Source organism: Microcaecilia unicolor, chromosome 3 (genome assembly GCF_901765095.1).
Source record: "Microcaecilia unicolor chromosome 3, aMicUni1.1, whole genome shotgun sequence".
Taxonomy (NCBI): domain Eukaryota; kingdom Metazoa; phylum Chordata; class Amphibia; order Gymnophiona; family Siphonopidae; genus Microcaecilia; species Microcaecilia unicolor.
In genome coordinates this window covers 512,570,567-512,714,745 of record NC_044033.1, presented here as the reverse complement: position 1 = coordinate 512,714,745, position 144,179 = coordinate 512,570,567, and the positions used below count along the sequence as shown (strand labels likewise).

At 44.9% G+C, this 144,179-nt stretch overlaps 1 protein-coding gene across 1 annotated transcript; it reads left to right on the top strand.

Annotated features, from left to right (window-relative positions):
- Positions 1–56,765: 56,765 nt before the first annotated feature.
- Positions 56,766–137,052, top strand: CCNC (cyclin C). The gene is given in 13 exon segments (XM_030199159.1): positions 56,766–56,862; positions 61,944–62,050; positions 65,726–65,810; positions 68,712–68,782; positions 82,169–82,219; positions 91,944–91,964; positions 91,967–91,998; positions 104,203–104,238; positions 113,449–113,540; positions 121,508–121,575; positions 124,747–124,826; positions 130,613–130,731; positions 136,310–137,052. Coding segments are annotated over 13 exon segments (849 nt in total). The 5' UTR covers positions 56,766–56,830; the 3' UTR covers positions 136,365–137,052.
- Positions 137,053–144,179: the final 7,127 nt, after the last annotated feature.

Sequence of the window (144,179 nt, the reverse complement as noted above, 5' to 3'; positions counted from 1 at the left end):
ACTAAAGTACGTAATGGGCATAACACAACTCTTCCGTTGTACGATTCCCTAGTGTGGCTGTGCCACATGAACTTGATCTTACCACAACATCACCCTGTATTTGTTCACACCGGAGCCTGCAAAGGCATCTCCGGTACTATGTAAGCCACATTGAGCCTACAAATAGGTGGGGAAATGTGGGATATAAATGTAACAAATAAATAAATAAAGTACAATCAGTGCTGCTACTACTATTACTACTACTAATCATTTCTATAGTGCTACTAGACATACGCAGCGCTGTACACACTATTGAGGTTCAAATCTTACTGCTGCTCCTTGTGATCTTGGACAAGTCACTTAACCCTCCATTGCCTCAGGTACAAACTTAGATTGTGAGCCCTCCTGGGACAGAGAAATATCCAGAGTACCTGAATATAACTCAACCTGAGCTACCACTGAAAAAGGTGTGAGCAAAATCTAATTCTGGAATCTTAAAGAGTGACAAGATTCCATGCAGAATCTCAGAGAGTAGCGACATTCCATGTAGAACCCCAAAGAATAGCAAGATTCTGGAGTGGAGGAGTGGCCTAGTGGTTAGAACACCGGTCTTCCAATCCAGAGGTGGCCGGTTGAAATCCCACTGCTGCTCCTTGTGATCTTGGGCAAGTCACTTAACCCTCCATTGCCTCAGGTACAAACTTAGATTGTGAGCCCTCCTGGGACAGAGAAATATCCAGAGTACCTGAATATAACTCAACCTGAGCTACCACTGAAAAAGGTGTGAGCAAAATCTAATTCTGGAATCTTAAAGAGTGACAAGATTCCATGCAGAATCTCAGAGAGTAGCGACATTCCATGTAGAACCCCAAAGAATAGCAAGATTCTGGAGTGGAGGAGTGGCCTAGTGGTTAGAACACTGGTCTTCCAATCCAGAGGTGGCCGGTTGAAATCCCACTGCTGCTCCTTGTGATCTTGGGCAAGTCACTTAACCCTCCATTGCCTCAGGTACAAACTTAGATTGTGAGCCCTCCTGGGACAGAAATATCCAGAGTACCTGAATGAATCTTACCTTGAGCTACTACTGAAAAAAGTGTGAGCAAAATCCAAATAAATAACAAATTATCCGCAGGTACTTTCTGTATCCCTAGAAGGGATACAATCTAAGGACTTTTTTTTCTTTGGTACCTGGGGCAATGGAGGGTTTAAAGTGACCCACTTTCTTTGCTGGGGTTTGGAATAGGAGCCTCTCGCCTCTCACTCAGATCCCCATCACCACCAGCAGAAAAGAGCAGGTATGTTATATACCTGTTTCTTTATCCAGACCCTACATTTTCCCAGGATCTTTTTGTAGAAGCATTTGCCCTTAAATGACAGACTGGCCCCCTATTGGTAGTACTGTGTGACTACAACTAAGGTCACCGGTGCCATTTTGAACCTCGGGCAGTGCCAAGATGGGAGTGGAGGGAGACCATTCTTGTCCCGGACAACTAGACTACCAGGGTGACCCTGAAAAGTTCAAAGGGATTGGGGTAGGGGAAGGTTGGGGTATTAGGGGTGGTTTGCTTTTGGGGTGTCTGCTGTAGTAGGGATCAGATTGGAGGTCGGTTCTGAGGGGATCGGCCTGGGGGCTAGTCTGGGAGGGATTCAGATCAAGAGAATTGGACTGGGGAGGCTGCTCTGGGGGGAGTAGTTGGATCGGGGAGTGATCGGCTTGGAAGGTTGCCTCTCAGGAAAGATCAGATCATAGGGGATCAATTTGCACTGCTACAGAAGAGTTTCTTTTATGTACAGAATCTTCTCTTTCCTCATTTAAAATTTGACTTAAAATGCATTTGTTTCAGTCCACTTTTGATAGGTAACTAAGGGGCCCCTTTACAAAGGCACGCTGAAAAATATCCTGCGGTAGTGTAGACGCATGTTTTGGGGCACGTGCGGGATCATTTTTGATCACACCTGTAAAAAATGTCTTTTTTTAAATTTTTTGCCACAAATGGACATGTGGCAAAATGAAAATTGCCGCACGTCCATTTTGGGTCTGAGACCTTACTGCCAGCCATTGACCTAGCGGTAAGGTCTCACGCGGTAACTGGGCGGTAGTGGTCTACACACGTAGGATGACGATTACCGCCCGCGTGCCAGAAAATAAAAATAATTTCCGGCACGCCTAGTGGACGCGCATCAAAAATGAAATTACCGCAAGGGCCACGCTGTTTAAGGAAACTATTCTTTCATCAACATTCTAATTAGAAAAAAAAAAACCCCAATATTGTCATCATTTTCATAGTCTTACCAACCTTATCCTGTTTGGCAAGGGGAGGGAGGTGGCAGGGGGGGGTTGAAAGTGGCAGGGGGGTCGGCGGCATCAGGGGGAGGGGGCTAAACTGTGCCCCCCTACCTCGGGCTCTGGACCCCCCTCTTGCCAAGGTCTGGCTACGCCCCTGGCCTACAGCACAGCTTAGTAAACAGGGCCCTGAATGTGTAGCAATGGCATTGTGACAGGGGCAACTTATATATACTGGGTCTTATTTCATAGTTAAGGCAAACTATAGGGTATGAGAAATCCTATAAACCTACTCATTACACAGTATATTTCACATCATAAAATGTATCTTATCATTAGATCCAAATAAAAGAGTGAACAATTTACTTCTAGAAGTATGAGCACATATATTCAATAGAATCTAAAAAAGTCCACATTAAGTTTCATTAGAGACGACCAATATAAAAATGCATTTAAGCTTCAATGAGACATATGGGTTGGTGTGTATTATGTCTCATTGAAGCTTACGCCACCATCTGAAACTAAACGTGACCGAGCTTCTTATCTTTCCTCCTGTAGGGGTATTTTCCTGTTATCTCACCTTTGCTGGTCTGAGGCCAGTCCAAGCCTGAACCAACTAATATGGATTCTACAGCCTGTGGCCTGTATACATCAGAATCCATCAGAAACCAGCTCTCCGCAAAGGAAAATTACTTTTTTGGCACAGCTATGCTGCTGACTACATCAAGGACATATGTCTACGTGCACTGGTCGTCCATCTTGTCTCCTGGGAGCATGTGGAGGGGTGAACTTCTTAGCAACAGTGTCTTCGGTAACAACTGTGAACGATGGAGGGGGGCTTGCTACAATCAGGCTAATGACTGGTAAGTTATTTTAACTGGATACACACAAGCCCTCTTTGACATGACCGTGGGTTATATATGCTGGACAAAGATCCACGGTTGGTGATTGGTCCCTATGTCACCTGACCACGAACAGGACTTCAACATGAAGAGAAGAAGATTTGCCTGGTGTATACATCTCTCTCAGAGGAGCTGGAGAGACTGACTATGTAATCAGTGTACAGAGCCCGGCCCATTGAAAAAAAAGCCCTTTTTCCCAGACGCGGTAAAAACTGGCCCGGCGTGCGCCAAATAAATGCGACCACACTACCGCAGGCCACTTTTTGCCATGCCTTAGGTCAAGGACCCCTTGATAAAATAACGCATGATTAGTGCATGCTAAACAGCAAACAACCACAAAACGCTTTAATGCCTTTGTTCCCACCGAGGGGTCCTTGTACTAAGGTGTGCCAAAATATGGCCTGCGCTAGGGTAGGTGTGTGTTTTGGATGTGCACAGGTCCATTTTTCAGCACGCCTGTAAAAAAAAGGCCTTTTTGGCCGAAAATGGATGTGCGGCAAAATAGAAACTGGTGTGCGTCCATTTTGGGCCTGAGACCTTACCACCACCCATTGTAGCTGGGTCGCCCATCCAGGACCCAGCCGGGCTTGATCCTGCTTAGCTGCCTCTTCCTCCACATGACTGTTGCCTTCACTCCACAGCAATCTGGCTCCTCTGAGCCTTGGCTCCAGGCCCTGTGAACTCCCAGGACTTCCTCCTCCCTCCGTTCCTTTCACAGAGGCACATTCAAAGCCCAATGTTTATAAGTAAGAGCTTTTATTTTCTTGCTTCAAATCAAACAAAACACCCTTCACTCCAGGTTGTTTAGGCCAGCAGCCCAGAGCACAATTCAGGTTCAACACAGTCCATATAACTTCCAACTCAGGTTCAAAAACAGTCCATATAACTTCACTTCACTTTAGCTCAGATTACGTCACTTAGGGAACAGTACATTACCAGAGGGAAAAACCCAATAGCTTGGTAGGTTGCAGCCCAGACCTTTTTAGTATGAAACAGTTTACACAGTCTTTCTTGCACCTTCTTACAGCATGGTTACACAGCTTTATTCCCACCTGGTTCAGGCTGGGGTTTCAATTGTGCCCAGCTCTCTTTCTCTCCCACAGGCTGCACCTGTTTACTCTTTAGTAGAGATTTCCCCCAGTGCCTCAGCCTCTCTCCTCCGGTCTTCCACCAGTCTCTCCAAGGTACAGCTAGCCACCCTCTTACAGCAGCTTTTTGGGTTTGAGCCAGGGCTCCAATCTCCATCTGTTCCTCCCCTAGCCCTTCAGTAATCTCCATTTTATCCTCCTCTCCAACTTCCCCCGCCCCCAACCTCTCCAGCTGGCCCTCATCACCTTCCTCAGAGACCATTTCCCAATCTTCTATCTCCTCCCCTAACTCTTGCACAGCCGGGTGGGGAAGAGAAGGATTCTGGGACTGGTAGTTCCTCCCCTTCTTCCTTAACCCAGCCAACCTCTCTGCCTCTGGTAGCCCAGCTTTCTGAATGTGGGTGTTGTGCACATGAAATCTGCCCTGTTGGGATTCCCCAGATCCCTGTACCCCCTTTCTTCGGGCCTTCCCGGATCCCCTTTCACCTGCACTCTCACACCATTCACTTCACAATAAGGTCTCGCGCGTTAACCGGGTGGTAATCGTCAGCACGTGTACACTGCTGATTACCACCCGGTTAGCGCCACACAGTAGAAAATTTAAAAAATATTGTCTGCCGCACGTATCAGACACGTGTAAAAAAATGGAATTACTGCCTGGGACACGCAATAGCCGGTTGGTAGTTCCAAATTGACGCACGTTGGACGCACATAGGCGCCTTCATTCCTTAGTCAAAGGGCCCCTGAGTATGCTGGTTCTAATATGATTTCACTCCTTAGCCTGTTACGGGCTGCCCTTCTCCTATTGTTAGAGCTGTAATGATTGTTAGAATTTGATTCATGTTTGATGTTGGACTGGTTTGCACAAAAAGAAAGCAGTTTGAATTTGGTTACAGCCGCTAAAAGGCAGCTCCAGCTGAACATAAGTACATAAGTATTGCCATACTGGGAAAGAGCAAAGGTCCATCAAGCCCACCATCCTGTTTCCAACAGTGGCCAATCCAGGTCACAAATACCCGGCAAGATCCCAAAAATGTACAAAATATTTTATACTGCTTATCCAGAAATCGTGGATTTTCCCCAAGTCCATTTAATAATGGTCTATGGACTTTTTCCTTTAGGAAGCCGTCCAAACCTATTTTAAACTCCGCTAAGCTAACCGCCTTTACCACATTCTCTGGCAACGAGTTCCAGAGTTTAATTACACGTTGAGTGAAGAAAACGTTTCTCCGATTCGTTTTAAATTTACTACATTGTAGCTTCATTGCATGCCCCCTAGTCCTAGTATTTTTGGAAAGCGTGAACAGAGGCTTCATATCTACCCCTTCAACTCCACTCATGGTTTTATAGACTTCTGCCATACCTCCCCTCAGCCGCCTTTTATCCAAGCTGAAGAGCCCTAGCTCAACAACAGCCTAGCACCCAAGTCCCATTCTGAATCTCATCCCCTCCCCAACCTCTTTTCATTTCTCCCAATTATATTGCATTAGTCCTAAGTTTTCCCAGCAAGAACTGCTGTCCCTACACTCCGCTGGACTGTGATGAAGTCGGCAAGGATATCGGTCTAAAGGAAATCATTGTAAATTCATATGCTCCGTTTCGCTGTACAGCTTCATTGACTTCCACCGCGGCCTCTTTGGTGAAAGCTTTTATGGGGCCGAGGCACTTTGCACTCGCTGAATGGACGCATTGTGTAAATCTAGCATGGACTCGTTTCCAGATGAGCATTCAGGCTTTTCTCCAGCCCTGCTGACAAGCCCCCTTTGCTGTGGCTTGCAAATTGCAAACTCCATTCACTAAATCACTTCCAAACATTATCCAGGGCTTCCCCCCTTCCCCCCTCCCCGTACCTACAGAATAGGAGACAACCTTTGTATAGGGGGATATTTATTTCTGGACCTGCAGATGATCTAAAACTTGCAGTTCCCACTTTCTGCCTTAAAGTGGCCCTCCAGTCCCGTCCTGATATCAATGAGAGATTAAGACATCTGTAGTCTTTTCTCTCCCAGGTTTTTGTGTGAGAAGGCTTTGTAAGACTGCAGCCGGTGGCCTCATTGCATTTGCGACACAGCGTGACAAAGTCTGTAACTCACTGGATTTTCAGTCCTCTCTGAAACCTCCGTAAAACAGTTTGAGGGGAATCCTATGTTTATTGATCAAAGCTGCTTTATTTCTATTAATTTATTGATGTATATTTGGAGCCCAGGGATCCAGTGGCTCTGTCGGTCTGGAAAAGAATTATTCTGTTCTGGTAGGAATCAGAAGACATTGTAATGCATCTGGAGAATGCAGTGATGCACAATGTCTTTTGAATGGTTTCATTTAATTTATTTTAAATATATATAATGCGCCCTTTGCAGTCTCACTGGCTGTTCAAAAACAAATTACAACATCAGACATTAATCAAATTCTATCATTACAGTAATAAAATCAACACAAATCATTCCACACCACACAAACTATTTCTCTCCTGTACTTCCCTCCCATCTTAGAAAAAGTATAACACCCTACAAAGGCTTCATTCATTATTATTATTATGTAAAGTGTTGAAATAATTTCAGAGCTCAAGGTCACCTCTTCACTAAACATTGTTTCACAAACACAAAATAGGAGACGAGATTAGATTATCGAATATAACCCAGCTGTCATCTGGATATATTAATTTTCAAAAGCTGGGATTTTATTTATTTCATGAATCCTATTTTTTAAAAATGTTCTACTGTAATATTGTATGCATTTATTTTGTTTGTTTGTTTTGATGCGGGATCTAGTTGTTTGATTGTTACCTACCTTGAACTTGCTTGTCAGGGATATGACAGGATAATAAGTATTGATCTTAACATAACGATTATTTTTCACCTTAAGATACAGTACAAACAAGACATCAAAACGCTAGTCACAGGAGAGGATAGGCCAGATGGAATACCGAATTATAGCGCAATTTCTGATGGGTCAGATGGCCTAAACAAAAGCGGAGACAGGATACTGATACAAAAATCAGTGTAATTTTGTAAGGAAAAAACTACAGCAAGATACAGAAATTAAAGATTAACACACAAACTTTATGAAAGAAGCTAATTTTATAAACTTATCTATATGACTGAATAAAGTTAATATGAGAACATTAAAAAGCACGAAAGTTTGTCAATGTTAGAAACATGACGGCAGAAAAAAGGCCATATGACCCACCCAGTCTGCCCATCCTCTGTAACCCCCAATTCTACCTGTTCCTAAGCGACCCCACATGCTTATCCCATGCCTTTTTAAATTCTGGAACAGTCCTTGACTCCACCACCTCCACCGGGAGGCCATTCCACGCTTCCACCACCCTTTCTGTGAAATAATACTTCCTTAGGCTACTCCTAAACCTATTCCCTCTTATCTTTGTCATATGCCCCCTCATTCCAGAGCTCTCCTTCATTTGAAAAATGCTCTCTTCCTGTACATAAATGCCCGTGAGATATTCCTATCATGTCTCCTCTCTCCCTCCTCTCTTCCAGCGTATACATGTTGAGGTTCATAAGCCTGTCCCTATAATTTTTGCATTCAAGACCGCTTACTAATTTCGTAGCTGCCCTCTGGACTGACTCCATCCTCTTTATATCTTTCCGTAGGTGCGGTCTCCAGAACTGCACGCAGTACTCCAAATGGGGCCTCACCAGAGACTTATACAACGGCACTATCACCTCCTTTTTCCTGCTGGTCATGCCTCTCTTTATGCACCCAAGCATCCTTCTGGCTTTGGCCGTCGCTTTTTCTACCTGTTTGAAAGCTATAAGGTCATCAGACTCAATCACCCCTAAGTCCCGCTCTTCCTTCACACACTGAAGCACTTCACCCCCTATACTGTACCGTTCCCTCGGATTTTTGCGACCCAAGTGCATGACCCTGCATCTTTGGGGATTAAACCTTAGTTGCCAAATATCGGTCCATTCCTCTAGCTTCGCTAGGTCCTTCCTCATGTCATTCACACCATCCAGGGTGTTTACCCTGTTGCAGAGTTTAGTATCATCCGCAAAGAGGCAAACCTTACCAGACAGCCCTTCCGCAATATCGCTCACAAAGACGTTACAAAGAGCTGGCCCTAGGACCGATCCTTGTGGTACTCCACTGACGACATCCTTTTCTTCAGAGCAAGCTCCATTTACCACTACCCTCTGTCTCCTACCATTCTAAAACCTCAGTCATATATGATAATTGGTTTCATAAACAAGGTTTTTTTTTTAGAAATTTAATACATTCATTCATGACTACATAAGAATATAAAAGTAGCCATTCTGGGTCAGACCAGTGGTCCATCTAGCCCAGATTCCTTTTTCCAAACAGTGGCCAAGCCAGGTCACAAGTACCTGGCAGAATCTCAAAGAGAGCAACATTCCATGTAGAACCCCAAAGAATAGCAAGATTCTGGAATCCTAAAAAGCGACAAGATTCCATGCAGAATCTCAAAGAGTAGCAACATTCCATGTAGAAACCCAAAGAATAACAAGATTCTGGAATCCTAAAGAGTGACAAGATTCCATGCAGAATCTCACAGAGTAGCAACATTCCATGTAGAACCTCAAAGAACAGCAAGACTCTGGAATCCTAGAGTGACAAGATTCCATGCAGAATCTCAGAGTAGCAACATTCCATACTACAAATCACAGGGCAAGCAGTTACTCCCGTGTCTGTCTCAATAGCAGACTATGGACTTTTCCTCCAGGAATTTGTCCAAACCTTTTTTAAACCCAGATGCACTAACCACTGTTACCACATCCTCCGGCAAAGAGTTCCAGAGCTTAACTATTCTTTGAGTGAAAAAATATTTCCTCCTATTGGTTTTAGAAGTATTTTCATGTAACTTCCTCGAGTGCCCCCTAGGCTTTGTACTTTTGGAACGAGTAAAAAATCGATTTACTTCTACTCATTCTACAACACTCAGGATTTTGTAGACCTTTACTCTTCCACATCAAATACTTGTGACTTTGCACCTCTATCGCATTCAGTAAAATTTTTACCTATTGTATTACAATACCAAGGGGTCCTTTTACTAAGCCACGATAAAAAGTGGTCTGCGGTAGTATGGGCGCATGTTTTTGGCACACACTGGGCCATTTTGTACTGCGGCTGGGAAAAAAGGCTTTTTTTATAATGGGGGCAGTAAATGGCCGTGTGCTAGAATTAAATGTAGCACGTGTCTATTTACTGCCTGAGCACTTACTGCCACCTGAGCGCCTGAGCATTGACCTAGCAGTAAGAGCTCATGCGTTACATGCACGGTACTCATGCAGCACACGCCAATGTGGCCGCGCTGCCGATTACCACTGGGAACGCCCCCGTGGTAGAAAATAGAAAAAAATATTTTGTACCGCAGGAAACAGCGCACGCCAACTTCGACATTACCGCTGAGTGGGCATGCTAACTGGGCAATAGTGTCAATTTGGCAGGCGCTACACGCACGGTAGCCCTGCCGCCACTTTATAAAAGGGCCCCCAAGTGACTTCAAGGGTTAATGCCTTGATTAGATTAATATATTATATTCCCTGTCCCAAACCACCATAATCATTACATCATCTTAGTTATACTTTATATAAGCATTGCATCAGTATGTCACTCTGCAGCAATCAATTTCTCTTTTTTTCGGGGATCTTCAGATACTAGTGCTGCTCTCACCATATGAACATAGATTTCAATGTTCTTTCATCCTTCCTGGACAATGGTTGAGGCACAAATCTTCTTAGATCAACCCTTATTCACCTATCATTTATATTAGAAATGTTAAATAGTAGTAGTAGTATTAGAATTCCTATTACTTCTTTTCCCTTAAGTATTTGTCACGTTTTTCTTAAAAGTATATATCTGCATTTATCTTTTTCAACGGCAACACTTTATCCACAGGAGAACCTCTGCCTTTAATTGATTAGTTTAAAGCATGTGGTGTATTCTGATTATTGACTTTAAAAAAGTGATCTGCCACATGACAAATGCTTTCCATGTGGGTGATCTCCTTGCCCTCTGGTGGCCAGAACTGGTGGCTGCTATGGACTGTTTTCTGCTGTCTTCCATAGTCCAGACTTCATTGAGTCCGGTCCGGATTTTCCGGGTTGCCAGACTTGCTCTGCTGGTTTGTCCTTGAACAGCAACCTTACTTGGCTGGTGATTACTGCAGCTGAGGGTCAGCTGCTGATGGGCTTATTAGCTTCTGTGAGCCTTGGTATCAAAGGTCATCCATGACTTCCTGTTGGTTTATTGGAGTTCCTGCTCTGAAAGTTTCCTGTGTGTTTGACCTTGCCTGTTCCTGGACCTGGACTTTGACTTTGTTTGCTGCCTGCCTTTGACCCTTTGCCGGACCTAGCCCAAACCAGGGGGCAACACCCAGGTTATACTCGCTGCTTCCACTGTATGCAGATCTCTCTCCTGCATATTCATTAAGGATATCCTGAAAACCCGGTCTGCTTGCTGCCCTTGAGAACTGAACTTGGACAAGCCTGGTGTAGAGGGTACAATTCCAGAATTTTCTGGGATAAGATTCCTTTCCATCAAATTTTAGAAAACACTTTCTTGTGAAAATGGAAACTCATAAAGCAGTAGCAAATTTGATTGAGAACATTGGATGAACAGGCTATGAAAGGCTTGCAAATAATTTAAAAATACATAAATAAAATACCGTACTTTTCTGGTCTTTTAAAATATGAAACTGCCCTCCAAATTGGGTCATGATTGATGCTTTTATTTTTTTTGTTGTGGTTTTTTTTCATTTTTTTATATATTATCTTTACAAAGTGACAATAAAGTGAGCTCTTACTGCAGTTAAGTATTTCACAATAACCGTTCCAGGCTAGCACTCGATTTGCAAACACCTTCAAGAGGAAGGAAAGAGTCTTCACGCCTTATTCAAAGCACGGACTCCATTACAACCTCTCGGCCTTGAGAGTCCAGCAACATCAATTTCAGACTATTTTGCTCACAGCAAATATTTTTCTCCTGTTTCTGATACAAAACTGGTCTCTGGATACACAATAAACATATCAGTGGCAGGATCTTGCCTTGTACACAAGCACCTGTTTGAAGAGATGGATTTAAGGCTTATACTACTGTACTTCTTTAGTCAAGCATGAGCACATTGTACATTTTTCCCATTATGTATAGGTACAACAGCAAACCTCCCAGAGTATAGCTCTGTGGCTGGCTTCTCCAGGATCTCCTGGTGGTGTTTTCCAGAGGATTATTTCCAGTCTGTATCATAAACACATGAACAGAGAACATGGCAGTAGCCTAATGATTAGTGCAGCGGGCTTTGACCTGGCAACCTGGGTTCAATTCCCACTGCAGCTCCTTGTGACTCCAGGCAAGTCACTTAACCCTCCATTTCCCTAGGCACAAATAACTACCTGTATATACTATGCTTTGAATGTAGTTGCAAAGACCACAGAAAGGCGGTATATCAAGTCCCATTTCCCTTTCCCTATTTGAGATTCTACATGGAATGTTGCTACTATTTGAGATTCTAATGTTGCTACCATTTGAGATTCTGTTGCTGTTATTTGAGATTCCACATGAATGTTGCTATTATTTGAGATTCTGTTGCTACTATTTGAGATTCTGTTGCTACTATTTGAGATTCTAAATGGAATGTTGCTATTATTTGAGATTCTACATGGAATGTTGCTAATATTTGAGATCCTAATGTTGCTACCATTTGAGATTCTGTTGCTATTATTTGAGGTTCCACATGAATGTTGCTATTATTTGAGATTCTGTTGCTACTATTTGAGATTCTGATTGGAATGTTGCTAGTGGAGGAGTAGCCTAGTGGTTAGTGCAGCAGACTTTGATCCTGGGGAACTGGGTTCAATTCCCACTGCAACTCCTTGTGACCTTGGGCAAGTCACTTAACCCTCCATTGCCCCAAGTACAAAAACTTAGATTGTGAGCCCTCTAGGGACAGAAAAAAGTACCTGCATATAATGTGTACAGCGCTGTGTACATCTAGCAGCTATATAGAAAGGATTAGTAGTAGTAGCTACAGTCATATAGGGGCCCTTTTACTACATTGTGTTAAGCATTAGCGGGGAATTCTCCAAATAGCCAAGCACCCTTTATGAAATAGCACTTATAGCCAATTCCCGTGCCTAACTTTAGATGCTTACCTCAAAAAACCCCACAGTGTAATAACTCATAAATTGATGTACTGTAAAAAAAATGGGCTTACTGGGTGGGATCTCGATGGGACCCAGAGCAATGGGAAAAAGTATACAGATATGCCCATAAATATATACCAAATATGATCAACTGCAATATCAGATTCTCCACAGAACCTATTGGACACCAGAAAGAGAGGGGAGATTGCTGGAGGTTATGTGGAGTAAATGGTCGTGCGGCCATACTGCCACCCATTGAGGGCTCCCGTGCTTGCCTGGTGACAATTTTGTAGTGTCGGGGTGGGAACTACTTTGGGGCTGCTGCAGTAGCCCAGCAGTAGATCTGGATTAGCGAGTGGTAAGCCTGCATTGGGTGTTACGTCTGTGCTTTCCTCGCCCTCTGGTGGCCAGAACAGGTGGCTGCTATGGACCATCACCCGTTCCAGATTTTAGCAGAGTCCGGTCCGGATCTTCCAGGCTGCCAGGTTTGCTTGCTTGGATTGAGCCTGCACAGCCACCATAGCTTCCTGGTGATTGCTGCAGCTGAGTCTTTCCTGTCTGGGCTTATTAGCCATTTTGAAACTCTCTGGCTTTGCCTTTGCATTGCGTCTTAGGCCCTGGTCGTGGGTGCTTGTGCACTTCTGCTTGAGAGACTTTGTCTGGACCTGTTTCTGTGTTTGCTGGTTTCCTGCCTTTTGAACCTTGCCTGATCCTGGACTTTGCTTTGCTTGCCGCCTGCCTTTTGAACCTTTGCCTGGACCTGGACTTTGTTGTTGCTTGCAGCCTGCCTTTTGAACCTTTGCCTGGACCTGGACTTTGTTTTGCTTGCCACCTGCCTTGTGAACCTTGGCCTGGACCTGTCTTCTGCTTGCTTGCTGGCTGACCGCCAGAGACCTAGCCTGGATTTGCCGGTACGTCTGTTCTGCCTTGCTTCTGGTGTGGGGGGGGGGTTTGCCTGCCACTGCTGCTCCTCGGCAGTGGCCCAAGGGCTCACAAACCCAGTTCCTGTTTAGTGAACGTGACATTGGGCTTACCGCCGCTTCATAAAAGACCCCCAACGTTGCTCGTGTTTAGGAGTTGTGAGGCGTTATGGGACTGGTAAACTGGGCTGATTATATATGGAAAGGCATTAACACCTCCATTCGTTCATCTACTGGGGTTGTGAAGTTGTTATGTTAGGGGTGGGGTTGTTAATATTTGGGGGGAGGATGATGTCTGTGTATGGGAGATATCGAATCAGGGATGGGGGGATCAGGAAGGGGTTCTGACCTGGGGGACATGGAAGAAGAATCATACCATGCAAAGGTGTCCAGTATTGGAGGCTTGGGAAGGCTAAGCCTCCCCAGCCACAACTATGACCTTCCCCTGTCTCCTGGTGCCACCGTTGCAGGGCCCGTTGTCCTTCGAGGTCGGCAGCAGCAGCACTAAAAGCAATGTGAAGACGTGTGGGACCAGGTTTCCCGCACATGCAGCTGCTAGCTCTGACAGTCACACTGTTTGCATAAACAGCTGTCTTATCTTTAGCTGCTAAAAAGTTAACTGGTTAACACTGAATATCGGCATAGCCAGTTAACTTTTCAGTGGTTAAAAAAAACCCAGATATTCAATACTGGTCATCAGAATCGGAGAAAATATTTCTTCACTTAACGTGTAATTAAACTCTGGAACTCGTCAGAGAATGTGGTAAAAGTGGTTAGCTTAGCAGGGTTTTAAAAAGGTTTTTTGGGTTTTTTTTTTTAATGGCTTCCTCAAGGAAAAGTCCATAGACCAATATTAAAATGGACTTGGGGAAAATCCACTGCTTATTTCTAGGATATACAGCATAAAATGTATTGTACTGTTTTGGGATCTTGCTAGGTACTTGTGACCAGTTGGAAGCGAAGTACTCTGGAACATGTGGTGGGAGTACCCCATTGTTCAAACATACTGGAGTTCAGTTTGGGATAACCAAGACATGGACTGAGGAGGACTACAGAAAGAATAAACAGGCCTGTGTGTTGGGGCTCCTTCCTCAGGAGTCCCAGGAGGAAAGAATCCCTTCTTCTCTCGGCTACAAAAATGGGTATTGCAAGGAACTGGAGGAGTATAGGGGGACCTACGCTAGCAGGGTAGCATACAGCCAGGGCCGTGCCTAGGGTCTCTGGCGCCCCACTGCAGACCATCAGTTGGCGCCCCCCTGCAGACTATCATCAGTTGGTGTGCGCGCGTGCGCGCCCCGATTCCATGGCGCTTTCAATTTACCTCTCTCCGCCTCCGACGTCTGCGCAGCATCAGTGAAAGCGCTGCCTGTCTGACGTCTCTCCACCAGCCTTCCCTTCGCTCGTTCATTCCCTCTGTGTCCCGCCTTCTTCTGATGTCATTTCCTTGAGGGCGGGACACAGAGGGAACGAACGAGCGAAGGGAAGGCTGGTGGAGAGACATCAGACAGGCAGCGCTTTCACTGATGCTGCGCAGATGTCGGAGGGGGAGCGAGGTAAATTTAAAGCACCGGGGAATCGGGGATGGAGCGGAGGAATAAGGTTTTTTTTTAATACAACTACGGCGCGACGCCCTTGAAGGCAGGCGCCCCCCTGCGGCGCTTACCGCGCTTACTGTGTTGGCATGGCCCTGCATACAGCCATCATGGAACTTCATTTATAAGACAAAATCTCTCGAGGCAAAAGGACAGGGGCAGGAATTTGACTCTAGATGGGGAAATGTCGGTGTTCAGAACGGTCGCATGTTGCACCAGATAGGGAACTGGGCATCGCACTCTGGGAATAGTCTGACCCAGGTATGTGAATAGATCCAAAATATACCCATCTCATTGCTGGAGGGTAGGAGAGAAGGAGGGGGGGAAGAGATTGCTAGGAATTCACTTTTCCTTTGATGGTGGTATGGAGTGGGGGAGGGAGGGGACCAAATTGGGGGAGGACACTGTGGGTATCAATGATTTTAAAGGTTATCAATAGAAATCAAACAAAATAAAACATGGAAAAGAAAATAAGACGATACCTTTTTTATTGGACATAACTTTCTACATTTCTTGATTAGCTTTCGAAGGTTGCCCTTCTTCGTCAGATCGGAAATAAGCAAATGTGGTAGCAGATAGTAAGACCTTTGAAGACCTTTGAAATAAGAATGATTGAATATTTTGACACCCAACAAACAGGACTTAATAAGGATCTGGGTTTTCTAACTCATTATAAAACATAAGCTGTATTTCTCTGTTTATTACCCTCCTCTCACCTACCAACACCCATTCTGTTAGAATATCAATGAAATGCTTTGATGTCCCCATGCATACTCCCACCCTCCCACTCTGTCAGACAGTCAAAGTAATGCTTTGATGTTTCTCTCATATATACTATCTGCTACCTCATTTGCTTATTTCCGATCTGACAAAGAAGGGCAACCTTCGAAAGCTAATCAAGAAATGTATTAAGTTATGTCCAATAAAAAAGGTATCATCTTATTTTCTTTTCCATGTTTTATTTTGTTTGATTTCTATAGATTCTACATGGAATGTTGCTATTCCACTAGCAACATTCCATGTAGAAGTCGGCCCTTGTAGATCACCAATGTGGCCGCGCAGGCTTCTGCTTCTGAGTCTGACGTCCTGCACGTACGTGCAGGACGTCAGACTCACAGAAACAGAAGCCTGCGCAGCCTTCTACATGGAATGTTGCTAGTGGAATAGCAACATTCCACATAGAATCTCCAATAGTAGCAACATTCCATGTAGAATCTCCAATGGTATCTATTTTACTGTCATAGTAATGCTTGAATGTTTTCACTTATATACACTGTCAGCTAGCACATTTGCTTATTTCTGATCTGACGAAGAAGGGCGACCTTCGAAAGCTAATCAAGAAATGTATTAAGTTATGTCCAATAAAAAAGGTATCATCTTATTTTCTTTTCCATGTTTTATTTTGTTTGATTTCTATTGATAACCTTTAAGAGCGAACTAACACGGCTACCACACCTCTCTACTTAATGATTTAAAAAAAATTGATGTTGTTATTCGACGGAGGAGACTGGGCCTTTTCCCCTTAGATGACGTACCTGTGGGTTGATTGTCTAAAATGATTGTAACAATGAGTAACAATTTAGAAAGAGTAACGTTATTTCCAGCTTATTTCCAGCTTACCGGATCGTTTCATCTCTGAAATTCCTGATGAAGTTGATAACGAAACCCTGCAGAGTCGAACTTGCAGAGGTTTGAAGGGGTCTATTGGAAAGATTATTTTGGAATGGATGAGCGTGGATCATCAAACTATCAAAGTTACCAACAGTGCGTGGGACTTTTTGGCTAGACTGCAATTGTTCCCGACGCATTTTATGTGCTTCAAAGAAGTCAATGGTGGGAGTTTTGAACGCTGATATTCAAGAAGGTTTGGACTCGCATATGTCCTGTCAGCGGGACCGCCTTTATTAAAGCTAAGTGCTTTCTTTAAAATGTTTTTCTCCTTCCTCCCAGGACAATAGTAATTTTTAAGGATGAACTATCAAGGGGTTCGGAGTTTGAGGATTTAAGCGAGAGCACTTATGCTGCATTATTATTGCGTGCTAGAGTGAGTGTTTCGGGTGAAGCACTTTGAGAGAACAGGTATTTTGAGTGCTTTGAGTGAGGTTAAGTTTCCTTTAGAGCACTGTTTTCTTTTGCTCACTAAAAATTTAAAAATACGGAGTAGATCAATGATTGAGAAGCTTGTCCACCCCTAGAGGTATAAATCGCTTGTGCGTTTCCTCGCTTGGGTGATTTATTACTCTGAGATTACTCCACACATATATTAATTATTTATATATTTAATTACTTTTTGTATTATAACCTGTTCTCTCATTGTGTTTCTCCTGATAGAGACCCTGGTTTTTCTTTCATCTAAAATGATTGTATGACATTAAGATGTGTGCTATACAGCGACCGGCAGGATCTGTATTCTGTTGAAAGCTGTAAGATTATGGTTTTGTTCTTAGCAGGCATAGGGTGCCTACAGGATGCCTTCTTGTTGTAATGTTATTTGATTGGTGTTGCCTTTTCTCAATAAAAACTACATTTCAAAAAATAAAATTGTCCAAAAACTATTCATATAGATATGTGCAGAGACCATCATAAACCTGGAAAGATTCTCTTTCATCCTAACAGGGAACCCCCCTCTCATAAACTTTAATCGTTGCACGTATCTATGTAACAATGTTTTCCACATTAGCCCCAAAATTCTATATATCACGCTGAAATTCCCGTACAGAAACTGAAGTGTATTCCATAACAATGAACATAAGATAACAAGCTAATCAGCACAATTATCAGAATCATACGCTGTCCTCACTTGGATTTTCAGGGCTCTGTTCTTTCCTGGTTTTCTTCTTATCTCTCCCATCGCACTTTTAGTGTATACTCTGGTGGATCCTCCTCCACTTCTATCCCGCTGTCAGTTGGTGTACCTCAGGGATCTGTCCTGGGACCTCTTCTTTTCTCCATCTAGACTTCTTCCCTTGGTACTCTGAGCTTATCCCATGGTTTTCAGTATCATGTTTACGCTGATGACTTCCAGATCTACCTCTCCACAGCAGAAATCTCAGCCCAAATCCAGGCCAAAGTATTAGCCTGCCTGTCTGACATTGCTGCCTGGATGTCTCAGCGCCATCTGAAACTAAACATGACCAAGACTGAGCTTCTCATCTTTCCCCCTAAACCAACCTCTCCTCCTCCCCAATTCTCTATTTCTGTGGATAACACTCTCATCCTTCCTGTCTCATCAGCTCATAACCTTGGGGTCATCTTTGACTCCTCCTTCTCCTTCTCTGCACATATTCAGCAGACTGCTAAAACCTGCCGTTTCTTTCTCTATAATATCAGCAAAATTTGCCCTTTCCTTTCTGAGCACACTACCAGAAACCTCATCCACACTCTTATCACTTCTCGCTTAGACTATTGCAACTTGCTTCTCACAGGTCTCCCACTTAGCCATCTCTCTCCAATCTGTTCAAAATTCTGCTGCACGACTAATATTCCGCCAGTGTCGTTATGCTCATATTAGCCCTCTCCTCAAGTCACTTCACTGGCTTCCTATCCGTTTCCGCATACAGTTCAAACTCCTCTTATTGACCTATAAGTGCATTCACTCTGCAGCAGGGGCATAGCTACGGGTGGGCCTGGGCCCACCCAATCTCAGCTCAGGCCCACCCAGTTTTGCGCCAGCGAAAAGTACACAGCAAAGCAGCAGTTGAACGGGCCACAGCCTTAGTTTCTGCCGTCGCGATGGCAACCTGCTCAGCTGACGTCCCACCCACCTGCGTTTTGCCAGTCTCGGCAGCTCTTAACTTCCGGTCCTCCTGCGCTGCCTCAGCCTCATTCTCGCGACTCGCACTAAAATAAGAAGCTCAGCTGCTGCATGCGCCACAGCCACGCGGTACTGCCTGCTTCCCCCCGGTCCGCAGTGCAGGCAGATAGGGCTCTCAAACCCCTTCCGGGGACTCTTGAAGTTGGGTAATTTGGAACGTTGTGGGGCCAAGGGGATCTGGAAGGAATTCTACTGTGAGCTCTCACCCTTTGAGTTTCGCCTTTTCCTAAATGCTGAGGACCGAACCTGCACTGAGAACTGCTCCCTGCTCCAGTGTGAGGCAGTAGGGCCGGCACATGCCGATGGCCACTTTGATCTCTTTCTCCCAAACAAGAAGCTGTACCTACAGGCATCATCCCAGGATGAAGCTGAGGACTGGGTGGACAGACTGGAGGAGGTGCTGCAGAAATGTCGCCCCAAGCAGGAAGAGACCTGGGAAGTCCTGAAGTCCCCAGAATCTGACAGTAACACACCATGAATCCAGCTGGTGCTCCACTTGTGTTCGACTGGCCATCAGGGCTGTCTGTGGAACAGGATGCATTCGAGGAATCTGTTCTGTACATGAGAGTGGATCGGAGCTGGAGCCGCTTCATTTTCTCTTTGTCCTTGGAGGCTTTGAAGTGTTTTGTGGTGACAGACTGCACAAAGACCCTGTGCCAGGTCTATGGAATTGACATAATTCGAGACATCCTTCCAGATGCCAGCCTTGGAGGCCCTGCTTTCTTCTCTGTAAACCTGGAGGATGTAATGGGGCAGTTCTACAAACTGAAGAGTAGCAAATCTCCTGGACCAGATGGTATTCATCACAGAGTACTGATAGAACTGAAAAATGAACTTGCAGAACTATTGTTGTTAATATGTAATTTATCCTTAAAATCGAGTGTGGTACTGGAAGATTGGAGGGTGGCCAATGTAACGCCGATTTTATAAAAATGTTCAAGAGGAGAGCGGGAAATTATAGACCGGTGAGTCTTACGTCGGTGCCGGGCAAAATGGTAGAGACTATTATAAAGAACAAAATTAAACAGCATATTCAAAAGCATGGATTATTGAGACAAAGCCAACATGGATTTAGTGAAGGGAAATCTCGCCTCACCAATCTATTACATTTCTTTGAAGGGATGAACAAACGTGGATAAAAGTGAGCCAGTTGATATTGTGTATCTGGATTTTCAGAAGTCGTTTGACAAAGTACCTCATGAACGACTCTAGAGGAAATTGGAGAGTCATGGGATAGGAGGTAGGTTCTATTGTGGATTAACAACTGGTTAAAAGATAGAAAACAGAGAGCAGGGTTAAATGTTCAGTATTCTCAATAGAGAAGGGTAGTTAGTGGGGTTCCCCAGGTGTCTGTGCTGGGACTACTGCTTTTTAACATAGTTATAAATGATCTAGAGATGGGAGTAACTAGTGAGGTAATTAAATTTGCTGATGACACAAAGTTATTCAAAGTAGTTAAATCGCGGGAGGATTGTGAAAAATTACGAGGGCCTTATGAGACTGGGAGACTGGGCGTCTAAATGGCAAATGACGTTTAATGTGAGCAACTGCAAAGCGATGCATGTGGGAAAGAGGAACCCGAATGATAGCTACGTCATGCAAGGTTCGACGTTAGGAGTAACCGACCAAGAAAGGGATCTAGGTGTCGTCATTGATGATACGTTGAAACCTTCTGCTCAGTGTGCTGCGGTGGCTTAGAAAGCAAATGGAATGTTAGGTATTAGTAGGAAAGGAATGGAAAACAAAAATGAGGACATTATAATGCCTTTGTATCGCTCCATGGTGTGACCGCACCTCGAAATTGTGTTTAATTCTGGTCACCGCATCTCATAAAAGATATAGTGGAATTAGAAAAGGTACAGAGAAGGGCGACAAAAATCATAAAGGGGATGGGATGACTTCCCTATGAAGAAAGGCTAAAGCGGCTGGGGCTCTTCAGCTTGGCGAAAAGACAGCTGAGGAAAGATATGATAGAGGTCTATAAAATAATGAGTGGAGTGGAACGGGTAAACGTGAAGCATCTGTTTACGCTTTCCAAAAATACTAGGACTAGGGGTTATGTGATGAAGCTACAAAGTAATAAATTTAAAATGAATCGGAGAAAAGTTTTCTTCACTCAACGTGTAATTCAATTTTGGAATTCATTGCCAGAAAATGTGGTAAAGGTGGTTAGCTTAGCAGAGTTTAAAAAAGGTTTGTATGGTTTCCTATAGGAAAAGTCCATACACCATTATTAAGTTGGACTTGGGGGAAATATTTCTTGGATAAGCAGCATAAAATGCTTTGTACTTTTTTGGGGATCTTTTGGAAACAGGATGCGGGGCTTGATGGACCTTTGATCTGTCCCAGTATGGCAATACTTATGTACTTATATGTACTTATGAAAGCAGTGGAGGAAGGCATCTGCTGGTAGGACTTGGAGACCCCCATTGCCTCAGGTACAAACTTAGATTGTGAACCCTCCTGGGACAGAGAAATATCCAGAGTACCAGAATGTAACTCACCTTATTTCCAGTGGGAAAAAACATTGGCCCAAAGTTTCTATTAAGTGAGAAAAGAACCAGAACTTGTTTCCTGACCTTAATATAGTTCAGAAGCCCTTCATCTTCATGACACAGTCAGTGAACTCAGGGATAGATTAGGAGAATTCATTTCAATAGCAGAAATGTTGCAATTTGAAGCTGAATTCCCAGCAGAAAACCCTCTCATTCTCAGAGGGGAACTCAGAGAGATCAATTCATGAGGAAAAGGTCTCCTCGTATCAAAGACGCAAAAGACCTGAATTTGTGTTCCAGTAACTCGCAATATTTCATGTTGAAGCAGTAGTAAATAGAGTTATATAAGAAACAATCAACAAGACTGTGAAACATTAGGTCAGAAAGATTGACAGCTTTCAAAATGACAACAAGTTGTGGGGGGGGGGCGGGGGGGCAAGGGGGGGGGCAAGTCCATAGACCGTTATTAAATGGACTTGGGGAAAATCCACTATTTCTGGGATAAACAGCATAAAATGTTTTGTACATTTTTGGGATCTTGCCGGGTATCTGTGACCTGGATTGGCCACTGTTGGAAATAGGATGCTGGGCTCAATGGACCTTTGGCCTTTCCCAGTATGGCAATACTTACAGTGGGGGAAATAAGTATTTGATCCCTTGCTGATTTTGTAAGTTTGCCCACTGACAAAGACATGAGCAGCCCATAATTGAAGGGTAGGTTATTGGTAACAGTGAGAGATAGCACATCACAAATTAAATCCGGAAAATCACATTGTGGAAAGTATATGAATTTATTTGCATTCTGCAGAGGGAAATAAGTATTTAATCCCCCACCAACCAGTAAGAGATCTGGCCCCTACAGACCAGGTAGATGCTCCAAATCAACTCGTTACCTGCATGACAGACAGCTGTCGGCAATGGTCACCTGTATGAAAGACACCTGTCCACAGACTCAGTGAATCAGTCAGACTCTAACCTCTACAAAATGGCCAAGAGCAAGGAGCTGTCTAAGGATGTCAGGGACAAGATCATACACCTGCACAAGGCTGGAATGGGCTACAAAACCATCAGTAAGACGCTGGGCGAGAAGGAGACAACTGTTGGTGCCATAGTAAGAAAATGGAAGAAGTACAAAATGACTGTCAATCGACAAAGATCTGGGGCTCCACGCAAAATCTCACCTCGTGGGGTATCCTTGATCATGAGGAAGGTTAGAAATCAGCCTACAACTACAAGGGGGGAACTTGTCAATGATCTCAAGGCAGCTGGGACCACTGTCACCACGAAAACCATTGGTAACACATTACGACATAACGGATTGCAATCCTGCAGTGCCCGCAAGGTCCCCCTGCTCCGGAAGGCACATGTGACGGCCCGTCTGAAGTTTGCCAGTGAACACCTGGATGATGCCGAGAGTGATTGGGAGAAGGTGCTGTGGTCAGATGAGACAAAAATTGAGCTCTTTGGCATGAACTCAACTCGCCGTGTTTGGAGGAAGAGAAATGCTGCCTATGACCCAAAGAACACCGTCCCCACTGTCAAGCATGGAGGTGGAAATGTTATGTTTTGGAGGTGTTTCTCTGCTAAGGGCACAGGACTACTTCACCGCATCAATGGGAGAATGGATGGGGCCATGTACCGTACAATTCTGAGTGACAACCTCCTTCCCTCCGCCAGGGCCTTAAAAATGGGTCGTGGCTGGGTCTTCCAGCACGACAATGACCCAAAACATACAGCCAAGGCAACAAAGGAGTGGCTCAGGAAGAAGCACATTAGGGTCATGGAGTGGCCTAGCCAGTCACCAGACCTTAATCCCATTGAAAACTTATGGAGGGAGCTGAAGATGCGAGTTGCCAAGCGACAGCCCAGAACTCTTAATGATTTAGAGATGATCTGCAAAGAGGAGTGGACCAAAATTCCTCCTGACATGTGTGCAAACCTCATCATCAACTACAGAAGACGTCTGACCGCTGTGCTTGCCAACAAGGGTTTTGCCACCAAGTATTAGGTCTTGTTTGCCAGAGGGATTAAATACTTATTTCCCTCTGCAGAATGCAAATAAATTCATATACTTTCCACAATGTGATTTTCCGGATTTAATTTGTGATGTGCTATCTCTCACTGTTACCAATAACCTACCCTTCAATTATGGGCTGCTCATGTCTTTGTCAGTGGGCAAACTTACAAAATCAGCAAGGGATCAAATACTTATTTCCCCCACTGTATGTACTTAGGAGATAAAAATAATTTGCAATAAAAAGGGAAGCTTGAATTTCTGAAGAAAACCAACAGGGCCAAATTTTGCTAAGCATTTTGTCTAGAGAAACAAAACTGAGAATTCCTTTAGTACATCTATAACCCGCTGTTGTCAATGGATTTATTTTATCATTTCAGACTCTGGAAATTGTGGCTTCCACTTGCAGCTGGCAAATAAGAGGCTTTTTACAGAAGCAGAGAGCCAAGAAGAGCAGTTTATTAAAGCAATACGCAAACATTATCTCAGTGAGTCACTATCTCCCAGAGCCACATTCCAAAGCCTCTTCATTCTGACCTTCAGACACAAGTATGAGCTCCATTTCATTCTGAGTGATTTTCCAAAGATTTGAGATGTAAAGGAGTCACACTGGCATCTCGGAGAGCCAGCAAGTGCCACTTAGGCCTGTAGCTATGGGAGCGTGAACGGAGAGGTGTCACAGGGTGCATCCTTGAGTGGGGCGGAGACTTAGCTGTCAGAGATGGTATGGGGGGGGAGGGGACTAGTACTTCTATTGCTACTCACTTGGTGAAAAGAAAGCAGAGGGGGGAAAAAAGCACAAAATTCTCCTGCTCCAGCCCTTAGGACCACTTCGTAAGTTTTAGATCTCTCTTATGCACATCTTCCTTTACCAGTCAGACTTTTTTGAGAATATATTTTAAATTCATTTATGGAGACTGACAGATAAACAGGGTCCTTCCTGTCTATGAGCTGTTTTCATTTTGACAAATTGTCAATATATTTTTTAACTCATTTGATATTTAAAGAATGCTTGCAGGTTTTTTTGTCCATCAAAATATAATTCTGGGCTCAATGCACTGCTTGTTTTTTCTAGGATAAGCACCGGAATATGGAGAAAGCAAGAGCGAATCGGAGAAAATTTTTCTTCACTCAACATGTAATTAAACTCTGGAATTCGTTGCCAGAAAATGTGGTAAAGGCGGTTAGCTTAGCAGAGTTTTAAAAAGGTTTGGACGGCTTCCTAAAGGAAAAGTCCATAGACCGTTATTAAATGGATTTGGGGAAAATCCACTATTTCTGGGATAAGCAGTATAAAATGTTTTGTACATTTTTGGGATCTTGCCGGGTATTTGTGACCTGGATTGGCCACTGTTGGAAACAGGATGCTGGGCTCGATGGACCTTTGGTCTTTCCCAGTATGGTAATACTTATGTACTTATGAACTTATCTTAAATCTATATATCGCTGTTTACAAGTTAGCACTGGCGTCTCTGAGGAGGAGTTTGAAACATGGATTCTTGTTGGATGTTGGCAGCATTCAATGAAACAGCGATGTATAGATTTAAGATAAGTTCGCTCTTTCTTGCTCCATATTCCGGTGCTCTGGTTCATATGTGTGAATTTATGTACTGTTGATATCAACCCTTGAAGGACATAGGAGCTGTTTTTCTCCACAATAGTGAGCCCTCTTGAATATATGGATGCCCAGTGAACAGCTTTCTAATATTCTGTAGGATTTATATATATAAGAAAAGATTTATAATAGATAATAAAATGATTAAATAAAAAATTCTTAAAAACAAAGGGGAGGGCATTAATAGAGAGTATCCGTGATGTAAAGAGTTTCATAAGTGAACCGCCTTGCGGCTAGTCTCACTGAAATTTAGCTCGGTTGAATGGTCAGCCTATACTGCATTTCCTTTGCCCCCTTTCTAACAATCTTTTCACTTGCAGGGGTTCTTCTCTGGGTACCCAATATATGATTTTGAATTTTTTGGGGGGATTGACTTCCTTTACTTTTTGATATAACATTTTGTCTCGTTCCCATTGGGATTCATCATTTTTTTTGGTTAGTGATTGTCTCATCATGACAGCAATGTTTAATCATATATGTCATCCACGGTTGTACTGCAATGGATTTACAGCCTGTCTCACTAACACAGACTGCTCAATAATTACTGTGGATTCTTTTAGATTCGTAATAAGTAAATGAAACCTTTATTAGGGAAGCAAAATTCTTCAATGATTTTTAGCTTGGCAGAGTTTAAAAGGGGGTTAGACGGTTTCCTAAAGGACAAGTCCGTAAACCGCTACTAAATGGACTTGGGAAAAATCCACAATTCCAGGAATAACATGTATAGAATGTTTGTACGTTTGGGAAGCTTGCCAGGTGCCCTTGGCCTGGATTGGCCGCTCTCGTGGATAGGATGCTGGGCTCGATGGACTCTTGGTCTTTTCTCAGTGTGGCCTAACTTATGTACTTATGTAATGGTTAGCACATATACCATGATTAACTCTATACACAATCATTACATCACTGGTCTCTACATCTCTTAGACCAGAAAGAGAAGCAATATATTATATACATACAATCATCACTGGTCTCCATCATCCAGGCTCTTATCATCAGCTGAGGGGGCCCGATTCACAGCGAGAGCTAGGAGCTTTGGACCAGAAACAAACCTTCTGCGCAGTCCATATGTTACTAACAGATGAACCCCACCTTACTGTGACAAGCCCTCCCTTTTTGTTAGGCTCTGAGCCCATGTCCAGAGCTAAGGAAAGTTACAGAAAGCTTCTATGGAAAATCACAGAATGCTTACGTCTGTGGGAACGTGGTCACATGCTTTCCCAAGTCCAGGTGGCCAAGCTGGGCCTAGGAAATAAGTGCCATCCTCCCCTTTGCATACCAAATTAATTAGAGCTGTGTCTTATCTTCTGCATTCCAACTTGTTTTTTATATTTACAAGAAAAGTTACTTTCAGTCAAAGACAAGATTTCAGAGTGTATTATCGGACAAAAGCAGGGTTGAAAAGCAATCCTTTAAGGTAACACTTAAACAATCATTTTTAAACGGAATTACTTCTAATCAACAATACAGACCCTGAGTGCACTGGTCATTCAAGACAGAGTTGAAAAACAATCTTTAAAATTCACTTCCATTACAGCGGTGTAACAGCTTGACCCGAAAGTCAATAAAAAAAAGTGTTTCTCATAAAAATCTCTGACCATCTCCTGGTGGTCCTGGTGGTCTGATCATGGGCTGGCACACTTTGTTCACATCATCACTGCATAGAAGAGCACAATAAAGAGATTTCGGTTCCTGGGAGAACATCACCACCACTACATGCTCTGTGGTGAATCCCCTTCCTTTCCCTTCCCGTGCAGCAGCACCAGCAACCAAACCCAGAGAATGAACTGCAGGGCCACAAAACCAGCAGCTGTGCATAAGGTGAGCATGGTTACTGCTGCTCTTAAAGAGAGAGAATCAATCCTAGCCATGTGCTTCAGGTGGATATAAGTTAGAATAACAATAATAATCATTTATTCATCTTTCTGACCTCATGTGCAACTTTCTTTAAATTAGTCACCTTACTTTCTAACTCCTCTTACTCTCTTACCTATCTATATGCTCCATCTTTGCTTATACCCTAAGCTGTCTATTAAAATGTTCTATTACGTATCGTGTTGATATTGTAAGTAGTATACTATGCCATACTTTGCATTGGTATTTGAATTTTTTACTGCTGTAATTGTCTATTGCTTATGTTTGATTTATTCTTACTGTATACTTACTTGAGTGAATTCTTTCAAAATGGCAGCCAACAAATCCTAATAAATAAATAAATACATTTGTAGACTCTTACAAATGATGCTGCAGGTAGTGACACTCTGAGAGAGAGGTGTTTCCAGCCCCTTCCTCTACCAGTGATGTTTCTGAATTGGAAAGGAAGCTGGTCAGCCATGGACGACATGATCTGAGCTGGAGAGCACACCCCAAATCTTCAGCCCCCATGCCATTGAGTTCTCGCATAAGCTGTCGTTATCTGAGAAAACAGGGAAGCATGTCAGTAAATTACATTTTCATGGGTTTGCAAACCTGGTTTCGTGTTTAAAAGATCACCACTAAGGGGTCAATATTCAGCCGGCAGCAGTGAGTGTATTGCTGACCGTCACTGCCATTATTCCCAGGTATTCAAGGCCGGGCCATGTTTGGACTTTGGCAAGAGCCTACATGTGTCCAATGCACGCAAATTCTGAGTTAACACCCAGCTTCCGCATGTGCCGGGTGGTAATTTATTTATTTATTTATTATTACATTTGTACCCCGCGCTTTCCCACTCACAGCAGGTTCAATGCGGCTTACATAGTAATTGGGATTACAAAGTATTGATAGAGAAAAAAAATATTTAAGTATAACAGAATAATAAAAGAGATAGGTAGGTAGAGATGGGCAAGGGTGAAAGGAGTAGAAGGGGTATGAGCAAGGGTAGGTGAACATTGGAGGAGGGGTAGAGGAGGCGGGACGGGGATGGGAAAACGGGAATAAGCAAATGGAAGTTTGGTGGGAGATGTAGTCTAGGTCATTGTCATTGTTTCCTGAATATATGTTGGATAGATGGGTACATAGGATTAGTCTGGGTCATTTGGGTAGGCTTGTTTGAACAGATGGGTTTTTAGTGATTTCCTGAAGGGTAGATAGTTCCTGATTGATCGGATAGGTCTGGGGAGGGCATTCCAGAGTTGGCTGCCTAAGAAGGAGAAGTTGGATCCATAGTAGGTTTTGTACTTGAGTCCTTTGCAATTAGGGTAAAGTAGGTTGAGGGTAATTTCATTTTTGGCGCATGTCCCCTACGTGCGTCAGAAAATCATTTTTTATTTTCTAGTGCGTAGTGCTACCGGGCAGTAAGAGGCATTTCACACAGGTAGACCCTTCCCGCCTGGTTAAAGCGCAAGACCTTACCGCTAAGTCAATGGCTGGCGGTAAGGTCTCAGACCCATAATGGATGCACGTGTCAATTTTCATTTTGCCGTACGTCCATTCGCAGTCAACATTTTAAAAAGGCATTTTTACAGGTGCGCTGAAAAATGATTCTGCAGGCATCTGTAACACATGCCTACACTACCACAGGCCATTTTTCATCGCACCTTAGTAAAAGGACCCCTGAATATCCAGTTTATGCAGTGCCAGCAAACACATGGCCGGTTAAGTCCATACTCCTAATTTAACCCGCCATAGGTTGCCGCAGAAAGATAGGACTGTATTTTATGCAGTCCCTCTGGTTGGTTTTGTGCTGAACATCGACCCTTAAGTGGTCAAGTGCCAACTCTGCCCCCGGAATGCCCCCAAAATAGCTGGCTTTCACTTAGATGCTAACAGCTCATTTTCACAGGTGATAACCGGTCATGTGCGGCTAAAAATTAGCAGATAGCTCCGAACAAGGGAGTTAACCAGTCAACGTCCAGTTCTGGCCGGTTAACTTAGAAAAACATAGAAAAATGAAGGCAGATAAAGATCTTATGGCCTATCCAGTGTGTCCATCCATGCCATCTACTCTCCCTCTCACTCCCTTAGAGATCCTAATGTACTTGTCCCAAGCTCTCTTGAATTCAGATACTGTTTTCGTCTCCACCAAGAGGCCGTTCCATGAATTCACCACCCTTTCTGTGAAGAAGTATTTCGTCAGGTTACTTCTGAGTCTATCCCCTTTCACCTTCATCCTACATTCTCTTGTTTCAGAGCTTCCTTTCAATTGAAAGAGACTTTCCTCCTGTGCATTTATGCTGCATAGGGTTTTAAATGTCTCTATCATATCTCCCCTCTCCCGTCTTTCTTCCAAAATATACATATTGCGAGCTTTAAGTCTGCCCCCATATATCTGAATAATTCAGAGCTCATGCTCTGGTTAAATTAAGATTACCTCTTTTACTGAAATAGTGAGACTCTAGTGATCTACTTGGTCAATGGCATAGCCAAGGGTGGGCCCAGGCCCACCCACCTATGATGTGGCTGGAAGGGATCCTCAAGCAGCCCCTCAGCCTTCCCTCTGATGTATTCCTGCCTCTGCGGAAACAGGAAGTTGCATCAGAGGCATGGACGTAGATTGGGGGGGCAAGGGGGGCATTGCCCCCCCAAATGAGTCGCACCGGTGAACTGGGGGCTTAATTGTGTCTTCCCTGCTGGCGCTGCCTCGGTCCCTGACTCCCTGCAGCATTTTTGTCTTCACCCGTCCTGTACCCGTCGCCGTCAGTGCTGCCATTCATTCTCTCACAGGCAGCCTAGTTCCCGCTCCCCTTTGCCGCGTCCACTCCTCCGGCTCTCTCTGATGCACTTCCTGTTTAACAGGAAGTGCATCAGAGAGAGCCGGAGGACGCGGCAAAGGGGAGCGGGAACTAGGCTGCCTGTGAGAGAATGAATGGCAGTGCTGACGGCGACGGGTACAGGACGGGTGAAGACAAAAATGCTGCGGGGAGTCAGGGACCGAGGCAGCACCGGCGGGGAAGACCGAGGCAGCATGCTGGCTGGTGGCAGGGAGACAGGGAGAGACAGTCACAGGAGCACTGTTGGGGTGATGGGGTAATGCTAGGTAGAGGTGAGCGAGAGAGGTGGGGAATGTTGGTGGGGGGAGATGCATGGGGGAGAGAGAGGGAGAAATAATGCTGGATGTGGAGGAGGAGGGAGGGACAGCAAGAGAAAAGGGGAAATGTTGGAACATGGAACTGGGAGGGAGGGAGACAGAGAGATGCTGTATGGGGATGGGAGGGATGCTAAAAGGGGAAGGAAGAGAACGAAAGAGATAGATGTTGGGCCCAGGGTGCAAGGAAGGGAGATACTGAGAGTGATGTGGGCAGTGGGAGAGAAGAAGGAGGGAAGAGAGGTTGTACATGGGGATGGATGAGAGGGAGGGATAGATATACACTAGAGGGGAAAGAGAAAAAGAGGGAGATTGTGGATCCAGGGACAGAAGGGAGTGAGGGAGAAATGCTGGACAATTGGAGGGAGGGAAGAGAGCGAGGAAGAAATGCTGGACCACAGGGAAGGGGGGGCTGGAAGATACTGGGGTGTGGGTGTGTGTGTGGAAGGGACAGGGAGATATTAGGCTACAAGGGGAGAAAGGGAGCAGGCGTGCTGGGCTAGAAGGTTGGAGGGAGGAAGATGCTGCAAATGGTGGAACTATTTGGGAGAGGCCAAAGGGGAGGTGGGAAGGAAACAAATGAGAGGATGATAGTGATGGGGGGGGGGGCAGAAATGTGGTAATGGAGAGTTGATTAAAGATGAAAGGAAATGGAAGGTTGGAGGAAGGACTGAGAAGAGGAATGGGGCAGCTAGTGGGTGAGAGAAGGAAATGGAATTTGATAGCGAAACAGCTAGAAAAGAAATAATGTGTCAAAGGTAGGTGTAGTGAAGGAATGGAATAAGACAGGACAGAAGAGAAAATACAAATGGACAGCAAGCAGTTGAAGGAGAATTAGCAGAAAGACAGGAAAAGAGGAAACTGGAACCAGCATGATGGAACAGTAAAATGTCCAGACAACAAAGGTACAAAAAAGTATTTTATTTTGAATCTATTAAATGGAATATCAAATGGAAAGAAGACACTGCATAAAACAGAAGACACTGGGACCAAAGCGAATAGAAAAACTAAATGATCAGACAACAAAGGTAGAAAAAAGTATTTTATTCAGAATTTATTAATTGGAATATGTCAGCTTTTTGAAATGTGTATCTGTGAAAATTTGCATGTAAGTTTCAATTTTTCTGGTATTGCTGCATGCTGAGTCTGACTTCTTTAGTTAACTTTCCAGTTCAGTATTTTGCCTTCATATTTTTTGCTTTCTAGTTCCTTGTGTCATGTCTGTTGTGTCATGTGTTTTTCACGAGGTAGTGTATTGGTGTTTTAGAGCCTGGTGTAATTACAGTTCTGCCTTTTCACGCATAAGGTTGCAGCTCGTCCTGTCCTTGGAATTAGTGCTGTTATGGTTTAGTAAGGATATGAGTGTGTTTTTGCACAAGTTTGTGTATAGCGTTTTGCAGTGGAGAGATTGTGTGTTGGCCTTACTGAGGTGGCACCAAAACATCAGAAAGGGTGTAGAGCCTAAATCATGACACTACCTCTTGAAGGATCTACATATAGAGCTTATGCATTTCTAAGGTCAACACTGGTATGGTATGGGAAAGGGGGTGGGGAAATACTACTGGAGAGGAAGAGGGAGTGCTGGGTAAGGAGGAAGGAAGGAAGGAAGGAAGGGAGAAAGAGCTGGCTTGATATCTCATACATATTCATTATGGTTATTCCCAAAAAAAGCCAGCTTTTTCCCTTCCTTCCTTCCTTCCTCCCCATCCTTTGCCCCCCCCAAATGAAACAGTCAAACTACGCCTATGATCAGAGGGAAGGCTGTGGGGCCAACTTGAGCAGTGTGTATTAGTTGCTGCTCGCTGTTGGTGAAAATCTGCTACTTAAAAGGTATGCAGGGGAGGGGGGATGTTTGAGAGACCATATGGCATTTAGGCGAGAGAGGGAGAAACCACATCACTTGTGAGACAAGGCAAAGTTCTGCCCACCCATCTGGGGCCCAGGCCCACCCAAAATTGGGTGTCTGGCTACGTCCATAAATTAAGCAGCTGAGCAGTCTGTTAAACTCACCAAACTTGAAATAAAAATCCAAGATCACCGAATGATAAATTAAATTAGGGGGTCTTTTACTAAGCCACAGTAGCGTTTTTTTTAAGCTCATGGTAGAAATCAGCTGGTGGCCAATGGCAAGGAATCCAGTGGAGTGGAGGAGTGGCCTAGTGGTTGGAGAACCAGTCTTGACCTCTAGAGGTGGCTGGTTCAAATCTCACGTCATAGCACTTTTAAGTTAAGTAAAGGATTTTGATAAAGTATCGAATAACATTTTTAGGGGTGGGCATCGATTAAGAATTTTAATCGCAACTAATTGCATGATTAAACATTTTAATTGCACGATTAATCATGGCATGCATTTTGGACACATGCTTTTCAATTTTTGTTTAATGTTGACCCAAACATCCTTTTGAACAAATGCTCAGCATGGCTGATTATCCTTTTCAACATGCTTTTTAATTAGGGGTAGGCAACAATTAAAAATTTTTATTAAAATTAATCGTGGTATTAAAATTTTTAACCACATGATTAGTCAAACCTCTGGACTGGATAGCATAGTACTGGTAAATTCTCACTGCATGGAAACCTGCTGGATATAATGAAAAGTTACATACACACACTTCCTTCCCACTGCACATTGCTCTCCCTCTCCTTCATACAGGTACTTACCTTTATCCTTTCCTGCTGCATCCTTCCCCTTCAGCTCCCCTTCTGCTGCTAAACCTGTTACATCTGTCACACAGACATCAATTTCTCTCCTCTTCTACTGCTAAACCCCCCCCCCCAGTACACAAGTCCAGCACAGTGGTGTAGCTACGTGGGGCCAGGGTGGGCCTGGGCCCCCGTAGATTTGGCCCTGGACCTCCCTGCCGACGACCCTCTCGACCCCCCCCTCACGCCGTCGCCTGCCTTTGCTGGTGGGAGACCCTAACCCCCGCCAGCCGAGGTCCTCTTCTTCCCACAAAAGGTTTCCTTCTGTTTCTGACATCCTGCACGTACGTTGGGGTTGGGGTCCCCCGCCAGCAAAGGTAGGCAACAGTGGGTTGGTGGTGGGAGGGGGGGTCGAGAGGGTTGTCGTCAAGGGGGGGCAAAGTTGGTGGCGGTGGGGTCGGCAATGGCGGGGGGTGGCTGTCAGCGATGGCGGGGGGGGGTCGGCGGCGCCTGGGAGGGCTAAAATGTGCCCCTCACCTTGGGCTCTGGACCCCCTCCCGCCGAAGTCTGGCTACGCCCCTAGTCCAGCATCCCTCCCCTCCACATTTACCTTAACATTTATCTGGCTCTTCATAGTGTCTCTGGCAGTGAATCCCACATGCTACTTGCAACTGACACCAATGTCTTCCCTCTGTTATGTTATGCCAACGTGAAATAGGATAGGCAGGGGAGAGAAAGCAATGCTGGCCAACACACAGGAGTTAAATATTTTGATCATGATGGAAAAAATGTAATTGTAGTTAAATTTTTTAAAATTAATTGCATTAATAGTGCACTAAGGGGCCCTTTTATTAAGCCGCATAAGCATCTACGTGCACCCGTGCCAAAATGGAGTTACCGCCCGGCTACCACGTAGCTCTTGTGGTAATTTCATTTTTGGCGCACGTCTGATACGTGTCCGAAAAACAATTTTTATTTTCAGATGCACATATCGGACTGCCAACCAAGTGGTTACCGTGTGAGACTTTACCGCTAGGTCAACGGCTGGCGGTAAGGTCGCAGACCCAAAATGGACGCGCAGCAATTTTAATTTTGCTGAGCGTCCATTTTCGGCAGAAAGTTTTCAAAAGGCATTTTGCGCAGGTGCGCTGAAAACATGATTCTGCACGTGCCCAAAACACGTGTCTACACTACTGCAGGCCGTTTTTCAGCACGCCTTTGTAAAAGGGTCTCTAAATGCCCACCCCTAATATTTTTGCATTAAGGGAGGTTTTTTTTTCAGTCTGTGGTGACAGTGAGAACTCCATTAATGCTTAAGCAGTGTTGTTTTGTAAGCTGGAGTCTGTTGAGGCTTGTTCCTCCCGTTTTGCATATGATGTACGTATAAAGATTTGAGTATACTCACCTGAATGGGGAATTAGATTATAGTTTGCTGATATGAAAAAGTTTAAATCCTCTACATAAATCCAGTGGCGTACTAAGGGGGGGGGCGGTGGGGGCGGTCCGCCCCGGGTGCACGCCGCTGGGGGGGTGCCGCGTGTCTGTCGGCAACTCTCGTTCTCTGCTCCCTCTGGCCCCGGAACGGGTTATTTCCTGTAACGGGGCAGAGGGAGCAAGGAACAAGCGTTGCTGACAGACGCGCGCCGCCACCCCCCCCCCCCCCCAGCAGGTAAAGATGCACCGGGGGGTGTCGTTTCGCTGGGGGGAGCTGCCCCTTTCTCGTCCCCTGTCCCGCCCCTTCCACGCCCTCACCTCCCCCCTGTCATCTCTCCTCCCCTTCCCTTACTCTGCTATCCCAATCCCTGGTGGTCTAGAGGTACCTCTTCGGGGCAGGAAATCCGCCCCGGGTGTCAGCCCCCCTAGGAACGCCACTGCATAAATCCCTGCTTTCTTAACCATTAGTGCCCAGTGTTCCCATATTTGTTCCCACCATGGACTCATGGGCAAACTCTTTTCAACTGAAACTGAACACTGAAAAAACACACTGCCTCATCCTCTCGCCTCAACACAATATGTACAAACCCACAACCTTAATCACCCCAGACCACACCCTCCCTATCTCAGACAGTCTGAAAATACTTGGCGTTACAATCGACCGCAACCTCACACTCGAGAGCCAAGTGAACTCCACAACAAAGAAAATGTTCCACTCAATGTGGAAACTTAAACGCGGAAAACCTCTCTTCCCGAGGGAAATATTTTGCAACCTAATACAATCAATGGTAATAAGCCACGCAGACTACTGCAACGGAATCTATGCGGGATGCAAAGAACAACTCACAAAGAAACTCCAGACCGCTCAGAACACAGGCTGATATTTGGTAAATCGCGCTTCGAAAGTGCCAAACCCCTCCGAGAAAAACTGCACTGGCTCCCAATCAAAGAACGTATTACCTTCAAAATCTGCACCCTGGTCCACAAAATTATCTACAGCCAAGTCCCAGGATACATGACAAACCTGATAGACCTACCAATGAGAAACATAACCAGATCATCTCAAACATACCTAAACCTCCAATACCCAAACTGCAAAAGACTTAAATACAAAGCAACCTATGCATCCAGCTTCTCCTTTATAAGCACACAACTATGGAACGCATTGCCAAAAGCTGTGAAAACAACCTACGACCACCTAAACTTCAGGAAATCACTAAAAACCAACCTATTCAAAAAGGCATACCCCACCGACCCAACATAAACACCTACACTCTGCAACACAGCAAAACCAAAGCTCGTAATGGACACTTTATAACCTTTCCTCTCCTTGATCCCCTTTGTACCTAAAACACATGCACCTCTAATCGACCACATCACCACCTCGTATTTGTTTCTCTACCGGACTTGGCGAATGCCTTTCCGGTACCATGTAAGCCACATTGAGCCTGCAAATAGGTGGGAAAATGTGGGATACAAATGTAACAAATAAATAAAATAAATAAACATTGGGCACTAATGGGTTAACATGTATGTTTTGTACATATTTGTGTCTACACACGTACATTCTTAGTGGAACGAAGGACTCCTCCTGAGGCAGCACAAACACGTTCAGGCTTTCATTTCTTTTAACAAAAACATCAGAAGGGGTTAGAAAGGATGCAGTTTGGAAATACAATGGCATGAATGGCACTAGAGGTAAGATGGTTTTGAAGTGTAAGACACAGCCAGCCAAGGCCACGTTATCCTTCCTCCATCTTCTCGTGCATAACAATGGTTATAGAACTCCTTCCCAAGTATTTTATCATCATCACTCTTATTTATTTCTATTCATCGCTCTTAACTGTTATAAAGGAAGAAGTAGCTCGGAAATCCTCAGACTAACAAGAAATCATTTAGGACATGATTCAATAAATGACACCCAAAGTTAAGCGTCGGGATGATCCTCGCTAAGCTAGTATTCTGTAAAAGATGCTCCGCACAAGCCTAGAGCACATTGTGGGGAGAATTCGGTAAATGGCACTGAAAAATCGGTACACAACCTAATGGGATAACAAACTTCAATAGAAGAATATACCGAAAATAAAAAAAATGTTGTTTATTTTTGGTATATTCTTCTATTGAAGTTTATAATTACAAAGCAGCTACACATCCACTTTTCTTGAATATAATATTTTAAACAGCTGAAACTTCAAGTCTCCTAATAGGGGAATTTACAATACAATATCTACCTTCTATCCAGGGGTGTGCTGGTAAATTTTTAACAACGGGCTCTCTCTCTGGGCATAGCCGGCCCTGAAAGTTTGGGGGTGGGGTGTGGGAATACATGCCTCTCTCTCTTCTCCCTTGTGCGGGCACGCTAGGCATACCTTTGCCAAGCCCCACCAGCCAATAAAGGGACTGCCACCGTTCTCTGCTGCTTGTTTCTGGCTCTGAGCAACCTGATGGAACCTTCTTGCACTTGCATGAAAAGTCCCAGCCTGATGATCAGAGTCAGAAACAAGGAGCAGAGAGCAGCAGCAGTCTATTTACTTGGCTGGTGGGGCCAGCATCACTGTCAGCAAAGTAAAAGAGAATTCAGGAGGGAGCCCAAGCCCACATTTTGGGAGTCAGTTGTTAAAGTAGCCATGGGGAGGCCTACTTTAACAACTGGCTCCCAAAATTCTTAAAAACTTAACAAACGGCTCTCGCGAGCCCGTGAGAGCCCGCTCCAGCACACCACTGCTTCTATCACAATGGGAGTCAGTTTCTTATCATTTTTTCCTTAGAGAAAAAAAAAAAGCAGTGCAAAAAATCTACTTTGGAGAAAAAGGATTGGCTCGAAAAAAATCCTCTCAACTTCAAAACAAAACAGAATGAATGTGTATGCTTTATTTTACTCTGTAAGGGGGTTCTACTACTAAAACCCGGAATTGCTGAAAACGGCAGGGCCTGCCAAAATGTAACCACGCACAGATTCAAAAAAGCCAGCGCTTATCTTATCTTAGAAGAAGAAACATCTACTGAAAAATCTGGGTTGAGAGCCCTTTGTAGAAAAATAGTTAGAGCCAATTACCACGCCCAAAGGTGGGTGCTGGTATTCACGCCAGCTGAAACCTGATGTAAATGCCAGTGCCCAACTGATATTTCTCAAAACAAATCCCTCAGTCTATGGTACCATGAGAAACTCAAAAACAAAAAAACCAAGACTCGTTATCTGCTTATAATCCTGGCTAATTGCAATACAGATCCAAAAGTCTCCTTTTGTGTACAAAAGAATAATATTAATTGCTTTTATATATATATATATGTGTGTGTGTGTGTGTGTGTGTGATAAAGAGAGCCCTCAGCAAAAACCACTTTTTTTAAGGCGATACATTTCTTTGCCAAGTGGTATAGCACTTCTTTCATCAGGTCTCTCTTAGTTTTCTGTATGTGCTATTGCCTAACACCTTAGTGCTCTATTCAAAATTAAATCAAAACGTGAAATCTGAATCAAAATATGTTGTCTTATCGCTTCACAACTGATTGGCCTCCCCTTGACACATCCTTCTCACAAATCTCCACATTTTGGACGTCTTCAACTGCCGTCACAGGGACGGAGGCATATCGAAGGACGTCCTCAACTGCCGTTGCAGGCACGGAGGCATAGCGAAGGAGGTCCTTCACCCATACTCTAAAAAAAAAAAGATGAAAGTTTTTAAAGTTGTTTTTTTTCGGGGTGGGAGGTGGTTAGTGACCACTGCATGCCTTTTTCTATTCAGTTAGTGCATCAGTTAGTCCACTACAGTGCCCTCTAGGGTGCCCGGTTGGTGTCCTGGCATGTCAGGGGACCAGTTCACTACGAATGCTGGCTCCTCCCACGACCAAATGACTTGGCTTTGGTCGTTTTTGAGATAGGCGTCCTCGGTTTCCATTATTGCCGAAAACTGGGGATGACCATCTCCAAGGTCGACCTAAATGTTGAGATTTGGGCATCCCCAACCATATTATCGAAACGAAAGATGGACGTCCATCTTGTTTCAATAATACGGGTTGCCTCGCCCCTTTACAGGGCCGTCCTGCGAGGACGCCCTCATGACAACTTGGGTGCCCCGTTCGATTATGCCCCTCCACGTTACTACATCAAGTACTTATCTGATTGTTATGGTATAAGCCAATCATCAGAATTAAATGTGTAGCATGATGTTGTGTTGGATCAGATACATATATATACACCAATATATTTGTGCAGCTTTTAAAAATACACTGCAGCAGAACTGGCTTTCATTCCAAAAGCCCTCTTCCCTCTCCCTTTGGGGAATATTTAAAAGATAAAGGTACTGCTGCAGTTGCAGGGACCTCACCTTGCCTTTTCTCATTCCTTAAACAAAAGACTTAAGACTGCTTTAAAGTTTTAAATTGACTCTATTCCTCTGATCAACACAACAAAGATTGGACCTAACCAGAGGAGGCAAGGAGACAGGCAGGGAAAGGTGTGAAATCCAACTTAAAGACAAAGGGCACCTGCTGGCTGCCCCAGACAAATCTTATCTATCACAGAGAATCAAGCAGGAAGCCCTGTACATCAAAAGACCATTTGCCAGCAAAATCCAGACAGCAAGTCTCGTGATGTCATAAGACATGAGACCAAGACTCAGGGGTCGTGTGCAAACATGAGACCAGGACTCAGGGGTCGTGTGCAAAAAACCAGGAAGCCAGCAACCAGATGCACATGGCCTGCTTCCCTGCAAAATAAGAGTATAAAAGGACAAGCGTTTTCCCCAAGAAGCGGACTCTCTCTTCTCTCTTCAAGACTCTCCCTCCAGGAGATTCTCTCTTCAGCACCAATCCAGATGCCTTGCTCCTGATCTGCAGTCCACCTGCCTCATGGCTCTTCAATGGACCACAAAATGCTTTGCAACAGACTGCTTTGTAAGTTATAACTTTTGATCTAGACCTGCTACTCTACCTTGCCTTACTTAAGCACAGATTATCTGTAAAGATCTCTTAAAACCTACCTCTCGTGTGCAATTGTATATTAAATCAACCTTTTTTGAAGCTAAAAATACGATCTCTTTGTGTTCTGAGTATATGGTATCTTTTATATATACTTAATTTATTTAATCTTTTGCAATTATCACCTTTGGTGATTGGTGGAGAAATATCCTAAAACTTATAAATACAGCACCTGCTCTTAAATTATAAACAGTAGCGAGTGCTCTAGAGCTCTTTCCCCCAAAATAAATCATTTCTTGTAACATGATGAAGAGGTCAAATAGCACTGATATCCAAGAACAACTGGTCTTGCCAAAGCTTGAAACAATATAAGGCTTTGAAAAGCAAATAATGGAGCGCAAAATGTTCCAAACAAAATGTCCCAAATTAAATGTTTGAACAATCCTCATATCAAATGCAATGATCAAAATCCAATTACGCAAAACACAGAGTCTTGCACTCTACATGAGATAGAACATAGATCCTTCATGCAAATACTTTCACCATAAACCAAAGTTTCAAAACAGCCCTACATTTTTTAAAGGAAGGTTACTACTTACTACTACTACTACTACTACTTAACATTTCTAGAGCGCTACTAGGGTTACGCAGCGCTGTACAATTTAACAAAGAGAGACAGTCCCTGCTCAAAGAGCTTACAATCTAATAGATAAGAGTGAGACAAATATAGGACAATCAAGCCATTGTGACATCACTGATGAGGTTGGCTCTTAGGCATTGGTGGAATGAAGCATTATGACATCACAATGTCAGCTCTGGTTAAATCACTGCTATATGTAATACTACTACTACTACTTAACATTTCTAAAGCGCTACTAGGGTTACGCAGCGCTGTACAATTTAACATGGAAGGACAGTCCCTGCTCAAAGGAGCTTACAATCTAAAAGACAAATGTACAGTCAATCTGATAGGTCAGACAGATTGGGGCAGCCTATATGTTCGAAAGGTTAGGTTCCGAAAGCAGCATTGAAGAGGTGAGCTTTAAGCAAGGATTTGAAGATGGGTAGGGAGGGGGCTTGGCGTAGGGGTTCAGGAAGATTGTTCCAGGCATAGGGTGAGGTGAGGCAAGGCAAAATGGGCAGAGCCTGGAGTTGGCAGTGGTGGAGAAGGGTACTGAGAGGAGGGATTTGTCATGTGAGCAGAGGTTACGGGCAGGAACGTAGGGGAAGATGAGGGTAGAGAGGTAGTAAGGAGCAGCAGACTGAGTGCATTTGTAAGTAAGTAAGGTTGTAATTCAAAATCCACTGGAAGCCTATTCCACAATCAATATAGGGGCCACACAGCAGAAGGCTGAAGAACAAGAAGCTTCTAAATTAAGTCTAATAGGAGAAGGTACCAAAACAAAAGTTAATATTTAAAGAACAAAGTGAACAAGATGGAGCATATGGGATAAAATAATCTAAAAGATACGAAGGCAAAGCTGAATAGAAAGCCTTGTGTGTCAAAAGCAAAAATTTAAATTGTATTTTGAAAGAAATTGGTAACCATTGTTGAGGAAATAAAAGAGGGGTGTGATGGTTGGGGTTTTTTGGGGGGGAGGGCTGCGCGAAGAAGGATCTGGACCACTGTGTTCTCAACCAATTGCAGACAGTGAATGGAATGAAACAAACTTCAGCTAGGAGAGAATTACAGTAATCTAGACGCTGCAGAATGAAAAGGTAAATTAGTGTCTTTAAGGCCCTCTCATCTAGAAAAGGTTTAAGTAATCTAAATATCTGAACTACGTGAGAAATATAAGAACTAATAGAGAGGGAGTCATCTATGAGAACTCCCAAAGACAGAACAGAGTCTGTATCCTGAAGTTGAGTTGTGCCAATACTGTGCTGAAAACGTAACCAGAATCCATGATGGGGAATCCAAAGGGCTTCTGACTTCACTAGATGTGCCTTGCAGTTCAGCAGTAAACCAGACTTAAGAAACCTCCCCTTTTCTTCTTAAGGAAACAATCCCTAATTCTGGCTTTCCCCTCTCCTTCTGTCCTCCATGTTATCCCCTTGGTTAGAAGTCTAAGGCCTTGATGGACCCTAGGGTGGGGTCCTCACTTCTCTATACTATACATCCTTCTCCTCTGAGGAAGAAGAGAGACAGAAAGACCCCTTGCTCTGAAAATAGGGTCTCAGACTTAATTTTGTGTTTTCCCATAATTACTGTGCTCAGTGGAATCTCAAGAAAACTTATACCACTGTTTCCCTCTTCCAATTTGGGAGTGCAAATTTGATTCTTCCCTTTTAAAAATCAATCAGACAAAGCCTTCTCTGCCCTACCTGTCAGATCTTGCTCATTAGACCTGTAATCTGGCTCCCAGCCAGACTAGCTTAGTCCCACTAAGCTTGAAAAAGTCTCTCTTTTGGACTTTCTGTGGCTTAAGTAATTTGAGAATCCAGTCTACACATATATTCCCAATCAATAATTCACAAAAGATTTAAAACAAATTTTCACACAAATAGAATTTAAACCAAATAAATGAGGGAAGTTCCAAAACACAAAACAAAAAACATGCAATATTCACTTCACTCACAAGATGGCAATGATGATCAATACAAATAATTCACAGACAGCAGAGAATAGCTTTTTAAGGAAATACAAGAACTAAGAAGTTGTTGTTTTTTAATAACACTTCCAAGCAACAATCATCTCTCATAAAGGTTACACCACCCACATTTTAAAAGCAGAATACCAATATAAATGAATAGAAACACACAACCCAAACTGACACGGACATACACAGAACACAACATATAATTCTGAAAAAAAGGAAGTCCATACCGACTGTTCTAACTGCAACAGATGATCATTATTTAATCATGTATTTCACAATGGGGACTCGACATTTACACTGAGCGAATTCCTGAGTAGAAAATGGGGAAAAAAATACAGCTCTTACCTTATCCAGGACAAATCTCCCAGGAGTCAAAGCTAATGATCACATCGAGGGGCACCAAATTGCTGATTAGATTTAACAGTTCAAGCAGAGTGGTTATTTAGATTTTCATTTATTCAGAAAAATGAATTGTTATCAAGAAGAGAGCTCATGAGACAGACCGCTCTGTCAGTTATCTTCTATGAACTTCTCTTGCCTTACAAAGGGAGCATACAGTTTATATAAGCAAAAACAACTTAATCTGAAGGTCAGATAACCATCAGTTCTATTCAAAGAACTCACTAGGTCAACAAGAATACAAAACAAATAGGACTCTGATTGATAGGTAGGATACAGATGGTTTTCTCAGGACTACAAAACATGTCTAATATATGATATTTTCTCAACTACTGAAACAATACTAACGTCTTGTTAAATAAACATATTATTTTGGAGCTAGGGAACTTGCCATGCTTTTCTTTAGATATTATTTTGGAGCTAGGGAACTTGTCATGCTTTTCTTTAGATATGCATCTGGTACATTAGGTCCTACTCTCCTTCCTGGGGCCTCTCAATCTTCCAAAAACAATTGGCTCATATTGATTAGACCTTCCTGGGATCAGTGTGAAAGCTGAGAGCAGCAAGTTTGTCTCAAGCTGCATAAAAGCATTTTCTACCATTTTTCAGACTAAAGATATTAACCCTAAGTTTTCCAGATCCACAGGAGCATAGGGGAAAATTCTATAAATGGCACTCAAAAATAGGCACTGGAAAAGATCAACAGTATGCATTGTTCTATAAAGATTGCGGGCCCTTATAGCATAGCACTTAATGCCAATTCCCATGCCCGATTTTGAATTCCAGACTTATGCCTCATTGTTCCATAACACTGTGCTCAACTTTTCAGAATGCCCCTGACCTGCCCGTGCTCTTCCCATTGTCACACCCCCTTTCGGGTTACACACTATAGACCCAGTTATTAGCACTGATTGTCTTGTTAATCAATTAAGTTGCACATGCAAGTTAGACAGGTGTCCAAATTTGTATGCGCAACTCAAAGTGCCATATATAGAATCCAGGGGTATGGGATTTAGGCACCCAGTGTTATAGAAGAGTGCACAGCCAGTTGCATGCACAAATCCTAAATGTTGCCAATTAACATCAACAATTGATGGCTAACAGCTCATTAGACAATTAAGTTATGTGCGCATCTTGGGAACACATCCAAATTTGAGCACCATATGTAGGGTCACGATTTCAGGGAAGGTGAGCCCTTGGGCCGCCGCTGGATACCAGCTAGCAGCAGGCAAACCACCTGGGCAGAACAGAGCACTAAGGCAGAAACCAGGCAAGATAGGGCTGGAGCTGGAGAAAAGCAGAACTGGAGCTGGAACTGAAGACAGAGACCTGTTCTTGTACTGTCAGTCTGAACTTTTGATTTCACTGTTTTAGAAACATAGAAACGTGACGGCAGATAAGGGCCAAAAGGTCTATCCAGTCTGCCCTTCCTCAGTAACCACTAACTCTTTCTTTCCTAAAGGATCCCACATGCCTGTCCCACGCTTTCTTAAACTGTGACACAGTCCACATCAGGAGGCCATTTCACACATCCACCACCCCTTCCCTGAAAGAGTATTTTCTTAGATTCCTCCTAAGCCTATTTCCTCTTAACTTCATCATATGGCCCCTCATTCCAGAGTTTTCCTTCATTTGAAAAAGGCTCACCTCCTGTACATTAACACCACTGAGGTATTTAAACGTCTCTATCATATCCCCTCTCTCCCGTCTCTCTACCAGCGTATACACGTTGAGGTCCCTAAGCCTGTCTCTATATGTTTTATGACCGAGACTGCTTACTAATTTTGTAGCCGCTCTCTGGACCAACTCCATCCTGTTTATATTCTTCTGTAGGTGTGATCTCCATAACTGAACACAGTACTCTAAATGGGGCCTCAGCAGAGACATACAAGGGCACTAACACCTCTTTTTTTCCTGCTGGTCATCCTTCTCCATATGCAGCCAAGCATTCTTCTGGCTTTGACCGTCGCTTTTTCTATCTGTTTAGAGACCTTAAGGTCATTAGACACAATCACCCTAAGTCCCGCTCTTCTTCCGTACACAGAAGCACTTCATCTCCTATAATGTACCGTTCCCCTGGATTCTTATAACCCAAGTACATGACCCTGCATTTCTTAGCATTAAATCTTAGTTGCCAATTATTGGACCATTCTTGAAATGTTGTCAAATCCTTCCTCGTGCTATCCACACCCTCCGGGGATCCACCTATTAGAGAGTTTGGTATCATCCGCAAGGAGACAAACCTTACCAGACAGCCCTTCCGCAATGCCACTCACAAAGATGTTACAGAGAGCCGGCCCGAGGACCGACCCTGCGGTACACCACCGATAACATCCCTTTCCTCACAGCAAGCTCCATTTACCACTACCTTCTGTCTCCTTCCATTTAACTAATTTTTAACCCAGTCAGTCTCTTTAGGTCCCATACCAAGGGCACTCAGTTTATTTATCAGTCGCCTGTGTACAATCGTGTCAAAGGCTTTGCTAAAATCCAAGTACACCACATCTAGCATACCTCCGTTTGGTCATCCAGTTAAAGAAATCAATCAGATTTATCTGATATGACCTACCTCTAGTGAAAAACTACCAAAGCAAATGGGGAAAATATGACTCAAAAAATTAGATGAGAAAGATATATAAATTCCATTACATATCAATTCCCAACTAAAACATGGTAACACATAAATCTTTCAGTGTTACAAATATTTTTCATTCAATCCATTTAAACAATGCATAACCCCTATATATGAATGTATAGGGACATGCTCATATGTTTTCAGAGGACAATTACAGATTCAAGGATCTTCAAAATTGTCCAAGCATATAATCATAGCATAATTTTGTTAATGTTAAGAAATGCCTCCTGGTGCCATATATTTTGTGTATAAACCAATGTGTTAAGACACACTTTCACTTAACTTAAAGACTGAAAACGGGTCCCAACATAGTCCATGTTTCACCGGAGCTGTATCAAGACACCCGCTGACTGGTCTTTAAAAACTTGTAAGGAAAGGCGTCCCTGACTGTTACTGCTTTCAACTAAATTGCAGAGGCTGTAATTTCTAAATTGCAGCTTAACTATGGGGGGAGCAACTAGGACCCTGATTTCAATTGAGGAGGGTACAAAATTAAACTTCTGCCTAGGGCATCTAATACCTTTGCATCGGCACTGCATGTAATAGCATAACTTCTGTTAAATTGTACCAATCTGATCACATCAGCCATATAAGTTATGTTGCCGAAAAAGACCAGTACTTCCCTCGCCCTTAATTGTCTTGTCTGTCTGTATTTTTAGATTGTAAGCTCTATTGAGCAGGGACTGTCTCTCTGTGTCAGGTGTTCAGTGCTGGGTGCATCTGGTAGCGCTATACAAATGCTAATAATAATAATAATATGATTAGGTTCAGGTCATTATTAGTAGGGCAATGCTGAAAAGCCTGTTCTTCAATTCCACCCTTGTTTAACATAGGACTGAAATATTTGCTTATTATATTTTTCTAAATTTGGCAAAATATCTTATTACTGTAAAATTTCCAGAGTTCCAAGTTTGTGTGAATGAAGCCTTCAGAATCAAATTACTGTACTTCAGCATTTAAAACAGATGATAAATATTTTACTTCCAATCTACAGAAAGTAATTATAACCTGTAGATTTAGTATGAAGTGATCTGAAAGCCTTCACAGTACTACATGCTTATATTTTCTGAGACTAAGTGCCATTCACAGAAAAGGAATCTATTGTACCAAGATTTCTGCCTTGGAAAAAAAGCATGCATTTAGCATAATTAGACTTGAAGAGTCTACATTACATCTTCCTTGTTGACTTAATACTTGCATTCACCTCTGCGGAGGAAGAATGCTCCCCGTCTGTCTTTGTGTTATTGAACTATACTCTTTCTGAAAAAGAAAAATGGATCCTCTCTAACAGGCAACTGAAGTATGAATATTCAACCAATTGTGCCCAAAATACATATTTTTCAATAACGTTCCAAGGTTCCATCATAAGTACATAAGTACATAAGTAGTGCCATACTGGGAAAGACCAAAGGTCCATCTAGCCCAGCATCCTGTCACCGACAGTGGCCAATCCAGGTCAAGGGCACCTGGCACGCTCCCCAAACGTAAAAACATTCCAGACAAGTTATACCTAAAAATGAGGAATTTTTCCAGTCCATTTAATAGCGGTCTATGGACTTGTCCTTTAGGAATCTATCTAACCCCTTTTTAAACTCCGTCAAGCTAACCGCCCGTACCACGTTCTCCGGCAATGAATTCCAGAGTCTAATTACACGTTGGGTGAAGAAAAATTTCTCTCCGATTCGTTTTAAATTTACCACACTGTAGCTTCAACTCATGCCCTCTAGTCCTAGTATTTTTGGATAGCGTGAACAGTCGCTTCACATCCACCCGATCCATTCCACTCATTATTTTATACACTTCTATCATATCTCCCCTCAGCCGTCTCTTCTCCAAGCTGAAAAGCCCTAGCCTTCTCAGCCTCTCTTCATAGGAAAGTCGTCCCATCCCCACTATCATTTTCGTCGCCCTTCGCTGTACCTTTTCCAATTCTACTATATCTTTTTTGAGATACGGAGACCAGTACTGAACACAATACTCCAGGTGCGGTCGCACCATGGAGCGATACAACGGCATTATAACATCCGCACACCTGGACTCCATACCCTTCTTAATAACACCCAACATTCTATTCGCTTTCCTAGCCGCAGCAGCACACTGAGCAGAAGGTTTCAGCGTATCATCGACGACGACACCCAGATCCCTTTCTTGATCCGTAACTCCTAACGCGGAACCTTGCAAGACGTAGCTATAATTCGGGTTCCTCTTACCCACATGCATCACTTTGCACTGTCAACATTGAACTTCATCTGCCACTTGCACGCCCATTCTCCCAGTCTCGCAAGGTCCTCCTGTAATCGTTCACATTCCTCCTGCGACTTGACGACCCTGAATAATTTTGTGTCATCGGCGAATTTAATTACCTCACTAGTTATTCCCATCTCTAGGTCATTTATAAATACATTAAAAAGCAACGGACCCAGCACAGACCCCTGCGGGACCCCACTAACTACCCTCCTCCACTGAGAATACTGGCCACGCAATCCTACTCTCTGCTTCCTATCTTTCAACCAGTTCTTAATCCATAATAATACCCTACCTCCGATTCCATGACTCTGCAATTTCTTCAGGAGTCTTTCGTGCGGCACTTTGTCAAACGCCTTCTGAAAATCCAGATATACAATATCAACCGGCTCCCCATTGTCCACATGTTTGCTTACCCCCTCAAAAAATGCATTAGATTGGTGAGGCAAGACTTCCCTTCACTAAATCCGTGCTGACTTTGTCTCATCAGTCCATGTTTTGTATATGCTCTGCAATTTTATTCTTAATAATAGCCTCCACCATCTTGCCCGGCACCGACGTCGACTCACCGGTCTATAATTTCCCGGATCTCCTCTGGAACCTTTCTTAAAAATCGGAGTAACATTGGCTACCCTCCATGTCTTCCGGTATTACACTCGATTTTAGGGACAGATTGCCATATTTCTAACAGTAGCTCCGCAAGTTCATTTTTTAGTTCTATTAATACTCTGGGATGAATACCATCAGGTCCGGTGATGTACTACTCTTCAGCTTGCTGAACTGACCCATACATCCTCCAAGGTTACAGAGAATTTGTTTAGTTTCTCCGACTCCCCCGCTTCAAATATTCTTTACCGGCACCGGTGGTCCCCCCCAAATCCTCCTCGGTGAAGACCGAAGCAAAGAATTCATTTAATTTCTCCGCTACGGCTTTGTCCTCCTTGATCGCCCCTTTAACACCATTTTCGTCCAGCGGCCCAACCGACTCTTTGGCTGGTTTCCTGCTTTTAATGTATCTAAAAAAATTTTTACTATGTATTTTTGCTTCCAACGCTAATTTCTTCTCAAAGTCCTTTTTTGCCCTCCTTATCTCCGCTTTGCATTTGGCTTGGCATTCCTTATGATCTATCCTGTTACTTTCAGTTGGTTCTCTTCCTCCACTTTCTGAAGGATTGTTTTTTGGCTCTAATGATTTCCTTTATCTTACTGTTTAGCCACGCCGGCTGACGTTTAGTCTTTTTTCCCTTTTTCTAATACGTGGAATATATTTGTCCTGAACCTCCAGGATGGTGTTTTTAACAGCATCCACGCCTGATGCAAGTTTTTTACTCTGCGAGCTGCTCCTTTCAGTCTTTTTTTCACCATTTTTCTCATTTTGTCGTAATCACCTTTTCTATAGTTAAACGCTAGCGTACTTGATTTCCTAGTTTCACTTCCTTCAATGCCAATATCAAAACCGATCATATTATGATCACTGTTATCAAGCGGCCCTCGTATCGTTACCCCCTGCACTAGATCATGAGCACCACTAAGGACTAAGTCTAGTATTTTCCTTCTCTTGTCGGCTCCTGAACTAGCTGTTCCATGAAGCTGTCCTTGATTTCATCAAGAAATCTTATGTCCCTTGCGTGTACAGATGTTACATTACCCCAGTCTATATGCGGGTAATTGAAATCCCCCATTATTATAGAATGAAAGTCTGGTTCCCACTTATGAAATGCTGAAGGGTCTTCCATGCCTTGTAATGATGGTGCATGCTACCTTTGCTCATTAATAAAATAACATGCACACAGGGCCGTCCTACTAGCTCAGTGGCGTGGTGGAGAGACCAAGGAGGGTTTATGACAGAAGACAGCATGAGTCTATCTGGCCCATTCTGTGGGCCCCTAATTTAAGTATCACTGTTGTGGGATGACTTTTACTTCCTTTCCCCAGATCTGTGGATTCTGCAGTATCCTCAGCTCCATCCAGCTCACAGAGAGGAAGTCGAGAATCAAAGCTAGGTCTCTCCCAAGGAGGTTTTATGACAGAACACAGCATGACATCAAAACGTTGAAGCCGTCTCCCTCGTGAGCCCGCCATATTGTGTGACCCCCAAACATTCACAGACGCTGTTGAAAACAACAGAAAACTTGTGAGTTTTACGACTACCTACGTATGTGCGTATTTTTTGACAGCTTTATTTGTTTGAAAGCTTCCCATATGTAACCCAAGGCTTTTTTTTTCAAGCTCGGGGGGGGGGGGGGGGGGGGGGGGGTCCTGAGGCGTGAGCTCCAGAGCGGTAGACTTGGTTTTGGAGCTGCAGGAGGCTCGATTTTTGTAGGGAGCGGCTTTAAGCTCTGACTGAGCCTTGGGGCCAAGTTGTGGGAACTCCTGCGGCTCCAAAAACAAGTTTTCCACTCCGGAATTCCTGCAACCGTGGTAGGACCACGGCTTACCCCCCAGATTCCCCCCCCCCCCCCCCAGGTTAAAAAAAACACAGGTTACATATGGGAAGCTTTCAAATAAATAAAAAAGCTGTCAAATTAAAAATAAAATTTCTTCACAGAGAGAGTGGTGGATGCTTGGAATGCCCTCCCGCGGGAGGTGGTGGAGAGGAAAACGGTAACAGAATTCAAACATGCATGGGATAAACATAAAGGAATCCTGTTCAGAAGGAATGGATCCTCAGGAGCTTAACCGAGATTGGATAGCAGAGCCAGTGGTGGGAGGCGGGACTGGAGGTTGGGAGGCAGGGATAGCGATGGGCAGACTTATACGGTCTGTGCCAGAGCCGGTGGTGGGAGGCGGGGATAGTGCTGGGCAGACTTATACGGTCTATGCCAGAGCCGGTGGTTGGGAGGCGGGACTGGAGGTTGGGAGGCAGGGATAGCGCTGGGCAGACTTATACGGTCTGTGCCAGAGCCGGTGGTGGGAGGCGGGGATAGTGCTGGGCAGACTTATACGGTCTATGCCAGAGCCGGTGGTTGGGAGGCGGGACTGGAGGTTGGGAGGCAGGGATAGCGCTGGGCAGACTTATACGGTCTGTGCCAGAGCCGGTGGTGGGAGGCGGGGATAGTGCTGGGCAGACTTATACGGTCTATGCCAGAGCCGGTGGTTGGGAGGCGGGGCTAGTGCTGGGCAGACTTATACGGTCTGTGCCCTGAAGAGCACAGGAACAAATCAAAGTAGGGTATACACAAAAGTAGCACACATGAGTTGTCTTGTTGGGCAGACTGGATGGACCGTGCAGGTCTTTTTCTGCCGTCATCTACTATGTTACATACAAGCTCATTTTCAAAGCACTTAGCCTCCCAAAGTTCCATAGAAACCTATGGAACTTAGCCTCCCAAAGTGCTTTGAAAATATGCCTCATAGTCAGTCATACATTTTGGTAAAGGGGACATATATGGAGAGGGGGGAAGGGAAAAGGGGAAATAAAGCACATGGGATAGAAGGGGGTGGAGATGAGAGGAGGGCATGCTGTTCATAGACGGGAGGGAAAGAAAAGGAAAGGGAGACAAGCTGCTCATGGATATTTGCATTTTTGGAAATATGCATCTTTTTAAATGTTTTATTTAGCACAGTATGGAAGAAAATTCATTTATGTTACTTTTACCAGTATTTTCACTGCTTATAGAATCTGGTTTTCTGGGGGAGGTCAAGGTGACTGTAAAGCGAGGTGCGATGCGATGTGACAGGGGGTAGGACTGGAGGAGATTACTCGCAGTGGGGATGGGTTAGATTCCTGCAGGGACGAGTTAGATTTCTGTCCCCGTGCAACTCTCTAGTCCAAAGTCCCTCCAAGCAAGAGGATAGTGCAGTCTCCCTCTTATCCTTGTGATGTCTAGACATTTGGGGCCACCAGTATTTTTTTTTTAATTCTCTTTTATTGTCAATCATTATATTCATGTACACAAAAAAAACCACATCCACAGGTGCTGACTGCGTGGGTACTGTGGGTGCTCGAGCACCCCCATTATTTCACCCACCGGAAGTTCGTTTCCTCCCTCCCTCCCTCTGAGTTCCAGGCCCCCTCCCTCCAAATTTTAAAAGTCATCTCGTTGGGGTTAGGGCGGCAGCAGCGGTAAAAAGCATGCAGGCTCGGCTCGGTGCTTAATTCAGTTTTCCCTTCTCTCTCTCTCAGCTCTGGCCCCGCCCTTGCGGAAACAGGAAATGAGGGCGGGGCCAGAGCTGAGAGAGAGAGAAGGGAAAACTGAATTAAGCACCAAGCCGAGCCTGCATGCTTTTTACCACTGCTGTCGCCCTAACCCCAACAAGGTAAGATAGATGACTTTTAAAATTTGGAGGGAGGGGGCCTGGAACTCGAAGGGAGGGAGGGAGGAAGGGAGGGACGACGACCCTGGAACTGGGAGGGAGGGAGGAGGGAGGGGGGACCCTGGAACTGGGAGGGGGGAACCTGGAACTCAGAGGGAGGGAGGGGGCCTGGAACTTGGAGGGGGGATGAGGGAGGGGGGACGGGGACAGGGGGAGAGGGAGGGGGATGATGGAATGCACCACCTGTAAAAAAAAAAATTTCAGCACCCCAATCATTTTGAAAAGTTGGCTCCTATGCTCACATCTGTTGCATTTTTACAATATCATATGTCTCCCCCCCCCCCCCATTGAAATCCCTTCCCCCTTCCTACCCTAACTAGGTTAACAAAGCAAAACAATAAGATCAGATATGGTGACTCAAAAGAATCCAATCACTATGCCAACACTAAACTGTCAGGCAGATATGTTCCGCCATTTCATATAAGAAGCCCATATTTTAGAGAATTACATGTTATGTCCATGCTTTTTAGCTGTAAGCTTAGCCATAAGGCAACAATAGTCCACCTTATTGAAGACTTGTTTAACTGATGGTACTGTAGCTTGCTTCCAATATTTCGCGATCACTATCCAGGCTGCTGTGTAGATATGGAATAGAAGATAGTGAAGATCCTTCTTAATGCCCGGTTGTTGTACATTCAGGAGCAAGGATCAGGCACAGGGCTTGGAAGCCCCAAAAAAACTTTCAACAATTGAGAATGAAGATCTGACCAAGAGTCTTGAATGATAGGACATGACCACCAGATGTGTCAAAAAGTACCAGTTTCCCCACATTGGCACCAACATGCTGCGACCCTGACTTAAATATTCGAGACAGCTTGTATGGTGTAAAATACCATTGGTATAGCCATTTTCCACCAGAGGGGTTGCCACAGAAAGTCTCAACAAATACTTAAATATCTTTCTCCATTTTGTGGGATCATAATTAGAAAATAACATCAATTCCCATTTATTTTGATAAATAAGCAGAGGCTGAGATCTGTACAGTAGAGCAAGATATATCCTAGAAATTCCTCCCCTGCCGGTGCCAGAACTCACTGCACTTTCCAGTTCAGCTTCTGCCAACATTAAATCTGATTTAGTCCTGCGTGTATAAAATCTTTGATTTGCATATAATGAAACAATCCATATTCCTCTTTCAGTGCTTCAAGCGTAATACATTCTCCCTTCTCCCAGATCTGACCCAGTTCCCGAAGAGATGATGCTGCCCACCTGTGGTATGTAGAGTCAGTTTTACCCGGCAAGAAAGCCAATGCATACATGATAGGAGTTGTTAAGTGATATCTCCGATCAGCAAACATATGTGATCTACATTTCACCCAGGCCTCCAACACCACACCCATCTGCCCTCCCATCTGGGGCAGGAGCCTCTGCAAAGTTGGCAAGGGGAGCCAGATAAACGCAAAGGGGCCACCAGTATTGATGTACCCTCAATTGAAGGGTATTCTTTTTACCCAAGCAACCTGAAGACTTGAAGTTGCAAGGCCTGCTTCTTTGACCTCTTGGAGACTGGAGTTTTCCCTGAGGGTACAGTGATCTGGGAGACAGCAAGAATCTTTGCAGGGTCGAAGATGGGTAGGGATTCTGAGATCGAGGTGAAGAAGACTTGCCCTGGAGTGTCATCTTACCTGGCTGGAGGTCGCTAAGGCAGGCACATTCCCAATGAGATGATAGTTTCATGGCTTGCTTCTTGCTGGAAATGTCTGCATTGAAGGCTGAGGCAGCTGGAAAATCAAGAGGCAGTGGTGAATCCATCTTGTGTAGGGTTAGCCGAGGTTGAACAGGCATTAAGCAAGACTGAGAACAGGTTGGATCTGACTCAAATATCTCTGGAGCGCCAATCAATACAAGGTTCTTGTTTCTGAAATCAAGGAAGCCCCAAAATGACCTGATGGCCAGACCTGGGGAGTACATGGAACTCTTTTGTTTCTTGATGCTGGGGGTCCACCCAAAAAGAAATAGGTAGAGTAATTGCCTCCCTCTCCTTCTCCGCACATATTCAGCAGACTGCTAAAACCTGTCATTTCTTTCTCTATAATATCACCAAAATTCGCCCTTTCCTTTCTGAGCACACTACCAGAACCCTCATCCACACTCTTATCACCTCTCACTTAGACTATTGCAACTTGCTTCTCACAGGTCTCCCACTTAGCCATCTCTCTCCTCTTCAATCTGTTCAAAATTCTGCTGCACAACTAATATTCCGCCAGTGTTGTTATGCTGATATTAGCCCTCTCCTCAAGTCACTTCACTGGCTTCCTATCCGTTTCCGCATACAGTTCAAACTCCTCTTATTGACCTATAAGGATCTGAAGGTGACGAAACAGTGTGACAAGGCGGTGGCCATAGCTAGAAGGTTGCTAGGCTGTATGGAGAGAGGTGTGACCAGCAGAAGAAAAGAGGTTTTAATGCCCCTGTATAAGTCGTTGGTGAGGCCCCACCTGGAGTATTGTGTTCAGTTTTGGAGGCCGTTCTTGCTAAGGATGTAAAAAGAATTGAAGCAGTGCAAAGAAAAGCTACAAGAATGGTATGGGATTTGCGTTACAAGATGTATGAGGAGAGACTTGCTGACCTGAACATGTATATCCTGGAGGAAAGGAGAAACAGGCGTGATATGATACAGACGTTCAAATATTTGAAAGGTATTAATCCGCAAACGAACCTTTTCTGGAAGTGCGAAAGCGGTAGAACGAGAGGACATGAAATGAGATTGAATGGGGGCAGACTCAGGAAAAATGTCAGGAAGTACTTTTTCATGGAGAGAGTGGTGGATGCTTGGAATGCCCTCCCGTGGGAGGTGGTGGAGATGAAAACAGTAACGGAATTCAAACATGCGTGAGATAAGCATAAAGGAAGCCTGTTCAGAAGGAATGGATCCTCAGAAGCTTAGCCGAGATTGGGTGGCAGAGCCGGTGGTGGGAGGCGGGGCTAGTGGTTGGGAGGCGGGGTTAGTGCTGGGCAGACTTCTACGGTCTGTGCCCTGAAAATGGCAGATTCAAATCAAGGTAAGGTATACACAAAAAGTAGCACATATGAGTTTATCTTGTTGGGCAGACTGGATGGGCCGTGCAGGTCTTTTTCTGCCGTCATCTACTATGTACTATGTAAAAGGTAAACTTCTAAAAACAGATGAAGATGTGATTCCTTGTGCCCCAATGAAAGGAGAGTTTAATTGTACATCCATTTAGTTTCAATATATCCCACCATCTTTATAACACCAGGCTTCCCAAGGCAGATTACAACATTTAAATGAACCCATCAGGAAACAGGATATCCTCACTGAAATTTGGCCAGCTGTATTGTATACAGTGTATTTATTTATTTATATTTTAGTGTAGAAAAATAAACACAAAATACAGAGTTTAAAATTGCTGTGTCTACCAGCTGTAATCATTTTTTGAGCTGTTTTAGTGATATTCAATTGTTATTTCATTATATTTATATCTCAAAATGGGAAGTTTTCAAATAAATTAAAAAGCTGTTCAGTAAGGGGAAAAAATCCTTTTCTCCTCCACCTTTTAAAGCATTGCTTATCCAATTGAAACAGCCTTAAACTTGTTACAAATGGACCAAAAACAAACAACGACAACGTGGATGCAGCAGCTCATAGGTTTGCTTGCTTTGTTTTGAGTGTACAAGAGGATAACGGTTGCACGGGAGAGTGGAAACAGAGATTAGCCTGACTTCCCTTGCTTACAGTGAATGGTACACTAGACAGGCTCACTTCCACTAAACTGTCTAGTAAACCTCCTTGGCTTGACAGCTCTGCTAAAGACACAGGGTACATTTTGAGTTTTCGTACACCCCAGGATTTCTACATGTGTGTGTGACTGTGCCAATCAGAACAATTCTGAAACTCTTCTCTGTTAATATGATTGCCATAATATTCCTATGCACCTTATCTGTTATATATATACTCTGATTCTCTATTCCCTCAATGTGATTGCAATCCTATATAATAATTCTCACCTCCAGCAGGATGTGCCTGGGACCGTGCCTGCCGGAAGTGGTCTGCTAGGCAGGCACGCACTGACCTCAGTAACATCAGTGACAGACAATTTGGCAAAGCAAAACAATCTGAATGCTGGCCATTAGGACACAGGGTTGATAGGAGAGTTTAAAAGACTGAAGGAACCGAAAGTGTTAAATGGGGGGAGGGGGGGAGTTGACTGAAAGACATGAACATTTGGGAAAGGAAAACAATCTGAATGCTAGCCATTAGGACACAGGGTAGATAGGAGAGTTTTAAAAGACTGAAGGAAACGAAAGTGTTAAACTGGAGAAGGGGGGGGGGGGGGGGAATTGTGAATGACTGAAACACATGGAAATTTGGGACAGGAAAACAATCTCAATGCTGGCCATTAGCACACAGGGTACATAGGAGAATTTTAAAAGACTGAAGGAACCAAAAGTGTTCGGGAGGGGGGGGGGGGGGGGAAGTTCTGAATGAATGAAAGAAACGAAAATTTAGGAGAGGAACACAATCTGAATGCTGGGCATTTGTACACAGGGTAGATAGGACACTTTTTTTAAAAAAATGAAGGACGTGAAAGTATTACATCTTGGGGGAGGGGTGAGGAGGAAAGCGGTGGGGTATCCGGATACTGGGCATTAGGGCCACGGGGGTACATAGACTTTTGAAAGCCTTAAGGAACCCAAAGTGTGGGAAGGAGGAGGAAAAGGAGGGGAGGGAACGGGGTGAGGGGCATTAGGAACAGGGGAGGGGGCCCTGTCACACACTCTCATTCTCACACACACACTGTCACACAGACAGTCTCACTCTGTCACACACCCGCACATTCACTCTGACTCTCTCTCTCTCAAACATACACACTCCCAGGAAAACCTTGCTAGCGCCCGTTTCATTCGTTCCAGAAACGGGCCTTTTTTACTAGTTGTATTATATTGTAAGCCACATTGAGCCTGCAAATAGGTGGGGGAATGTGGGATATAAATGCAGCAAAATAAATAAATTATTATCTCGTGCCCTGTCTGGGGCTACAAGCCCAAAACAAAAGGGGGCAGCCAAAGCCTTTCCACTGGCTGTTATAGATTGGCCTCCTTTTAATTCATTATTTTGGCAGCATACCTAAACGTTATGAAACCAGAATATAATTAGGAACATGCGCGTTCTCTAAATTTACTCCACCCACACAGTTAGGAAGTGACATCAAAGTGGTCAGAGATTTGTGACGCCTCCATTGCCGCGGTGGGACTTGCCGACGGGAAAATAAAACAGCTCTACCATCACTGGACTCCGCTTTAAGGTAGGAGACGGGAGAAAACCAAGTAAAGGAAATCAACTGAGCCTAAACCAGCGCGAGGGGTAGGAAGGGTGGACGGCGCAAGCGCGGCGAGAAGCCTGCGACAGCGTGAGGGGCGGAAGCGCGGTGAGAAGCCTGCGACAGCGTGAGGGGGCGGGTGCGCGGGGAGAGCCTGCGAGAGGGGGAGGGGCGGGGGCGCGGTGAGAGCCTGCGACAGCGTGAGGGGCGGGTGCGCGGTGAGAGCCTGCGACAGCGTGAGGGGCGGGTGCGCGGTGAGAGCCTGCGACAGCGTGAGGGGCGGGTGCGCGGTGAGAGCCTGCGACAGCGTGAGGGGCGGGTGCGCGGTGAGAAGCCTGCGACAGCGTGAGGGGCGGAAGCGCGGTGAGAAGCCTGCGACAGCGTGAGGGGCGGAAGCGGGCCGGTGAGCATGCGCGAGATTGCGACCGCGCGGAGCGGAGACGAATGAGGGGCGGAAGTGGCTGCCGGGGAAGCACATCCGGCTTGCTTGGGCATCTTCCTCCGGCTGGGAAGGTGGTCTGGTCTGTTTCCTTAATGGCGGGGAATTTCTGGCAGAGTTCGCACTAGTAAGTGTGGCGCCCCAGGGCTGGGGGAAAGAGGTTGTCTTCTGCTTTGTTTTCACCAGTGATGTCCCTGAAGAAAGTGTGTGTGAGGCTCCTTTTATCCTGTTTCTTTTTCAGCTCCCCCCCCCCCCCCCCCACGTAACAGATTGATGGGTGAGAACTTCCAGTCATAACTTAATCCATAGGAGCCAACTTTTCAAAATTATTGGGGGTGCTAAGCCCAATGGAAATGACCCCTCCCTGGACACATACAAGGAATTTTCTCAATATTGGGGGTGCTCAAGCACCCACAGCACCCACAGAGTCGGCTCCAATGACTTAATCCCTTCATTATTATGCTTGGGGAGGGATAACTTGATTGGAGTTCAGCAGCACCCTTAATCATTTTTAAAAGTTGCCTGTATTTTCGCTCTATCTCCCCCTCCCCCCCAACATTGGTGCCATGGCATTATGACCTTTTTGCTTCTTGCAGAGTTAGTGAGTGATTCGGGGAGGTGGGTATTGGTTTGTTTGTGTGTGTATTTTAGGGAGGGGGGGGTCTTCTCATCCTGTCACTTGCTCTGGACTGGAAACTGACGGGCATGGAGCTGAGGGGGGTGTTTTCTTTTTTTTAAATATATTTTTAAAGAACATTTAAAAATCTGATTGGAAGCAAAATGCAGACATTGAAATTAGAGTTTATTTTGTTTAGGAGATCTAACTACTGCGCTGTGCAGGTATCCCTTTCCCCACGGCCTTCTGAGGTGTGGAACTCATTTTAGTGCAAATGCGCTAGATATTATTTCGTCATCTTGCTATATAGAAATCCTTTTGTGTTTTTCCCATGCCATTTTAAATTCTGTTACTGTTTTGGTCTTCACAGTTCTTCCAATGGGAATATTTCCTGAATTTGCATTAGTGTTTACCTTCTTGTAGCTTTGTTTTATGTCTTCTAGTTCTGTAGCTTCCCTGTGTTAGAAAAAAGGGTTGTCTGTTCATTATTACCTTTTAAGTATTTAAACATCTGTATCACATCTCTCCAGTATCTGTAGGGTAAACAAATTCAGGTGTTCAGTTCTTTTCTCATGTGTCTTCTGGCGCAGACCTCATACCATTTTGGTTCCTTTCTTCTGAATGGTATTTGGGGCCCTTTTACTAAGCCACGTAGGCACCTACGCACGCCCAACGTGCACCAATTTGGAGCTACCATGTGGCTCTTGCGGTAGTTTCATTTTTGGCGCACTTACATTTTCGGCAAAAATTTTTTTAAAAAGGTCTTTTTTTTACGGGCATGCTGAAAAATGGATCTGCATGTGCCGAAAACCCATGCCTACACTACCGCAGGCCATTTTTCAGTGCACCTTAGTAAAAGGACCCCTTTATGTTCTTAGATATGGCCTGCAAAACTGGACACAGTATTCCAAGTGAAGCTCACCAACAACTTGTACAGAGACATTATCATCGCCTCCTTTGTGCTGGTTAACAGTTCACCAGTTAGTTGATTGAATTGTATATTGTGCTCTGTGTTTATTCCCAGGTCATGCCCCTTTCTGCACAGCCTTCCATCCTTTTGGCTTTTAGCCATCACCCCATCATATTGTTTTTCAACTTTGAGATCTTCAGATACTACCACAAGAACATAAGTGTTGCCATACTGGGACAGATTGTAGATCCATCAAGCCCAGTTTCCCGTTTCCAACAGTGGCCAATCCAGGTTACAAGTACCTGGCAAGATCCCAAAACAGTAAAATAGATATTATTCTGCTTATCCTGGAAATAAGCAGTGGATTTTCCCCAAGTCCATCTTAATAATGGCTTATGGACCCTTCTGTAGGAAGTTATCCAAACCCCGCTAAATCAGCCACCCCCACCACATTCCCTGGTTACGAATTCCAGAGTCCAACTACACGTTGAGTGAAGAAATATTTTTTTCTGATCTGCTTCAAATATACTACGTAATAGCCTCATTGCATGACCTCTAGTCTCTGTACTCCTGGAAAGAGTAAACAAGTGACTCAAGTCCACCCATTCCACTCCACTCATTCTATAAACCTCCATCACATTTCCCCCCAGCTGAAGAGCTCCAGCCCCTCCTCACAGGGAAGTTGTCCCATCCCACTACTATCTCCGCTGCCCATCTCTGCACTCCTTTCAATCCCCCCCCCCCTCCCCTGAGACTCAGTGGAGGAGTGGCCTAGTGGTTAGGGTGGTGGACTTTGGTCCTGGGGAACTGAGGAACTGAGTTCAATTCCCACTTCAGGCACAGGCAGCTCCTTGTGACTCTGGGCAAGTCACTTAACCCTCCATTGCCCCATGTAAGCCTTATTGAGCCTGCCATGAGTGGGAAAGCGTGGGGTACAAATGTAACAACAACAACTGCACACGGCATCTGAGGTGCAGCCGCACCATGGAGCAACACAAAGGTTTCTCTCCTGGGCAATGCACATGAGCCTCTTGCATACAGCTCCATTGGATTTCTGCACTTTTTTGCATTAAATCTTAGCAATCAAGCATTAGATCACTTCTCATGGTGGCTGCTCCCTCCAGGGTGTCTATTCTGTTGCAAATCTTTGTGTCATCAGCATAAAGGCAGACTTTTCCTTCTAACATTTCACCACTATTGCTCACAAAGTTATGGAACCGAATTTGGCCCAGGGCTGACCCTTGATGCACTTTCCTGATCCTCTTTTTTTTTTTTTTTTCTCTTCCATTGAATTCCATTTCTTACCACCTTCTGTCATCTTTCAATTTTACTAGTTTTCTCATCCAGTTAACCACCTTGAGTCCTAGCTTCAGGCTTTTATTGATGGGTCTCCTATGAGACACTATCAAAGCCTTTGATGAAATCCGAGACAGATAGAGGGCAATTAGTTAAAAAAGTCAATCACATTAGTCTGCACAATCTGCCCTTGATAAAACCATGTTGCCTCAGGTTTTGCAAACCACTATAATGTAGGTAGTCCACTATCCTTTCATTATGTAGCATTTCCCATTATTTTTCTACCCAACAAGGTAAGGCTTACCGGCCTGTGGTTTGTTACCTCTTCTCTGTTACCACATTTGTGAAGGGGGACCACATCAACTTTTCTCCAGTCCCATCGAAACCTAGCAATTGTTCCTGTACCTGTTCATTTTATTTCTTAATAATACTGTTGCTATTTAGTAAATGGTTTTCCCTTTAATTTTACTTGCTCTGTGTGTTTCTTTGCAGTGTATGTAGAAATTGTCTTGCTAAGAAGTAAATTTGAATCGGCATAGCCTAGTGGTTATTGTGCTAAGATGTGATTGGATACAGTAATACAATACTTGGAAAGCAGTATTGTATTACTGTATCCAATATCTATCATCCTATACTTTGGGGACAATCAGGCTCATTTTCGAAAGAGAAAGACATCCATCTTTCGACATAAAACGGAAGATGGACGTCCTTCTCACAGAGACATCCAAATCGGTTTTATCAAAACCCGATTTTGGACATCTCCTGCAGTCTATTGCAAGGATGTCCAAATTTCAAGGGGGCATGTCGGAGGCATAGCGAAGATGGGACTTGGGCGTGCCTAACACTTGGACGTCTTTGACCCATAATCGAAAAAAGCAAGGACGTCCCTGACGAACACTTGGACGTTTTCACCCGGATGTGTTTTTTTTACAAATAAGGCACAAAAAGGTGCCCGAAATGACCATCAGAGGGAATCGGAGATAACCTCCTCTTACTCCCCCAATGGTCACTAACCCCCTACCACCCTCAAAACAACATCTTTAAAAATATTTTGTGCATGCTAGTTGATACATTCCAAAAATAATATGCAGATTTATTGATAATAGTTATGTACAACACTTTTGCATGCATATGCCATTGTTAATCAATATAGTAATACGGAGGGGGGAAGGTAGGGGGGGAGAAACACAAGAAAAATTGATGATAGTTTCGTTGTATTAGTACAGGTTTGCAATGTTAACTGCCCGAGTTATCTTGATTGACATGGAATTGTTTTATCTCTGCATTCATCAATAAAAAATTATTAAACCTAAAAAAAAATATTTCGTGCCAACCTCAGATGTCATACTCAGGTCCATGACAGTGCATGAAGGTCCCAAGAGCAAGTGTTAGTGGGTACTGCAGTGCACTCAGGCAGACCCAGGCCCATACCCCCCCCCCCCCCACCTGTTACATTTGTGGAGGAAACAGCGAGCTCTCCAAAACCCACCACAAACCCACTGTACCCATATATAGGTGCCCCCCCTTCACCTGTAAGGGCTATGGTAGTGGTGTACAGTTGTGGGTAGTGGGCTTTGGGGGGCAGCACACAAGGTAAGGGAGCTATGTTCCTGGGAGCATTTTATGAAGTCCACTGCAGTGCCCCCTAGGGTGCCCAGTTGGTGTCCTGGCATGTCAGGGGGACCAGTGGACTACAAATGCTGGCTCCTCCCACGTCCAAGTGGCTTGCATTAGGATCTTTTTGACATGGACGTCTTTGGTTTCGAAAATCACCGAAAGTCAGAGACGTGCAAATGCAAGGACGTCCAAATTTGAGGATTTGGATGTCTCCAATGGTATTTTTGAAACTAAAGATGGACGTCCATCTTTTTTTGAAAGGGTTTCGACGTTTTGCAAATACGTCCAAATCGCAACTTGGATGTTTCTTTCGAAAATGCCCCTCAATGTCAGATGTCTTATGAACCTTCTGCTATAGTGATGATGATTACACATGATATCTTCCCAAACCCATTCTTTTATTCTATAGCCCACTGGAAACTTTGGTCCTGTTTTCTTTCGGAATACTTAGGGAGTTAACTCACCTTGAGCTTTAGAGATGAGCAATTTCTGCGTCTATCTTATATATCCAGAAAACAAAGTGGCTTCCCTTACCCACCCACTCACCCTCCCTTCTACCTCACATGACTATTTCCTTCATTCCTCATCTATCTTTTCTTTCTGTTCCCCACCGCCTTCCCTTCAGAGGTCCAGGGATCATGGTTTGGGAGCCACTGCCGTTAATGCTCTGAAATGAACACGTACCTCTCTGATGAAATGCGTTAATATCTCACCTATATTAGTGAGGTTCTTGTCTTGTACCTGGTTGTTAACTGCATTCATTTTCTAGTTTACAGTGGATTTTGGATAAACAAGATTTGTTGAAGGAACGTCAAAAGGACTTGAAATTTCTCACAGAAGAGGAGTATTGGAAATTACAGATATTTTTTACTAACGGTAAAAACTTTATTCCACAAATTTGCATTAAAAAATGGCTTTACATTTAACTTTACATCCGTTATCATCTTTGTGTTTTGTTTCTGACACTTAGTTTGATTGTTATTAGGCAAATTTTTGACATACCCATTTACACAGTTCTTGCTTGTGGTAATAGCACTGTTAAAATATTCTGTAGGTAGGTAAAACCTAGGGCCTCTTTTCCAAAACCGTGCTAACAGTTCCTGGAGCGGGAATCGCTTGCACCTTTTAGTAAAAGAAGCCCATAAGCTACAAAGATCCTATATAATAATTCTCACCTCCAACAGGATGTGCCTGAGACTGTGCCTCCCTCGGAGGTGGTCTGCTAGGCAGGCATGCACTGACGTCAGTGACAGCTGATACCAAAGCAAGGGGAGGAGTAGGGAAACACGACCCAGTCGACCCCCTTCTCGGCGAAAACCATCCCCCGCCGCCGTCCAGTACCTGTGCTGATGGGGGACCCCAACCCCCGTCAGCCGAAGTCCTGTGCTGGCCTTCGCGCCATTGCTTCTTCAGTGATCTTCGGTTCAAGCTGCTCTGCGTGCGTCTGATGTCAGATGCACGCAGAGCAACTTGGACACAAAATCATTGAAGAAGCAACGCCTTGAAGGCCAGCACAGGACTTCTGCTGACGGGGGTTGGGGTCCCCCGTCAGCACAGATACTGGGCGGGGGACGGTTTTCGCCAAGAAGGGGGGTCGACTGGGTCGCGGAAAGGGGGGGTGAAAACAGAGGGACGGCAGAGTCTGGAACAGCGAGGGAGGGAGGGTGGGAGATGGCCTTGCTAGCGCCCGTTTCCTTCCCTTTTGAAACGGGCATTTTTTACTAGTATATATATATAGAGAGAGAATGTACAGCTTTCATTTCACCCACACACAGTGGAGTTAAAAAGGGTGACGGCTATCTGTGCATTGCGTTTCTGTTGCTTTGCACTTTCTTTTGGCTCATATAATAGTGCAAGACTTGATTGAGCTTGATAGTCCTTGTGGCATGATGTGAAACTGTAGCACAGGTGGGCATTATCACTATGTTAAGGTAAAGCTTGTTTTTGGAGACAATAAACACCCACTGAATTGCACATTGTTTCAAATCAAATTTAGCATATCAAGTTTTGGCTGTGTTATTGGCACACTGCCTTGAGTACAGGAAGTCAGCTGATCACCAACCACAGAGCCCAATGCTGTGCAGTCCTAGATTGTATATCTATAAATGTTCTAAACTATTTTCTGGTCGATTATCTTACCATACCAGGCTGTATCATGGATAACTCTGTCCTGCAAGAATGAAGTGGGACTTGACCTGGCATTTGAAAAGAGAATGTAGAGATGATCCTAGTCTGAAAATGTAAACGCCTAGCAGAAAAAACACTTTCTCTGGGCCATTTTTTCCTGCAAGGCTAGAAGGAGAAAATTTGTAAAGTTTGCAAATGCTCCAGTTTTTTCTACTCTTATCCCTTGAAGGGAAAAAAAATTATGCGTTGTCTAAATTTTCCGTTGTTTTTTTTTAATCTTGTCTCCAGGGGGCCTTTTACAAAGCTGCACTAGTATTTTTAGCTCGCGGTAAACACAGAGACACCCGCTATATTCCTATGAGCATCTTGGCTTTTACTGCGAGCTAAAAACGCTACCGCAGCTTAGTAAAAGACCCTCTAGGTTAGCTGACGAGAAGCTCATTTGTCTTGCCTGCAAACTCTCTAGTGACTTTTCTGATGCTACTGAGGCAGTTCAGACCACATTCAGCCACAAACATTTGATCTGTGGTACACTGTTCTATCATGGGGGGAAAAAACCCACCAAAGGTGGAGGAACGAGGACACCACTACGAGAAATTACAAGCAGAAAACAGGAGCGTGGGGTATCTGATGGCATTTCCAACACAAAACAAAGGAGACATAAAGTACAAATTTTGTAGAAATTTTTTGTGATTAATACATTTTGGAGGCGTGACATGGTGTCCTGTTTCAGCGTTGTCGCCTTGTCAGGATTCTGTAAAAAGTGTGGTCTCAGATTTCCTATCTGTGAGAAAATACTTAGCTGTGCAGCGCAGTTCTGCTGTAGGCAGCTGTTTTAGGATGCTTGCTTTGTTTTTTATTATTATTTTTTTTTTATTTCACACGGTGTCATTAAGGCCCTTCGATACCAGATAAATGAAATGTGAGGCCACACTTTTTACAGGATCGCAGATGACAACGCCGAAACAGGACTCCGTGTCAAGTCTCCGAGGCGTATTAATCACAAAACATTTCTACACAATCTGGTCTTTACATCTCCTTGGTTTAGTGTTGAAAGTGCCGTCAGATAGCCTACTCTCCTGTTTTCTACTTTGTCCTATTGGCATGATTGTGTCCAACTGCAAAATGGCAATGAGAGGTGAAAGTGGGCTCTATTTCATGCACAGTCCCCTTGTTTTTTAAGGTGCTAACCCCAGTGGTAAGGCTCTTCAGACCACATGGGAGTATTTGTGACATAATTCACTTGACAAAGGGATTAAAAACAATGCAGTGAATTCTGCTGCCGCAGTCTCCATGCTTCATTGACTACTACTATTATTTAACATTTCTAAAGCGCTACTAGGGTTACGCAGCGCTGTACAATTTAACATAGAGGGACAGTCCCTGCTCAAAGAGCTTACAAACTAAAAGACAAGTGAGCAGTCAGTCCGATAGGGGCAGTCTAGATTTCCTGAAAGGTATAAAGGTTAGGTGCCGAATGCAGCATTGAAGAGGTGGGCTTTGAGCAAGGATTTGAAGATGGGTAGGGAGGGGGCTTGGTGTAAGGGCTCAGGAAGTTGATTCCAAGCAATCTCCAATAGTAGCAACATTCCATGTGGAAGTCGGCCCTTGCAGATCACCAATGTGGCCGCGCAGGCTTCTGCTTCTGTGAGTCTGACGTCCTGCACGTACGTGCAGGACGTCAGACTCACAGAAACAGAAGCCTGCGCAGCCTTCTACATGGAATGTTGCTAGTGGAATAGCAACATACTACTACTACTACTACTTGACATTTCTAAAGCGCTACTAGGGTTACGCAGCGCTGTACAATTTAACATAGAGGGACAGTCCCTGCTCAAAGAGCTTACAACCTAAAAGACAAGTGAGCAGTCAGTCCGATAGGGGCAGTCTAGATTTCCTGAAAGGTATAAAGGTTAGGTGCCGAATGCAGCATTGAAGAGGTGGGCTTTGAGCAAGGATTTGAAGATGGGTAGGGAGGGGGCTTGGTGTAAGGGCTCAGGAAGTTGATTCCAAGCAATCTCCAATAGTAGCAACATTCCATGTAAAAGTCGGCCCTTGCAGATCACCAATGTGGCCGCGCAGGCTTCTACATGGAATGTTGCTAGTGGAATAGCAACATACTACTACTACTACTACTTGACATTTCTAAAGCGCTACTAGGGTTACGCAGCGCTGTACAATTTAACATAGAGGGACAGTCCCTGCTCAAAGAGCTTACAACCTAAAAGACAAGTGAGCAGTCAGTCCGATAGGGGCAGTCTAGATTTCCTGAAAGGTATAAAGGTTAGGTGCCGAATGCAGCATTGAAGAGGTGGGCTTTAAGCGAAGACGGGCAGGGAGGGGGCTTGGCGTAAGGGCTCAGGAAGGTTGTTCGAGTTATAGCTGTTCACCTGAAAAACTTAATTTCTTAAATTGTTTTTACAGTTATCCAAGCTTTAGGCGAACACCTTAAATTAAGACAGCAGGTTATTGCCACAGCCACAGTCTACTTCAAGAGATTCTATGCCAGGTACACCCTTTCTTATTCAGTGTTCCGCATTTTGCGCATTTCATGCTGATGGATGTAAACTGTTCAGTTTAACTTTTTTGAACAAACATTTTAATGGGGCGAGGAATGATCTAGAAGAAATGGACTGAGAAAAGCCAGGGAGACCAGGGTTCAAATCCAGCTTTTTTTTTCACGCACACGCCTTGTTGTTATGGGCAAATTACCATAAGGCCCTTCCACTAAACTGTGGTAAAATTTGCAGTTACCGCTTCTTAACATGGGATTTTATCACACATTAGCTGCATATTTAACATGGCACCTATTAGGGGCGTTCCTTCCCACTATATTTTGTTAAAGGTCATGCATTAACATTCAAATCAATGCACAGTACCCGTTCCTGGGTAGCATGGAAGCACTTAGCACCTCCTGTTTAATAGGCGGTAAGTGTTAAGTGGTTAGTGTGTGGCAAGTGCAGCTCAGTAACTGCTACGCCCACTCTCTGCCCATGCCACACTACTGACGCAAAAGCATTTAATGTCTGGTTTACCAAGCGCTAACTGCAAAAATCCCACAAAGCCCTGGATAAACCAGGCATTAAGTGCTTCCATGGTTTAATAAAAGGGACCCTGTATCTCAGATTCCATATCATCATGCTGATCAATCCATAGACTAGTGGGTTGTGTCCATCTACCAGCAGGTGGAGATAGAGAGCAAACTTTTGCCTCCCTATATGTGGTCATGTGCTGCCGGAAACTCTCCAGTATGTTCTCTATCTCAGCAGGTGGTGGTCACACACAGCAGCAGCTCTGGCTAGGTCTCCAAGCCTAATTTTTAGGTTTTCTTCAGTACCTGGGGTTGAGGGCTCTTCTTGAGCAAGTGCAAACCTGGTGGTGCCAGGTCCCTGCTTTTCTCCCCCCTCCCGCTGGCTCCGTTAAAATTCCACTTTGAACTTCATTTGGAAAAGAGAGCTAAAAAAACCCCATAATGAATGTAAAATTATGAAATCATCAGTACAAAGCTTTGTGCCATTCCTTCCCCCCCCCCCCCCCTTTAAAAATGAGCAGTTGATTTTCTTCTTTAGAACAATGTCTCTTTTACATTGTGGCTTTTAATTCCTTCCTAAGGAGATGCTTCTAGTGGTTAAGATCTGAAAGTATTTTCAGTTTAGTTCCTGTCTCTACTAGGGGTCTGGGTAAGTCAGGCAGTTTGCTGCTCTGCTGATCCTTGTAGGAACCCTTTGCCAGTATCCACCGTAACACGTGGAAAGTGTGATTAAAGCATGAACCAGCATAAGAAGAGACTCTGGGAAGGAGAGAGATCACGAATCACAAAAGTGTAAATGTAATTCTTGGAGGGCAGGCTAACCAGTCTGCTTTCAAACCAACTAGGACTGCATGACCTGGTTATTTGACCTTGTATATGCAAATATCATGCATAAGTGATACCACCTAAAAACCAGACCAGAGCCTCAGAGCTAATAATTTTTCAGAGCAATGCTGGGGAAAAAACCCCCCACATGGGCAACAAGTCATCTGCACTTAGACAAAGGTGAAAAGGCATCTGCCAGGGTCAGGCATGGACCAGGCAGAGTGCCACCACTGGAATGAAAAAGAAGAAAGGAAGTGGGAGAGAAGGGGAGAGCAGAAAACATCCAGAGAGACATAAGCAAAATAAAAAAAAAAATAGTTTTAAACCAAAAAAACTGAAGGTAAAAGGGGAAGCATGATCTGGTACCTAAGAATTTGGCCCTTCATTTTTATTAACAAAGAAAATATATATTTCCATTATGTAGCTTCCCACTATTCCAGAGCCTGTGGGATAGTTGTGCCCATCAACTGGCAGGTGCAGATAGGGAACTAAAAACTGAGCTGATACATGTGTCTCTCGGCATCCAGCCATAAGATCATCCCGCCAATTCCTCAATCTGCACTTCCCCAGCTGTAAAGGACTAAAATACAAGCTGATACACGCCACCACCTTCTCTTACATGAGCACGCAGTTGTGGAATGCATTACCTACAGTCTGTCCCAGTATGGCAGTACTTTATGTACTTATATGTCCTTCCTGATTTTCCAGAGGTAGTTGGTGTTAATTAATGGGTCAAATAATGACTGTCACCTTGCATAGTTCTTCCTGCATATCTTTTTGTTCTCTACAAGTTGTCAAGAGATGAGGTCCACACATATTTGCTCCTCTGGTTAGTGTTAGGTTAGTGAGTTGTTTTAGGTTGTTGTGTTTTTTTCTGAGTTTATCCTTACTAGTCTACCTAAATAGCTGGATGCCAGGAGAGATATCTGAGCTCCTTAGTTTTCAGTTCTCTGTCTCCACCTGCTGGTTCATGGGACACAACTATCCCACAAGTTCTGAAATAGTGGTAAGGACTAATGGAAAGAAAATGATCAGGTAAGACCTAATTTCTCCACATATAGATAGATTTACATACATACCTTATTTATCTCTCTCTCTCTCTCTCTCATATATATAGATACTAGTAAAAAAAAACCCGTTTCTGATGCAAATGAAACGGGAGGCTAGCAAGGTTTTCTTCAGAGTGTGCATGTGGGAGTGTGTGTGTCCCTGCCCTCTGCCCTCTCCCCCTCCCCCCTCCGAGTCCAGTCCTTCAGTGTTGTTTCCTGCTGTTCTGTGTTTTTGTTACAGAGAGAGTGACGGCATCTCTCTCCCCTCCCCCCTCTGAGTCCTTCACAGTTTTGTGGGATTTCCTGCTGTGCTGTTTTCCTTCACTCATGGGGAAACCGGATATCTCTGGCGCTTCACACTTCCGGCTGGAGGCTTCAGTGGTGCCTTTTATATATATAGATAGATATAGTTAGAGATATAGATATGTGTTATATTTCCGTCCCTGCTAGGTACAGATATTCATAAATTTAGTCTTATTAACTTGCATATGTTTTATTCTTTCAGGTATTCTCTCAAAAGTATAGATCCTGTATTAATGGCACCGACATGTGTGTTTTTGGGCGTCCAAAGTAGAGGTATGATTGAGTTTCCTTCTAATTTTCTAATGCATTATGGGAATCCAGTTTTCTCTGCTACTAGAACTTCATTGGAGTTTATAGTCAATCAAAACTTCCAGCTCGCCTTATACTAAAGGTAGAGTAGAAAACATTTGCCTTGAAACAGTAACACTGTACCTATTTCAGTACAGCTGATGATAAGAAATCTGAAAAGTGAACTAAAACCTGAAGAAAAAAAAACTTTTTGAAGGATCGGCTTTTTTTTCCCCCCCCCCACAAGTGATAGTTAAAGAGAAATGAACACAGTGTAGGTGTGATGACTATTTATTAGACAGACTTCATTTGTTTGCGTCTAGTTTGAGTACTGGCGCTAGTGTTTTGCTTTGGAATGTATACCGATGCCAGTCTCTCCCATCTGTAATGTTTTAGCAACATTATCTGACTTAGGAAAGGGATTCCTGATAGCTCATCCCTGGTGTATGAAATCTTTTGGTTAAAAGGTGTTGCCTGTAAAGTTTGACTTTTTGCCATCTGTGCGTACACCCACATTCTCTTCCCATGTGCCCTTTTCCAGTATCATGGTATTTTAACATTGTGTAATTCCAAGCAATCTGATTGGTGATAGGAACACAGGCTATTCATTAGAAATTCATGCCGAGAAGAATGGTGTTTCAGGATCTTGTTGGAGGTTTTCAATATTGTAAAAAAGAACTCGGAAACCATAGGGCTTGATTTTTGAGCTAGCATTATACTCCAGCACTGCTATTTTGCTGTTTAAATTGATGTATACACAGCATCCAGAAAAAAAATGGGACCCCCCCCCAGCATTTTTTACAAATAACCCAAAAATATCCTACTGCTGCAGAAATTCTGCCAGAAATTAGAGACATTTCTGAGTATGTATTTTGCAGCAGGATGGAGCTCCAGCGCATTGAGCTAGCAAATGAAGCAATTGAGCTCTTAACGAAAGGCCAGAATTAATTGAACAACAGCTGTTTTCCTTAGCGTCCCTCCGGACCGGCCCAGGATTGGACTGATGGGTTGTGCACGCCTACCAGCAGGTGGAGACTGAGAAAAAAACTCTGACTCTAGAGAGCCAATGAGAGCCCTGGTCATGTGACCCTAGCCTCAGTATTTTCTCAGTCTCCCAGCAGGTAGGACGTGAGCCTATTAGTCTCTCTTTTTGGTATTTGTAGATATTTTCTTTATTGGTTCTTCTGTGCCCAGGAATTTTATTGAGGTCATTCCTGATACTAAGTGCCTTAGTGTTCAGCCTCTGGGGTGTTAAACTCGGGTGCCCCGAGTCCCTCCCCCCTATTTCCTCCCCATCTCCCTTCTGGTGTATCCTCAAACAGCATTATTAATAAGTAAGGGAAGGGCTACCCTTTCATTGTAAAGGAGTATTGCCTTTGGGAGAGGCAGCCAGTGCTTTAAAAAAAAAAATAAAAAAAAAAAAAAGAACTGAACAGCTGAGTTATCTGTTCCCCGCTGACTTAACGAGCAGGCAGCTCTGTCAGGCAGCTCTGTGTTCCACTCTGTGTGGGGTTTTTCAGCACCTGTTTAAATAATAGAAAAAAAAAAAAAAAATACCAGTACCCTTTTATTGCTCCTGTCAGCCCTCGGGGTTTTTTTAGCTGCTAATTAGGCTGTTTAAAAAGGCGCGAACCGCGTTGCCGCTTTTCCTCGCGAGTGCTCGCCTTGTTTCCGCGATGGCGGAAAAGTTGAAAAGATGTGCAGTCTGTCAGCGTCGGGGCGTTAATGCCTCCGGCGCCTGTAAATTTTGTACAGCGCTTGACATGCCCGCCGTTTCTCTTCCTCCGCCGACTTTGTCTTCGGTTCCGTCGGGGGTTCCGATTTCGCCGTCGCGCTCCCTCGCTCCTAGTTCGGAGGCCTCTGGCTTAGTTCTTGAAGCGCCCGCGGCGAAAGTGGCGCGAACGGCGGCCATTTTGTCTCCTGCTCCTTCAACGTCGGGTGCCGCGTCTGGCCCTTTAAACTCCGCGATTTTGGGAGATTTCAATACGGAGGCCCTGGTACATTCGACAGCCACTCAGGGAGGAGGTTTTCCCCCTGAGTTCGTTATTCAGATGTACCAGGCCTTCCTGATGCAGCGAGAGGGTCCAGCAGCGGGGCTGACAGGGGCTACAGCGGGGCTGTCAGGGGCTATGGGCAGTTCGGGTCCTACTGCAGCTAAGCCTAGGACATGTGAGTTTCCTTCAGATCTGGTACCAGAGCATAGTTCAGACATGCCTTTTTTGGAGGAAGAGGAAGACTTAGGACCGGCACTTAATGAGCTGGCTTGGGAGGATCCTTCCTCTTTAGATCCTGACACTGTTCCTTTGGGCCAGGGGGAAGATCCCTCGGTTGGCTAGAGTGTTTCATAAGGAGATTTACAGGATCTTATTGCTATGGTGGCTACTACTTTAAATTTTGATGATCAGCCTCCAGCTTCACAAGTCCGAAAGGTTGATTTGTTGGTTAAGGGCTCTAGGGCTTCCAGCAAGACCTTTCCTATGCATGAGGACATTTGGGATGTCATTAAAGCGCAGTGGGAGGTTCCGGATGCTGCTTTTCGGCCTACTAGATCTATGTCTCGTCTATATCCGGTGCCCGAAGCTGATAAAGCACTTCTTAAGCTCCCAGTAGTTGATGCTGTGGTCTCTGCGGTTACTAAACGCAACACAGTCCCAGTAGATGGAGGAACAGCGCTTAAAGATACGCAAGACAGGCGTTTGGACTCTCTTTTGAAGCATAATTTTGAGGTTTCCTCTTTGGCAGTACAGGCGGCCATTTGCGGATCTTTAGTGGCCAGGGCCTGTTTTCGTTGGGCCGAGAGAGTCCTGGATAGATCTTCAGATGATCTTGCAGCTATAGATGTCGAGGTAGCAAAGATTGAAACGGGCTCTGCTTTTCTAGCCGATGCTCTGTATGACCTGTTGAGGGCATCTTCTAAATCTTTGGCCCTGGGAGTTGCAGCTCGCCGCTCTCTTTGGTTGAAAGGTTGGTCGGCAGATGCGGCCTCCAAGTCCAAGTTAAGTAAATTTCCCTTTAGGGGTTCATTTTTGTTTGGAGAGGATTGGACAAATTGGTTCACATCCCTAGGAGACTCTAAAGTGCCTCGTCTCCCTGAAGATCGGCCTCGCCTGTCCAGTCGGGGTGCCTTGTTTGGACGTGGTAGGCTAAGGTCTTTCCGTAGATTTCAGCCTGATAAAGCTTCTCAGCCTCAGAGATCACGTTTCTTTACCAGGAACCAGTCCTTTCGAGGTTACCGCAGAGGAGGCAGATTCTCAAGTGGCAATTTTCGCTCCCCTGCGCGTACTTCCCAATGAAGGTGCGAGGGCCCCTTCTCTGGTACCTGTTGGAGCTCGGCTTTCTCAGTTTTATCAGAGGTGGGCCCACATTACATCAGATCAGTGGGTCTTGGAGGTGGTTCGAGACGGATATGCCTTAGAATTTGCAAGGCCTATTTCAGACGCCTTTCTGGAGTCTCCCTGTCGCTCTCACCTCAAAGCGCGTGCGGTTCGGGAGACTCTACAGAGGCTCTTAGATCTTCAGGCGATTTATTCCAGTTCCTCCTGCCGAGTACAAGCGAGGTCGGTATTCCATTTACTTTGTGGTGCCCAAAAAGGAGGACTCCCATCGTCCTATTCTCGACCTCAAAGCTGTCAATCGCGCTCTCAAGGTCACCAGTTTCCGGATGGAGACCCTTCGGTCAGTCATAGTAGCAGTGCGCAAGGGAGAGTATTTAACAGCCTTGGACCTGACGGAGGCCTATTTGCATATTCCCATTCGTCCTGCTCACCACAAGTTTTTGCGTTTTGCAATTCTAGGCCGGCATTATCAGTTTCGCGCTCTGCCTTTCGGCCTGGCAACGGCGCCGCGCACATTACCAAAGTGATGGTCGTGGTGGCAGCGGCTCTCAGGAAGGAAGGGATTTTGGTTCATCCCTACCTGGACGACTGGTTGATAAGGGCAAAGTCTTATCAAGAAAGTTGTCAGGTCACGGAGCGAGTTGTAACGTTCCTGCAGTCCCTAGGTTGGGTGGTGAACGTAGCCAAGAGCCGTTTGGTTCCCTCTCAGTCTCTAGAGTATTGGGGGTCACCTTCGATACTGCGAGGGGTCGAGTTTTTCTTCCGCAGGGCAGAATCCTAAAGCTTCGTCTCAAATTCTGAATTGATGCATCTGAAAGTACCTTGTGCTCGAGACTATCTTCAGGTTCTCGGTTCCATGGCTGCCCTCGATAGAAGTAGTTTCCCTGGGCCAGAGCTCACATGAGATCTCTTCAGTGGGTCTCTCCTGGCCCGGTGGTCTGCTCAAACAGATTCCCGTTCTGATGAGACTGCCTTTGCGGCTCCGGGAACGAATCTCTCTGTTTGGTGGCTACGGGATGCAGAATCTCACTGTGGGGATGCCGTTGGAGCCTCCGCGGTGGATACCTCTAACAACAGATGCCAGTCTCCGGGCTGGGGGCTCATTGCCTGGACAAGGGGCCCAGGGTCTCTGGTCGCCGCTGGAAGCAGTTCAATCCATCAACTTTCTGGAGACCAGGGCGATTCGGCTAGCTCTGCTGCACTTCGGTTCTCTTCTGGAGGGCACAGCTGTGCGAGTTCTCTCGGACAACGCCTCGGCAGTAGCCTACATCAACCGCCAGGGAGGTACGAGGTGCCGTCTCCTGTGTCGGGAAGCGGAGAGTCTCCTGGCGTGGGCGGAGATTCACCTCACGGCCATCTCAGCCTCGCATGTGGCAGGAGTGGACCACGTGCAAGCAGACTTCCTAAGTCGTCACACTCTCGATCCCGGGGAATGGGCTCTGAGCGATCGGGCGCGTTCAGTTGATAGTACAGCGCTGGGGTCTTCCAGTACTAGATCTCTTCGCCTCCAGGCTCAACTCCAAAGTTCCTCACTTCTTCAGTCGCCGAAAAGATGTAAGGGCGGCAGGGGTAGACGCCCTCTTGCAGCAATGGCCCTCCGGCCTTCTTTACGCGTTTCCTCCATGGCCACTAATGGTCGTCTCCTACAGAAGATCGAAGACCACGGGGGGCCGATCATTTTGGTGGCACCGACTGGCCTCGGCGTCCCTGGTACGCGGATCTCCAGCGTCTGTCCGTGGCGTCTCCTCTTCGTCTTCCGGCACACAAGACTTTGCTGGTTCAAGGACCAGTTACGCATCCAGATCCAGCTCGATTTTGTCTTACGGCTTGGCTCTTGAACGAGCTCGTTTAACTAAGCGAGGATTTTCAACGCCAGTGATTTCTACCATGCTGCAGTCTCGTCGCCGTTCCACCTCTCTAAACTATATTCGCACGTGGAGAATTTTTGAGGATTGGTGTGCAGAAGCTGACATTGTCCCTTTCGAGCGTCAGTACCTCAGATGTTAGATTTTTTGCAGCGAGGTTTTGATAAGGGGCTCTCTCTTTCGTCGCTGAAGGTGCAGGCGGCAGCTCTGTCCTGTTTCAGAGGTAGAATAAGGGGTAAGTCTTTGGCTAGTCTTCCCGAGGTGGCTCGTTTTTTTGAAGGGGGTCAGCCTTCTTCGTCCTCCGGTCAGATCAGTTTTTTCCATCTTGGGACCTTAATCTGGTGCTTTCGTCGCTGACAAAGCCTCCTTTTGAGCCTTTACAAGCATGTTCTCTGAAGGATTTAACGCTTAAGACGGTGTTTTTGGTGGCTATCGCGTCAGCTAGAAGAGTCTCAGAGTTGCAAAGCTTTTTCCTGTAGATCTCCATTTCTGGAATTTTCTAAAGAGCGAGTGGTCCTTCGGCCGGTTCCTTCCTTTTTGCCCAAGGTACTATCTCGGTTTCATATGTCCCAGTCGGTTTTTCTTCCTATTCTGGGATCCTCTTCCGGAACGCAGGAGCAGCGAAAGTTACATACTCTGGATGTTAGGAGAGTACTTAAACGGTATCTTGCGGTTACGGAGGACTTCCGTCGCTCGGACCGCCTCTTTCTGCTGTTTGCTGGTCACCGCAAGGGCCTGGCAGCTTCTAAGCCTACTTTGTCTCGATGGATCAAAGAAATGATAGCGTCTGCTTATCTCTTGGCAGACAGACCAGTTCCGGCAGCGCTTAAAGCTCATTCTACCCGGGGGGCAGGCAGCCTCGTGGGCGGAGTGTTCCTTGGTGCCTCCAGCGGAGATCTGTAAGGCGGCGACTTGGTCGTCACTTCATTCTTTCTCTAAGCATTACAGGCTAGATGTGCAGTGTCGTCAGGAGACCGTCTTTGCATCTCGCGTACTCACAGCGGGTTTGCTGGGGTCCCTCCCTTAGGACTACTGCTTTGTTACGTCCCATCAGTCCAATCCTGGGCCGGTCCGGAGGGACGCTAAGGAAGGAGAAATTAGACCTTACCTGCTAATTTGCTTTCCTTTAGTCCCTCCGGACCGGCCCAGGTCCCTCCCGTGTTCTATGGTTCTCAACTTTACTGTGTACAGAGATGCAACTGTCGTCTACAGAGCTGTTCTGCTAGTTAGACAGTTAAAGGAGATACATTATGGTCTATAAGAAATACATTATGTTCTACAAGTTAAATGTTTTGCAAGTTCTCTGGTTATTCAGTTCATAATATTATACAACAACTTGCACAGTTTATGGGATACACATTTCTGTACATAATGGGCCATGCCACGGCTCTGAACCGAGTTGTTGGTGCGCCCAGTGTCACGGCGAAGCCGTAGTTTAAGCACGTTGGTTTCTCTTGTGCTTCCTGGCTGCTTAAATTCCTCAGGGCACAGAATATAGGTCCTTCTTTTCCTTCTGCTTGGTTATTCAAATACTGAGGCTAGGGTCACATGACCAGGGCTCTCATTGGCTCTCTAGAGTCAGAGTTTTTTTCTCAGTCTCCACCTGCTGGTAGGCGTGCACAACCCATCAGTCCAATCCTGGGCCGGTCCGGAGGGACTAAAGGAAAGCAAATTAGCAGGTAAGGTCTAATTTCCTCCTTGGCATCAAGGACTTTGTGAAGTGTCAGTGTTGAAGGAGGACACTTTCTGACACAAATTATGAATTAACTAAGAAAAAAAAAACCCATTATACTATTGTATTTCAAAGGTCATACTAAACATTTAAACAATTGAATACGTGATCAAATTTGAGCTGATATCTGGAGTGAAGTCTCTAAAGAAATCTACACTAGAAGGATTTAATTTTCAAAGGGTAACTGCGATAAAATGAGGAAAATGGTTAAAAAGAAGCTAAAAGGATCGACTGCAAAGGTTAGGACTTTAAATCAGGCATGGTCGTTTGTTAAAAATACCATCGTGGAAGCCCAGACCAGATATATTCCACATATTAACAAAGCTGAAACAAGAGCAAACGACAGCCAGCATGGTTTAAGAGGCAAAATGCAAGAGGTTATTAGAGCCAAAAGAACATCCTTCAAAGAATGGAAAAAAGATCTGAATGAAGAAAATAAGAAGCAACATAAGCACTGTCAAGCTAGCTGCAGAGCATCGATAAAATAGGCTAGAAGAGAATATAAAGAAACTCTTGCCACAGCAACAAAAACTCATAGGAAACACCTTTTTTCAGGTACATAAGAAGCAGAAAGCCTGGAGGAGCAATCTGTGGGACCATTAGATTATGAAAGAGGAAAAGGGGGGCACTCAGGGAGGACAAAGCCATAGCAGACAGCGTGAATTAATTCTTTGCTTCGGTCTTTACGGAAGAAGATGTAAAACCTGTACCAGAAACGGTTTCAAGGGCAATGATGTGGAGGAACTGAAATAAATCTCGGTGAATATGGAAGATGTACTGAGCCAAATCGACAAGTTACAGTGATAAATCACCTGGACTGAATGATGTAGACCCAGGGTACTGAAAGAACTTGAACATGAAATTGCTGATCTGCTATTAGTGATCTGTGACCTGTCAAAAATCGTCTGTAGTACTGAAGATTGGCCAATGTAATGCTGATATTTAAAAAAATAAACTTTTTAAAACGGTTCTGGATGATCCAGGAATTCAATATCTACCTCAAGCCACTAGCTGAGCTGATTCGGTCAATGGACAGTCAATTCTACATCTATGGCGGATGCTGTGCAGCTACTCATACCCATTGAATCTGACTTACGTACACCCTTGAATAAACTGATTACATGTCTAAAATCAATTCAAGAATGGGCTAAACACAACAAACTTTGTCTGAACCCAAGTAAAACCGAGCTTCTCTGGGGCCCTAACACAAGTGGATACAAACTGGACATCAAAATCCCTTTTGGGAAGTATGAACTCCCCCTCAAATCACAAGTCAGGACCTTGGAATACAGTTAGATTCAACACTTACTCTGATTCCCCAAATCCAAGCAACCTTCAAGAGCTGCTTCTACTATTTGCGACAGCTACGCTGCCTCTCTCCTTACATCGAGAAGGTAAATCTTATCCCAGTAGTGCATGCCATGATAACATCAAGATTGGATTACTGCAATGCACTATACAATGGTCTGACACAAAGGGCCTGCACCAGCTCCAGTTGATTCAGAATGCAGCAGCAAGACTCATAGAAGGTTACAAGCGACGTGACCACATCACACCATTTTTGCAAAAACTTCATTGGCTACCAGTACATTACAGGGCTAAATTTAAAACTCTATGTCTGATCTTCAAGGCCCTGAAAGGAAATGCCCAGAGTACCTGAAAAATAAGATAATCCTCCACACACCGCCAAGGACATTAAGGTCCTCCCAAGGACTTTCATTAACCACACCCTCTCCAAAAGACATTACACGATGTGATACCCACAAGCGAGCCTTCTCTGGAGGAGCCCCCACACTCTGGAATGCACTGCCTGAAAGGCTACTCTTAACACAAGACTATCTGTACTTCAGGAAGTAGGGGGAAGCTTGGCTCTTCAACCAGACCTTTAATGGAAGAAGTAACTAACTTGTTAGTCTCACTCACACACACAAGGATTGACTCGGGCTACACATACTGCAGCGGGACATGTTTATCCACTCCTACCCTAGCTGAGATAATATTTAACCATCTCTCTGACCTGCATGTGCAACTTCCTTTAAATCAGTCATCTTACTTTCTAACTCTTCCTACTTTCTCACCTAGCTATATGTTACATCTTTGCTTTACCCTTCAGTATCAATTATAATGTTCTATTACGTATTGTGTTGGCGTTGTAAGTAGTATACCATTCCATACTTTGTATTGTTTTTGAATATTTTACCGCTGTAATTGTCCAGTTCTTATGTTTGATCTATTCTTTACTGTACACTACCTTGAGTGAATTCTTCAAACAGGCAGTAAATAAATCCTAATAAATAAATTAGACCGGTATTCCTTACTTCAGTGCTGGGCAGAATAGTGGAAACTATAATAAAGAATAAAATTACAGAACATGTAGACAAACATGGTTTAATGGGACAGAGTCAGCATGGGTTCAGCCAAGGGAAGTCTTGCCTCACCAATTTGCCTCATTTCTTTTAAGGCATGTATAAACATGCGGATAAAGGCGAGCCGGTTGATTTATTGTATCTAGTAACATAGTAGATGACGGCAGAAAAAAGACCTGGCCATCCAGTCTGCCCAACAAGACAACTCATGTGTGCTACTTTTTGTGTATACCTACTTTGATTTGTACCTATGCTCTTCAGGGCACAGACCGTATAAGTCTGCCCAGCACTATCCCCGCCTCCCAACCACCAGCCCCGCCTCCCAACCACCGGCTCTGGCACAGACCGTATAAGTCTGCCCAGCACTATCCCGCCTCCCACCACCGGCTCTGGCACAGACCGTATAAGTCTGCCCAGCACTATCCCTGCCTCCCAACCTCCAGTCCCGCCTCCCACCAATGGCTCTGGCACAGACCGTATAAGTCTGCCCCGCACTATCCACGCCTCCCACTACCCGGCTCTGCTATCCAATCTCGGTTAAGCTCTGAGGATCCATTCCTTCTGAACAGGATTCTTTTATGTTTTATTCCACGCATGTTTGAATTCCGTTACCGTTTTCAGCTCCACATCTCCCGCGGGAGGGCATTCCAAGCATCCACCACTCTCTCCGTGAAGAAATACTAGATTTTTCAGAAAGCTTTTGACAGTGTTCCTCATGAGAGACTCCTGAGAAATTAAAAGTTTTGGGATAGGAGACAATGTTCTTCTGTGGATTAGGAATTGGTCAGAACAACAGAGGGTACGGTTTAAATGGCCATTGTTCTCAATGGAGGAGGATAGAATAGTGGAGGGTCTACAGGGATCTGTCCTGGGACTTGTTCTATTTAACATATTTATAATGAAACTGGAAATCGTAACAACAAGTAAGGTGATTAAATTTGCAGATGGCACAAAACTATTCAAGTTGTCAAAACACAACACGGACTGGTAATAATTGCAGGAAGACCTTAGGAACTGGAAGACTGGGCATCCAAATGGCAGATGAAATTTAATGTGGACAAATGCAAAGTGATTCACGTTGGGAAGACTAATCCGAATCCTAGTTTCCTGATGCTAGGATCACTTGGGAGTCAGCACTTAAGAAAAGGATCTAGGTGTCATTGTAGACAATGCACTGAAATCTTCTGCCCAGTGTGCAGTGGTGGCCAAAAAAAAGCAAATGGGATGCTAGAAAGTTTTAGGTGAAGGATGGTAAGACCAAGAATAACTATAATGCCTCCGTATCCCTCCATGTTGGCAAACCTCACCTTGAGTATTGTGTTCAATTCTGGTTGCTATACCTCAAGAAAAGATATAGCAGAATTAGAAAATGTTCAAAGAAGAGCGACCAAAATGATAAAGGGGATGACCGGCTCTTATCTGAGGAAAGGCTTGGAAAAGGTCAGCTTGAAGGGGGGGGGGGGGGGTATGATTGAGGTCTACAAAATCCCTGAGTAGTGTAGAACGGGTAAAAGTGAATTGATTTTCACATCTTTCAGAAGGTACAAAGACCGGGGGACACTCAATGCAATGACACGAAAATACTTTTAAAACAAATAGGAGGAAATATTTTTCACTCAAAGAACAGTTAAGCTCTGGAACTCGCTGCCGGAGGATGCCGTAAAAATGGTTGGCGTATCTGGGTTTAAAAATGTTTGGACAAGTTCCTGGAGGAAAAGTCCATAGTCTGTTATTGAAATGGGCATGGGGGAAGCCACTGCTTGCCCTGGGATTGGTGGTATCTTGGAATGTTGATACTATTTGGGTTTCTGTCAGGTATTTGTGACCTGGATTGGCCACTATTGAAACAGGATACTGTGCTAGATGGTCCATTGGTCTGACCCAGTATGGCTATTCTTGGGAAAAATCCACAATTCCGGGAATAACATGTATAGAATGTTTGTACGTTTGGGAAGCTTGCCAGGTGCCCTTGACCTGGATTGGCCACTGTCGTGGACAGGATGCTGGGCTCGATGGACCCTTGGTCTTTCCCAGTGTGGCATTACCTATGTACATATTCTTAAGTATTTAGAAACTATATAGGGGTCCCTGTTTTTCCAGCCACCGTGTATATTTAATGCTGCTATCCATATAGTGAGTGGTACTGAATATATCTGTAGTGTAGTGACTGCACAAGCACTACCTTTTAATAGCTGAAAAGTGCTGCTCAACAGATCATTTGTTGCTACCCCTCCCCAAAACCAGCCCGTAATTATACAGACAGTATTTGGCCATTTAGCTATTTTAAATGACCAGATATTAGCCGTATCATTTTTTTTAATGTACAGATAAGTTGTGCTATTAGAGGCCCTTAGTGAACACTTGCTTGAATGATGGCTGAATTTAACATACTTCAGAATAGCAACATTGCACCCCATGGCTCTGTTAACCAGAGAAAACCTAGGAAATCTTGATTTGCAGTCGCAAATCTCACTGGTATCATAGATGTTCTATGGTTTTGCACTGCAGTAAGAATCCCAGAAATTTGGGAAAATAAGTTGCATAGTAACATAGTAGGTGATGGCAGAAAAAGACCTGTACGGTCCATCCAGTCTGCCCAACAAGATAAACTCCTATGCGCTACTTTATATGTATACCTGACCTTGATTTGTGTGTGGAAAATGAACAGAGCAGATCGTTTACAAGCAAAAAATGATTTATTAATGGAAAACAAATTGCACAATATGTATACACACAAACAGCCCGACACAGGCCATGTTTTGCCCAACAGGGCTGCTTCAGGGACTATAAGGAAATAAAAAAATAATAAAAAAAACATGTATATGTTATATTATCAAACCACACATATACATGACATATATATCCATGTTATTCATAAAGGAACTTACTTATAATAAAAAAAAGCAAACAGATAAAATAGACACCAGAATCCCATCTACCACTTGTTGGCAAAACATACAGAACAGCAATGCCCTATAGTGAAAACTATAAAAACATAACTGATAAATATAAATAATATAATGACTCATATATATGAAAAAATATATCTAAATCGTAATAACTCATATATAAAATATCTCAATTGTAATGACTCGTATACAAAAAATCATATATAAAAACTATGTATAATAAAACATGTATAATCCACCATAGGCAAAGGCACCCACCTATACGATAGTCCTTCACTATCAGATGTGAGGACAAATATGTAATGTCCTGCCTATAACTGAAAAAAATCAAAATATAGGACATTAATATGTGAATAAATAAAAAAAACTTAAAAATATGTATAGTAATTGATGAAAAATTTTTGACTCACATATAAAGAAGATCACTTTAATCTGAAAAAAACAGCTGGATCAGAGATGCCAAAACATAAACTGCTGACCTGAAAACACAATAAAAATATGGACCTGAGTAAACAATGAAAATGTGGACTGAATGTCATTTTGTGTTCCTCTTAAACGTCTTATGCTTGTGGTCCATAGAGGCATAAACCAGAAACCTACAGTACTTAAACAGATACCATAATACCATAACGCTGACCTACCACTAGCCCCGCCTCCCATCACCGGTGCTGCCACCCAATCTCCGATAAGCTTCTGAGGATCCATTCCTTCTGAACAGGATTCCTTTATGTTTATCCCACGCATTTTTTAATTCCGTTACTGTTTTCATCTCACCAACTTCTGTTTTTCAGTTTTTATGTGCTATAATTTATTAACAAGTATCTATCCATGGTGTTTTCCTTTAACTTTTTCATACAAGGCATTAGTTGCCAAGACTCGCCTGTCCAGTGGTGATTATGATTGAACTATTTTGTCTTGTGGCTCTGGCACCCTATATACTGATACACGCCCAGGACACAATTGTTTTGTATAAGTTATCATGTAGCACCTGGAGGAGGGATGGATCCTCCAAACTGAGGCTTATTTAAACTTATTAGGATGTTAATTCTGTATTTTCAGATGTTTTCTTAGAGAAAACCTTGATGACAAAATAAAAAAAAATAAACACTTGTTTGATTTTCATGAGCTCTTCCTTCCTGGACTTAATTCATTCACTTCTTTCAGGAATTTGGTGTCGTTCCAATACCAGATTGATCTCTGCTGCTACTTCTGTATGTAAGTACAAAGACTTCCTGTTTGCTTTTTTTTGTTGTCAAATGCAAAGTTTTCCTCAAATCTCCACCAGTCCCATTACTTCCTCCACTTAAGTTAGGTTTATGAACAGCTGATAGCACAGAGGCACTGGTGGCAGCCGAAGAAGGGGCTCACGTCTCTCTGCTGTTTGATACAAAAATGTCTAAATATAGGGTGTACAGTATTTGTTTATGAAAACAGATCTATTTGCCAGTGTTTGCAAACTGCATCTTAGAGCCATTGTGGTTAAGCTCTATCCTACTCTTGGCTCTGCACTACAGTCGTGGCACAGTGGCGTAGCCAAGGTTTTTTTTTCAGCAGGGGGTTCATCTTTAGCTGGGTCGGGATTATTGGCGCAGTTCCTAATTGTCAGGCTCTTGCACTCCCACGAAATGCAATTGTTCTTGTGCACGTTAGAGGCTGCTGATGTAAGGAATACAAAACAGTTTGGTTTAAAAGGAGTTTGCATTCCTGTAGAAGAGATCTATATCTACAGTTTGGGTTTAAAAGGAATACAAAACAAACTACCAGTTCTAAACTTATGCCTACGTTAAATACTGGTGTCGATTACAGTGCTTACTTAGCAGAGCTGCAACCGCCAATTTTTCAAACATGCCAGATACATTGCAAAATACTGTAACACAAAACCCTGTAAAAAGACACGCAAAACCTATGTAGGAAACTTACCGAACCATAATAGCCCTAACCCACCTATGAAAAGACAGTGCTGTAATATTACACTTGGCCCTAGAGCACCAGTATGCAGTACCCACGTCTGGAAACTGGAACAGGATGGATTGGTATACATTCCTACACAGACTCTGCATGCTAGCAGAATCCGTCACCTCCGTTACAGATGCAGAACATGACTCTCCCCCTGATGCAAAATAGGGACTACAAAAAACATGCAGAGAAACTGAAATGGAGACAAAAACTGAAACCAGAGATACCAGACTCTGCATGTCATACATCACCACAGAAAAAAAGAGAAATGCATGTCCTGTACAGTGCCAAATAAAACTGACAGATGTAATTCTCAACACTTGACATATTTCAGTTTAGTGACTAAGTTAAAATCATTTTTCCTATCTTTGTCTGATTTTTATTGTTCTAATCATGTTGTTCTCAGTCTCTGGTTCTACTTCCCTCTTAACCCTAACACAAGGCAGATGAATCTTATACAGTGACGACCAGATTACATGCTAACCAAAGGGAACTACCATCGCAGTCGGACCACCCTCCCAAGCCACCAAAATCCCAATAGTTTAGTTTATTTATGTTATTGTTTGCATTTGTATCCCACATTTTCCCACCTCTTTGCGGGCTCAGTGTGGCTTACAATAAGATATGAATAATGAAAAGCATTTGTTACAACTTGGTTATGGGTTACATTGTACAAGTTATGCGAGATAATCGAATTATCATTAGGAATATCACAATGGGACATCAACATTGAGACATGGGAGGAGACATTGGGAGGAGACAATGGGAAGCTTAAGGGCAGGTGTTAGACACAAAGGCACATGGTGTACATATTTCTGTGGAGTAAATGTATGAGTAATGTGAATTATGGGGGATGAGAGATCATGCTTAGAGTTGCTTAGATTCAAGAAATAAATTGCCACCATTACCATTTTTACATGCATATAAAAGGAAATTTTAACAAGTTAGATGACCCCATCACCAGACCCTTTGGGCATAATCCCCAAAAAGTCCTTCTGGCACCTTGGGGTCACCAAAGAAAAATCAGGAAAAAAGAGATGAACTTAGAACCCAGAAATTGTTCATACATACATCTGAGGTAATTATAAAACCAAATTTTAACAGAGTAGATCTAGACACCCTGCATTTCCACTTTAGCTCGGATAAACCCCAGACTTCTCCGAAGATATTTTCACAGTTTGCTATAGGGACAGATCCAGCATGTTGATGGCGTCCCATATGGCATCACAGTCGACTGCTGCTGGTTTCTATAATCCACTGAGGATGGCACTATGCTGTTCTGAACCAACCCAGCAGCACCAGAAGTTTATGCAGTGCCAAGAGCCTTGATCCCCAATAATCTCTCTCCCACCACCTCAAAAGGAGGTGGGGGAATGTGGCATTGCACGCACTGGCTTCCCGCTCAATGAGGCTAACTTCTGCCCTTCACAGGCAGTGCAAAAGCCAACAAATTGCTTCCTAATCTTGGTGGAACCAGTCTGTCTTCTGGGCTGAAAGACACCCACTCTGCACTAAGGCCTGATTCACTGCATGTTGGGCCCTCCAAAGGCACTGTAGTGGATCCATGGGTCATGATGCCAGCTTCCTCGAAGAAGGTCTGAATCAGCTCAAGAACAGAACTTTGCACCTGCCGGTAGCTACGTATCTGTCCTCTCTTCTTCCCCATTGTAAGCCAGCACAAACGGGGAGAAAATGGCTTAAAGCCAACAAAGGAGATGACTCACAACACTTCTACCTCAAACACCATCTTGACTCCCGCAAGTTTGGGACACTCTTCGTCTGGTTTCTCCTCAGAGGCCTGTCTGATATGGGTGACCCTACAGCATTGCCCTCTGAATCACTAAAACACACAAGCCTCTTCACCACTACAAGGTGGTTTCCTTTGGAGAGGAATAGCTGATAATACTTGGTGTGTGTGCTTCTAGTGGTTAGGATGGTGAACTTTGGTCCTGGGGAACTGAGGGAACTGAGTTTGATTTCCCACTTCAGGCACAGGCACTCCTTGTGACTCTGGGCAAGTCACTTAAACCCTCCATTGCCCCATGTAAGCCGGCATGAGCCTGCCATGAGTGGGAACGCGCGGGGTACAAATGTAACAAAATAAAAATAACAAAAGCTTGTGCAGCTAGATTTAAAAATAATTCATGGGAGGGGTGTCCACTTGCTACGACCTGTGAGGAATCATTGAGCACAGCAGACCAGACATTCACTAGTAAAGTTTTGGGTTTCATAAATTAATCCTGTCTATATTTTACCTATATACTTTGTCCATTACCCAGCATTTATAGCTAACTCTTGAGCTTAATTTTTCTTCTACATATATTTGGTTAGTAAACCACTGCATGCATTTTTGTAAAAACCCTCTCCATATCATCAAGCTGATCAATCCATATACTGGTGGGTGTGTCCATCTACCAGCAGGTGGAGATAGAGAGCAAACTTTTGCCTCCCTATATGTGGTCATGTGCTGCCGGAAACTCCTGTATGTTCTCTATCTCAGCAGGTGGTGGTCACACACAGCAGCAGCTCTGGCTAGGCCTCCAAGCCTAATCCTTAGGTTTTGTTGAGGCCTGGGGTTGAGGGCTCTTGTGAGCAAGTGCAAACCTGGTGGTGCCAGTCCCTCCTTTTCTCCCCACCTCCCGCCTGGCTCCGTTAAAAAAAAATTTTAAACGTCTTTAAAGGCGTTTATTTCGACGTTTATTTAAACGTTCATTGCAGCTACTCACTGGGACACCAGTTCGTTACAGCTCGGAGCGGCAAGCAGGTAATTTAACCTTTTTATAGCGGGCAGGTGGGTTCCCCGATTCTTCTCCTCGTGGCATATGGCGTCGGAGGGCGAGGGCGCAAAGGGTCGCTCCCCGGACGCTGGAGCGCTTCTAGAGGGATGCGGGGGTATTAAAGCCTGATTCGCCCTTGTTGGGTGACAGTTTCGTGACCGATGAATGTCCCGGTCCTTCCTCCGGCGTGGCGGTTTTTCCCGCCATAAACGCCCATCCCCCGCTCCTCGCCTCCGCCATCTTGGCCGGCCACGCGGCTCGGACGGCTTCTTCGTGGGCCGCCCTTGAGGTTGGAGACATTAATGCCATGAACGCCCTTAATTTGGGCGACGGCACAAAGCGGCTAAGTTAAGCGCCGTTCTTCCCGCGCGGCTCCTTTGCGGAGTGTCACGCCGGACGCCATTTTGGATGCGCAGCATGTCTCTCCCCCGCTCTTGCGAGCGCCGGTTGAGGGTGCGTCTAGGGCTGTGGCCCAGGCTGCGGAAGTGCACAGTCTGGGGGGTTTCTCCCCCGAGTTTGTTTTGCTGCTGCATCAGGCCTTCCTCATGCAAAACGCTGCCCCTGCTCCCTCGTCTGGTAAAGAGGTTGAGGTTCCCAGAGGTAAACGCCCTCGGGTTGATTCCCAGGCCTTGGAGGACTTTGTCTCCTCCGATGTAGATGAGGGCAGCGTGTCTGAGGTCTCCCAACGGTCCTTTGCGGATTCCTTGGTGGAGACGGATCCCCGCTCGGATGGAGCGGATGACCCCTCTGCAGCGCGGCTTTTTTAGCCCAGAGGATTTGCCCACAACCTGTTGATACAGGCCATGAACACTTTGAAGATTTCCTCTCCGGAGGACGTCTCTCCCTCAGCCCCTGTTGGCTCTGCCATTATGCTGGGGACGAAGCGCCCGCCTAGAACCTTCCACGTGCACGATGCCATGCACACCTTAATTTCGGCTCAATGGGATGTCCCGGAAGCGAGCCTTAAAGTGGCTAGGGCTATGTCCCGCCTCTATCCTTTGCCCGCAAGTGAACGTGAGGCCTATCTGTGGCCTACCGTGGATTCTTTAATCACTGCGGTGACTAAGAAAACGGCTTTGCCGGTGGAAGGTGGCACGGCCCTAAAGGACGCCCAAGACAGACGATTGGAGGCGGCCTTAAGGTCGTCCTGTGAGGCGACTGCCTTAAGTTTGCAGGCCTCGGTTTGGCGGTTCCTATGTGGCCAGGGCGTGCCTGACTATGGTGCAGCGGGCTTCCCCCTCGGATCTTTCCTTGAGGGCTGATTGGCCGGCCCTGGAATCGGGCTTAGCCTATTTGGCAGACTTGCTGTATGATGTCTTGAGAGCCTCAGCTAAAGGCATGGCTCAGACAGTCTCTTGCGCGGCGGTGGCTTTGGCCTTAAACATTGGTCTGCTGACCACGCCTCTAAATCCCGCCATGGCTAGATTGCCTTTTAAAGGCAAGCTGCTCTTTGGGGTCGAGCTGGACAAAATCGTGACCGATCTCGGCACGTCTAAGGGCAAGAAGTTACCGGAGGTCAGGGCTCGGGCTAGTGCTCGTCCCGGTACCTCCAGAGGACGGTTTCAGGAAGCCCGTCGGTACCGCCCGGCAGGTCGGGTTCTTCTGCCCCCTCTTCCTTTAAGAGGAATTTTCTCCCCCAAGCAGCATTCCTTTCGCAGAGACCGCCGTCCCGGAGGTGCTCCCTCCGGTCCTCCCTCAGGGTCTCGTACCCAATGACGGGGTATTGTCCAACGCCCAGTGCAGATTGGAGGACGGCTGTCCTCGTTTCTGGGCGAGTGGACCACAATAACTTCAGACAGCTTGGGTGCTGGAAGTCATCAGAGACGGCTACAAGCTAGAGTTCTGCCGAACCCTTAAGAGACGGGTTTGTACTCTCTCCCTGCAAGTCTCCGGTCAAAGCTGTGGCAGTGCAGCAGACCTTGGACAACCTGATCCGCCTGGGTGCGGGTCGTTCCGGTGCCAGAAAATCAGATTGGCAAGGGACGTTACTCCATTTCCTTTGTGGTACCAAAGAAAGGAGGTTTTGTCCGGCCTATCCTCGACCTCAAAGGGGTCAATCGGGCCTTGAAAGTGCGGCACTTTCGCATGGAGACTCTCTGCTCTGTTATAGCGGCAGTGAAGGCAGGAGAGTTCTGGCTTCCTTGGACATCAAGGAAGCGTACCTGCATATTTCCATCTGCCCTCATCCTGCGTTTTGCAGTCCTGGGACGACACTTCCAGTTCAGAGCCCTCCCTTTTGGGTTGGCTACTGCTCCGCGGACCTTTTCCAAAGTAATGGTGGTCATAGCGGCCTTCCTGCGAAAGGCAGGAGTACAAGTCCATCCTTATCTGGACGACTGGTTGATCCGAGCCCCCTCTTATGCAGAGTGCGGCAAAGCTGTGGACCAGGTAGTTGCTCTTTTGAGCTCCCTGGGATGGATCATCAACTGGAAGAAGAGCCAGCTGCGCCCGACTCAGTCCCTGGAGTATCTGGGAGTTCGATTCGACACCCAAGTGGGCAGAGTGTTCCTGCCAGACAATCAGGCTCAGGTGGACTAGTTCCTAGTAGCCTCTCCTCTTCGGGCTTGGGACTATGTGCAGCTGTTGGGCTCTATGACGGCCACGATGGAAGTAGTGCCCTGGGCCAGGGCTCATATGAGACCACTATACTCTCTCTGCTGCAGCGCTGGACTCCGTTGTCGGAGGATTATGCTGTGCGCCTTCCCTTGGACCCAGCAGTGCGCAAGGCGCTGAGCTGGTGGCTGCAGACAGTCAGTTGTCGCAGGAATGCCTCTGGTGACCCCAGAGTGGATTGTCGTCACGACGGACGCCTCTTTGTCGGGCTGGGGAGCCACTGTTTGGGAAGGACAGCACAGGGGCTCTGGTCTCCTGCAGAGGCAAAGTGGTCTATCACCCTCCCTGGAACTCAGAGCCATTCGGTTGGCGCTTTTGGAGTTCATCCCGGTACTGGCCTTGAAGCCAGTACGGGTCCTGTCGGACAATGCCACGGCTGTGGCCTATGTCTACCGCCAGGGAGGTACCAAGAGCGCCCCTCTAGCCAAGGAGGCAATGAATCTATGCCAGTGGGCGGAAGCGAACCTGGAGCAGCTTTCAGCGGCCCACATTGCCGGGGTCACGAATCTCAAGGCGGTCTTTCTCAGTCGCCATACCTTGGAGCCCGGAGAGTGGCAACTTTCTGCTCAGGCGTTCTTGGACATCACGAAGCGCTGGGGCCAGCCGAGCCTAGATCTGATGGCGTCATCGGCCAATTACCAAGTGCCGCGCTTTTTCAGCAGAGGACGGGACCCTCGATCCCTGGGAGTAGATGCTCTTCTCCAACAGTGGCCGACACAAGAGCTCCTCTGTGTGTTCCCGCCCTGGCCCATGTTGGGCAGGGTGCTAGACCGGGTGGCAAAGCATCCCGGCAGGGTAATCCTGGTGGGTCCGGATTGGCCCAGACGTCCCTGGTATGCGGACTTGATCAGGCTCTCAGTCGCCGATCCTCTGCGGCTGTCAGTGGAGCAGGGCCTGTTACATCAGGGTCCCGTGGTGATGGAGGATCCCTCCCCCCCCTTTGGTCTTAAGGCCTGGCTATTGAGCGGCAGCGTCTGAGGAAGAAGGGCTTCTCAGACAAGGTCATCGCCACTATGCTAAGAGCGAGGAAGCGCTCTACGTCTACTGCTTACGCCAGGGTTTGGCGTATCTTTGCAGCGTGGTGTGAAGCAGGCTCACTTTCTCCCTTCACTGCTCCAATTTCTTCAGTGTTGGCGTTCCTGCAAGAAGGTCTGGAGAAAGGCCTGTCGCTCAGTTTCCCTTAAAGTCCAGGTAGCGGCTCTGGCTTGCTTCAGGGGCCGCCTGAAGGGTGCTTCCCTGGCTTCGCAGCCAGATGTGGTGCGCTTTCTCAAGGGAGTTAATCACCTGCGCCCTCCTCTGCACTCAGTGGTGCCTGCGTGGAATCTCAACCTGGTGCTAAGAGCATTGCAGAAGCCGCCTTTTGAACCCTTGTCAAGGGCATCTCTGAAAGACCTGACGTGGAAAGCAGTCTTTTTGGTGGCTCTCACTTCAGCCAGAAGAGTTTCCGAGCTCCAGGCGCTCTCATGTCGAGAGCCTTTTCTGCAGTTCACTGAGGCAGGAGTGACTATTCGCACAGTGCCTCCCTTTCTGCCCAAGATTGTTTCTCGCTTCCATGTGAATCAGCAGCTCTGTCTCCCTTCCTTTCGTAGGGAGGACTACCCAGAGGAGTACTCTGCTCTTAAATATCTGGATGTGAGGCGGAGTCATCATCAGATACTTGGAAGTGACCAATGATTTCCGGAAATCGGATCATCTGCTTGTCCTGTTTGCAGGTCCTTGTAAGGGTCTGCAGGCTGCTAAGCCTACAGTGGCAAGATGGGTCAAGGAAGCCATTGCAGCGGCTTATGTGGCGCAAGGAAGGTGCCGCCTATCCAGCTGAAGGCTCACTCCACGAGAGTTCAGGCGGCCTCGATGGCAGAGGCCGGATCCGTCTCCTTGGAAGAGATATGCAAGGCGGCAACTTGGGCTTCGGCTCATACATTCTCCAAGCATTACCAGTTTGACGGTGGCTGCACGGGCGGAGGCCCGGTTTGGAGCTTCAGTGTTGAGGTCAGGGATTTCAATGTCCCGCCCTGGGTGAGTACTGCTTCGGTACATCCCACCAGTCTATGGATGATCAGCTTGATGATATGGAAGGTAAAATTATGTATAATCATACCTGATAATTTTCTTTCCATTAATCATAGCTGATCAATCCATAGCCCCTCCCAGATATCTGTACTGTTTTTATTCTGGTTGCATTTCAGGTTCAAGTTTAGTCTTCAGTTACTTCAGAAAGACTTCGTCGTTCAAGTTTTTCACTTGGATTCTTCAAGAGTTGAGACGAGTTTGTGTACAGTGAGCTGCTGCATTCCTCTCCCCCCCGTTTTACGGGGCCTGGATTGAGACATAAATTTCTGCCGGCACTCCCTCCCGCTTCGTGCGGCTGTAGGGCAGCTTTTGTACCCCTCCCGCTTCGGCTGGTGTTAGGGTCAGTCAGCTCCTCCCGCGGTTGCGGTATGCAGGATAAGCCAGATCCCCCCCGCATCGGCGGGTGTGGTGTCCCTCCCCCGCTCCGCGGGGATGAGCTGGACGGATTCCCCTCCCCCACTTGTGTGGGGATGAGCTGGGTTACTTCCCCTCCCCGTTTCGGCGGTGGTGAGCTGGGCAGAGTGTCCCTTCGTGGGTGTAATTCTCTAAGTGCTGAGTCCTGCGGATGGAGCTTTGATATCGACATACTGAGGAGTTTCGGCAGCACATGACCACATATAGGGAGGCAAAGTTTGCTCTCTATCTCCACCTGCTGGTAGATGGACACAACCCACCAGTCTATGGATTGATCAGCTATGATTAATGGAAAGAAAATTATCAGGTATGATTATACATAATTTTACCCTTTTCATTTTGAAAATAACAGTTCCTCAAGTGTCCTCAGCCAGGCACACACATCAAATACCACTGACAGTTTTTGTATGTGTGAAGCCAAGGAAAAGTAAGTGCTTATTAGCTGTGTTGACAGTCTGTCCCCAGTAGTACCAGTAATACCTTTTATAAGGGTTGGAAGGATAGGGTTTTAGCACAGGATAGAGCATCCTTGTTCCCTATTGAGCTCTTGAGGTACTTCCACTCTCCTCACCAGATTCTTGGTGGAGCACCAATAGTCATTGACTCCTAATTATACATCATGTTAATGCTCTTTACTTGGCATGTGTGCAATGTAATACTTTTCATGTTATAATGAGGTTTGGTGTTGATACTTAACGGTAGCTCAGGAATTGTATTGCTTCTTTAAACATTTTTGAGATCTTTACAGAATGTGTATGCCGTTTGCTCGGCCATAACCTTGTTTCAGGTGTGGTACTGCCTCCTGGGAGGGAAGGTGGTAACCATCTCTTCAGCGCGGCTCTTGGTTTGGGGGTTTAGTTGCTCAAAGACTTCTCCAACCCGTGGCCACTGAAGGAATCTTCAGTCACTCCCGAGCCAGTTGTCTAGAGTTAGGATTTAGAGAACGTGAGAAAATAATGGCAAAACCTAAGGTAGCACCTTAGACTTAGGTAACATGTGACCTTGTGTTAAGTTGGCTAAGAAGTTTTTATTTGGGTGGATTAAGGTTCTCGTGTCTTTTTAATTAATTGGGAAAGAATATCGCTTACACTCTTATTTTTACCCTGCAGTAAAAACTAGGTTTTCGTATGCCTTCCGAAAGAGTTCCCCTATAGGATGAACCATGTAAGTATCAATATGTTGTGTAAAACATTATGATGCAGCAATGACTAATACTTCCTGCAATTAATTATGGACAAGGAGCAGTGAGATTTAGTAAACTATCATCTACTGTAAACGACTTGTCTTACCAGATGCTCTGTCCCTTGGTTTTATGTATGGGAAATGGGACTTTGATATACCGCCTTTCTGTGGTTTTTGCTACTACATTTGAAGCGGTTCACATATTCAGGTACTTACTTGTACCAGGGGCAATTGAGGGTTAAGTGACTTGCCCAGGGTCACAAGGAGCTGCAGTGGGAATCGAAATCAGTTCCCCAGGATCAAAGTCCACTGCACTAACCACTAGGCTATTCCTCCACTAGCAACATTCCATGTAGAAGCCTGCCTTGCAGATCAGTAACGTGGCCGCGCAGGCTTCTGTTTCTGTGCGTCAGACTCACAGAAACAGAAGCCTGCGTGGCCACGTTTGCTGATCTGCAAGGGCAGGTTTCTACATGGAATGTTGCTAGTGGAATAGCAACATTAACATTCCATGTAGAATCTCAAATAGGGAAAGGGAACTGGGACTTGACATACCACCTTTCTGGGGTTTTGCAACTACATTCAAAGCGGTTTACATATATTCAGGTACTTATTTTGTACTGGAGCAATGGAGGGTTAAGTGACTTGCCCAGAGTCACAAGGAGCTGCAGTGGGAATCGAACTCAGTTCCCAGGATCAAAGTCCACTGCACTAACCACTAGCCTACTCCTCCACTCATGTAGATTTTAATGGGTGGTTCTGTTTTGTAATAAGTGTTTATAACAACAGCATGAACTTGATTCAGTCACAGTGGGGAAGAATGTAAGAATCCATGGAGGTGGGGGTTGCTCTTGGAGTTCTGTACACTGCATTTTTCTCATTAGAGTAGGGTGCTGCCTCCCTCCATTTCTTGGAAGGGGTGATCCGGAGGGGTAACCTGAGCATGCTTCACGAAGTGTGCTGCTATTTGATCATCATTTATTCCAGTGCTGCTCAAGCCTCTTCTGGAGGCACATCTAGGAAGTGAGTTTCCAGCATTACCACAGTTAATATGCATGAGATAGATTTGTATACAGTAGGTCTCTAAATATATATACAGATTTATTTTGTTCTTTTTTTTTTTTGTGTAGTCCTAAAAACCAGACTGGATGGATAGGTGTGCCTTCAAGAGAGGAAATTTTGAATTTAGCTCATGCTTTTTTTTGGTAGTCCCTCAAGATGTTACATTCAGATTCACCTGTATCTGAGGTAGTGGAGGATGAAGTGACTGCCCATGATCATAGTGAGCAAAAGTGAGATTTGAACCCTGGCTTCTCTAGTTCTCATAGCAGTGAAAGGTAGAGGCAAAATCCAACAAAGTGTTAGAGAAAACGTCAAGTTGGATAACAACCACAGGAAACAGCAGTATGGTAATGGTCCCTGTATTTCAGGAAGTCATAGTCGCTTGGAGACGAAAACTGTATCTGAATTTAAGAAAGCTTGGGACAAGTACATAATATCTCTAAGGGAGGTGAAAGGTAGAGTAGAAGACTTGGATGGGCAAACTGGATAGGCCATATGATTTTTATCTGCCTTCATTTTTCTCTGCTTCTATAAGAAAATAGCCTGACATGGCCAAATTTCGGCTTGTGCCTGCTTCAGGGCCAATTGATGCTATTTCATCATGATGAGAAGTCAGACCAAAACATCACATTTCCAGATATCCAATAGTGAGTTAAAATGAATCCTCATGGTGCCTTCTAACTGGTATGAAAATTCAAAACAATCGCAAAAGGACAATCATCTGTAGACCTCTTGGGTTTTCTTTTGTGGACACCGAACAGAAGTATTTTGGGGATTTACTGTTCCCTGTTGTACACAGGTGAACTTTGGTTTCAATCTAATCTGTAAGTAAACTATTTGGATAACATATTTTACTTCTTTCCCCCTCATAGTAAGTCTTTACCATTTGGATCCTGTGCCGATGGCAAGTCCAGAGAGACATTGATTGGCTAAGAGATCAACTTACTGCAAACTTCCATTTTTCTATAAAAGGGTCCCATCAATATGTGTCCGGTTTGGTACTTTGAGTTCCTTGTAGCAGTTATATTTTTAAAATTAAGAGTATAAATGGGATATTTATTAGAATGTCTTCATAATCTGCATGGTCTGGTTTCTAGATACCATCTTTTGATCAGCCTAGATAAGCGCTAGCTCTGAACCATGCATGTACTTCTGTCCTGTACTAGACATCAAAACACGTCAACAAAGCACTAAGAGTCCAGCATATCAAGATGGAAACTCTTTGCTCTGTAATAAACTCTGTTCAACCAAGAGAATTTCTAACATCTTTAGATCTCAAGGAAGCTTACTTCCACATTCCCATTTGCTGTCTCATCAGTGTTTCTTTGTTTTTTCAATCCTCAGGTCTCATTACCAATTCAGAGCAATGCCCTTCGGTCTCTCCATGGCACCAAGGAGGTTCTCCAAGGACATGGTAATGGTGGCAGCCTTTCTGCGGTGGGAAGGCATTCGAGTTCATCCATGCCTGGAGACTGGTTAATCAGGGCCTCTTCTTATCAGGAAAGCTTTCAAGTCTCTTCCAGAATGTTGTGTCTGCTTCCTCCCTAGGCTGGGTGGTCAACATGGTTAACTAACCTCCCACCTGAATCTCTGAAATATCTGGGAGTTTTCTTCAACACCAAAGAAGGAAGATATATCTCGCCTCATCACGTCAGCTCAACATTTCATTCTTGGGTCCAGAGCTTCCTCCAGATTCAGCTCCCAAGGATATTGGATAATGTTCAGGTCTTGAGGACCATGTCTTCCACCTTGCAGGTTCTATCTTGGCCCAGAATGCACATGAGACCACGTCAGCTTTCTCTGCACTCTTGGTGGTCTCCAGTGTCAATATGATTACAATATTCAACTTCTTGCACCCCTCATGCGAGCGTAGTCTTCCATTGGTAGCTTTCTCCTGCCAATCTTCAGAAGGGCCTTCCTCTGGCCTTGCAAGAAGATTGGACGGTAGTGACCAGGGCCACTGCTCACTGTCTGCATATATCATTGTGTAGGGTTGCTGGTCTGCAAGGTGAAGCCTCCTGATATCTCGAGCACAGGGCAGTTCAGAAAGCATTGGTATCCTTTCTGCATTTGCTACAGGGAAAACCGGTGAGAATTGTATCCAGCAATGATGGTGGTGGCTTATGTCAACAGACAAGGGGATACGAAGGGTGCCCTTCTAGCCAAGGAAGCCAACCTGTTGTTCCAATGGGCTGAGACTCACGTTCCTCTCATTTCAGCAGCTCATATCTCAGCGGTATTGAATACTGAAGTGGATTTCTTCAGCAGGACCTCTGTGGATCCAGGGGAATGGCAGCTGAAATCTTCATGTTGGGGATTCTGATTCTGGCCCTCATAGCGACCAAACGCAATGCTCAGGTTCACAAATTCTTGAGCTGTTGCAGGGAGCATGGGTTGGAGGGCCTAGATGCTCTCTCCAGAAGTGGCCATCCAAGGGACTTCTGTATGTGTTCCCTTCCTGGCAATGGTGGGCAGAATTCTTCAGCACATTGCTCATCACCTGGGCCGAGTAGTAATTGTGGTCCCACACTTGCCTACTAGTTGGCTTCAAATAGCTCCCACAATTTACCTTCTGTCCCAAGAAATCTGCCTGTCTCAGAGACCAGTAAACTGGAAGATCCCTTCCCCTTTGGTCTTACAGCCTAGCTCTTGAAAGGTCAAGGTTAAGAAAGAGAGGTTACTCAGAAGAGTGATTACTACCCTTCTACAGGCTCACAAGAGGTTGAACCTTCTGCATCGTATACCAGAGTATGGAGACCCTAACATGGTGCACTGAGCACAACATTTTGCCATTTTATTTTCTCTAGCACAGATTCTGGTATTCTTGCCATATGGTTTTTTAAAAAGGGTTAACTTTAATTTGCCTAAAGCGCCCTTACCTGTTTTTGGGATGCCTTCACAATTCCTTCTTGGTGGCTCATCTTGATATTGTTCGGTTTCTACGTAGAGTCAATCACTTGAATCTGTTTTGTAAACCTATTTTCCCAGAATGGAATCTGAATTTGGTGTTGAAGGCTCTTCAAAGACTCCCTTTGAGCCCCTCTGCAAGGCCACTCTGAATTATCTCACTTTAAAGACAGTATTCCTTGTGGCCATATCTTCAGCTAGGCATGTTTCTGAGCTTCAAGCATTGTCTTGTAGAGACCCATTCTCTGGTTTTCAGAAACTGGAGTTACAATTAGGACAGTTCCTTCTACCCAAGGTAGTTTCTTCCTTCCATCTCAATCAGCTAATCTGTCTCCCTTCCATTCACAAGGACTATTGGCACAGATTTTGATTCCTTGCACTTTCTGGATGTTCGTAGAGCTCTTCTTCATTATCTGGAAGTTAATGATTTCTGGTGCATAGATCATCTTTTTTATCCTTCCTTCTGTGGTTCACAAGAGTATCAAGCCTCTAAAGCTACTATTGCCCATCGGCTTAAGGATGCCATGGGGCTCATTTTCAAAACACTTAGCCTTACAAGTTCCATAGGTTACTATTAGGTGTATTTTCAAAGCACTTAGACTTATAAAGTTCCATAGGTTACTATGAGGCATATTTTCAAAGCACTTAGCCTTCCAAAGTTCCATAGGTTCTATGGAACTTGGAAGGCTAAGTGCTTTGAAAATATGCCTCTATGTAACATTGTAAGTCTAAGTGCTTTGAAAATGAGCCCTATGTAACTTTGTAAGTATAGGTTCTTTGAAAATACGTTGTGATATCTTCTGCCTATATTCTGGTGGGTTTAAAGGGTACTTGTGAGTATTAAGGCTCACTCTACCAGGGTGTTGTGTACTTCCTGTGCGGAAACTCAACCATTTCTATTTATGAGATTTCTCAGTCAGCTACATGGTCTTCTTGGCACACTTTTTCAAAGCATTATCATTTGGATGTTGCTGTGCAAGTGGAGGCTTCCTTTGGTTCTTTCTGTGAGGGTTTCTGTGTGCCACCCAACTTGAGGACTGCTTTCATATAGCCCACAAGTCTGAACTGATCCCTGGGACATAATGGAAGAAAAATTAGTCCTTGCCTGATAATTTTCTTTCCTTTAGTCCCAAAGGATCAGTCCAGAACGTTGCTGTTTGTGGCTCGCTTTTCATAGGCACTGCTTTATTGTTTTTTTTCTTTTGTTTCCTTATGAAGGTATTTCCTTCTTTTTAAGGAGACAGGAGTTAAAGTTCTTCCTTATGACTTCATTGCTTTGATATCGAATACTGGCTGAGAGCAGCTGCACAGTAGCCTTTAAGGCAGAACTGATCAGCTCATTGTGTTCTAGTAAAGGAGTTACACCTGACAGTTTTCAAATCTTCCTTCTGGTTAATCATCTGTAACACTTCTGTGATTGGGTATCAAGAGCTTGTTAATTAACATAATTTAAGACCCTAGAGCAGCTTATATAAAACAGATGCACAAACAAATGAGCCTTAACCAACTTCTGAACCGTAGATTAGAGAGCAATCTCTCTAGGAAAATTGTCCAGTGACCTTGCACAGAACATCAGAAAGCACCATCGGTCTAATCCAGGGTTTCTCAACCCAATCCTAATTTATATGCATGAGTTAAATTAGATTTGCATACAACAGAGGTAGTGCATGCGTATTCATTGTGGTTGTACTGAAAATATGACTGGCTTGGTGTATCCTAAGGACTGGGTTGAGAACCACTGGTCTAACCTAAACATGGCCCTCCCTTGGATGTTTATGTTGGTAATTTGAAAGTAAAAGGTCAGACTGCTGAGTGCAAAGCAGTATCTCAACATGCAGAAAATGGCTGTATAGACATGCTCCTTGGCAAGTGTATTGTAGAACTAGCCAGCGCGGTGTATCCTTAGGAGGAGTTAAAAAAAAAAAAAAGAACATTTGTAATGTAATGTAGTCTAGAAACCCTTGTTTTATTTTTGACTTAGTTTTTTCGTGTTAGGCTGAAAGAGATGATCAGCCATGTTTTAATGTAGTTCCTGGATTATACCAGGAACTACATTAGGAGTGGAGGAGTGGCCTAGTGGTTAGGGTGGTGGACTTTGGTCCTGGGGAACTGAGGAACTGAGTTCGATTCCCACTTCAGGCACAGGCAGCTCCTTGTGACTCTGGGCAAGTCACTTAACCCTCCATTGCCCGCTGCATTGAGCCTGCCATGAGTGGGAAAGCGCAGGGTACAAATGTAACAAAAATAAAATAGATACTATTGGAGATTCTACATGGAATGTTGCTATTCCACTAGCAACATTCCATGTAGAAGGCTGCGCAGGCTTCTGTTTCTGAGTCTGACGTCCTGCACGTAAGTGCAGGACATCAGACTCACAGAAGCAGAAGCCCTGCGCGGCCACATTGGTGATCTGCAAGGGCCGACTTCTACATGGAATGTTGCTAGTGGAATAGCAACATTCCATGTAGAATCTCAAATAGTAGCAACAGTGGAGGAGTGGCCTAGTGGTTAGGGTGGTGGACTCTGGTCCTGAGGAACTGAGTTGGATTCCCACTTCAGGCACAGGCAGCTCCTTGTGACTCTGGCAAGTCACTTAACCCTCCATTGCCCCGTGTAAGCCGCATTGAGTCTGCAATGAGTCGGAAAGCGCGGGGTACAAATGTAACAAAAATAAAAATAAATAAATACCATACTTCTAGTTTATCAGCATAGAACTATGCGTGACCATCTCTGGGGAAAAGGTGACTAAAGTCACCACAACAAAAAATTAGGTTTTAATGGATTCTGTTAGAGCAGACAGTTTGTAATACAACAGTCCAAATCCCATCCTTCTATTTGTGGGGGGAAAAAATAATTACAGAAGTTCAAGCATACAAATGTTTAAGACTGCTTATGGACCCATGACATGGAAATAGCCCATTCTCAATATTTGGGATCTGAAACTTTAGTCACCTTTTCCCAGAGAGTCACATATAGGTTATTACGGACTATAAGAACCGAGATGTACTGTAATGTAAACATTATTTTTATTAAAAAAAAACACCTTATTTTGTGGATATAATACATGTCACTACGGAATTCAAAAAGCGTGGGCTAAACATAAAGGAATCCTGTTCAGAAGAAATGGATCCTCAGAAGCTTAGCAGAGATTGGGTGGCAGCACTGTTGGTTAGGAGGCGGGCTAGTGGTTGGGAGGTGGGGCTAGTGCTGGGCAGACTTCTACAGTCTGTGCCCTGAAAATGGCAGATACAAATCGAGTTCAGGTATACGTTATAAAGTAGCACATATGTGCTAATCTTGTTGGGCAGACTGGATGGACCAAACAGGTCTTTTTCTGCCGTCACTTACTATGTTACGAGGGGCATTTTCGAAATAAACGTCTTAAGTCAGAATTTAGACGTTGTACAAAGATGTCCAATTCAGAGGCGGGGAGAAGATCATTTTAGAAAAAAGATGGACGTCCATCTTTCATTTTGAAAATACCAAGGACGTCCTGTGATTTGGACGTCTTTGTGATTTGGACATCCTTGTTTTTGATCCATTTTCAAACAAAAAACGTCCAAATGCAAGATGTCCAAACAGAGGGGGAGTGGCTTAATGGTTAGTGCAGCGGGTTTGATCCTGCCAACATGGGTTCAATTCCCACTGCTGCTCCTTGAGACTTTGGGCAAGTCAAATACAGAAAGGGCATTTTTGGATATGACATGGTCTGTGCCTGAGAATGGCAAGGACAAATCAAACTTGGGTATAAAGTATCACATACCACGTAAATGAGTTTATCTTGTTGGGCAGACTGGATGAACTGTACAGGTCTTTATCTGCCGTCATTTACTATGTTACTATGACATCTAAGTCTGAATTGGACATTTTTTGTAAAACATCCAAAATCAGAACAGGAAAGGTAATTTTCTACAAAACAAAAGTCTGTCTTTTTTCCTTTTGAAAATGCTGTTTGGAAAAATGTTTTGTGATTTGGGGGAGTAAGGAGAGGTGATCCCCGAGTCCCTCCACTGGTCATCTGGTCATTTGGGGCACATCTTGTGTGTAGTAGAGGAGTAGCCTAGTGGCTAGTGCAGCAGACTTTGATCCTGGGAAGTGGGTTCAATTCCCACTGCAGCTATTCGTTATAAAAACAGGTCTAGCTCAAAACATCTAAGTTTTATTCTTGGACGTCTTTGTTTTGTTCCATTATTGCTAAAAGACGTCCATGTTTTAGGAACGCCCAGGTTCCGCCTATGAACACGCCCCTAGCACACCCCCTTGAGATTTGGATGTCCTTCTAACGGACTTCAGAGAAAGACGTCCAAAAGAGATTTTGATAGTACTGATTTGGACGTTTCTGTGAGATAAATATCCAAATGCTGACGTATGTCACTTTTTGGACGTCTGTCTCTTTTGAAAAGGAGCCTGTATGTATATTAAGTGGTCCTTTTATGAAACTGCGGTAGAAAGTGGCCTTAGTGCGTCCGTACATCGGTCTTTCCCGCGCACTGTCCATTTCCACCACTTCCAGAAAATGGGGCAATTTTCCATTTTCCGAATGTTTCCTTTACCATTACCACAATAATCAATTAGCACATGTCAAGCTTAGCTGAAATTGGGTGACGGGGGGAAGAGGGGTTGGTGGTTGAGAGGCCAGGATGGGGGAGGGCAGACTTATACGGGGTCTGTGCCGGAGCCGGTGATGGGAGGCGGGACTGGTGGTTGGGAGGCGGGAAATACTGCTGCACAGACTTATATGGTCTGTGCCCTGAAAAAGACAGGTACAAATCAAGGTAAGGTATACACATATGAGTTTATCGTGGGCAGACTAGATGGACCGTGCAGGTCTTTTTCTGCCGTCATCTACTATGTTACTATAACTGATTAGCACAGAAATGCCCAGTCTCTGCCCCCCAGACACACCCCCTCCCAGAAAAATCTGAAAATATTTTTTAGCATGTGGTTTGTGCACACATGTTCAGAACTTCTCACGGGACACCTCAGCGCGCTCTGCGGTGAGCCCTTTTAAGTTGCAGTAAGCATGTGCTAGTGCTTACCGCAGCTTAGTAGAAGGAACCTCAATGTGAATTTTCCACCTGGCTGAAATACAAAGGTTTTTGACCTCCCTGTTTGTTTGAAAGAGCTGTGGTTATCTAGTCTTTCAATGGACAAAACAGCAAAGATGACTAAAAAAAAATAATAAAAATAAAAAATGTATAATAAAAATGAAGACGACACTTTGGTTATAAACACTTAAAAATATTTATTAACCATAAAAAATAATGCAGAATTAGGGAGAAAAGGACTCGACACAGCTGTGTTTCGGCCGGTCAGGCCTGCGTCAGGAGTCTTTTCACCATATAGAGTGTCTTTCTCTATTTCTACATCAGATGTTTTTTATTGATATGTAGAACAACTTGTGAAAGAATTGTATTGAATACGGCTGTATAAACAACTCTCCGGGTGTCTCTTCAGGGAACTTGCAATGCTAAAATTGCTCGGAACAATATAGACTAGAGCTGCTAAAGTCAGCGTCTCACATCTGATTTCAGTACTCAGAGGCAAGGTCAATGCATAAAAAATGCATCTTTTCATTATCTGTGCATCACTTCATCTCTTCTCAATATATAATTTTATCATACCCCAAACCAATGTTACAGTATGAACCCTTTCAGCTTTTACTAAGCGGCGGTAAGCCCAGTGCGGCCATGCTGCTCACTAATCTGGAACTACCACAGTAGGCCGGTGGTAGTTCCCACCCCCAGCGCGTGCTATTTTCAGTGCTACAATTTTTTTTTTATTTTTTTATTTTAAATATTTATTGTACTTTTAACTTCCAGCATACAAAACTCCACCCCCCCCCCCCCCCCCCACTGCAACAATCGCATGGGCAGATGATTATGAAATACAGAACCACAAGTAAATACATCACAAAAATGTTTTTTTTTTTTTTTTAATTTTGTAGCTCCGGTGTTTACCTGGCAGTAATTAGGCAGTGCCTTGCACTGCCCAGTTACCGCCGGGTTAGTGCAGGAGCCCTTGCCACCTCAATGGATGGCGGTAAGGGCTCCTCCCAAAATGGCTACACAGCAAGTGGTTCCCTTACCGCACAGCCATTCTTAGGAAAAAAAAATGACATCCTTTTATTGCAGCTTAGTAAAAAGGGGCCCTTAGTTACTAGCAGGCTCATTTTTCAAAAGAGAAGGACGCCCATCTTTTGACACAAATCGGAAGATGGGATTCCTTCTCCCAGGGTCGTCCAAGTCGGTGTAATCGAAAGTCGATTTTGGACGTCCCCAGCTGCTTTCCGTCACAGGGACGGCCAAAGTTCAAAGGGGCGTAGCGAAGGCGGAACTTGGGCGTGCCTTACACCATGGACGTCCTTGACCATAATGGGGGGAAAAAAAGGGCGTCCCTGACGAGCACTTGGACGACTTTACCTGGTTGTGTTTGTCTTACAACCAAGGAACAAAAAGGTGCCCGAAATGACCAGATGACACCGGAGAGAATCGGGGATCACCTTCCCTTACTCCCCCAGTGGTCACTAACCCCCTCCCACCCTCAAAAAATATCTTTCAAAGTATTTTTTGCCAGCCTCAGATATCATACTCAGCTCCATCACAGCAGTATTCAGGTCCCTGGAGCAGTTTTAGTGGGTGCAGTGCACTTCAGGCAGGCGGACCCAGGCCCACCCCCCCCTACCTGTTACGTTTGTGGAGGAAACAGTGAGCCCTCCAAAACCCACCACAAACCCACATTTAGGTGCCCCCCTTCACCCGTAAGGGCTATGGTAGTGGTGTACAGTTGGGGGTAATGGGTTGTGGGGGGCTCAGCACACAAGGTAAGGGAGCTATGTACCTGGGAGCACTTTATGAAGTCCACTGCATTGCCCCCTAGGGTGCCCAGTTGGTGTCCTAGCATGTCAGGGGGACCAGTGCACTATGAATGCTGGCTCCTCCCACAACCAAAGGGCTTGCATTTGGTCGTTTCTGAGATGGGTGTCCTTGGTTTCCATTATCGCTGAAAATCAGAACAACCCAAGTCTAGGAACGACCATCTCTAAGGACGACCAAAAACGAAAGATGGATGTCCACTTTTTCGAAAATGCGGGTTCCCCACCCCCTCCATCAGGACGTTTTGTGAGGACTTCCTCAACAAACTTGGGCGTCCCTTCTCGATTATGCCCCTCTTAGTGTCTGTGTAGCACCATGTGTCCATGGCTTTAATTTACTTGCTCCTACTTAGTCTTGGGCTTATGGGGGAGCTTGGGTTCTGTGAACGGTCTTCCAAGAGCAGCTGGAGACATGACACCTGAAATTGTTTCCAAAACCTGGGAAGGAAAATTTTAGTAATGAAATGGACATGCCATACTTCAGTACTGCATGGGATGGGTCACAGTGTGGATAAAAGACATTCAGTTTTAGATGCTAATACTGAGCCCCTTCATCTGAATCTTTGCTGTTAAACAGGGTTTTGTTGATCAGGATGAAGATCAGCCCTAAGATGTGATTGTACAGGATGTTGCTGTAGCCACAAATCTCTCGGGGTTTTCTGTTTGTCTTTAGTGTCCATTTACTAAGCTGTGGTATAAAATGGCTTTAGCATGCCCTTACATGGATTTTTCCCACACGCTTTTTACCGCGGCAGTAAAATCGCTGATTTTTCTGTTTTGTTTTTTTTGCATTAATGGCCATGCGCTGTTGCCATTAGCGTGCAACCATTAAAAGAAATATATTGTGTTAACTCTTACTGACACCTAGTTGTAGGCGGTAAGGGCTCGCACAGTAATCCTGCGCTAATTGGCGTGCGATAATGTAGCTATGCTAACTGATAAGTACAGAATCTCCCATTCTCTGCCCCAGACGCTCCATCTCTGCAAAAATTAAAAATATTATTAGTTCACGGTTTAGCGCACGCCAATTAGGAACTTACCGCATGTTGCCTGAGCACGTCCCTTGTATAAGCCATTTTAAGCTGCAGTATAAGTGCACACTAGCCCATAACCCCACAACTTAGTAAAAGGACCCCTTTGTGATTTGAACATGGATCAGTAAAAACTGTACTTGGTGGGTGATTTCCAGGAGGATCCAGGCTTCTGCTTTTCTTGCCTTTTTGTCTAGTTTTCAGTACACATACCCCAGGGAATAACAAATATCTGTAGTCACTTAGCTCTTCCTGAATCTTTGGCATTTGGATTAACCATGGGGTATTTACCTTTCTTTTTCCTACTTACAGATACTAGAATGTGAATTTTATCTCTTAGAATTAATGGTAGTAAGCTCTTACAATGTCATGATGTTAAATTTGCTGTCCAGCTATAATACTTCCTCCTTAGCGTCCGAGTGGGTATATGTCCTACCAGCAGATAAGGAGACTGAGACAACTGTGACGTGGTTATACTTGGTGCTGTGAAGCCTTGTACCCTTCAGTATTTACTACTACTACAATCATTTCTACAGCGCTACCAGATGTACGCAGCGCTTTACAATTGAACATGAAGAAAAGACTGTCCCTGCTCAAAGAGCTTACAATCTAAATCAGGACAGACAGACAGGACCAATAAGGGATAAGGGTAGGACAGACAGATAGGACACATAGGGAAACGGGAACTATTGAAGAGAGGAAGATGAGATAAGGGTTCAGAGAAGGAGACAAGTTAGGAATCGAAAGCAGCATCAAACAGGTAGGCCTTTAGCCCGGATTTGAAGGCGGCCAGGGAAGGAGGCTTGACGTAATGGCTCAGGAAGTCTATTCCAGGCATAAGTGCAGCGAGATAAAAGGAACGAGTTAGCGATGGAGGAGAAGGGTGCAATGAGGAGAGATTTGCCTAGTGAACGGAGTTCCTGGGAAGGAGTGTAGGGAGAGATTGAGGGTGGAGAGGTAGTGAGGGGCAGCAGAAAACGTCTAAGTTGGAATTTGGATGTATTTGTAAAACGTCCAAATTCAGAGTCGGGGAAAAGGTCATTCTCGAAAAAAGATGGACGTCCATTATTTCTCAGTTTCCTCAGCGGTAGGTAGGTGCTCTGAGTCTGCATTACTTTATCCCTTAATTATTTAATTAAAAAAAAACAAAAGAGAGAAAAAACATCTCCTGGGTGCTTTTTTTTTCTAGTTTCCTTTCTCCTCCTGCTTTATTGGAACAACAGATTTAGAGGCTTGTTTGGGGGGAGGGGGGGAGACAAGCGTTACAGGCTCAAGTAGCAAAACCATAAATAAATAAATAAAATAAGACCAAAAGCTCAAAATAGCTCCTATGCAGGCACCTTGGAACCTGCTGGTCTGGTTACTGTGGGGTGCTGCATTCCTGCAAAAGCCCCCCAGGGTGTACTGTCCCTGGTGCGGGTCCCTCCCCCCTTTGCTGGCTTTCTGCTTATCCAAACTTTGCTTCGGGGTTTACCAGGCCTCCCCCTCATGTTCTCAGAGAGGGGTTCCTTCAGGCAGCCACGTGAAGACCTGGAGCTTCCGCTGCTTTGTATAACCCGTCCTGTAAACAAAAAAAAAACAAGCACAAGAGGAGACTGCGTCGGACAGCAGGGGTTTTAGTGGCTGGTCTTAACTCCTGCAGGTCTCCGGGGTCTGATCCTACTTTAGGCACGGTCAGCGGGTGATGCTGTGAGAGAGGTCGCAGCATCCTTTCCTCCTTTTTTCTCTAGATGACAGTCTCTGTGACTAAAGTTCGCAGTTGTGTGGCCTGTTGGCGCACCGCATACTCGTGCTGGCGTTGAGATTTGCCTGGTTTGTGAAGAAGCCTCTGGTGGGGAGCCTTGTTCCTGGGATAACTCTGGTCCGTTGGGTTCTAATTCCTCTGTGGGGCTGGAACCCGGAGAGAGCACGGGGGTGCGAAGCACACTCAGGTGGAGGAGGTGCTTGACCTCCTGGCTCAGTCACAAGATCTCCGTTGGATGGTGGCAGTCAGTTGTTAGTGTCTGGGGCCCTGCTTGGTTGGAGGACAGGCGGTTCCTCCCTCCTTTTCCCCTGAATTCTTGCTCCTGCACCAAGCTTATTGTCTTAAGCGCGGTGGTGGACTCTTTGGCTTCTCCGCTGTTGGAGGAGATTGTTGAGGAGGATGAGTGGGCTCCAAGTGTTCTGGAGAGGACTCTGAGCTGCCTATGGGGGAAGATCCTTCTGTGGGCCGTCTTTTTTGGCGACAGGAGCTCCCCTGTTTGTGGTTTTGAATAGTGTGTTCAATATGTGGTTTTGTGGAAGGTTCTTTTTGATTTGTAAGTATATTTCCTATGAGATACATTTTTCCAGATACAGCATAAAACTTTGAATCGGTAACTTTTTTTGTTTTTTGGGGGGGGGAGTCTCCACCCACTGTAGATCAGCAGCTCCTTAGAATAGCACGTAAGGGGGAAAAAAACGTTCACAAAAAATACCTTTCTTGGGGGTGAAGGAAAGAAACTCCCATCAGGTCCTAGGAAAGGTGCTACAATCAAGAGTACAGGCAAACAAAACAAGTATATAACCATTATGGTTGGTATTTGGAAAAAAAAAGGATTATTTTTCATTCTTTAATTCCCAAGGCGAGTTTGATGCATAAGTGTTTTGAAAGCTCCTCTTATGTACGGTCTTGGCAGTCAGCATTGTGATAGGGCTGTGTTATGGTTTTAACGTGAACAAGTTAAATGTGACAATACCATGTGAAGAGTGGACTTGGACATTTTTAAATAGGTGTAGTTATAAAAATAGGTCCTTTTTTTAAATAAAGGAGGTATACAGTGTATTAGAATGAAAAGAGAGCATGCCAGGAATAATCTGAGCAAGGAAACCTTAATTAGGAAACAAGTGGCTTGCTGTTTTTGGAGTTTAGGCCTATGCCTATTTCCAAATCTGAGCTCAATGCCAGTTTGTCAGGTACAGTAGATATTTCCCTTTCCAAGAGGGCTTATAGTTTGTTTTTACTGAGGCAGTGGAGGGTGAGATGACTTGCTCAGGGCCTCAGAGCAGATATTAGGGCACCCTAGGTAAGCCTTGAATTTTGCAACCCTCCCCCACCCCCCATACAGCATCTCACTACTCCATCTCTTCCCCTGCAAGCTCATCAGTGTGGCCCCCTCCCCTTCATTCAGGTTTCTATTTACTGCTACATTAATTTGGCCAACGTTTTCCATAGACAATGGAATAGAATCAACTGCACACGTGGGGTAACGTCATCTTGACGGACCCAGGTCGGACCAAGAGTCCAAAAGAGCCTAGACAAAAGTCTCTGAGTAGATGATGTAATAATCCAGCCAGATAATCCATGCCATAAGAATGATATTTATAGTAGATATGTTAGATTCTTAATATTTCAGATTCACTGCTAATACTCATTTCAGCACTTGAATTGTACTAGAGAGAGCCACCTCCTGGAGTTCATAATCTGTATTCAATGCAGGCAAAATGTCAAAATGTGGCTAGAAGAATGACTGGTCAAAATAGAAATGTCATGGGTTATACATCTAAAATGTCTTTGGATATTGGGTTTTAACAACATGGTGAAAAAGTGAGGTGAAGGAAGCTATTAGAGCTAGAAGAAAATCCTTCAGAAAAAGGAAGAAAAATCTGACTGAAAATAATAGGAACCAGCATAAGGAATGGCAAGTCCAATGCAAAGCGCTGATAAGGAAAGCAAAGAGAGACTTTGAAAAGAAGATTGCATTGGAGGCATAAACATTTAGTAAAATCTTTTTATGTATATTAGTGAGAAGCCAGCAAACGAATTGGTTGTGTTCAATTCTGGTCGCCGTATAGTGGAATTAGAAAAGGTGCAGAGAAGGGCAACGAAAATGATAAAGGGGATGGGACGACTTCCCTATGAGGAAAGGCTAAATCAGCTAGGGCTCTTCAGCTTGGAGAAAAGGCGGCTGAGGGGAGATATGATAGAGATCTATAAAATAACTAGTAAAAAAAGGCCCATTTCTGTTTGAAAGGAAAAGGGCGCTAGCAAGGTTTTCCTCTGAGTGTGTATGTTTGAGAGAGTGTATGTGAGAGTGACTGTGTGAGAGAGGTTTCTGTTCCTGCTGCTGTGCATTCCCCGTGTTGTGCTGATTCGCTGCTCCCTGTATCGTGGCTCCGCCCCTCTCCCTTCTACTGGCCAATCTGGTGTGGGTTGTGTGACGTCACTATTATCTACTCCAACTCCAGACCAACTCCAAGGGATCCACGGTTCCAGGCAGCCTCAGAATGTTGGAGGTGAGAATTATTATATAGGATGAGTGGAGTGGAATGGGTAGATATGAAGCGTCTGTTTACGCTTTCCAAAAATACTAGGACTAGGGGACATGCGATGAAGCTACAATGTAGTAAATTTAAAACGAATCAGAGAACGTTTTTCTTCACTCAACATGTAATTAAACTTTGGAATTTGTTGCCAGAGAATGTGGTAAAGGCAGTTAGCTTAGCGGCGTTTTAAAAAGGTTTGGACGGCTTCCTAAAGGAAAAGTCCATAGATGATTATTAAATGGACTTGGGGAAAATCCACGATTTCTGGGATAAGCAGTATAGAATGTTTTGTACTTTTTTGGGATCTTGCCAGGTATTTGTGACCTGGATTGGCCACTGTTGGAAACAGGATGCTAGGCTTGATAGACCTTTGGTCTTTCCCAATATGGCAATACTTAATGTACGTATGACCGCTAAATGACCAAGGGGTAAAAGGGGCACTAAGGGAAGACAAGGCTATAGCTGAGAGATTAAATTAATTCTTTGTTTTGGTCATCACCAATGAAGATCTTGGAAAGATACCAATGCCAGAAATGGTCTTCAGTGCTGACGAGTCAGAGAAACTGAATCAAGTCTCTGTAACTTGGAAGACATAATGGGGCAATTTGACAATTGAAGAGTAGCAAATCTCCTGGACCGGGTGGTATACATCCAGAGTATTGATAGAATTGAAAAATGAACTTTCAGAACTATTGTTAGTAATATGTAATTTATCTTTAAAATCAAGTGCGTGATACTGGAAGATTGGAGAGTGGCCAATGTAACACCAGTTTTTAAAAAGGGTTCCAGAGGTGATCTGTGAAATTATAGACCGGTGAGCCTGATGTCAGTGCCAGGCAAAATAGTAGAGACTATTATAAAGAACAAAATTACAGCGCATATACATAAGCATAGATTAATGAAACAAAGCCAACATGGATTTAGTGAAGGGAAATCATTCCTTACCAATCTACTACATTTCTTTGAAGGGGTGGACAAACGTGAATAAAGGTGAGCTGGTTGATATTGTGTATCTGGATTTTCAAAAGGCATTTGACAGAGTATCTCATGAAAGACTCCTGAGGAAATTACAGAGTCGTGGGATAGGAGGCAACGTCCAGTTGTGGATTAAAAACTGGTTAAAAGATAGAAAACGGAGAGTAGGGTTAAATGGTCAGTATTCTCAATGGAGAAGGGTAGATAGTGGGGTTCCAAAGGGGTCTGTGCTGGACCTGCTGCTTTTTAACATATTTATAAATGATCTTGAGATGGGAATAGCTAGTGAAGTAATTAAATTTGCTGATGGCACAAAGTTATTCAAGGTTGTTAAATTGCATGAGGACATGACAAGACTGGGAGACTGGACATCCAAATGGCAGATGACATTTAATGTGAGCACATGCAAAGTGATGCATGTGGGAAAGTGGAACCCAAACTATAGATTCGTGATACAAGGTTCCACATTAGGAGTCCCAGACCAGGAAAATAATCTAGGTATCATTGTTGATGATACTTTTGAAAACCTTTGTTCAGTGTGCAGCAATGGCTAAGAAAGCAAATAGAATGTTAGTTATTAAGAAAAGAATGGAAGACAAAAATGAGAATGGTATAATGCCTGTGTATCACTCCATAGTGCAACCGCTGTTCGAATACTGTGTGCAATTCTGGTCACTGCATCTCAAAAAAGATATAGTGGAATCAAAAATGGTTCAGAGAAGGCAACTAAAATTACAAAGGGGATGAGACAATTTCCTATGAGGAAAGGCTAAAGCGGCTGGGGTATTCAGCTTGGAGAAAAGACGGCTGAGTGGGGAGATATGATAGAGGGCTATAAAATACTGAGTGTAGTGGAACGGGTAGACGTGAATCACTAGTTTACTCCTTCCAAAAATACTAGGACTAGGGGGCACGCAATGAAGCTATTAAGTAGTAAATGTAATACAAATCAGAGAAAATATTTCTTCTCTGAACGTGTAATTAAACTCTGCCATCCGTTGCCAGAGAATGTGGTAAAAACAGCAGGGTTTAAAAAAGGTATGGTGAACTTCCTAAGAGAAAAGTCCATAAGCCATTAAGATGGTTTTGGGAAAATCCACTGTTTATTTCTTGGTTAAACAGTATAAAATCTATTTTACTGTTTTTGGGATCTTGCCAGGTACTTGTAACCTGATTGGCCACTGTTGGAAACAAGATACAGAGCTTGATGGACCTTTGGTCTGTCCCAGTAAGGAAACACTTACCGTATTTTTCGGACTATAAGACGCACCGGACCATAAGACGCACCTAGGTTTTAGAGGAGGGAAATAGGAAAAAAAAAATTTTCCTCTTTCCCTCCTCTAAAACCTAGGTGCTCCGGTGCGTCTTGTCCGGGTTTTGGACCTCCGTCCCGTACTTACAGGATTCCATGTTCCCTGGTGGTCTAGTGACGTCGGGGCAGGAAAGAGCCCCCTCTTTCCTGCCCATCGCGCTGCTCTCCGTGCTTCTCAATGCTTTCTGACGGTCTCGGCGAGATTCAAAATGGCCGCCGAGAATCTCGCCGAGTCATACCCGGAACTCTGGGAAAACAACAATCTCAATATTAATCATCTGTAATAATAATCATTTTGTTCAAATTTTTCTGGCCTATTATCATTTTCAAAATCTTAACCGTTTCCTGCTCCTGTAGAACTTCATTTGCTGTATCAATTTTTCTTTCTCAAAGGGTTCGATTAGGTTATCCATGTAGCTCACTAATAAGATTATATCTGAAGCAAAGTTATTTTCTACCACCGTTAGGTCCTGGAGCGCCTTCCAGATGATAGTCAATGTAACCTTCACGGGAGCCGAAAACTCCAAGCTGCTAGCTCTTAGGGGTTTAGGAGTGGCACCGCCGACTCGGGTTCAGCTGTAAACGACTTCCGTTTCAGCATACACTCCTAACTCACTCCTCCACTCCTTTGGACATGGTGGTTAAATGATTCACACCAGTCTTTTATACATATTTTTTAAACTCATTGTTTTGATAACAGTTGTTAGGCCTGATTAATATTGTATCTAAAATTAAAGTTGCAGCGTATGTAGGTTATGGACTTTGCCTGTATTTGATTGCCAGAGACCCAAAATAATGATGCATAGCCTAAACAACGACATGGAAATGAAAATCCAAAAATGTATTTTCAAAAGCAACGATTTGCTTGTTTAGGGAGCGATTTTAGTGAACGGGTGGGGGGGGGGAGGGGGGATTTGGGCTTCCAGTATAGAAAGGGTTGTGTCAGCATTGTCGCACAGCAGCCGCTAGTGTGGTTTTGTAAACGGGGGTTAGGTGTCTTCCAGCTTTAGCATCTCCTTACGTTCCTAATAGACCTCTTCATTCCTTTGCCGATTGTCAAATGGTTATTCCTTATCGCTCCAGGGCTCAGTGGGTGGCTACTCAGGAGTCTGTCTTTTTATTTTTTTCTTTTTATTTTTTTCTTTAGCTCCTTGTCTTTGGATCCAACTTGCTCTCAGACTTCGAGCTAGAGTTTGATGAAATTCAAAGCTTGTTTGAAAGCTCATCTTTTTTGTATGGCTTTTGAAGGACAGCTTCCAGATTAACGAGGGCTCTGTTTTGTATTTTGCTTGTCTGGGGTGAAATTTTTTTTTTTTTGGTTGTTTGACTAGATGAAGAGGTGATAAGGAAGATGGGAAATTCATTATAACTGTGTAGGTCTTTTTCGTTTACTTTTTATGTATGGTTCTTTTTTTCTCTCTTTTTTTTTTTTTTAATTGTATACAGCTGAGCTCCTACCTGTTAATTGGTATATCAAATTTTAATAAGCTAAACTAAACTGTAGTGCTATATGCTTTCATTGATATTTTCCAAAACTTTAATATTTGAGAGTAATGAAGATCATTATCAATTTAATATTCCTGGATTAAAAAACCAGTAGCTAATAGATCCCAAAATCCAGTTACAAAAATGTTTTTGAAAATCATTTTATATGTATTTATTAACTTCAATAAACTTATATAGCATTACACATCATATATTTTAAATCTTGTAAAAATTATTTTATATATTTTTTTATATATATATTTTTTGTGCTCAGACATCAAACCATGCCAACTTATTCAGTGGAATGGAGGCACGCCTTTTCTATCATCACACAAAGATACTCCAGTATTTTGTCTTCAGAGATGACCTTAAATTATGTGATCCGATAAACACAATGTTCATCTCAACACGTTATCCTATATAATAAAACGCACCTCCAACATTCTGAAGCTGACTGCATGGCTGAGGCATTCCTGCTCTCTGTATCCATCTCCTGAATTGACATCACTTACTTCCGGGTTCGTCACAAGCAGAAGTGACAAACCACACGAGGTTTCTCGGCTTCGGAATGTTGGAGGTGCATTCTATTAAATAGGATTGGTCAGTTCCTTGAAGCACAGCCAGAGCTCAGCGTCCTGCACAGTAACGCTCAGACGCCAGAGAGAGAGGGAGGGGGCTGACACCAGAGGGGGGGGGGAGGTATCTCTGTCACACACACACACTCTCTCACACTGTCAATGTCTTTCTCTCTCTCACTCTCACACACTGTATCACATTCACTCTCTATGTGTCACACAGTCACTCACACACTCTCTTGGTCTCATACACTCAGTGTCACAGAGAGTCTGTGTCTCACACACACTCTCTCTCTCGCACACACTGTATCTGTATGAAACACACTCTCTCTCACACTGTGTCTCACATACGCACTTGCACACAATCTCATTCTCACACACACACTCGCACCCAGACTCACTCTCTCTCTCTCACACACTCGCACATTCACTCTCTCTCTCACACACAGTCACTCTCACATACACTCTCTCAAACATACACACTCCGAGGAAAACCTTGCTAGCGCCCGTTTCATTTGTGTCAGAAACGGGCCTTTTTTACTAGTATGAAATAAATGTCATGTATTGGCTCCATAGTTCCATAATCTTCAAACTTGTTTCATGTAAGTGGAGTTTTGTGGGAGTCGCACAGCATGTGGAATTGGGCTGAATGATGACTCCTAAAAATTAGGAAGGTGACGCGATACTCTACCTTTACAACATTAGGTGAAATTGAGCAGTCTGTGGGTGGGAAAGCAGATTGACAAACATGGCATATTTGTTGAAGAATGTAGTGTTTACAGAACAGTATGCCAGAGACATAGATGAGCTCGTTATACTGATCTTGTGTTCTGTAATTTAAATACGATGATCATACCATGGGCAAGTAACAATGGATTTTGTATTAAAACTGTTCTCACTTTGTGTTACTTTTCCATCCTATTTCAGGATTGTTGTTTGATAGTGTACCATCCTTATAGACCACTTCTCCAGTACGTTCAGGACATGGGGCAGGAAGATATGTTGCTTCCCCTTGCTTGGTAAGAACTTTAAGGCCAGTCTTTCTTGTACAGTTGGAGGAGTTGGGTTCCCAGTTACAGTGAGGCTGCATAAAGCCCATCTGTTCTAGCATTCCAAGTGACTGTTACTGGTAAGAAAAGTTGCAGTGTCACTGCAAAAAGTAATTGGACTTATTTTAGGGGTGTGTTTTGCTGAGATGTTGCCAAGAACAGGGTAGAGAGGAGTTATTTTTGTTTTGTTTGTTTTGCTTTCTTTAGTCTCCTTTTCCAATCCCATCTCAATTACCTACAAATGAATGTAAATTTTTAACTTTGCAAGTAAAAGCCTTTTCACTCTTGTGAGCTTGGGCACGTTAACCAAGCAGTCAGTTTTGATGGTTTTTGCTTCTTCCTGAAGAGGCTGTGAGCTCTAGGCCTAATTGAATTAAATATCTTGCAATAAATTTCATCAGAGCAGGGTAGTATTCTACACTCTTCATAGTTCCCTATCTAAAGTGGTGTCTTGATTTCATGTTTAGTAGCACATTCAAAAAATAATAATCCCTGAAGTGATATTAAAAGTCTCAAAACTCCAATATATCAAAAATTATTTACCTAAGGATCACTTGTAGCAAGGGTGAAGGCAAACCTTTCACCAGCCTTAATTATGTGATCCTAGAAGTTCAGCAGTTAATTTTGTAGTATCTTCTCGTTTCAAATAAAAATGTTGCCAGCAAAGATCTCACTAAAACATTGTTATTGCAAAAGCACATATTTCCCAGATCTTATGTACACAGTGATTCAATCGGATCTCATATTCAGTCCCACAAGGAGCAAGCAAGTGCCTTAAATGTTGGTATTACTCAATATCTTGGTAGCGTTGGTTAATATTAGCAATGACAGCGTAATAGAGTACTGTATTTTTCGGACTATAAGACACACTTTTTTCCCCCAAAATTTGGGAGGAAAATGGGGGGTGCGTCTTATAGTCCGAAGGTAGACTTCTCCCTACTCACGCGATCTTCCCTGGTAGTCTAGTGACGTCGGGGCAGGAAAGAGCCTCCTCTTTCCTGCCCAGCGCGCTGCTCTCCATCCTCCTGTATGCAGCCTGACGGTCTCGGCGAGATTCAAAATGGCCGCCGAGACTTCAATTCTCGGCAGCCATTTTGAATCTCGCCGAGACCGTCAGGCAACAATGCATACAGGAGGATGGAGAGCAGCGCGCTGGGCAGGAAAGAGGGGGCTCTTTCCTGCCCCGACGTCACTAGACTACCAGGGAAGATCGCGACTCCATTATTTTTCCTACCACCGATGTGAGACTTAACAGTCTGTAATTTCCCACTTCTTCCCTGTCTCCGCTTTTGTGAAGAGGGACCACATCCGCTCATCTCCAATCCCGTGGAACCTCTCCCGTCTCTAAAGAACTATTAAATAAATCTTTAAGAGGTCCCACCAGGACCTCTCTGAGCTCCCTCAGTATCCTGGGATGTATCCCATCCGGCGCCACCTTCAGATTCTCAAGCTGTTTATAAACTCTTTCTTCCATAAACGGCACAGTATCCATTCCATTTCCAGATGTTCTCTCGGCAGCAGTCCACAGTCCTTGTCCAGGATTTTCCTCCGTGAACACCGAAATAATTGTTTAGCACGTTCTCTTTATCTTCATGACTCTCCACATAGCCATTCTCATTATCTTTCAGTCTCGCAATTCCATTCCTGTCTTTTCTCCTTTCTCCTATATATCTTGAAAAGGTCTTGTCACCTCTCTTTACATCTTTAGCCATTTTTTCTTCCGCTCGCGCTTTCGCTAGCTGTATTTCCCTCTTCGCTTCTTTAAATTTAATCTGATACTCTTTTCCATGATCCTTTTGTTGCGTTCTTTTGTATTTCTTGAACAAATCCTCTTTTGCTCTTATTTTTTCAGCTACTTGTTTGGAGAACCATATAGGCTTCCTTCTTCTCTTGTTTTTGTTTACTTTCCTTGCATAAAGATCAGTTGCCATATTTATAGCAGCCTTTAGCTTGGACCACTATTTCTACACATCTCCTACACCATCCCACGCCAACAGCTCCTTTTTCAGGTATTCCCCCATTTTATCAAAATCAGTACGTCTGAAATCCAGTACTTTGAGTTTTATGCGTCCATACTCTGCCTTTGCCCTTATATCAAACCATATGGTGTGATGATCACTATTACATAGCTGGGCACCCACCTGGATATTGGAAACACTTCCAGCATCGACCCTTCCCTCGTGGGTTCCGTCACCATTTGTCTGAGCAAGGCACTTTGACAATCATCCACAATCTCTCTACTTCTTTCCGATTCCGCAGACGGGACGTTCCAATCCATGTCAGACAAATTGAAATCTCCCAACACTAGCACCTCCCCTTTCATACCAATCTTTTGAATATCTTCTGTCAGATCCTTGTCTTAACTTCTCCGTTTGTGCAGGAGGTCTGTAGATAACCCCCGTGTAGTACAGGTTCCGTCTTCTCTTTCCAGAACGATCCATAAAGCTTCTTCCTTTCCCCAGATTCCCCGCATTTTAGCCACTTTGATATTGTCTCTCACATACAGCGCCACTCCTCCACCTCTTCGGCCCTCTCTATCCTTCCTAAAAAGATTATAGCCCGGTATGGTCACATCCCATTCATGGGAATCGTTGAACCACGTCTCTGTAATAGCAACAATATCCAAGTTTTCTTCAAACATCAGGGCTTGCAAGTCTTGAACCTTTTCACCTAGACTACGAGAATTTGTGCTCATTGCTTTCCGTGTGCCTAGTAAGTTTAGGTGTTTTTCTATATTTACATGACCTTTCCCTCTGTGTAGTGGGCTGAGAACCTGGGTTCGATTCCTACTACAGCTTCTTATGAAACCTAGGCAAGTCAGTTAACCTTCCATTGCCCCACGTACAAAAATAAATTAGATTGTGAGCAGTGTATCAAATCCATGACCCTTTACCGGGACTGGCACCTCCTATATTTTATGCTGTTCTTGTGTTTCTCTCTCTTTTATCACTATATCCGGTTTTCTTGCATCCAGCTTTTGATCAGTCTTCATTTTGTCTTAATTGATGGAATCCTGTTACTATCCCTCCAAATAATTTCTTTCCATTGGATAAAGTACAGGAAGGATGTGCATCTTCATTTTGAAGATTTATAATGTTCAAGTGCAGATGGGTCAGAGGGTATATTTGAAGTTCTCCAGACACAACAGAAGTGTGTGGGGCGGGGGGGGGGGGGGAATATTGCACGAGTGACAGTAAATTGTAGCTTGTCTGGTCATTTTGGAATTGAGCAAGACTGCAGGTGAGTTGTTGTATGCATGAGCTCCGGGATGAATGCTTTATTTTGAAACAAAACTTGCTGGTAACATTTTTATTTATGATTAGAAACTATTACAGAATGAACTTTTGAGACTTGCCGTTGGAAATCAGCGTTGTGAGGTCTCCACTTTTATGCTTCCATGTGCCTTCCTTTTAAGTAAGCTTATTTCATAGTGGCAGAAACCCAGAAAACATTTGTAGTGGCCCCAACATTTGTTCTCTCATCCCTGCTACACACTTTCCTTTTTAATTTTCTACCACCCAGCACTGTTTCATACTCCCCTCCCCTCATCTCTCCTCCTTTGCTCCTGTGGCAACATGGCTCTTTTGGAATCCTTGGTCAAGTGGTGCCCACAGTGCCTCAGTTTCAAGACAGAACTCGGGCTGCATCCATCCCCTTATCTCTGGCCCTGACTGGCAAGGTGTGCACACACACTGCCACACATTATCTTCTTCTCTCTCTCTCCCCCGCCCTCCCACACACACACAGAGTGACATCTAGCTCCAGGTGCTTTTTATATAGATATAAACTGCTTTACGATTTGTATATTCATCAATATACCCTTTCTCAGGTATACCACCTTTGCCCTCCTACCCACATGGGAAAAGGCTGCATTTCTTACGTTGCATTGTAAAACCACTATCATCTTGTATCTGAGCTGAAGTAGAACCTTCAAAAAAGCCACTTGACTTTTATATTTCTTTTCATTCTCCCATGTTGGAGAAATCCAGTGCGGAAAAATCAGTTCTGATTGTGCAGCAGATTGTGTCCTGAGAGGCTTGACTTTAGCTATACCAAGACCCATGCTTTTAGGCAGGGGCGTATCGAGACTTCGCTGGTAGGGGGGTCCAGAGCCGAGGTGAGGGGGCACATTTTAGCCCCCCCCCCCCCCGGCGCCGGCGCCACCGCCAGAACCACCTCCAACAACTGTGGCCTGCACAACTACCCTCTCGACTGCCCGTCGACCCTCTCGACCCCCCGCCCGCTGTCGCCTACCTTTGCTGGCGAGGGACCCCAACCCCCGCCAGCCGACGTTGTCTTCCTTCGTTCGTTTGGGTTTCTTTTTTCTGAGTCTGACTCTGACGTCCTGCATGTACACAACGTGCAGGGACGTCAGACTCACAGAAACAGAACGAAGCCTGAGGGCTTCGTTCTGTTTCTGTGAGTCTGACGTCCCTGCACGTTGTGTACGTGCAGGACGTCAGAGTCAGACTCAGAAAAAAGAAACCCGAACGAAGGAAGACTACTTCGGCTGGCGGGGGTTGGGGTCCCCCGCCAGCAAAGGACGTTGACAGCAGGTTGGCGGCGGGAGGGGGGGTTGCGAGGGTCATCGGTAGGGGGGTCCAGGGCCCCCGTGGCCCCATAGCAGATACGCCCCTGCTTTTAGGGCTGTGTTAATGTCACCTGCCAGTCTAAGATCTACCTCCCTTGGATTTGGAGCACCACAACCTGGTGCTCTGCATGCACAATCGCCAGTCTTTCTTCAGACACTACCTTCTATCAAGAGGTTAGGATTTAAATTTAGTTTTACTAACCTGCACTGCTGCATTAATATCTGTTAATTTGCGCATAGTGTGCACTAATGCAATTAACATGAGTTATTAGTAAACAGACCCCATTGAGAATAATGGAACTTGCATTAAGCACAAGTTAAATCACATTAAAGCATGCCAAAGTGTTAGGGCTAGATTGACCAGCATTGGCTTACCTCAGGCAGTGGAGGCTGAAGTAACCTGTCCAAGGTCACAAGGCTCATCAGTGGGAGATGCAGGATTAGAAACCTGGCTCTCAGATCACTACATAAGTATTGCTATATTGGGACAGACCAAAGGTCCATCAAGCCCTGCATCCTGTTTCCAACAGTGGCCAATCCAGGTCACAAATACCTGGCAAGATCCCCAAAAAATACAAAACATTCTATACTGCTTATCCCAGAAATCGTGGATTTTCCCCAAGTCCATTTAATAATGGTCTATGGACTTTTCCTTTAGGAAGCCATCCAAACTTTTTTAAAACTCTGCTAAGCTAACTGCCTTTACCACATTCTCTGGCAACAAATTCCAGAGTTTAATTACACGTTGAGTGAAGAAAACGTTTCATTTTAAATGTACTAATTTACTTCATTGTAGCTTCATCACATGCCCCCTAGTCCTAGTATTTTTGGAAAGCGTGAACAGACGCTTCACATCTACCCGTTCAACTCCACTCATTATTTTATAGACCTCTATCATATCTCCCCTCAGTCACCTTTTCTCCAAGCTCAAGAGCCCTAGCCGCTTTAGCCTTTCCTCATAGGGAAGTCGTCCCATCCCCTTTATCATTTTCATCGGCCTTCTCTGTTCCGTCCATCCTTGTTAGCAGAGAAGGGTTCAGCTGCCTCCCAAGACCCATAATCTTTTCGTATCTTTTCATCTTAGTTTTCTATGTGTTATAGTTCCAAAGGAAAAGGGGCTAAAAGTCCCCAACCAAAAACATGTCTTGTTTGCACCTGCTTGTGTCCTCTTTATCTTTGTATTTCAAGATGGCCCTTAGCTCTGTGAGTGGGAAATTTATGTACCTTTGTGTTTTTTAAAAGTTATTATTTATTTAAATTTTTTTTTTTTCATACTCCTGAAGAGACTATGGGGCTCATTTTCAAAAGAGAAAAACGTCTCAAAAAATGGCACAAATTGGCATTTGGACATTTTTCTCCAAAGAAAATAATCCAGATTGAGATTTTCTAAACTCTGATTTGAGACATTTTTCTCTGTGCGTCCAAATTACAAGGGGATTTGTTTGGGGGCAGGATTTGGGTGTTCCCAAAACTAAGATGTTTTTCTGCCATAATGGAATAAAGGAAAAAACAACCAGAGCTGATTTAGATGTTTTGGTCTAGACCTGTTTCAAGCACACCCAAGTCACAAGAAGTTGCCTTAAATGACGAGAATCCCACTGGAGGGATTAACACACAACTCCCACCCCCTAAACATGTGAACCGATACATACCAGCCTCTGAAAGCTTCGGATGTTATGGCCAGTCCTATTACAGCAGCAAGCAGGTCCCTGCAGTAGCCTAGTGGCCAGTGCTGTGTACTGTAGAAAAGGAAACCCAGGCCATACCCCACTCTAACTGGTACACTTGTGGTGGAAAGTGTGAGCTCTCAAAAATCCACCAAAAACCTACTGTACCCACTTATAGGTGACACCTGCAGGCATAAGGGCTATTTTACTGGTGTACAGTAGGTTTTTGAAGGGCTCCCCATACAATATAAGGTGCTAAAGGTGAGATGTGTACCTGGGAGCTTTTATGTAACGTCCACTTCAGTGCCCCCTGGGACGCCACAGTGCTCTGCTGTGATGTCTGTGTGGCCATACATTCCAATGGCTTGTTTGTGTTTGCACCAACACAAAAACATCTAGCAAATGGCCATTTTCAAATAAAAAAAGTTGGACATTTTTCTGGTTTGAAAATGACCATGTTTGCTACTGGATTTTTGGACATTTTTTGCAAAATGTCCAAAATCGGATTTAGATAATACTGGACAAAATTTCAGCAAAAGAGGAGTAAACAGAAGTACTAGGAATAAGTTGAAATGAGCTTAACTAACCCAATCATTCAGGAGTGTGTGGTATCAAGTACGTAGCTTTCTTTTTTTCTGTTTAAAGTGGAGAAAAGGACCTCAGTAGTCACCGCATGGCAGCAATGTACTGAATGCACTCAAATGCCAGCGTTGTTTTGACTCCGTTTTTATCACTGGCCAAAAAAACTCCAAAATCGGAGTGGCCTAGTGGTTAGGTTGGTGGACTTTGGTCCTGGGGAACTGAGGAACTGAGTTCGATTCCCGGCACAGGCAGCTCCTTGTGACTCTGGGCAAGTCACTTAACCCTTCATTGCCCCATGTAAGCCGCATTGAGCCTGCCATGAGTGGGAAAGCGCAGGGAAACGCAGGGTACAAATGTAACAAAAATAAAATAGATACTATTGGAGATTCTACATTCCATGTAGAAGGCTGCGCAGGCTTCTGTTTCTGTGAGTCTGACGTCCTGCACGTATGTGCAGGACGTCAGACTCACAGAAGCAGAAGCTTGCGCGGCCACATTGGTGATCTGCAAGGGCCAACTTCTAGTGGAATAGCAACATTCCATGTAGAATCTCAAATAGTAGCAACAGTAGAGGAGTGGCCTAGGAGTGGTTAGGGTGGTGGACTTTGGTCCTGAGGAACTGAGTTCGCTTCCCACTTCAGGCACAGGCAGCTCCTTGTGACTCTGGGCAAGTCACTTAACCCTCCATTGCCCCATGTAAGCCGCATTGAGCCTGCCATGAGTGGGAAAGCGCAGGGTACAAATGTAACAAACATAAAATATGGAAAATGCCCCTCCCCCCCCCCAACATATACATATGCCTTTAAGAGAAAGGCTTGAGATGGTTCTGCATACATTTTCCCACTAAGTACATTATTTTGGGGCTAACATGTCAGCTGTAACTTCATCAGGTCTAAGATACAGATGTGGTTACATTTCTTGTCTTATTCCACGGCCTCAGTTTTGAAGCAGAGCTCTGTGTTTAGACTGACGTTTACCACTAGTTTCCATTTCCCTCCAATTTTTCTCATCCTTGAGGATCTTAATACTAGCTTTTGGAACAGACACATCCTTGGATAACATTTCCTCTTTTGCTAATTTATGTTTTATCTCCATAGGCGGATAGTGAATGACACTTACAGAACAGATCTGTGTCTATTGTACCCTCCTTTCATGATAGCCCTAGGTAAGTGATAACGATTGTGGATATGTTTTCAGTACATTGCAATCTTGACGAGCCAGTGTTGTGGCAGTATTATCTAGATCTCTCAGTATAAACCTGCTATATTGCTGTCTCTCTCAGCTGCCTTCTTTTTGTCTTAAATTATGTAAAAATGCATTCTATTATCATTCCTCATCTCCCTCACCCTTTGTTTTAAAGAGTCCTTTCCCGAATTTACAGTTCAGGTTGTGATATATTCAGACTTCATATCTGGTTATCCTCCTATATAATAATTCTCACCTCCAACAGGATGTGCTTGGGACCGTGCCTGCCGGAAGTGGTCTGCTAGGCAGGCACGCACTGACCTCAGTGACATCAGTGACAGACAATTTGGCAAAGCAAAGCAATCTGAGTGCTGGCCATTAGGACACAGGGTTGATAGGAGAGTTTGAAAATACTGAAGGAACCGAAAGTGTTAAATGGGGGGAGGGGGAGTTCTGAACCACTGAAAGACATGAACATTTGGGAAAGGAAAACAATCTGAATGCTGGGGGTGGGGGTGGGGGGGCAAGTTCTGAATGAATGAAAGAAATGAAAATTTACGAGAGAAACACAATCTGAATGCCAGGCATTTGTACACAGGGTAGATAGGACACTTTAAAAAAAAAAATGAAGGACGTGAAAGTATTACATCTTGGGGGAGGGGTGAGGAGGAAAGCGGTGGGGTATCCGGATACTGGGCATTAGGGCCACGGGGGTACATAGACTTTTGAAAGCCTTAAGGAACCCAAAGTGTGGGAAGGAGGAGGAAAAGGAGGGGAGGGAACGGGGTGAGGGGCATTAGGAACAGGGGAGGGGGCCCTGTCACACACTCTCACTCTCATTCTCACACACACACTGTCACACAGACAGTCTCACTCTGTCACACACCCGCACATTCACTCTGACTCTCTCTCTCAAACATACACACTCCCAGGAAAACCTTGCTAGCGCCCGTTTCATTCGTTCCAAAAACGGGCCTTTTTTACTAGTAAAAAAATAAGTACAGCATAATTGAATGAGCTTTCAAGACCTTGAAAATGAAAATGTTTCCAGAAAGTGGAAGTTTTTTTTTTTTTTTTTTTTATTGAAAAGATAATAACAGCAAAAACAAGTTCACCATAGATCAATACAATCGTAGATCATCCTTTCCAAGAAAGTCTCAAAACAAATGCAACAGTACAACTCAGTAATATCATCCCTTTTTCATGCCCTCCCTCCCCCCCCCCCCCCCAATAGAGAAGCTCCCTACTCCGATTGAGTGAGCAAGAAAGCATCCGGACGCGAGGTCCATTGAACATATAAGTACCAGAAAGTGGAGTTTTTGTAAGATGTAATAGCTTTTGTCAGCAAGGGCGTAGCCGGACAGCCAATTATGGGTGGGCCTCAGTCCAAAATGGATGGGTATGGAATTCAGCCCCTCCTGGCCCTCCTCAACTGCGCTCTCCCCCTACCCTCAAACACAAAATATTAAATACCTGAGCTGGTAGGGATCCCCAAACTGCACCAGCTCAAGATTTCCTCCACCTCGGGCAGCACTTGACTTCAGCTGATGCTGCTGCCGGTAGCCCATACATGCTCAGTGCTTCCGCCTGGTGAGAACTGAGCATGTGCAGAGGGGGCCGGTGTGTGGTGCCAGCTGCCGTTTGGAAGAGCATTGACTGCCTGACAAGGAGGAAATTCTGGTGGGGTTTGAAGACTCCCACTAGCCACAGCAAGAGAGCCACAATTTTGGGTGGGCCTGAGTACAAATTGGGTGGGCCACAGCCCACCCAGGCCCACCTGTAGCTACGCCACTGTTTGCCAGGGTTGGAAATAGATTTACAATATTTAGGCACCAATCACATTTTTAAGAGCCAGGGATTTTTTTTTTCTTCCTTTTTCCTTCTTTGTCTCCAAATTGCTTGTTTTGGGGTTTTTTCTAAATTTTGTCATCTTCAATCTTTTTTTTTTCTATTCAGATTTTTCCCTGTTTTTCCAAACTTTAAACAGCAGATGTTCTGGCTCCTGAAATTTTTTTTTTTCTAGCTCTGTTTTATTAGGTACAGCATATGAGCTTGAGATCTCATGGGATCGCTTCAGATTTGAAGATCTGGTGAGACCTCATTTAGAATATTGTGTACAAATCTGGAGACCGCACCTTCAAAAAGATATTAACAGGATGGAGTCGATCCCGAGGGCGGCTATTAAATAGTCGGTGGTCTTCCTCATAAAGCGTATGGGGGCAGACTTAAAGGTCTCAATACGTATACTTTAGAAGAAAGACGGGAGGAGAGACGTGATAGAGACTTTTAAATAACATAAATGCAGAGGAGGCGAGTGAATTGAAAGGAACTCTGGAACGAGGGAGCATAGGATGAAGGTGAAAGGGGATAGACTTAGAAGTAACCTGGGGAAATACTCCATGGAAAGGGTGGTAAATTCATGGCATAGCCTCCCAGTGGAGGTGGTATCTGAATTCAAGAGAGTTTGGGACAAGTACATAGGACCTCTAAGGAGTGACAAGGAGAGTAATTGGTATGGGTGGGCAAATTGGATAGGCCGTACGGGCCTTATCTGCCTCGATTCTTCTTTGATTTTGCTCTGAGACTATTACAGCGACTAGAACTGTTATCAGGTTTTGAATTAAGACCTTCATGTTGACTAAAGGCTTGCTAGCATCGGTGCCTGAAGCCAGCCATTGGCATGTCGGAGTTGGCAGTTGCTCTTTTGTGTATCCCATCTCACCTCACAACATAATGAGAGCCTGTGGAATGGGCCTTTTATAAGATACTAGTAAAACATGCCCGTTTCTGGCGCAAATGAAACGGGCGCTAGCATGGTTTTCCTCCAGAACCCCCCCCCCCTACTGACCCCCTCGGCGTTGTGAAGACACTGACCGCCATTGTTGCGGACCTCGGCACGCCACCTTCAATCTGCTGAGTCGTTGGTTGTGAAGCCACTGACGCCATTGCTCCGCCCTCGACGTCATCACGTTTGACGCGAGGGCGGGGCCCCAACACAGTGTTTTCGGTGGCTTCACCACCACGAACCCTTCGAACCGGAAGGAAGTGCCCGGAGGACCTGACAGTGACGTCAGTGTCCTCAGAACGTTGAGGGTGAGTTTTATTATATAGGATTTAGCTTATTTCATGTAATGTTTTACCTTTCTTTCAGCTTGCCTCCATGTAGCCTGTGTTGTCCAGCAGAAGGATGCAAGGCAGTGGTTTGCTGAGCTGTCTGTTGACATGGAGAAGGTAATTTGTTCATTGCGGGGCACAGAATACGCTCCTCCCAAGAATCCCTCTCATTATGTAAGCCCAAGAGGCACACCAAAGGACTGCACACCAAAGATGATCCAATCAACTTTACCAACGCCTTCATAACGACCCCATGTAAACCTCTTCACCCAGCAACTTAGCAAGACTATAATCATACTGGACAACACACAATCTTCATCCCTTCCGACCCTCCACTTATACCTCATACGATCACTATACAACCTTGTATCTGTTATCAACCGACTAGGCAAACGCCTCTGACGGTACTATGTAAGCCACATTGAGCCTGCAAATAGGTGGGAAAATGTGGGGTACAAATGCAACAAATAAATAATAAAATACAAAAACAAGTGTTTTTTTTATTTTTGTTACATTTGTATCCCGCGCTTTCCCACTCATGGCAGGCTCAATGCGGTGGGCAATGGAGGATTAAGTGACTTGCCCAGAGTCACAAGGAGCTGCCTGTGCCGGGAATCGAACTCAGTTCCTCAGTTCCCCAGGACCAAAGTCCACCACCCTAACCACTAGGCCACTCCTCCACCATAATAACGCTAGAGAACAAACTAGCATTAGTATCATAGATGTGACAGATAAACTGCAGTCCTAATTGAAAAAGTCATTTGAAGACTTTTTGTAAGAGACCGTGGCCACTTTTCTGTGGCCTTCATATCCGTCCATCTTTTTGAGTATTTTCCCCTGTAACTTTTAACTTTTTCTGTACACATGCCTGAACCACATCAGTTTTTAATTCCCTACCTCCTCCACAGTCTCTGCCAGCTTTTCCTAACTTCTTATTCCTTTCCTTTGATGTATTTTGACCTGGCACCACCACCTCCTGAGGTTCCAGCTCAGTCAGCTTTCATTCACAATCACCCCCTGGATTTTCTCCTGGATTTTTTTATAATCTACTACTACTACTACTATTAAACATTTCTATAGCGCTACTAGACTTACGCAGCGCTGTACAAATTAACATGAAAAGACAGTCCCTGCTCAACAGAGCTTACAATCTAAATTGGACAGACGAACAGACAGCTAGGGGCGGGGAAATTGCAGTGGTAGGGGTGATAAGTGAGGGTGTTGAGTAAGAGAGTCATGGTTAGGAGTCGAAAGCAGTAGCAAAGAGGTGGGCTTTAAGCCTAGACTTGAAGACAGCCAGACGTACTGGCTCAGGGAGTCTATTCCAGGCATAGGGAGCAGCGAGATAGAAGGAACGGAGCCAGGAGTTAGCAGTGGGGGAGAAGGGGGACGACAGGAGACATTTACCCAGCGAACGGAGTTCACGGGGAGGAGTGTAGGGAGAGATGAGAGCGGAAAGGTACTGAGGAGCTGCGGTGATTTAACCAGAGCTGACATTGTGATGTCATAATGCCTCAGTCCACCAATGCCTAAGAGCCAACCTCATCAGTGATGTCACAGTGGCTTGATTTTATAGGAATACTTGGCTCATACTACTACTACTATTAAACATTTCTATAGCGCTACTAGACTTACGCAGCGCTGTACAAATTAACATGAAAAGACAGTCCCTGTTCAACAGAGCTTACAATCTAAATTGGACAGACGAACAGACAGCTAGGGGTGGGGAAATTGCAGTGGTAGGGGTGATAAGTGAGGGTGTTGAGTAAGAGAGTCATGGTTAGGAGTCGAAAGCAGTAGCAAAGAGGTGGGCTTTAAGCCTAGACTTGACGACAGCCAGAGACTGAGCCTGACGTACCGGCTCAGGGAGTCTATTCCAGGCATAGGGAGCAGCGAGATAGAAGGAACGGAGCCGGGAGTTAGCAGTGGGAGAGAAGGGGGACGACAGGAGACATTTACCCAGCAAACGGAGTTCACGGGGAGGAGTGTAGGGAGAGATGAGAGCGGAAAGGTACTGAGGAGCTGCGGTGATTTAACCAGAGCTGACACTGTGATGTCATAATGCCTCAGAGTCCACCAATGCCTAAGAGCCAACCTCATCAGTGATGTCACAATGGCTTGACTGTCCTATACTTGGCTCATACTACTACTACTATTAAACATTTCTATAGTGCTACTAGACTTACGCAGCGCTGTACAAATTAACATGAAAAGACAGTCCCTGCTCAACAGAGAATCTAAATTGGACAGACGAACAGACAGCTAGGGGTGGGGAAATTGCAGTGGTAGGGGTGATAAGTGAGGGTGTTGAGTAAGAGAGTCATGGTTAGGAGTCGAAAGCAGTAGCAAAGAGGTGGGCTTTAAGCCTAGACTTGACGACAGCCAGAGACTGAGCCTGACGTACCGGCTCAGGGAGTCTATTCCAGGCATAGGGAGCAGCGAGATAGAAGGAACGGAGCCGGGAGTTAGCAGTGGGAGAGAAGGGGGACGACAGGAGACATTTACCCAGCAAACGGAGTTCACGGGGAGGAGTGTAGGGAGAGATGAGAGCGGAAAGGGATGAGGAGCTGCAGAGTGGATGCCCTTGTAGGTCAAAAGGAGAAGTTTGAACCGAATGTGGAAGCGGATAGGGAGCCAGTGAAGCGACTTGAGGAGAGGGCTAACGTGAGTATAGCGACTCTGGCGGAATATAAGACGCGCAGCACAAACTGCTGTGAAGTGTGTGGTCAGGAGCCACAGGCTGCAGCTCCCTCCAGATCCTAATGCCACTACACCCTGAGCAAAGGCCGAACTCCCTCCTAACATGCTGGCCAGGCTGAGCTTACCTGCTAATGTTTCCTGTCTGTTGCATGGAATTTTGTATATGACTCAGCCTTGAGATGTGGATTGTGATCTTTTATTTATATACTAGTAAAAAAGCCCCGTTTCTGATGCAAATGAAACAGGGGCTAGCAATGTTTTCTTCTCTGTGCATGTGGGAGTGTGTGTGTCCCTGCCCTCTGGCCCCTTTCCCCCTTCCCCCTCTGAGTCCTTCACTGTTACAGAGCCAGCGATTTGATTTCGTGCTCTGCTGTTTTCCTTCACTGACTGTGTTACAGAGAGGGCGGGGCAGACACTCATAGGGAAACCGGATATCTCGCCCCCTTCACACTTCCGGCTGGAGGCTTCATAGAACATTGGTGTTGCTTTTTATATAGAGAGATTGGTTAGGTCGGTGAGAAACCAGAAAGAGACTATTGTTTGCATTTTTACTATGTTCTGTGATAATGCTAGAGAACAAACTATAGTTTGACTTAATAGGATATTTTAATTGATACTAAGAGGCAGATGCAGCAACCAAACGTAAAAAAATCTAAATCGTTAAAGTCCCTAACGATTTTAAAATAACGAAAAATGCACCAAAAAAAAAGTCACACATGCTGAGATCGCTATTGAAACGTACAATGTATCAAAGAATCACAATACACATCGTTAATCGGCCCCCAAATCATGCGCAGAGCAGCCAAGCGTTATGTTAGCTGCTCTGCGCATGCCACAAACAGTCAAAACACAGTCAAATCACAAGCACATGGCTCCCAAATCAAAACAAAAATAAAAAAAAAGGGTCGGGAGGGGGCAAGGGCGCTCATCAGGAGCGTCCTGTACGGACGGCCTTGCCCCCCCCCCCCCCCCCCACCCCCCGCTGCTCCCCACTTTCCGCCGCTCCCCCCACCCCGAAAAAGCAAAATTCAAGCAGCCCTGCTCCCCACTTTCCGCCGCTCCCCCCACCCCGAAAAAGCAAAATTCGAGCAGCCCCTGCCCCCCTCCCTTCCTCACTACTCTCTCACCTCAGCTCCGCCTCCCGACATCCTCCGTCCTGTGCCCCGCCCCCTTTTGGGGTCGTCGTCGCCGCCATTCCCCTCCTCCATCGGGCCCCCCTCCCTCTTACCGGGCCCGTGCAGTGCCTCTCTCCTCTGTCCGAAGGCGCTGCACGGGCAAGAAGAAAGCCTGATGCCTGCCTTCGCCCAGCTTCGATGGCGCGTCTTTCTCCTGCTGCACCCGCCCCTGTCTGACGTCGGGAGGCGGAGCTGAGGTGAGAGAGTAGTGAGGAAGGGAGGGGGGCAGGGGCTGCTTGAATTTTGCTTTTTCGGGGTGGGGGGAGCGGCGGAAAGTGGGGAGCAGCGGGGGGGGGGGGCAAGGCCGTCCGTACAGGACGCTCCTGATGAGCGCCCTTGCCCCCTCCCGATCCTTTTTTATTTTTATTTATTTATGTGTTTTCTGACGTCCTTTGGACCAATCACAGCGCTTTTAGCTCTGCTAATGCGCTGGGATTGGCTCAAAGTTTGTTTATTTTTTCTCTTAATGATTTTTCCTGGCACAGAGCTGTCCTAACGAGTGGTCCAGACCTGTCGTTAGTTTTCCTGCCTTTTTCCTGCGTAAAGGCAATCGGAAAAGGTTAGTGCATGTCGTTTCAATGGGGTTTTCACACTAATTGCTCATCTCCATTCCGTTTTCGTTAGCTGCTGGCTTCCTCGGTAAAAGCCCTTTGATGCATGCAACGGATCAAATTTTCCTCGTTGGCGAGTCATTAAAGGCTCATTTAGCTTTAGTGCATCTGCCTCTAAATCATCATGCTAAGCTTGCCAGCTACCATTTTCTTGTAAAATAAAGATGTAGTTTTAACTTGGCTGCATTTCGTTTAAAATTTTAATTGTGTGCTTAAAGTCAGGGCATAGCCAGTTGTTCATGGGGGGTGGCACGCATTTCCTGTCTTCTCACCCCCCCCCCCCCCCCCCTTCCCATACACACATTATATATTAAACCTTTGCTGGTGGGGATACTGAAGCCAGTCGAAGAAATACACAGCCAAAGCATCCCCCTTCCTCCTTTGCTGCATCAGGAGCGAGGAAGTCAGCGGGATGGCTCCAGCCACCGATGCCAGCACTCCCCGAGCATGCTCAGTTCGTGCACGAACTAAGCATGCTTAGGAAGTGCGAGCGTTGGTGGCTGGAGGCACCCTGTTGACTTCCTCGCTCCTGATGCAGTACGAGGAGAAAGGGGTTGAATCAGACAGTGGATTTCTTTGGCTGGCGGGGCTTCAGCTACCCCATCAGCCATTGAACAGATACTAGCTTTGGAGGGGGCCTTCACCCATTCTCTTTCTCACGTATCCCCCGGTGCCCTCACCCATTCTTTCTCTCATGTGCCCCCCCCCCTTGTGCCCTCACCCATTCTTTCTACCCACCATGGGCCCCCATGCCTTCACGCTCGCTCGCTCTCTCTCTCTCCCTCCCTCATGTGCCTCCCTCCCTGCCCTAGTTATCCCTCACTCGCTCACACACATGTACGTCTGCCCGTCCACCATTACACCCAGACTGCCGGTGGCTCTCCTCTACCCTCTCTTCCCCTCTTCTCCCAGTTTATCTTGTTATTTTAAGTCTTCACCATGCAGGGGCAGCATATCGAAACACTGCCTTAGCCTGCACTGGGCCTTTTCTTCTGACCCAGCACCCCCTTCTGAAAACAAAGTTGCATCAGAAGGGGGCGCAATGGGTCAGAAGGAAAGGTGCGATGCAAGTCTGAGGCAGCGTTTCTCTACATTGCCGCTGCAGGGTAAAGACTTAAATAAAAAGGTAAACCGGGAGGGGAGAGAAGAGCTGCTGGTGGTCCAGGAGGGGAGGAAGAGATACCGTGGGCATGGGGGCGGAGGAGGGATAGAGGGAGGGTGGTTAATCATTAATCGTGATTAATGTTTAACTCGGTAATAGCGATGTTAATCGCGATTAATGTGCAGCCCTAATTTTAATAGGCCAACAAATTGTTGCCTTTTTGTGCATTTCTTTAAACTTTTTTATGAGAACTAGAATAGAACCAAACTGAACTTGATTTCAACCGCTTATGGTTTTGTTTTTTTTCTTCATGAGATTCTGGAAATAATCCGGGTCATTCTGAAACTGTACGAACAATGGAAAACTTTTGATGAAAGAAAAGAAATGGCTGCTATTCTCAGTAAGATGCCAAAGCCAAAACCACCTCCAAACAGGTACGTTGTTCTTGAGACTCGTGCTTGGTTTTTTTTTGTCTTTGACTTGCTGATCATCTATGTAAGGGGTTCCAGTGGAAGGCACATGAAGGGGGTTTGGACCGTTGATGCATGTAACTTGGGACACCTTTAATCTGTGTGCAAGTAGCATTAACAACCAAGGATTCTGTGGAAAACTAGATGGGGATTCAGGAAGAGCCTTGGCTGCCTTTTAAACACTTAGTGTGGAACTAAATTTGTCAATGCCTAAAAGTGACAAGAGCAGGCCTGTGGGTTTCAACCTGTTGGCCATATACATAGGAGGTTCATGCCCGGCTAGCAGGACTCTGGCAAAAGGGGAAGGTATAGAAAGGAGGAGACTTTATGGGGGAAGGTGCAAAAATTTGGTTCTGTTTCCCTTTCCACTGATGGGCCACATTCTCAATCTGTTGCTTCCCTACTCATTTTTTCTTTCAATTTTTCTAGTGAATTTAGTGTTCGTGAAAGGTGCCCGATTGACAGCACTGGAAACTGAAGCCAACATTTATCCACAGAACAGGTACAGCCTGGGCAGCGGCAGTGCAAGCTTCCTTCCCCCTACACACTGCCCCGCCAATGTGCCTCAACCCTGTTCAGTTTCCATATCCGTTCAGTCGTTGGCCTCTCTCTACTAGGACTGCCAGGCAAAATGCCATTTAGTGCCTACTGTGGTGGTGGTTTTAATGCCGTGGACAAGAATGAGGCCACCCGTTGACTCACTGTAGACCTGAGCTGAACTGGCAGCAGTTAATTAGGGCACGTTTTCCATGAGGCTGTGTCAATTGACATTTATAAAAACATTTCCTAGGGTTTTTACCCCTTCCCTGTGATGCAGTACCATGATTGCTTGTGTTTCCCTTCTGAGTCTGGAAATTGCAAGGGCCTCAGAATTTTCCCTGTTGCTGCCAGTCGTTTCCTCCTGCAAAACGATAATCGTTGCCCTGAATTTTGTGAAACACGTTCTAAGCTGCGTGCATTTCCATTCAGCAATTAAAATATGTCACATCAAAAGCGCAATGCTTTTAGAAATACTTGGATTGATGATGCCTTACCTTCATTATTGAAAAACAAAACCTGGCCCATGGATTTAGCATTTCGTAGGGAACTGGCATCCAGCTTGGGATTTCTAGCATGAAAAAAATGCTTTAGGATGTTGATGTATTATCAGTCATTAGCACATCTGAAAACGTAAGCGCAAACAAACAATGTGGTACTCGCTGTCCATCTCAGTTTAGACAGATAAATAAATCCCTTTGTTTTATCTAGCATCTGTAACTTACATAGTTGGATGTACACTGTCTGCAGTGGTGTTTCCCCCTTCTGTTTTGAGTTTCAGGTACTAAATGTTAAAAGTTTGCTTGAATGGTCCGGTTTTTAAAGTTGGGTTTGTATCACATTACTTTCCTTGTAAAAATGTTTAGTAGTGTAACAGCATAACATAGAATAAAAATTAGAGCTTTGACCTCTAATTAGTGTCTGATCCTATATAATAATTCTCACCTCCAACAGGATGTGCTTGGGACCGTGCCTGCCGGAAGTGGTCTGCTAGGCAGGCATGCTCTGACATCAGTGACAGACAGTTTGGCAAAGCAAAACAATCTGAGTGCTGGCCATTAGGACACAGGGTTGATAGGAGAGTTTTAAAAGACTGAAGGAACCGAAAGTGTTAAATGGGGGGAGGGGGGAGTTCTGAACCACTGAAAGACATGAACATTTGGGAACAATCTGAATGCTGGCCATTAGGACACAGGGTAGATAGGAGAGTTTTAAAAGACTGAAGGAAACGAAAGTGTTAAACTGGAGAAGGGGGGGGGGGGGAGTTATGAACGACTGAAAGACATGCAAATTTGGGACAGGAAAACAATCTCAATGCTGGCCATTAGCACACAGGGTACATAGGACAGTTTAAAAGACTGAAGGAACCAAATGTGTTCGGGGGGGGGGGGGGGGGGGGCAAGTTCTGAATGAATGAAAGAAATGACAATTTACGAGAGGAACACAATCTGAATGCCGGGCATTTGTACACAGGGTAGATAGGACACTTTTTTTTAAAAAATGAAGTACGTGAAAGTATTACATCTTGGGGGAGGGATGAGGAGGAAAGCGGTGGGGTATCCAGATACTGGGCGTTAGGGCCACGGGGGTACATAGACTTTTGAAAGCCTTAAGGAACCCAAAGTGTGGGAAGGAGGAGGGAACGGGGTGAGGGACATTAGGAACAGGGGAGGGGGCCCTGTCACACACTCTCATTCTCACACACACACACTGTCACACAGACAGTCTCACTCTGTCACACACCCGCACATTCGCTCTGGCTCTCTCTCTCAAACATACACACTCCCAGGAAAACCTTGCTAGCGCCCGTTTCATTCGTTCCAGAAACGGGCCTTTTTTACTAGTATATATATACAGTGGGGGAAATAAGTATTTGATCCCTTGCTGATTTTGTAAGTTTGCCCACTGACAAAGACATGAGCAGCCCATAATTGAAGGGTAGGTTATTGGTAACAGTGAGAGATAGCACATCACAAATTAAATCCGGAAAATCACATTGTGGAAAGTATATGAATTTATTTGCATTCTGCAGAGGGAAATAAGTATTTAATCCCTCTGGCAAACAAGACCTAATACTTGGTGGCAAAACCCTTGTTGGCAAGCACAGCGGTCAGACGTCTTCTGTAGTTGATGATGAGGTTTGCACACATGTCAGGAGGAATTTTGGTCCACTCCTCTTTGCAGATCATCTCTAAATCATTAAGAGTTCTGGGCTGTCGCTTGGCAACTCGCAGCTTCAGCTCCCTCCATAAGTTTTCAATGGGATTAAGGTCTGGTGACTGGCTAGGCCACTCCATGACCCTAATGTGCTTCTTCCTGAGCCACTCCTTTGTTGCCTTGGCTGTATGTTTTGGGTCATTGTCGTGCTGGAAGACCCAGCCACGACCCATTTTTAAGGCCCTGGCGGAGGGAAGGAGGTTGTCACTCAGAATTGTACGGTACATGGCCCCATCCATTCTCCCATTGATGCGGTGAAGTAGTCCTGTGCCCTTAGCAGAGAAACACCCCCAAAACATAACATTTCCACCTCCATGCTTGACAGTGGGGACGGTGTTCTTTGGGTCATAGGCAGCATTTCTCTTCCTCCAAACACGGCGAGTTGAGTTCATGCCAAAGAGCTCAATTTTTGTCTCATCTGACCACAGCACCTTCTCCCAATCACTCTCGGCATCATCCAGGTGTTCACTGGCAAACTTCAGACGGGCCGTCACATGTGCCTTCCGGAGCAGGGGGACCTTGCGGGCACTGCAGGATTGCAATCCGTTATGTCGTAATGTGTTACCAATGGTTTTCGTGGTGACAGTGGTCCCAGCTGCCTTGAGATCATTGACAAGTTCCCCCCTTGTAGTTGTGGGCTGATTTCTAACCTTCCTCATGATCAAGGATACCCCACGAGGTGAGATTTTGCGTGGAGCCCCAGATCTTTGTCGATTGACAGTCATTTTGTACTTCTTCCATTTTCTTACTATGGCACCAACAGTTGTCTCCTTCTCGCCCAGCGTCTTACTGATGGTTTTGTAGCCCATTCCAGCCTTGTGCAGGTGTATGATCTTGTCCCTGACATCCTTAGACAGCTCCTTGCTCTTGGCCATTTTGTAGAGGTTAGAGTCTGACTGATTCACTGAGTCTGTGGACAGGTGTCTTTCATACAGGTGACCATTGCCGACAGCTGTCTGTCATGCAGGTAACGAGTTGATTTGGAGCATCTACCTGGTCTGTAGGGGCCAGATCTCTTACTGGTTGGTGGGGGATCAAATACTTATTTCCCTCTGCAGAATGCAAATAAATTCATATACTTTCCACAATGTGATTTTCCGGATTTAATTTGTGATGTGCTATCTCTCACTGTTACCAATAACCTACCTTTCAATTATGGGCTCCTCATGTCTTTGTCAGTGGGCAAACTTACAAAATCAGCAAGGGATCAAATACTTATTTCCCCCACTGTATATATACTACATGGTTCCTGTTTTCTGTGAACACCGGCCACTGAGCTCTGCTTGCTGTATGGCCGATGGCAAAGAATCCCATCCCCTACCCTGGTCTGTCAGTGTATTGCTTCCGTATTCTGGAAAGATCATTTTTCAGATTGAAAGGCAGCTTTTAATTTGTATGCCAGTTTAATTTCTCCTTAGACTTTTTCTAATTTTATCCCATTCTGCATGCTCCATGCCTTAAAAGAAGACTCCCCAAAACCTAGAATGCTTGCCAAATCCATACTGAAATTTGATGGGTCTTGCAACTTTAACACAAGTTGTAAATCTCCTTTTGCATGGTGCTGTCTAGTGTTCAAGTTTTACACTTGAGGTTTCTGGTTGACTGAATGTTTTTGGATGGCAAGTTCTCTTAGTCCCAGTTACAGGTCTTTCAGGACTGTGCAGACCCCAGCTTTGAGAGCCATTTTCTTCAGATGCAGTGTGTGATTGTAATGCTCCTGACACAGATGCTTGTCTGCCCTGCAGTGAAATGAAACCCATCCAACCCTTTCAGTTCACTTCCCAAATGGTTGTGATTTCCAAGTCGGAAAAGGCCTTATTCCTCAGTCTTGTAAGCCCCGTGAGGTTTGTTTGATCAGGGTACCAAATAGAGTCACAGTTCATGCTTTCAAAAATTATCCAGTCTGACAAAGTGGGCTCTGGTCTTCGAAGGCTCATGCCTCAATAAATTGATTAGTTTATAAGATGCCATCTGCCTCTTTCAGTTTTGTTTTATACCGGACTAGCCTTTTTAAAAATGTACCCCACCCAATGCTTTTGGATATCTTCATGATGTCACAAGCAAGTAAGGCAAACTGGGTTTCATGAGCCACACTAGTTTTCGTTGACTGGGCAGAGAAAAAAGTATGCCCATTATTAAAATGGACTTGGGGAAAATCCACTACTTATTTCTAGGATAAGCGGCATAAAATGTATTGTACTGTTTTGGGATCTTGCCAGGTACTTGTGACCTGGATTGGCCATTGTTGGAAACAGGATGCTGGGCTTGATGGACCTTTGGTCTGCCCCAGTGTGGCAACACTTATGTACTTAGGATGTATGTATGTACTTAGGATTCTGAATGGAATCTTGCTACTCTTTAGGGTTCTAAATGGAATGTTGCTATACACTTTGAAATTCTGCATGGAATCTTGTTATTCTTTAGAATTCTAGAATCTTGTTATTCTTTGGGGTTCTACATGGAATGTTGCTATTGTTTGGGTTTCTGCCAGGTATTTGTGACCTGGATTGGCCACTATTGGAAACAGGAAGCTGGGCTTGATGGACCTTTGGTCTGCCCCAGTATGGCAACACTTATGTACTTATATTGAACACGAACTTGTTACTGGTATGTTCTTGAAGTCCCCACCTGACACCTATACATAGCAAAGCTCTAATTTTTCTTCTGATTTCAATTCTGTGGTTCTGAAAGGGCGAAGGGGGGTGGGGGTGGGAGGAAGCAGTAACTAATGTCGGTGTATCAGCTTGAAATTTGTTTAACCTGTTTTTAATGTTTTCTTCTCAAACAGTGAAGGAGAACAGGGTCCAAATGGAAGCCAGAGCTCTAGCTACAGCCAATCATAACACATTCCAAAAGATTTTGTAATGGACCAGTTTGGCTCACGGTTCATCTGAAGTTAAAGAACTGGACGCGGGTGTGTTGGGGGTGAATAGGGGAGCTTCAAAATAAATTACTTCGTGAAAGAAAAGCGGGAATGAGTGAGTGGCTTGTTTATGTTCAGCATCTGCTCCTTCTTCCCAAGGGCTCTTTTTCTCGATGCTCTTGTGTACTGCCCCACACGACTTCTGGAGCAAGTGGATCGTGTATTAATGAACTGAACCCAGCGTGGTTCCTCTCTTCATGCTGGAATATGCATTCTTTGGAAATAAGCTAAAGTCCTCTTTTTTTTTTTTTTTTTTCCCTTTCCTTACTCAAAATGGTGATGAGAAACTGAAAAGGTGTTTAAAACTGAATATGTTTCTTTGTTGTTTTTTTTTTTTTTTTACTGCATGTTTGTTTTATTGGGTTTTTGATGGTTGACACGTGTTGTTCTTGCGTTCATTGTTGGTAGCGTTTTAAAATGCCCAAGGTGCACTTTTTTTTTAATTTAAAGACAACTGTGGGACTGTGTAAAGTGTTTGGTCAGAACAAAATCCGATACAGCAATAGAGAAGTAAATCTGATTCTTTAGCTATAGTCCTAATTTGTATGGGATTTTTTTTTTAATTTGTACCCCGTGCTTTCCCACTCATGGCAGGCTCAATGCGGCTTACATGGGGCAATGGAGGGTTAAGTGACTTGCCCAGAGTCACAAGGAGCTGCCTGTGCCTGAAGTGGGAAGTGAACTCAGTTCCTCAGGACCAAAGTCCACCACCCTAACCACTAGGCCACTCCTCCACTGTTGCTATTATTTGAGATTCTACATGGAATGTTGCTATTCCACTAGCAACATTCCATGTAGAAGTCGGCCCTTGCAGATCACCAATGTGGCTGCGCAGGCTTCTACATGGAATGTTGCTAGTGGAATAGCAACATTCTATGTAGAATCTCCAATAGTATCTATTTTATTTTTGTTACATTTGTACCCCGCGCTTTCCCACTCATGGCAGGCTCAATGCGGCTTACATGGGGCAATGGAGGGTTAAGTGACTTGCAGAGTCACAAGGAGCTGCCTGTGCCTGAAGTGGGAATCGAACTCAGTTCCTCAGTTCCCCAGAACCAAAGCCCACCACCCTAACCACTAGGCCACTCCTCCACTCCTAACCACTAGGCCACTCCTCCACTGTTGCTACTATTTGAGATTCTACATGGAATGTTGCTATTCCACTAGCAACATTCCATGTAGAAGTTGGCCCTTGCAGATCACCAATGTGACCGCGCAGGCTTCTGCTTCTGTGAGTCTGACTTCCTGCACGTTACGTGCAGGACGTCAGACTCACAGAAACAGAAGCCTGCGCAGCCTTCTACATGGAATGTTGCTAGTGGAATAGCAACACTCCATGTAGAATCTCTAATAGTATCTATTTTATTTTTGTTACATTTGTACCCCGCGCTTTCCCACTCATGGCAGGCTCAACGCGGCTTACATGGGGGGTTAAGTGACTTGTCCAGAGTCATAAGGAGCTGCCTGTGCCTAAAGTGGGACTCGGAATCGAACTCAGTTCCTCAGGACCAAAGTCCACCACCCTAACCACTGGGCCACTCCCACTGTTGCTACTATTTGAGATTCTACATGGAATGTTGCTATTACACTAGCAACATTCCATGTAGAAATCCGCCCTTGCAGATCACCAATGTGGCCGTGCAGGCTTCTGCTTCTGTGAGTCTGACATCCTGCACATACGTGCAGGACGTCAGACTCACAGAAACAGAAGCCTGCGCAGCCTTCTACATGGACTGTTGCTAGTGGAATAGCAACATTCCATGTAGAATCTCCATTAGTATCTATTTTATTTTTGTTACATTTGTACCCTGCACTTTCCCACTCATGGCAGGCTCAATGCGGCTTACATGGGGCAATGGAGGGTTAAGTGACTTGCCGAGAGTCACAATGAGCTGCCTGTGCCTGAAGTGGGAATCCAACTCAGTTCCTCAGTTCCCCAGGACCAAAGTCCACCACTCTAACCACTAGGCCACTCTTCCACTCCAATGTAATTATTCCCCTCTCCACATCACCCTTAAAAAAAAAAAACAACTCCAAGGGCCAGAGTTTAGTCCCACATGTTTCACCATTTAAGAACTTATCTGTCCAATAATTGTCAGTCTGCTGATTTGATATTAAATGGCCACAGAGCTGAATATGTGAGTGTTTAAAAACCAGCAATCAAACTGACTGTCATGATTGGTCAGACAAGATCACATGACTCTAACATTCCGCTTTCTACATTACCTGGAGCATTAAGGATGGTGGGATCAATGGATGTACTTAAAAGAACACGTGTCATGTTTAGTTTATGGGTTTCTTCACAGTAACTACTGATCACACTACAGTTTTATCAAACACATAAATGGCAAGTGACCGACTCACCTGCAAATGCGCAGTAGAGACTTCCCTCTGTCCCACCCTTGCGTCAAGACGTGATGACGTCAGAGGGCGGAACAGAGAGAGAAACGGAGTCGGACTGTCGGATGCTGCCGCTGGAGCCTGGAAACGAACATCGCGCGCACCAACCTCCACCCTCTCCCCGCCGCCGCTCCCGCCCCCCTCCATATCGGGCCCCCTGCACTGACCTGACAGCGCCTCTCACCTCCGTGTGGAAGCGCTGCAGGCAGCAGCAGAGCGATCTGCTGTTGCCTGCAGCGCTTTCACATGGAGGTGAGAGGCGCTGTCAGGTCAGTGCAGGGGCCCGGCAAGGAGGGTAGTTGGAAATCTCGCCCGTTTTAACGGGCTTAACGGCTAGTGCGAGTATAAAACGCTAGTAGTCGTGGCTTACGTTATCTGTGTAGGTTCCAAGTGAGCAGATCCCCTTGACAAGTAGTTTTCGCTAGTGGAGTTTTACGCAACAAAGGTAAAACAGATGCAACACGGAACTCTGTAACTCAGGCATTTGGCCGTGCTGCTACATTAACTTCATTGTTCTTGGGGGGAAGTGTTCTATCAAACATATAAACGGCGAGTGACCGTAGTCACTCGCAAATGCGCAGTAGACACTTCCCTCTCTGCCCCGCCCCCGCTTCAATACGTGGTGATGGGGGTGGGACAGAGAGGGAAGTCTCTACTGGCATGCTGCAGACGTCGGAACCGCTCCCCCGGAGTCGCCGCCGCCCCTCCATCTGGCCCGAGCACTGTGAACTTACATCAGCACGCAGCAGCAGGCACAACAGCAAAGCTGCCGTCGGGCTTCCTTCTCTGCCTTTGTCCCGCCCTCGCTGACGTTAAGTCACACGAGGGCGGGACACAGGCAGAGAAGGAAGCCCGCCCCGACGGCAGCTTTGCTGATGTGCCTGCTGCTGCGTGCTGATGTAAGTTTACAGTGCTGCTCGGGCTGGGTGGAGGGGCGGCGGCAGCGACTCCGGGGGGGAGGGGGGCTCGGAACCCCCCCCCCCATTCCAAATCACGGGCTCAACGGCTAGTACTTGAAGAAACAAATGGAGAAGTTTAAATTTTGCTCACACAGATGCAGCGGCATACCAAGGGCAGGGTGGTGGGGGCGGTTCGTCCCGGGTGCACGCCCCTGGAGGAGTGCAGAGAGCAGCCGTGCGCCTGTCGGCTCCGCTGGTTCCCTGCTCCCTCTGCCCTGGAGCAGGTTACTTCTTGTTCCAGGGCAGAGGGAGCAGGGAACCAGCGGAGCCGAGAGCCACGCGGCTGCTCCAATGCACCCGGGGGGAGGGGGTGCGCATCGGCGATCCTCCCCGGGTGGCAGCCGACCTAGGATCGTCACTGCACAGATGTAAGTTTACACTGAGCAGCCTTATCTATCTGGGTTAGATTTCTAAATGTTGATTCATTTAATTGGTCTCTGTCCAGGGGGAGAGTTGCTGATTACTGGTGCTGTTCTGCCAACTTCCCTGCTTTCCCCCTATCCCCAGGAGAGCAGGGGTTTCTGCAGCCTGTGAAGAGTAGACATTCTGGGATGATATGCCAGTTAACTTGGGGCTGGCGGGGATAGTGCTGGGCAGACTTATACGGTCTGTGCCAGAGCCGGTGGTGGGAGGCGGGGATAGTGCTGGACAGACTTGTACGGTCTGTGCCAGAGCCGGTGGTTGGGAGGCAGGGCTGGTGGTTGGGAGGTGAGGATAGTGCTGGGCAGACTTATACGGTCTGTGCCCTGAAGAGCACAGGTACAAATCAAAGTAGGGTATATACAAAAAGTAGCACAAATGAGTTGTCTTGTTGGGCAGACTGGATGGACCGTGCAGGTCTTTTTCTGCCGTCATCTACTATGTTACTATCTGAAGGGGAGTACCGTATGTTTGTTCACATGGCCCTGCTATTCGTTTTGAAGTCTGTTTTCCAAAGTACAGTGTATGAAGAAAATGAAATGGGTAGGCTTAAAAATCCTTGTGCCTTTAAGTTTCTAAATTTGACCTAACTTTTTTTTTTTTTAATAAAAATTGTATTTAAAAAAAAAAACAATAATCCCTGGAACTGGGAAATTTATCATGATCAGAAACATGTTCCTACTTGGTCTGTTTCATTCTGCTAAATTCAGGGGCCAGTTGATAAATAGGGTGTATGTAAAGTTCTGTGTACCATATTTGACCTCCCCCCCCCCCCCTTCGTGAAACCAAAAGTTTTGAACCGTGACACAGAGGAAACTTGTATTTTCTGTTACTGTCTGTTCAAGACAATTTATCTTACCTCCCTCCCTCCCTTACTGTAATTAGAGCCTAGTTCCTCAACCTTCATATGTGTTATTCTCAGTAGTATTTTGTTTTGCATTATGGTTTTGAAATAGAAATAAACCAGTTCCAAAGTCTGTGTTGTGGGTGTGTGATTTGTGAGACCTTCCTCCTGGGATGATGAATGTTGGCATTATTGCTGGTTAAACTCTTGCCTTCTCAGTTATTTAGAGGTGCTTATTTTCAACAAGTGACAGATTTTTAAAACTTGTAACACTTAACTGTGCCATAACCAAGGTAAATATGGTAGGAAGTTGGCATTGTCTTAGCATTCCACAGCAGGAGGGGATGGAATTTGATAGACCACCTTCCTGTGGTCACAACCAAAGCAGTTTACATTGATTTGGATTTTAACTTGCACCTTTTTTCAACTGTAGCTCAAGGTGAGTTTTACAGTAGGTATTTGTCTCTGGAAGGCTCACAATCTAAATTTGTACTTGAGATGATGGAGGGTTAAGTGACTTACCTGAGGTCGGAAGGAGTTGTAGTGGGGTGTGAAGTAGACTTCCCTGGTTCTCAGCTTGCCACTTTAACCATTAGGCTATCCTTTGTACTGTATCCCCTATCTAGTTAAAATGGAAGAATTGGGAAGACTCTAAAAACTCCTACCACCTCCAGCAACATACTGGAAACTAGAGAGCATGTCGTTACATAGCAGACAAGAGGGTATATGGGTGCAGTGCCATTTTAGAAAAGTCGTGGATGTTGGCATGTAGACATCTTAGACAAAACAGCTAGAGGTCATGACATATTTTAGAAACAGGACTCAATCAGTATCTCTGCCCCCAACCAAGGCATCCAAAAATGTATAGCACATCAATGGTGATATCTCAATGTGGTAATGTGAAAAAAAAAAAACAATGTTTCTCAAGAGTACCCCATGTCAGTCAGGGTTTCAGGATATCTACAATGAATATGTGTGAAAGACATTTGCATATAATAGAGAAAGTGTATGCAAATCTCGTGGCTATCCTGAAACCCTGACTGGGGAAACACTGATGTAAAACCCATGGGTGCCTATGAAGCTGAACATGGCCCATCCTTTCTGAATACGCTGCCAAAACCCTTATCCACACCCTTGTCACCTTTCGCTTGGATTATTGCAGTTCACTTCTTACCTTCCTCTCAGCCATCTCTCTCCTCTCCAGTCTGTCCAAAATTCTGCAGCACGGTTTATTTTCCGCCAAAATCGTTATACCCACACTAGCCCTCTCCTCAAGTCACTTCACTGGCTCCCTGTCCGCTTCCGTATACAGTTCAAACTTCTATTACTTACCTTTAAGTGCATCCATTCTGCTGCCCCCCCCCCCCCATTACCTCTCCACTCTCATCTCTCCCTACATTCCTTCCCGTGACCTCCGCTCGCTGGACAAAGCTCTCTTGTTGTCCCCCTTCTCCTCCACTGCTAACTCCAGGCTTCATTCCTTTTCTCTCACACCACCTTATGCCTGGAATAGACTTCCTGAGCCTGTACGTCTAGCTCCATCTCTACCTGTCTTCAAATCTATGCTGAAAACCCACCTTTTCACTGGTGCTTTTGACTCCTAACCACTACTCAATTCCCCTATCCTTGTTCCTTCTCACCCTGTACTTTCCTTGCCCTTAATTGTCTGTCTGTATTTTTAGATTGTAAGCTCTATCGAGCAGGGACTGTCTCTGTGTGTCAGGTGTTCAGCGCTGCGTGCGTCTGGTAGCGCTATAATGTTAATAATAATAATAATACTCATTTGCCTCCCCCACCCCTTGTTCCTTCTCACCCAGTACTGCCCTTGCTCTTAATTGTCTTTTCTGTCTGTATTATTTAGATTGTAAGCTCTTTTGAACAGGGACTGTCTCTCTGTCAGGTGTTCAGCGCTGCGTGCGTCTGGTAGCGCTATACAAATGCTAATAATAATGAGCACAAACGACGCTGCCTTGCCTCCATAGAATAATAGGAGCTGTGAGTTCCCTCCTGTATCCACTGAGTGTTGGCAGGGGAAAATGTCTTAGCAGCACCTGTGGTGATAGCAGAAAACATTGGGGGGGGGGGGGGGGAAGGAGCGATGAAATGTTTATTTTGAGTAGTTTAACACCCCCACCCCAGTCAGGCTCATGGGCTGCTGAGAGAGCCGAGCCCGGGACAAGTCCGCCCCGGGCCCCCCCACCCACCCCATCCGAGGTCATTGTCGCCGCCGGGCCCCCCACCCACTCGAGGTCGCCGGGCCCCCCACCCGCTCCCGGGCATTGAACTAACCTTAAACACCTCCTTCCTTTCCTTTCACCACCTTCGCGGCAAGCAGCAGCAGGGCAGACCTCTCCTTCCTTCCGTGCTCCGCCCTCGCGGATGTTACGTCAGGCGAGGGCGGGACACGGAAGGAAGGAGTGGCCTACCCTGCTGCTGCTTGCCGTGAAGGTGGTGAAAGGAAAGGAAGGAGGCATTTAAGGTTAGTTCGGGAGCGACGGCAGGCGGGCCTGACTGCGGTGGCGCTGGGCCCCCTCTGGAGGCCCGGGCCTGGGGACTTTTGTTCCCTCCTCTCGGCGGCCCTGGTCAGGCTTACAAACCTCCACTGTGGAAAGCTACAGAATTAGATTAAGTGGCAAGCTCAGGATCACAAGGAGCAGCAGTGGGATTTAAACAGGGCACCCCTGAATATCCAACCTGGTGCTCTAACCACTAAGCTGCTGCTCCTACTTCACCCTCTATTTTGCACTGTAGTAGATTTTGCGCCAGATGGTTGAGTAGAGCAGCAGCTTAATGGTCAGAACTGAAAAATTAACTTGCAGAGCTATGTTAGTAAGATATAATTTCTCTTTAAAATCCAGCATGGTACTGGAGGGTGGCCAATGTAATTCCAATTTTATTTTTTTATAAAGGGTTCCAGAGGTGATCTAGGCAATTACAGACCAGTGAGCCTGATGTCTGTGCCAGGCAAAATTGTAGAGACTATCATAAAGAAGAAAATTACATATTTATTAGGATTAATTTACTGCCTTTTTGAAGGACTTCACTCAAGGTGGTGTCCAGCAAGAATAAGTCAAACATAAGCAATAGACAAATACAGCAGTAAAAATATTCA